The sequence below is a fragment of the Podarcis tiliguerta genome (genome assembly GCF_965153285.1).
Source record: "Podarcis tiliguerta genome assembly, chromosome: 7".
In the NCBI taxonomy this organism is placed as follows: Eukaryota; Metazoa; Chordata; class Lepidosauria; order Squamata; family Lacertidae; genus Podarcis; species Podarcis tiliguerta.
In genome coordinates, this window is record NC_139540.1 from 79,965,106 (window position 1) to 80,109,284 (window position 144,179).

Genomic DNA, 144,179 nt, shown 5'->3' on the forward strand with positions numbered 1-144,179 from the left:
ACTTTGAATTGGGCCCGGAAACTGATTGGCAGCCAATGCAGTAGGGCCAGGAATCATGTAACACGCTCAAATCTTCTTGCCCCAGTGAACAACCTGGCCACTGAATTCTGCATGAGGTGAAGTTCCCGAGACATCTTCAGAGGCAGCCCCATGCGCAACACATTGCAGTAATCTAACTTAGAGGTTACCAGAGCATAGGCAACAGATGTTAGACTATACCTGTCCAGTTAGGGGAACAGCTGGGCCACCAGCCGAAGCTGATGGAAGGCTCTGCACCACCAAGGCTGCCTGAGCTATTGGTAGCTGTATGATGCCTCCAATTTGGCCATGCCTGGTGCAAATATTAGAAGACTGGTCTTCACTGCACAAGGGAGTAAGGATGGAGGAAGAATTTGCTTGGTCTGCTTTTCTCAGATTGACCCAATTCAGCCATCTCAAACTTGCTTGTGGATCAGAACACAACTCCGATGGCGTTAGCTGCTTCGCCAGCTCTTGTGGTGCTGTTTCACAAAAAGGACAAACGCAAAATTGTATTTTATAGTTAAAAACTCGTATAAAATGTGTATTTTACGGGGGGGGGGGAGCAAAAAAAGCACTGAAAAATAAATATTTTGAGGAAACGGGTATAACTATGTGTACAGTTTAAACGGAAACTTTTAAGGCATTATTTCAAAAGCTCCACGAACTGGACCTATGATTGTGTACTAGTGGAAATCAAATGAGAAAAACTTAGGATGATCCTCCTTACAACAGAATGATATTTTATATCTATTGTTCAGGAACCAGCTTCCAGAACTATGGGCTGTAGGAATGCTCCATCCCTGGGTTGGAGACACCCCTGCCCCCCCCCAAAAGGCCCCCTCTAGTGAGGCCTAGAGTTAACTACAACCCAGCCTTGGCATCTAGCAGCAATGAGACAGAGTGAAGTCAACCATATTACGGTTCTTTTTCTAAACTCTGGGAAGACACTGAACCGGTTGCCATTTTATCCTCGGTCCTGTTTTTAACTGATAGATATGTTAGATTAGACATGTCTGAAGCATATTGTTGCATGCCTGAAGCATCCAGAATTGGGAGGGTGATAAATCCAAACGCATGCAGCGCCTAGCCATATTTTGCAACCTTTCCATTAGTCAAAACACGGTTTGCTCTTTGCCTAAAATCATTCCGAATTAAAAGCAGCAACGCGGAACAAAGTGCGAGAACTGGGGGGCGCCTAAAAGCAGGGGGTGGAACTGCCGAGGGAAGAAAACAATGCCCAATGCAATGGGATATTCTTGTTGTTTGTTGTCATTATTTGTTCCTGATTGACTGAGAGCCGCTATCTTGAATATTAAGTTATCTGATTTCTGCAGCAGCCAGCTTCCCAGTCCGGTAGAGATTGCTTTGCTCAATCCTTAGCTGGGGGAAGCTCACAGCAAGGGCTGGATGACAGGCCATCTTCAGCTGCTCCCAGTCCCCAGTAATTAGCCTGCTATGGCAGCTACCTCTTGTGGTTTTGCCTGCGAGAGACATTTGACACAGCCGACATCAGAGGGATTTTTCAGGAGGCTCTTGTGGAGACCGAATGGCTCTTAATTAACCACTTAGGTATCCTCCTTCACTCTCCTGCCTGCTACTTTCCAAATGGTAGGGGTTGCACCGCGGATCTAAACACCGGGGAAGAGCGCTATCAAAAGATCTTGTAAATGAAGGCTTGTGTAAATTATTTTTAATGATTCCCTCCTGGCACATCATTATGTTTGTAGTTACACACAGCCACTTCAGAGATGGCTCATCTTCCGTGAGGTCAGCTGCAGGACCACCATAACTAGCTCCAGTCAGTAAATGGCTTATTAATTAGCACCGTGATTGTACATTGCTAAGAGCTCTGATGTATGGAGCTGGAATTGTAATTGCGTAGGATCGAAATAATAAGCCATCTCAGGGCTCCTTATGCAAATTGCCACATTATGAAATCATTACCTATCTAAACACTGAGTTTTAATAAGAATTACAATGATGAATTTTATGATAATTGACACTCATAATTTAATCTGGTGGAATTTTTTTTTTTATCGTTTTGATGGTTAAAAGTGTGTTTCTAATTAAATGTTGCTTAAAATGCAAAAGGGTTATTTAACAATTCTATTCAGTTCCCTTAGTTCAAATCAGGTTATTCACTTTGGTCATAGAGAATAGGCTGTCTTAGTAATAGGTATGTGACATTATGTATCACTTGTAGAGTAAGATGTTTTATCTTTTCTTTTTCACATATATATATATATATATATATGTGCTTTCGTAGATTTTCACGGGTACAGGAATGCAGGTTTTGGTGTCCTCGGGTGTCTTCCCGTGTAAAAGTTGGGGTGTCTAGGCGACGTTTCGACGAGGTCTCACTCGTCATCTTCAGGCTGGTGCTTTCGGCTTCTTGTTACTGGAACAGAGCAGGATCTCAGTGTTTGAGTTCCTATAAATACTGTTGAGGAGGTGTGGTGTATAGCCTCCAATGTTCTGGGCAGAGAGGAGGTTCCCAGGCTAGTGTGCCTTTTCTTCTTTTGTTCCTTAATTACTTGAGGGATATCTTGAGTGATTTCTTGAGTGATTTCCTGAATCCCACTTAGGTGGGTCATTAGGTGTGGATTAGTTGCTAAAGCCTTCGTGTCTTGAACTCTTGAACTTTGTGAAGAGTTTTTCTGAGAGGATGGCTGTGACGACACATCCCGCTTGCCAGACATCTGGAAATTAGCCCTCCCCACAAAATCTGACACCAGATCCAGAGGCACACAGAACGCCATCACCAATCAACCACACCAGACCCAAACCCAGACCCTCTCCACAGATAAATTACAGACACCATCCAGTAGCCAAACCAGGGTGGCACCTCCGGATGCTGCACCCCCCTGCAATCCCTACACAGATCTGGCTGGCACAGGCCACAAAACCACAGCTCGCCCCTATACACGAAGCCAAGCCAGAGCACAACCAAGTGCAGTACAGCCATCCTCTCAGAAAAACTCTTCACAAAGTTCAAGAGTTCAAGACACGAAGGCTTTAGCAACTAATCCACACCTAATGACCCACCTAAGTGGGATTCAGGAAATCACTCAAGAAATCACTCAAGATATCCCTCAAGTAATTAAGGAACAAAAGAAGAAAAGGCACACTAGCCTGGGAACCTCCTCTCTGCCCAGAACATTGGAGGCTATACACCACACCTCCTCAACAGTATTTATAGGAACTCAAACACTGAGATCCTGCTCTGTTCCAGTAACAAGAAGCCGAAAGCACCAGCCTGAAGATGACGAGTGAGACCTCGTCGAAACGTCGCCTAGACACCCCAACTTTTACACGGGAAGACACCCGAGGACACCAAAACCTGCATATATATATATATATATATATATATATATATGATTTTGATATTGCCAACTGTGGAAAAAGAAGAGACTATATGTGTCACCGGGTATGACTTCCCATAATAATAATAAAATATGACTCAGAGTGAAGTAGTAAAATCAGTAGCTGATCATGCATACATATGAGATTTTTGTGGGGGCTGAGGGGGACTTGTTTAGAATTCAAGGTATTATTGGCCAACTCCTTGTCGTCTGTTGGCAATAGAAATCCACCTCCAATTAAAGTCCATCATAAACCCAGAGTCTCTCAAAATGATAAACTGCACTGTAGAAATTAAGATAAAATAAGTAAAATGAAATGGATTATATTTATGTGCCAGCAGTTGTAGACATAAAAAAATGAATATGGAAATCATATAGTCCATGTTCTGCTTAAGCCGAACTAATATTTCTATGCCTCTATGAAGTGTCTTATGATTTGCCTATGGGGAACTATACCCCCAAAGCACCCTCAGGTTTATAGCCCTGGTCAGGGGTGCCAAATTGAATAAAATATTGAGGGGGGCCAGGTAAGCCCCACCCTGCATAATTGATCACATGACACAGCACATGCACACCATTTGAATGGCAATGCCCACAACTTGGGGGGGGGGGGCTCAAATATTTGGTAGGGGGGCTGAAGGGGCCTTGGCCCCTAGGAGTTTGCTCCTATGGCCCTGGTCTGAACCAAGAGTCCACAAGCATCCAGATATACTTGCTAGAGAAGCAGTCTCTTCATCTGCTGCTCCTGCCCTGAGACCCAGTTTCTTGCCACTGATGAGGAGAGAAGCCAAATTTTAAAAAAGAACCTGGATGGTTAAGTCCAGTCAAAGGTGACTATGGGGTTGCAGCACTGATCTTGTTTTCAGGCTGAGGGAGTCGGTGCTTGTCCACAGACAGCTTTCCGGGTTATATGGCCAGCATGACTAAACCACTTCTGGTGCAATGAAACACCGTGATGGAAAACAGAGTGCACAGAAATGACGTTTACCTTTCCACCACAACGGTACCTATTTATCTACTAGCACTGGTGTGCTTTCAAACTGCTAGGTTGGTAGAAGCTGGGACAGAGCAACGGGAGCTCCCTCCATCGCATGGATTCAAACCGCCGACCTTCTGATTGGCAAGCCCAAGAGGCTCAGTGGTTTAGACCACAGCGCCACCTGCACTCCTAGAAGCCAAATAGTAGAGGGAGGCCACTAATAGAAGAGATTACTCCCCAGAATTCAGGTGACTTGCTCAGAACAACTTAACTCAAAACCATGATGCAGTATGACTCAATAAAACCACAAAACTAGAATGATAAGGTTGAAATATTATGGTCTGTCAGAGGGTGTCCCACTGGTCCCAGGAGGCATAGGATACTGTGGACCTTCTCCTTTTTGGACAGTAAGGAAGGCCTACCAACAGGCAGAATGGAATGAGTCACTGCCATGAAATGTCAGGTACAGTGGGTTCATTTGTCACATTGACATTCACTGCCCAGCTAGTGAAAGCTCTGCCACTGTGGCCGTGCTTCTGGCTGTGCTCCATGAGTAGTAAGGAGAAAACTGGTACATCCTGGTGCTATGTCCAGCGGGTGCAGAATGCCACGGCGAGACTCCTTATGGGGTCTTCGCTGCGAGATCACATTCATCCGGTACTATACCAGCTGCACTGGCTCCCGGTGGAGTACAGGATCAGGTTTAAGGTGCTGGTTTTAACCTTTAAAGCCCTATACGGCCTAGGACCCTCGTACCTACGGGACCGCCTCTCCTGGTATGCCCCACAGAGGAACCTACGGTCTGCAAATAAAAGCATCCTGAAGGTCCCAGGCCTCAGAGAGGTTAGGCTGGCCTCAACTAGAGCCAGGGCTTTCTCGGCTGCGGCTCCAATCTGGTGGAACGCTCTGTCACAAGAGACTAGGGCCCTGCGGGACCCGACATCTTTCCGCAAGACCTGCAAGACAGAGCTGTTCCAACAGGCCTTTGGTCAGGGCCCAGCCTGACTCCCTCCTCTGGCAACCTGCACAGAATTTTGCTTAACGGTTGCCATTAATTTGATTTTAAATAATTTTTATAATGAAATGTTTTTAGAATGTTGGATTATTTGATTGTTTGATTATTTGATTGTTGTTCGCCGCCCTGAGCCCGGCTTCGGCTGGGGAGGGCGGGATATAAATAAAATTGTTTATTATTATTATTATTATTATTATTATTATTATTATTATTAGCTCAGGAGAAACTTTGGGTGTGCTGGGCCAAAGTCCTCAGAAACACTCCTGGAATGGGGGTGGGGGCTGAGCCAGCCCAGCTGCTCTGAAGGAGGGGGTAGTGTAGCCGCCTGCCCACTGATCCCCTATTTCAGAAGAACTGCCAACTAGTTACAACTGCAAGCGTTATTGGAGGATACTGAGTATACAGAGCCATTCCAATCTGGGCGCAAACCTGGTTATGGGACTGAAAGATTCTTGATTGTCCTAATGGATGACCTGAATTGAAAGAGGGAAATGGGAAGTCCGACTTTGCTTCTTCTTCTTAATCTCTCCATGGTATGGTTGCCATATTTTGAAGAGCAAAAAAGAGGACACATTTGCCGACTTCTGCTTTTAACTATGGATCGCTATGATGACTCTCATTTTACAAACCTATGGAAAAGAGGGCGTGTCCTGGAAAAAGGGGACATATGGCAACCTTGACAGGCTTTTGACCATGGCATTCTGCTAGATCAACTGTGGGATGGGTATTGGAGGCACCATAGAGCAGTGGTTTCAGTTCTACCTATGGGTTCAAATTCAGCATTTGTGCTATGTGGTGCTACAAAGCACTATTTAATCTCTATTCAGCATCTATACGAAGCTGTTGTGAGCCACCATTAAGCAATTTGGACCAAGGTGCCTTCAGTTTCCTGATGACGCCCAAGTCCATTTCTCCATAGTTGAGAATCAAGTGTGGCTGCTCAAGGCCTGGACCAGTGACTGGATGAGGGTCAATAGACTGGCAAGGCAGAGATTCTGTAGGTGAGTGGTACCCATGTCTGGGAGTTAGGCCAGCTGCCTGTTCTGGATGGGGCTGTACTCCCTTTGAAGGTGCAGACATGCAGTACTGGGGTGCTCCTAAATTCTATCACTGTCACTGGAGATCTAAATGACCTCAGAGCCTAAGAGTGCCTTGTATGAAGTCAGGCTGGTACAACAACCACAGCTATTCCTGGACCAAGATGGTTTAACCACAGTGGTCCAGGCACTAGGGACTGCTCTTAAATATTGATCTGGAAGCTGCAGCAAGTGGAGCAGCTCATCTTCTGACAGGTAAAGGGCACTGACAGCATACAACACACACACTTAAAGATCTGCAACAGCTATCAAGATGCTGCTGTTTAAGGTTTTGTTATTAGTGTACAAGGCTCTAAATAATTTGAGACCATCTTGAGATCCTTCTTGGTCTTATATGCTCTTGCTGGACAACTGTGCTGGAGTTGACAACAAGAGAGTTGCTAGTGAGTGTTGTTTGATGTCTGCTCCTTGACTACCAGGAGTAGGACATTCAATGTAGCAGCATCTTTACTGTGCAATTCCCACCATATGCACTGAATACATACATGTGGCCTAGGCTCTGAATAAGATCTCAGTAATTTTGGAGATTTCTTGCCTGTAGCATACCCATGTAGTGATGGGCCAATTCTTCTCTCCTCCACTTACACATTTCAAAGGTGACTTCTGGTGTCATGAATGAGCCAGCTCCCAGGGAAGGTTTGCAGTCAGCTCCCAGGGAAAGGTTGCTACCAACTGAAGAAAGCAGCCAGGAACAGAGAGGGTTAACTGCCATGCAGGATGAGCATTGACTAGTGCCAACTCCTCCACCCCTTGAAATGCCGGCTGATAAGGGAATGGTGGGGAGCAAGCTAGAACGCAGTCAAAGCTCGCTGGAAGCACAAACAGGCAGGAAAGAGTTAAAAGACAGCCACTCAGAGAATGGGGAAGAGGAGGGAGCTGACCCACTCAGTCTGAGGTCTCAACAAATGGGAGGGCTGCAAGATAGGAAGCAAAACAAAAGGTGCATGAAGCGAAAGTTCAGTTGTTGTTTCTTCTTCTTTTAGAATCTTTATTGGTTTTTCAGTTGCATACTCCACATACACATATTGTATTACATTTTACATTTATACTTGCTCCTAAGAGCTGACTTCCTGCCTTCCTTCTTCTGGCTTTTTTATATCACATCTATTTTTTCGCATTGTCTTCATCCATTTTATATATTGTTGCTGTTCTTCCGTATTTGTCCGTAGAATGTCTATAAACAAATAAATCCTTCTATATATGCAATTCTTGTTGTCTGTATATATTCATTTACAACTACAATTATTTAAATTAGTCACATTGTACATTTTACTTCTTATTGTTGTTATTATCCAATAATTTCCTTTGTATTTCATGTTATGAGGTTTATTTCAATTCTACTGGTTTCACTATTTCACCTTATCTTTCCTATGTATGACATAAATTTTCCCCATTCTTTTTCAAATGTTTCTTCTCCCTGTTGTCAAATTTCCCCAGTTGATTTAGCTATTTCTGCATATTCCGTTACCTTCTGTTGCCATTCTTGGAAAGTTCCGTTGCGTCTGTTCACGCCGGAAGCAGTCTTCAGAAGGGTCATCTTGATTGATGAGGGTGGAGGCTGTGTTAAAGCCGTCCGGAGCTACCTGTTTGTTTTGCCAATAAATCATCCTTTTTAATTAACTACGCTCACTGCGTTCTCAAGCTGGGGACTGGACTCCTGGCTCCTGATATCCACCCTGGCTCAGGTCTAGTTGCACAAAGGTGCATGTGTCTAGTTATGTGGCAGAATTATATCTTCAGCTGTTGCCTGTTTCTTTCAAAGCGATGTACATGAATCTCCATCCACCTCCCATCACAACTAGTCAAATCTATGTGGTGAATTTGGGGTGATGGTCTGCTGGCGAGATGGCTTCAGCAGTAGGGACCCAATACACAACTTTGCAAACTGTTTCGTCCTCTTTTGCAAAGGGGTGGGGTGGGGAATTGCAAAAACAGAGCAGTGGCGAAAGGCGAAAACCTTTGTCTTGACTCAGTGCTTTGTTTGTCCCACAGATCACTTAATGGGGCATACTCTGGTTATCAAAGAGAGAGATTGTGTGAAAGGTGGCAGAACACTTATGATGCTAACATAATACTGCGAATATGATATAACTACATCTATACTGCAAACTTTGCACATACATTAGCTTGTGATTACCTAAATGAATTAGACTACATTTCTAAATCTACATTTAAATGAATCGGGGGAATACAATGTTTATACAGATGAGGATACAGATACATGATTGGGAACAGGCCAAATAGTAGAAGAACGCTTTACTTTGAGAGCCCATCAATTTTTTAATGAAACAAGAAGCGAACCAGTAAGCTAGCCATAGAATTCGTGTTTTTACTAAGATAAATACTCATACACAAAAAGCAATGTGCGCCGTTACTTCATTTTAAAAAGTAATTTCGTAGTTTATGGATAGTGAAGTCCTAAATTCATTACTGCTCATATATTCTTAAAATTCTGAAACCAGTGTTGGGAAATTCTCAAGAATGCAGTGGGCTAGTGCAGAACTTCAGTGGAAATCTGTCCTAAAGTAGGAATCTCTGGAACATTTCCAGAGTGTTTTCAAAATTCCCCTCATCCAAAGTTCTCTGCAGATTTTGGAATTCCAAATTACCTGTTCTTGTTTCCAGAACAGAACTGAAACACTAGGAATCCTCCGTTTCATCAAGATTATTTTTGCCCTTTGCACAGGCATGTTGATAAAGCATGGCAAAACAAAAACAAACAAACACCGTACTTCATGAGATTGTACATGTTGCTGTTATCAGGATCCTGTTTCTGTGATGCTTTACCATCACGCAGGAGCAGATGCTCCAGGCCAGGTGTCAACACTCAGCATGGTTGGGTAAATGTTTGGTGCCATGGACTTCAAGAGAACACAATAAGGCTGACACCGCTTCTCTTTCTCTCTCTCTCTCTCTCTCTCTCTCTCTCTCTCTCTCTCTCTCTCACACACACACACACACACAGCACATTGTGAAACATGGCACTTCTCAAAGCTGAATCTGCTGCATCTGCATTTCCCCAGACTGCATGGTAACTGCTGTGTAAAGGAGTAGGAGGAGGAGAAGGAAAATAGGATCCCTGTCCACCACCACCAAATAAATTAAATGGGGGGGGCACCAGGACTCTCCCAAAACTGGGTTCAGTTCCATCATCATCATCATCATTGGCATCATTGGCATCATCATCATCATCATTTGCTGCCAAGGAGTGTGGTGGAGTCTCCTTCTTTGGAGGTCTTTAAGCAGAGGCTTGACAACCATATGTCAGGAGTGCTCTGATGGTGTTTCCTGCTTGGCAGGGGGTTGGACTCAATGGCCCTGTGGTCTATTCCAACTCTATGATTCTGTCATTCTATCATCATCATCATCATCATCATCATCATCATCATCTTATTATTTATACCCCACCCATCTGACTGGGTATCCCCAGCCACTCTGGGCTGCTTCCAACAGAACACTAAAAACGGAATAAAACTTCAAACATTAAAAACTTCCCTAAACAGGACTGCCTTCAGGTGTCTTCTAAAAGTCAGGTAGTTGTTTATTTCCTCGACATCTGATGGGAGGGCGTTCCACAGGGCATACCAGTAAAATACCAGACATAAAGGATATTACACATAATAAAGGAATAGAATGAGGAAAGTCCTCTTATTTGTGCTACAAAAATCATTTTTCTTTTTGTTTAGGCAAACACATGTATCAAGGGCCATACACTTCTTTACTTAATATCTGGCTGGAACTCCCTACTGAGTATTCTTTCAGTATTCAGGTTTCCCCCGTGGAAAGAGCACAGAGGCAGAATCGGTGCCTTTGAAACAGGTGATAACCTCTGCTGAATTAAAACTGGAGGCATGCTTCATTCTCATACCTGGAAAGGCTTACTTTGGGTTTTGAGAGGGAATGACTCACTCTCAGAGGAGGCCCTACCCATGTTAAGGTGAGTCACAATCCTGAGCATGCCTCTGGCTCAAAGCAGCCTCCTCCAAGTGTGCGCCATTCTGCTGGATCTCTACATGTGGAATGACTAGATGATCCAGGCACTTCCAGAGCAGAGACACGGCTGGTGGTTTTTGAGAACTCTAGAACAGAAAATCATGGAGGGGGGAGGGCCCATATAGGTGAACATAAGAAGCTACCTTATACCAAGCCAGATTAGAGGTCCCTTTAGCCCAAGATGGTCTTCCCTGGCCAGCAATGGCTATCTGGGATTTTTTGACAGGAGTCTCTCCCATTCTTATCTGAGGATGGGACTAAATCTGAGGCCTGCTGCGTAAAGACTTTCTTCTTCTTCTTCTTCTTCTTCTTCTTCTTCTTCTTCTTCTTCTTCTTCTTCTTCTTCTTCTTCTCCTTCTTCTAATTCTTTGATCACTTTCACTCGTAGCCGAGTAGGATTGTCTTCTATGAACACGGTTTTAACAGTAAGTCCATAAGGGACGCGGGTGGCGCTGTGGGTAAAACCTCAGCGCCTAGGACTTGCCGATCATATGGTCGGCGGTTCGAATCCCCGTGGCGGGGTGCGCTCCTGTTGCTCGGTCCCAGCGCCTGCCAACCTAGCAGTTTGAAAGCACCCCCGAGTGCAAGTAGATAAATAGGGACCGCTTACTAGCGGGAAGGTAAATGGTGTTTCCGTGTGCTGCGCTGGCTCGCCAGATGCAGCTTGTCACGCTGGCCACGTGACTCGGAAGTGTCTGCAGACAGCGCTGGCCCCCGGCCTCTTAAGTGAGATGGGCGCACAACCCCAGAGTCGGACACGACTGGCCCGTACGGGCAGGGGTACCTTTACCTTTACCTTTACCATAAGTGACTGTGGAGGCCAATTTTGGATCCACACATTCATCCACAGTGGGGACATAGATTTCTTGGCAGGAGTTGATCACGTTGAGGGTTTGCCAAGCGTGCCTTCCTCTTAGCATGTTTCTCCTTTTTGTTCTGAGTTTGAGCATCTTCAAAGCCTATGACACCTTTGGTAAAGGCTGTTCTCCAACTGGAGCGCTCGCAGGCCAGTGTTTCCCAGGTGTCAGTGTTTCTACTACATTTTTTTTTATTTGACTTGAGACAGTCTTTAAACCTCTTTTGTTGACCACCGGCATTACGCTTTCCATTTCTAAGTTCATAATAGAGTAATTGCTGTGGAAGACGATAATCAGGCATCCGCACAACGTGACCAGTCCAATGAAGTTGATGTTGAAGAATCATTGCTTCAACACTGGCGATCTTTGCTTCTTCCAGTACACTGGCATTAGTTCGCTTGTTTTCCCAAGTGATGTGTAAATTTTTCAGAGACACCATCGATGGAATCTTTTGAGGAGCTGGAGATGGCATTTATAAGTGGTCCATGTTTCACAAGCCTGCTGTAAGCTTGGTAGAACAATAGCTTTGAAAACAAGCATTTTGCTGCATGCAGAGCTGATGCTCCACCACTTTGGGCTCACGGGAACCTTCAATTATTTAATAATTAATTAATTGGCAAACAAATGTTGTTGTTGTTTAGTAGTGTCCGACTCTTCGTGACCCCATGGACCAGAGCACGCCACGCACTCCTGTCTTCCACTGCCTCCCGCAGTTTGGTCAAACTCATGCTAGTAGCTTCGAGAACACTGTCCAACCATCTCGTCTCCTTCTCCTTGTGCCCTCCATCTTTCCCAACATCAGGGTCTTTTCCAGGGAGTCTTCTCTTCTCCTGAGGTGGCCAAAGTCTTGGAGCCTCAGCTTCAAGATCTGTCCTTCCAGTGAGCCCTCAGGGCTGATTTCCTTCAGAATGGATAGGTTTATTCTTCTTGCAGTCCACGGGACTCCAGCAGCATAATTCAAAAGCGTCAATTCTTCGGCGATCAGCCTTCTTTATGGTCCAGCTCTCACTTCCATACATCACTACTGGGAAAACCATAGCTTTAACTATACGGACCTTTGTTGGCAAGGTGATGTCTCTGCTTTTAAACAACAAACAAATAATTAAGTTCTTTTAAGGATGATCTTTAGGAACAAACCCAGATCAAAGGAAGTAGTCAGCATTAAGTACACTTTTATGAAGTATGTGTGGTTTGGTCTTCAGTTTTCACAGACACTGTAGGGACGCGGGTGGTGCTGTGGTATAAACCACTGAGCCTCTTGGGATTGCCGATCAGAAGGTTGGCGGTTCAAATCCCTGCGACGGGGTGAGCTCCTGTTGCTCGGTCCCAGCTCTTGTCAACCTAGCAGTTTGAAAGCACGCCTAAAAGGGCAAGTAGATAAATAGGTACCGCTCTGGCGGGAAAGTAAACGGCATTTCCGTGCATTGCTCTGGTTTCGCCAGAAGCGGCTCAGTCATGCTGGCCACATGACCCGGAAAAACTGTCTGTGGACAAACACCGGCTCCCTCGGCTTGTAAAGCGAGATGAGCGCTGCAACCCCAGAGTCTTCTGCGACTGGATTTAACTGTCAGGGGTCCTTTACCTTTACCTTTTTTTCACAGACAAGTCTCTAGCCATTTTCTCAGTGTACACTCATGCACTCTATCCTATATTTGGAGAAAGGCTGAGCAAAATGAAGGTCTCAGGGCTTTCCCACCAATGTAAATAGAGAAAACTGTGCATTACACCATGACAAGATTTACAAACTGAAAGGCTCTCCTCCCCAAAGTCATTTTGATCTGTGTCTGGTACAAATGTTTTTATGACATTAGAAGGCATTACTTTGGATGGCAACTAGAAAGTGCTGGACTCAGATGCGGAAAAATCTGGTTGTGTTTTAATGTGGCAGAGCGAAATTTTAAAACCAAACGCAGACAAGGATGAAACTGTCTCCTCAATGTTTTTGCTGCTTGACATCCTATTCTATAGGCATGACATGATAAAGTCTCTTTACAATCTCTTAAAACATTCCTTTGTGAGTTTTGGTATGTTGAATGGCGTGGAATGCAATCAACATCTGCTAATTTTTGTCCTTTAAATGTACTATCAAAACACACAAGCACGAAGTTTTATTTGTACGGCTGAAATAAGACTAGTGACTGGTCATCCATCATCTTCCTGTCATATTTTTATATGTTGTCTATCCAATCCCCTGGACAATCTGGGAAGAGTAAAGCAAAACTCTGAGCTAAGTTATTGGCCAGCTGCTCATGCGTCCAGCTGAAGAGGTCATTGTGCTTTCTTTCTCTTGAATTTAGCAGCAGTTGCTCTGTGGAAGCCAAACATAACACACCCTGGATGTCCCAGGAAGATTGTAGTTGAAGTACCATGTCTAAACCCTCTAACAGGCATTTTTCTACCACAAGAATATTATACGGCAGCACTCTGCCGTGAGGAAACAAGGGATCAGTTAAACATTTTGCAAAACAGCTATAAATCTTGGAGCATGTTACGCTCTCACTGCCCTGAATAGCACAAAGAAAAAATGTGGGGTTCCCCCCCCTAAGTTAATTATGCTAAAGGATAAAGAATTTGACAAATTATAAGCCATACAATTCATGTTTTGAAATGATTCATATTTCCAGTGTGCAAAATCCAAGCATTCCCATTATCCAACACCCAAGTCCTCCCCCAAAACCTGGTGCATAACTTCAAAGGAAATTGGTTGGAGGTGAGTGACAGCTTATATCAAATCTGCACAACTTGTGGCCCAATGCGTTGAATGATAGTTGTCCACCAGGGCTTGTTAAACCTCCTTGTTTTTATGTTTATCTTGCTCTGCATTTGTCAAGCAGATCACAATACAAGTTTGGGAAATAACAACAACAACAACAACAACAATTTATTATTTATACCCACCCATCTGGCTAGGCTTCCCCAGCCACTCTGGGCAGCTTCCAACAAAATATTAAAATACAGTAATGCATCAAACATTAAAAGCTTCCCTAAAGAGATGTCTTCTAAAAGTCTGGTAGTTGTTTTTCTCTTTGACATCTGGTGGGAGGGCGTTCCATAGGGTGGGGGCCACTACCGAGAAGGCCCTCTGCCTGGTTCCCTGTAACTTGGCTTCTCGCAGTGAGGGAACTGCCAGAAGGCCCTAGGCGCTAGACCTCAGTGTCCAGGTAGAACATTGGGAGTGGAGACGCTCCTTCAGATATACTGGACCAAGGCTGTTAACTTGACAGGCTAGAGGTTGTATAAACTGAATTTAGACTAGGATTACATGGTTTTGAAGAGTCTTCCATGCAGGTCTTCTTCTTATTAAGCCAGTGCTGTAGATGGCTACTGTTGGATTACAGCAACATCTGCCTCTCCATTGTCTGGAATATTGAAGCCAAATAAATCCTATTGGTAAGGATAGGAAACATAAAATAATAATAATCCTGAGTTTCAGCGCAGCAGGTGATCAGGTGACCTCCAAAGTGGGGAAACGGCTTGTCCCTTTGTCCTCTACAGGTTTGGCTGCCTCTTGAGATACCATCGCCAGTACCAACGAAAGAAGAGTGGCAGATGAAAATGATGGACTTTGCGGAACTGGTGAAGCTGATGGGGAAAATCCGAAACCAGCACAATCAAGTATTCTAAAAAGACTGGAGTAAATTTATACTATATTTGAAAGACCATTGTAAGCAATTAACAACATTAGTAGGGTTATCTGAAGACTTGTACTTGTAATGAGATTTTTTTTTTTTTACCTGTCTTCATTTATTTAAACTTTGAGGCATTTTGTAATGAGTTATATTAGTACTGAAAAATATATATAAAAAGCTGTGATATAAAGGTAACTTTTGAAAGCCAAGAGGTGGGAGGGAAGGAAGTCCACAGGCTCTAAAGAGCCAAAGAAGTAAAGTGGATTATATATGTGTGATTATATATATTTAAATGGAAAATTCATAAAAATTATTTTAAAAAAGAGAGATACCATTGTCAAACTTTACATGGGTGTTCCCGAGGCAGGGGCAGCTGTCTTTCTCAACCTTTGGACAGTGGCTGCCATTTTGAATCAAGGTAGCTTGCTAAAATGTCCCGTTGGCCTGACTTCACCCCCCTTTTTGGCATAAGTTCAGGTGTCACCAAACTCAACACAAGGGTTCTCAAAGTGGAAGTGCTGGTCTACATCCACGTTTGGTTGCTAGGCACCATTTTGAATTCAGATGACAGATTGAAATGTGACTTTGGTGTGACTTCACCCAATATTTGGCATATGTTCAGCTTCCTCTCAAGATATCACTACCAAATTCAGCACGAGGCTTCCCAAGGTAGCGGGAGGTAGACTTGATTGCCATTTTGGATCAGGTTGTGGACCAAAATGTCACTTTGGCATGACCTTGCCCCCTTTTTGGCATAGGTTTGGCTGCCTCCCAATATATTGTTGCCAAACTCGGCATGTGGGTTCTCAGGATGGGCACGGGGTGTATGTGTGTGATTCTACATCAATGTTTGTATGTTGGGCACTCTTTTTTTATTCAGGATGGCAGACCAAAACTTGATTTTGGCAAAACTTCGCTGATTTTTGGCATGACAAATGACACTACCCATTTAAAAGTCACACTATTTATTGGTTTCTAAGGTTTATTGGTTTATTATTGGTTTATTATTTACTGGTTTCCAAGGCTATAGCGTGGCTCTTTTGCTATCTGCTACGCTGTGGGTTAAACCACAGAGCCTAGGACTTGCCGATCAGAAGGTTGGCAGTTCGAATCCCCACGACAGGGTGAGCACCTGTTGCTCAGTCCCTGCTCCTGCCAACCTAACAGCTCCCTCGGCCAATAAAGCGAGATGAGCACCGCAACCCCAGAATCAGTCACGACTGGACCTAATGGTCAGGTATCCCTTTACCTTTACCTTACCAGATTGGCTGCGTGCCAGCATATCTCATTGCCTGCCTTGCTTTGGTATCCCAAGCTACATATTGGGTGAAAGATCCCACAACCCAAGGAAGATCAGGTGTTGCAACACTGCAGAGATGTTTAGGTGAACAGCTTGCTCCAACAAAGGTGAGGTGCTTTGCTGTCATGGAGGAAAGAGTCTTTGTGCAAAACTGCAACATTTTACTTTTTTAAAAAGAGGAAGAAGAATCAGAAGGGATGGAGTCAACTTTCTGTCGTACCGTGCCTTTTTTTTTTTTTTTTTTTTTAAAGAAATTCCATATTTTGCAAGAGGGAAGATATAGGTAAGTTTTAGGGGTCTTGCTCAATTCTGTTGGATAGGTCATGTGTGCAGCTTCTCAACTACCTTATTTTTATGGAGGAATGGAAAAAAGTAAGTCATTGTTAAAGTAAGTCAGTAGTAAGGGAAAGACAAATTAGCGGGCAAAGAATAGCCCATAGTGCAATATTCACCTGAGGAGTATTGCAATGGGACAATACTCATTCATCAGCCCATTTTTTTCTCCACCAAAGGAGTCATTACAAGCATTTGAAGAGACAGAATGAAATTAGCAGAGAAGGCCTTTGTAGTTGAAAGGGTGGAGAAAGTGTCAATATTCACTGAATATTGACAGTATGTCAGTGTTGGGCCACAGGCAGCTTAAGCAAGCAGAATGCTGAAAATACAGATCTTGGCAAGATTGGGACTGGAGCTGGAATGGGACAAAGAGGCAGATTCTGTAGGAGGTATCAACCAGTCATTGGGTAGTAGGGCTGCAGAAATGTTTTAAAAGAATGGTAGTTTGGAGATAAGATGGGACGTGGATGGCACTGTGGGTTAAACCACAGAGCCTAGGACTTGCTAATCAGAAGGTCGGTGGTTCAAATCCCTGATGGGGTGAGCTCCCGTTGCTGGGTCCCAGCTCCTGCCAACCTAGCAGTTCGAAACCTTGTCAAAGTGCAAGTAGATAAATAGGTACCGCTCTGGCGGGAAGGTAAACGGCGTTTCTGTGCACTGCTCTGGTTCGCCATAAGCGGCTTAGTCATGCTGGCCACATGACCCGGAAGCTGTATGCTGGCTCCCTCGGCCAATAAAGCGAGATGAGCGCCACAACCCCAGAGTCGGTCATGACTGGACCTAATGGTCAGGGGTCCCTTTACCTGTACCTAGTTTGGAGATAGAGCCAGTCACAGGCCATAGTCTGGAACTCTGCAGCTGGCAGGCAAGAAAGTTGGAGGTCAGAGAAGAAAAGAAGGAGAAAGGGTTGTGAGAAAATATGCAGGCAGACCAGCATGCATAGCTAAGGCAAGGACAAGACTGTTGAGGCCTTGTCAATAGGTGCCGCATATCCCCACCACCATTTTTTATTATTTAAAGCATTTTTACCCTCCTTTTCAAATCAAACAAGGCTCCCAGAGTGGCTTACAAATGTCAAATATGGCTGCACCTGCCCTCAGGCTTACAATCTGAAAGACACAACACAAAAAGCGATTAGGAGACAGGTGTTAAGGAAGCAAACCCAGACACTATTTCTTCAGTTTTTCTTAATCCTACTTCTGAGGGACCATTCATCCCCCGTGAAAGTGGGTGGTGGGTGGGAAATATTTGGCAAACTTTGGGGGCAGGGAATGGAAGGATTTTGCAGCCATTTCAGTCTGACCTTTTATCTGAGGTGGCCAAGGGTTCCTTGAGGGTGGGGAATACTTGGCAGCCATCTTTGTTCTTAAGAACATACCTGGGATACAGCATTGTTCTCAGAGGCCTTGTAGCCCAATGACATGGTTAGGCTGCTGCAAGCAGCCAAGTCCCCCCCGCCAAAGAGGTCGCAATACTGTTTTAATTTATTTAAAGGAAACAAAAGAGAGAAACCCCTCACCCATTTTTTTGCCGTACCCTGAAAATGACTCCAGCTATTGGGCAGGCAGGCTGGTGGAGCATGATCACTCAACCTGCTGAAAATTTCAAAACCCAGGCGGGGCAGAGATTTGGGGCCACAACTAATGCATTTATTGCCTGACCATATCAGGAAGATGACACAACATTGCAGATGACACAACCTTCATGGCAGGAAGTGTGGAGGAATTAAAGAACCTTTTAATGAGGGTGAAAGAGGAGAGCGCAAAATATGGTCTGAAGCTCAACATCAAAAAAACGAAGATCATGGCCACTGGGCCCATCACCTCCTGGCAAATAGAAGGGGAAGAAATGGAGGCAGTGAGAGATTTTACTTTCTTGGGCTCCATGATCACTGCAGATGGTGACAGTGGCCATGAAATTAAAAGACGCCTGCTCCTTGGGAGAAAAGCAATGACAAACCTAGACAGCATCTTAAAAAGCAGAGACATCACCTTGCCAACAAAGGTCCGTATAGTTAAAGCTATGGTTTTCCCAGTAGTGATGTATGGAAGTGAGAGCTGGACCATAAAGAAGGCTGATCACCGAAGAATTGATGCTTTTGAATTATGGTGCTGGAGGAGACTCTTGAGAGTCCCATGGACTGCAAGAAGATCAAACCTCTCCATTCTTAAGGAAATCAGCCCTGAGTGCTCACTGGAAGGACAGATCGTGAAGCTGAGGCTCCAATACTTTGGCCACCTCATGAGAAGAGAAGACTCCCTGGAAAAGACCCTGGTGTTGGGAAAGATGGAGGGTACAAGGAGAAGGGGACGACAGAGGAGGAGATGGTTGGACAGTGTTCTTGAAGCTACTAACATGAGTTTGACCAAGCTGCGGGAGGCAGTCGAAGACAGGCGTGCCTGGCGTGCTCTGGTCCATGGGGTCACGAAGAGCCGGACACGACTAAATGACTAAACAACAACAATCAGGAAGAACCAGTGTGGTGTGGTGTGGGGAATACATTTTCTTTTCTGCATCCTTGAAGGCCTCATCATATGGTATAACAGTGTGCAGGCAGGAAGCTTTTAATCTGAGTCTTGCCGGATTCTGACCAGGTATTGCAGGGCTACACAGATATATATTCCTAACAGAGCACGCTACCTCATCTCCAAATCTCCTCATCTCCAGTCAGTGACGTCAGCACTTGGCTGCTCTAAGGCACCCTAAGTTCCTAAGGCTCCATCTTCCACCTTTGTTTCTGCTTCAGACACTCGTAGGAGGACTAACGCCAACTGAGAAGGCTCTATTATTTTCAACCAGCATCCCTCTCCAGCTGATCACATCAAAACTGGGTGGAATGCCCCCTGTCTTAAAAAAAATAAATAAATCAGGCCACGACCCTGGTCCAATGGTATGAGGCAGAGTATCCATTGACTGACACATTCAGTCTCACTAATTTTCAATCCACTGTGTCAACGCATAAAGACAGAAAACTCTGTCCTGGAGCTACCTTTGTTTTAGCACAACTTAATATGACAGTTGGGATGTGGGTGGTGCTGTGGATTAAGCCACAGAGCCTAGGACTTGCTGATCAGAAGGTCGGCGGTTCAAATCCCCATGATGGGGTGAGCTCCTGTTGCTCAGTCCCTGCTCCTGCCAACTAGCAGTTCAAAAGCACGTCAAAGTGCAAGTAGATAAATAGGTACCACTCTGGCAGGAAGGTAAACGGCATTTCTGTGTGCTGCTCTGGTTCACCAGAAGCAGCTTAGTCATGCTGGCCACATGACCTGGAAGCTGTACGCCGGGCCCCTTGGCCAATAAAGAGAGATGAGCGCTGCAACTCCAGAGTCGGCCACGACTGGACCTAATGGTCAGGGGTCCCTCCAGATGTATTGGAACTACAATTCCCATGATCCCTATCTAACAGGACCAGTGGTCAGGGATGATGGGAATTGTAGTCTCAAAACATCTGGAGAGCCGGAGTTTGCCTATGCCTGTCGTATACAGTTAAATCTTTATATAGATATAAACCGCATTGATCATTTGAGTCCCTTCTTTGTGTGCCTCTTCCAGGAGTGGCCCAGAGGGTGGCAACATGAGAACCGGCCTTTTCTGCAGTAGCTCCTTGTTTGTGGAATGCCCTCCCCAGGAAGGCTCGCCTGGCACCTTCATTATATATATTTTAGGCGCCAGGCAAAAACCTTCTTCTTCAACCAGGCCTTTGGCTGATTAAATATTCTCCAGCCTTTTAAATGTGTCTGTGGGAAGCGGGGGATTATTGTTTCGTTGTTTTTGGTTTAATCATTTACTTGTGTTTTCTCTTATATTTTGTTCTGTGAACTGCTCTCATATCTTTTGATGAAGGGCGGTGTATAAATTTAATTAATTAATTAATAATACAGTCTACACTTGATACTACACTTGATCTTAGCCAAAAGGCCGAGAAGCGATCATACCTTGGGTTACAGACGCTTCAGGTTGCGTTTTTTCAGGTTAAAAGGTAAAGGTAAAGGTACCCCTGCCCGTACGGGCCAGTCTTGACAGACTCTAGGGTTGTGCGCCCATCTCACTCAAGAGGCCGGGGGCCAGCGCTGTCCAAAAACACTTCCGGGTCACGTGGCCAGCGTGACATCGCTGCTCTGGCGAGCCAGAGCCGCACACGGACACGCCGTTTACCTTCCCGCTAGTAAGCGGTCCCTATTTATCTACTTGCACCCAGGGGTGCTTTCGAACTGCTAGGTTGGCAGGCGCTGGGACCGAACAACGGGAGTGCACCCCACTGCGGGGATTCGAACAGCCGACCTTTCGATCGGCAAGCCCTAGGCGCTGAGGCTTTAACCCACAGCGCCACCCGCCAACCGCCAAAACCCAGAAGTACCAGAACGGGTTACTTCCAGGTTTCGGCAGTCGCGCATGCACAGAAATGCCAAATCACACTTTGCGCATGTGCCGAATTGCAACCCGCGTGTGCGCAGATGCGTCATTGCAGGTTGTGAAAGTGTATCCTGCACAGATCATGTTCACAACCCGAGTGTCCACTGTAAATACAATGGTGTGAATTCCCTTCTGCATTTCTTAAAACAAAACTTTACCAGGGTGTGTGGCTGGGGTTCTTCTCACGGTCATTATTATTATTTCCATTCATGAGCTAGGAGGACTGAGGGTGAGAGAATCTAAAGTCACTTAGGGATATAATGGCTGGGTTGAGATTCAAACCATGGGCTTTGTGATTCAGTCCCTTAATCTGCCGTCCTATGATTACCTTGAAGTAATCACTATTGAACTCAATGGAGCTTCCTTCTGAGTAGACATATATAAAGGTAAAGGTAAAGGTACCCCTGCCCGTACGGGCCAGTCTTGACAGACTCTAGGGTTGTGCGCCCATCTCACTCAAGAGGCCAGGGGCCAGCGCTGTCTGGAGACACTTCTGGGTCACGTGGCCAGCGTGACATTGCTGCTCTGGCGAGCCAGAGCCACACACGGAAACGCCGTTTACCTTCCCGCTAGTAAGCGGTCCCTATTTATCTAGTTGCACCCGGGAGTGCTTTGAGGGACACGGGTGGCGCTGTGGGTAAAAGCCTCAGCGCCTAGGGCTTGCCGATCGAAAGGTCGGTGGTTCGAATCCCCGCGGAGGGGTGCGCTCCCGTCGTTCGGTCCCAGCGCCTGCCAACCTAGCAGTTCGAAAGCACTCCCGGGTGCAAGTAGACATATATAGTCCTGCACTGTTAACTACTATAGTACACCAGCTCCATTTATATCATATTTCAAAAGATATTTTAAAAAGGCCTATGTTGAGCAACTTGGCATAAAAAAAAAAGGTTTGTGCTAATCTTCCCTATGCTTTGGTGTTCAGAAGAGCTCCCTGCCCGCTCCCCCCCCCCGCCCCATTTATAAGAACAGCAATACAGGACTTTTTTTTTCCATTGTGTAACAAGAAATAAAATTAAAATAAAATGTGGGTTATTATGACTCATTTGGATTTTTGATGCAGCTATATTTTTATCTCGGCATTAGATTACATCATGAAAGACATCTTATATTGTTTTGCCCATGGTTAGAAATTATGTCTGCTTAATCAATTCCATTATGCATTCAACCATCCATGACACATCAAAGGCTAAGAAGATATTTTGAAGGGGGGGAAAAAAGAGCAGAAAAAAAGAGAACAACTTTACTTGCTAAAAATGATTTCCCTTCAGATCAAGATGCAGAGCACAAAATATTAATCATTTTAAATAAATATCAAGACTCCCCAAATAATATGAATAATTGGCAGGTCCTGGTGCCCACTGCCCAGTTCCCAACAGCTGGTTACACTGGCGCGCGGCACCTTCTCAGCAGCCTTTGAGATAATGACTTGGGCATCTGCCGATGAGTGCCTGCGACTGCCCACAGAATTTACAACTCACAAGTGGGATACAGAGGCTCCGACAGAACTTTTTTATGCAAGGTCTTTGAAATTTATTAATGTAATGCAAACACAAGCCTTCCAACCCATTAAATTGTTGATGTTATGCGAATCCACTCTGGAATTGCAGATCCTCATTAACATTATTTGCATGTTAATCTGCATCTTTTTAATTAGTGATATTATTTATGCACATAATTTTCGCCTACTGGTGCCAAGGCTGAAGCGCATTAATTAATCTACTGAGATGCCAAACTGTTTATTTTTCTCCCATACTTTTATTTGTTTACATGGTGTTTTGGATTCAGGGAAAAATAAATAAAAAATATAAAAAAGCCTGAAGAATAAAAGCAGAAAGACAAGATTAACTAAAAGCTCTTTTTGTTTTCATAATTTAAATTGTAATATTAGCCAAATGTTGTGTTTCTTCCCTCAGAGATCGGTTATTCAGTTACATTACCTTGATGTATTATTAAAATTTATAATGGACTCTGGAGGCTTTTTTTTAGTTCTCTCCTTCATTTACAGAATATACTCAATGTTATTTTAATCTTCCTACAACGATGCCATGCATAGGCAATGATCAGTTTTCCCTTGTGTCTCTCTAGTGCTGCTCCACTTTGCACAACTGATAAACATTTAAATAAGCCTTTTCAAAAAAAAGAAAAAAGAAAAAGAGGGGGGAAGAATAGCATGCAAAAATGATTAACCCTTTAATGGAGTAAGGCATTGCTTAGCAATATCTCTTCTCTCTAACTAGGTCAATTGGAACATTTATTTTGATCAACAGTCTTGAAATGGTTCCATTTCTCCTGTACAGAAACACATTAACAATGCTGCAGATAGAAGAGATAGATTCCTTGTGAGGAAAGTGTGCTGGGAAAAAGATGGTTAAGAAATAAGCAACCTTTTTAGAGCAGTGAAGCCAGCTTGGAAACTCCATCACCAATGTTCAGTATGAACGTATCATTTCTTTCTTCCCTGATGAGTCCTGAAAACTCTTTTCAGCTGGTTTGTATTACAGTTCAGTTTGAACCGGCTTTGGAGAGTGCCAACTGGCTAGCTTCTATGTCACCACTAGCACACCTTTTTCTAAACCCTCTCATATTTCCTTCAAATTCCTTCTCAAAATCCGCCTTTCCCATAAAACCTTTAGCATAACCACCAATAGCTCTCACCCTTATTATAACTATGCTGATAGCTAAGCACACATTACAGTAATTAGGGCTGCCATATTTCTGGATTGTTCTGGACATTACAGTGGTGCCTCGCAAGATGAAAAGAATCCGTTCCGCGAGTCTCTTCGTCTTGCGGTTTTTTTCGTCTTGCGAAGCAAGCCCATTAGCGGCTTAGCGGATTAGCGCTATTAGCGGCTTAGCGGGCTTAGCGGATCAGCTGATAAGCAGCTTAGCGGATCAGCTGTTAAGCGGCTTAGCGGCTTGGGGAAAAGGGGGGGGGGGGGAGGAAAAAAACCCCGCAGGAACTTGCAAGACATTCTTGTCTTGCGAAGCAAGCCTATAGCAAATTCGTTTTGCGAAGCACCTCCAAAACGGAAAACCCTTTCGTCTATCGGGTTTTCCGTCTTGCGAGGCATTCGTCTTGCGGGGCACCACTGTACTGGGATTTCAAAGGCAGAATTGATGTCCAGGGGGAATTTCTGAATTTGTCCTGGATCTTAGGCAAGTCAATCCAAAAATCGTGTTTTTCTGGCGTTTCAGTTTTCCGGGTATCCTGGTTTTTACTATTTGAAATATGGTGACCCTAACGTTACTGAGATGACCACAGATTTTTTTACCCCTGCCTCCACTTCTGTATTCTTCCTCCTAAGAACATGGCAAGCTGCCTTCTACTGAGGATGCATTCAGGTGGCACTTTATTCCACATTCCGCCCTTTTATTATCATTTTTAGATGGTCTTTCACATGACATAAAAGCCACTCCTGGAATCTAGAAGACGGTTAGTGTTCATGTCCATGTTAGCCGTTTCCAGAAGAAGAAGAAATGTTTGTATACTCTTTAACTCAGAAAAGTCAGCTGGAGTTTTGTGTTATAATTTCCCCCCATTTTTCATGATCATACTGACACCATCCATGTCTAGGGAAATCTAGGGAAGTATCCCACCATTCAGTTCTTTCCCGCCATTTAAAAATTAGTAGACATGGTGGTGTACAGTGGTACCTCGGTTACAGACATTTCAGGTTACATACGCTTCAGGTTTCAGACTCCGCTAACCCAGAAATAGTACCTTGGGTTAAGAACTTTCAGGATGAAAACAGAAATCATGCTCCGGTGGCACGGCAGCAGCAGGAGGCCCCATTAGCTAAAGTGGTGCTTCAGGTTAAGAACAGTTTCAGGTTAAGAATGGACCTCCGGAACGAATTAAGTTCTTAACCTGAGGTACCACTGTATATTGATCAAAAAGCCACATCAGGTACTTCAGTGCAACAGGAACTTTAGCAATCGGGACAGAAGTGTTAGCATTATAATCAGTAAAACCAACACAGCAAACCTCGCATCTGAATGCAACCTGAATCCGACCCTTGGTCCATCTAGTTTAGTATTGTCTGCAGGGCCACCTTTAGCATATGTTCTGCCAGGGTACAAAGATCTTCCCAGCGCCCCCATATTAACTTTTATTCAGCTTTTTTGGGGAAGGGGGAGAAATCGCTCACCTGTAACAACAACACAGAGGAAAAAAACTGCTTTTGTTTTCTGACACATCAGGAATATTTGACGCTACGGAGTAACAGAGCAACGGAGGAGGGGGGCGGGGTCTTTCGCTCCATTGCTTTTCACTGCCGCCAATCAAGAGGGACCGGTATACAGTAGGTATACATTTGGTGGTGCCCCAGAATTTGGCGCCTGGGTGCCCCACACCCCTGGGTAAAGACGGTCCTGCTTGTCTGTACCAACTGGTGTTGGCTCCCTAGAATTTCTGGCAGGGCATCTCTCCCAGTCCTACCTGAATATTCCAGGAAATGAACCTGGGACTTTCTACATGCAAAGCAGAAGCTCTGCCACTGGGCTACATTCTCTGTTCTTCCTGCATCAAATTTTAGATAGTAAGGACATTGGTGTTTCCTATGTCAAAAGCCCATGGTTCTAACAAACCACGCAATCCATTGACAATCCAATGCAGTCACAAACTTCATTTGTCTGCATTTCCCCAGACATAAGAGCAGTAGCAGTCCTTGGGCAGTGTTGCTTAACCTAGCTTCCCAACATGGCAGCCACTGCCAGCAACCAAAAGTGACATAAGGGAGGGGAGACATGGCAGAGAGGTCAATGTGGTGAAAGTTCAGCCACAAAGCCAATTTGTTATTTCCATTGTTGCAACCATACTGTGCCAACCTCCCTGCCTCTTTGGTTACTGACAGCATTGAAAAACCAGCTGAGCAACGTGGGACGTTACTGCGGTCAAACCAACAATTCACATTTTGCCAAATAGGAGCATGGAGGGGCTGAAACTCACAGGAGACTTCATGGTGCAGGAGACTTGGAGGTAAGGCACTGGAGACTGCCTCAGGTCCCTGGCGCTTTGCAGAGTGAATAAACCAAGAAAATAAAGCAAGCATATAGCCTAAGAACAATTATAACCTCAAGCAATCTGTAATAAATACAGAGAAGGCTATATAAAAGACACACCCAATTCTACATGCCTTTGAAAATTTATCATAGCCCAGGCTGAGCTTCTCTTTCATGCTATATGTCTTCTCATCTCATATTGCATTTCTTAACAAGCAGAGCTGCAACCCCAGTCTGATTATACCCTCCATTGTCTTTAATAATATCACATTTTGCTGAATATTCGCACAGCAGTGGGGAAAATGGCAGCCTATTTCAGAAATATGTCTAGGAAAGAACTTGGCTGTCTAATCCAGAGGCTTTTGTTTTCTCTCACAAATTCACCGGGTCAATCTTCATATGCAGTTAAACCACATGCTATTTAGTGTATAGGATGGCATCATTTCACACGGCAGGAGGAGAATCTCATGTTTCTCAATTCACAATATACCTGCTCAGTGAAAGGTAGCATATCACCAAGGAAGCAGACTCTGTCCTAAACTTCCCTCTTTTCTATGTGCAGTTGTCATTGCTGTTACAACATCCAGGGAGTAGTTGACCATATTTTGACTTCCTTGCAATTGTATAGGTCTCTCTATTATACAGGGATGCCGAACCTGTGATCCTCCAGATCTGGTTGAACTCCAGCTCCCATAAGCCACTGTCAACATGAGCAATGCTCAGAGATTATGAGAGGTGTATGGTCGGCCAACAGGTTGCATAAGAAAGACAGGACATTTTTAATGTATGCAACAACAGCAGCAAGAATACTTATCGCGCAGTATTGGAAGACACAGGAGTTACCCACGCTGGAAGAATGGCAGATGAAAGTTATGGACTATATGGAATTGGCAGAGATGACTGGCAGAATCAGAGACCAGGAAGAAGAGACGGTGAAGGAAGATTGGAGGAAGTTCAAAGACTATCTACAGAAATACTATAAGATAATGAATGTTTGATGACATCAGATTGAATGCAAAAGGTTATTAGTAAAAAGTAAAAAGTATTAGTAAAAAGTTGAAAGAGTAAAAAAGACCTAATATTTCAAGATATAAGGAAATAGAGTTATATTAAGATAGTAAAAATATGACAAAATTAAATTAAGAAAGAGGGAAGGAATTTGCTGATAGAATATAAGATTGGGAATACAGGGAAGGAAGGTCAGGGGAGGTCGATGAAACAAGTTAATGTCAAGAATACAATGATAAAAACTGTTTTTGTTTTTATTTTATTTTATTTAATTTGTATTTTTTGCTGCTCGGCATTTGTGTGTTATTTTATTTTTTCTGTTTTTGTAGTGATGTGGTTTATTTTTTTTCTTTGTTTTTGTCGTTTTATACTTATTGTAAAACTTAATAAAAATGATTTTTTTTTTAAAAAAAGAGATTATGAGAGGTGTAGTCCAACAACATCTGGATGGCTACAGTTACCTGTTCTCTGAGACAGATATAAGATAAAAAGAAGACTCACAAAGCATATTTCAGTTACACTACAATCTTGATTTCCCAACGAAACTAGAAGAGAATCAAAGGTTGAACCAAGTCGACCTCTTGAATCGCCAACTCCCTTTATCCCTTGGTCCTCTAGTTCTCCAGATGGAGAACCACATGCACCACAGCTGGTTACCTGAGATGGAAGCAGTGCAGCCACTTTCCATGTTGGGCCTTTGCATGCCGGGTGACTTGTCAAATTTCTCCAGTCAGAGGAGGAGGAGGGTGGGAAGAGGCACGGCTAGCAGCTGGAAGCATCATTCGTTTCCCTGGCATGCTCTTCTGTCAGTTCCATAATTGCAAATCTGGGAAGAACCCACCATGAGCCCTCTTTTAATTTTACATCTGTCGTCACCCATAATTTATCTGCATATGTTAGAGGGGCTCCTCTCACCTTCTCCCTCCCCTCCCCATTTCACTGTCTTCATGGCTCATTGGCAAGAATCCTTCACTGCATTAAAAAAAAAATGTTTTTTGTTTAGTGCCGCCAATGTTCCGAGCTACATGCCCCACCCCCGGCCAACTAACCAAGTTGAATTTGAGGCTGCGCTGTTTGGATTTCCAAACGAAACCATTTTTCCAGCTTTTATCCCTAAGCCAAATGAACAGTCTGTCCTGAACTTAATAAACTTTGAACTTCTGCCTGCCAGCCACAACTGGCAAGTGCTAATTTGTTCCCTGTTCATGTACATTGGAAGATAGGCATACTGTAACCTTATCTGCAAATGAAAATGCTTGTTTTTTCATGTTCTACCACAGGATATTCCTGGGAGCTACTGAAAATGTTGTTCTGCTTGACATTTTTTAAAATATGGTTTGGATGTAGTTGAATGGCTCCTAAATTATGTTGTAACTTTTCTGCCAATAGAACAAGCATGAACAGGGGCCAGGATCCAAAAATATTAACTTACTCTGGCACGAACCATCTCTGAGAAACCTGAGACAAGTTGTAAACCACGTTATTGACTCTGGGAACAAATTATTCCTCCCCCCGCCCCACCTTGCCGCCAATCCAAGCATATTTACAATGGGATTGGGAGCTTTATAGAGGAAGGAAAAACAGAATTGAAAACAGTTAGCTTGAATCATTTGAACAAATCAAATATCATAATAAATAAAACCTAACTCCCTCCAACACACCCTATTGAGGCCTGACAGGCACTAACTTGACTAAGTTAGCTGAAAGATATTGTTGCACCTATGCCCAATCAATGCTATCTAGAATCATAGAATCATAGAGTTGGAAGAGACCACAAGGGCCATCGAGTCCAACCCCCTGCCAAGCAGGAAACACCATCAGAGCACTCCTGACATATGGTTGTCAAGCCTCTGCTTAAAGACCTCCAAGTGTGGAGACTCCACCACACTCCTTGGCAGCAAATTCCACTGTCGAACAGCTCTTACTGTCAGGAAGTTCTTCCTAATGTTTAGGTGGAATCTTCTTTCTTGTAGTTTGGATATAGAAAGTTTGGATCTAGTACTTCTGCCTGTGTAGTTCCAGTAATACCCACCTTAGGGCTGTGCCCCTGGTTGCACCATGGGCCAACTCCACTGCCATTTTCCCCCCACATTAACTTCCTATATTTTTTTTCCTCCTTAAAAGGTAAAGGTAAAGGACTCATGACAGTTAAGTCCAGTCGCAGACTACTCTGGGGTTGTGGCACTCATCTCGCTTTACTGACCGAGGGAGCCGACGTTTGTCCACAGACTGTTTTTCCGGGTCATGTGGCCAGCATGACTATGCCGCTTCTGGTGCAACAGAACACCGAAACCAGAGCAGTGCATGGGAACGCTGTTTACCTTCCCGCTGGAGTGGTACCTATTTATCTACTTGCACTTTTGGTGTGCTTTCGAACTGCTAGGTTGGCAGGAGCTGGGACTGAGCAATGGGAGCTCACCCCATTGTGGGGATTCAAACTGCCAACCTTCTGATTGGCAAGCCCAAGAGGCTCAGTGGTTTAGACCACAGCACCACCCGTGTCCCCTTTTCCCTCCTCACCCCATAAAAATGCTAAGCTCGCTTTCCACCTTCCCAACTCCATTCCTGAAGTTCTGGTGTATGTTATTTCTATTTACATGATGATAAATATTTATAAATGCATGTGCATCAATTAGTATATGCAAATTTTATGCAGATCAGTGCCTTTTCCCACAGTGTATTTCCTCCTCTTTGGAAAAGTGTAAATGGCCACCCTAACTCCAAGTCTGGACCTTTTCTGGTCCTGACATTAAGTATCTGCAGGATGGTTCTTCTGATGCCTTTGCTCTGACCTTCCCTCCCTCTCTCTGCCCCGACCCCAGTGATCCCAAAGGCTCTCCCTTGCATATAAGGAAAATGGGGGGGTGATGAAAGTCAGTACGCCTGTTTGTTCTCTCTTCAACTATTTTTCAAGCAATTAATGAGTACTTCCTCTTCTCCAAGCCAGGGCATTTGTTTCTCGGACTATAAAACAGAATATTATAGATATGACTGCACTCATTTATTACTGTTTTAGGATCTATAAATCTTTGCTAAACATTTGTAAGGCATCCTGCATTTATTAAGATCTTCTATTTGATTAAGTTGCTTGTGATATATGATCAATTCCCGGTGACATGGTGAGTTGAAGAGCCACAGTTGAGGCACGACACTTGCACTCCCTGTGTTAAGTTTACAACCTTTTTAATTATAAGTCGGCTCTAAAATACTTACACAATACTCTTAAATATAGCCAAACCTTTCTGTTTAATTTCATTTCCCTGTTAGTGGTTGGAGGCCATCCAGCAAAGCACTTCAGTAAATCCAATGAAGTATAGAGGATAATTAATATTAAACTCCATAATGATAGTAAACTAGTCTTTATAAAGGAAGCCCATGTTCATTTGCCTGTTGGCATCAATATTTCCAGGAAATTAAATAAAAGCAACTGAATAGGATGCCTGAAAATGGTGCAGTGTTAATTTTTATTAATTGTATATATTTTATAAGAAGAATATAATTAACAGTACAAAAAACATGTTTGCTAGAAAAGATTATGGAAGGTAACGCATGCAGAGTAGCTGGGGCAAAGCTGTGTATATATAAAGTAAAGGTACCCCTGCCCGTACGGGCCAGTCTTGACAGACTCTAGGGTTGTGCACCCATCTCACTCAAGAGGCCGGGGGCCAGCGCTGTCCGAAGACACTTCCGGGTCACGTGGCCAGCGTGACATTGCTGCTCTGGCGAGCCAGAGATGCACATGGAAACGCCATTTACCTTCCCGCTAGTAAGCTGTCCTTATTTATCTACTTGCACCCAGGAGTGCTTTCGAACTGCTAGGTTGGCAGGCGCTGGGACCGAACGACGGGAGCGCACCCCGCTGCGGGGATTTGAACCGCCGACCTTTCGATCGGCAAGCCCTAGGCGCTGAGGCTTTTACCCACAGCACCACCCGCGTCCTCCCTGTGTATATATAGCCCTTGTTAAAGAAGGCGCAATGGTACCATTCATCTGTTTTGAAAGAAGGAAGAGTTCAAATCTTGCCATCGCTTCTTCTACGCAATTTATTACTAGAATTTTGGAGAGTCTCCAAATTATTACTCTGGGAGTAACCAACTACATTTCTGGCTAATGCAAAGATTAGCGTTATTGCGAGGGGTTCCCCCATCCTCCCCACATATGTGCCCTACATTACCCCAAATATGCTCTGAAGGGTTGGTGGAATGCCCAGGACATATTTAAGGCGTGCACAGGAGTGAAAGAGATCATTCGTTGTGCAAGGATAAAATGACTCCTGGAGTTTATTATCCATATACTTGAAATATATTTAAGTCTAGACTTCCACATAGTATTACAGAGTTTATTAACAGAATCCTTCTAGGAATTTATCAGACAATGGCCTCACAATTCAGTTTTAATTAATTTTATACTTGGGAGTGGTTGGATGGCGTCTTGTACGCCTCCTTCTGACAGCTCCTGCAGCCAAACTGGTGCCAAATGTATTGCTCTGCTTTCCTTTGGGCCATATCAGTCAATCTTGAAAGACCTACGTTGGCTCCCAGTACGTTTCCGAGCACAATTCAAAGTGTTGGTGCTGACCTTTAAAGCCCTAAACGGCCTCGGTCCAGTATATCTGAAGGAGCGTCTCCACCCCCATTGTTCTGCCCGGACACTGAGGTCCAGCTCCGAGGGCCTTCTGGTGGTTCCCTCACTGCGAGAGGCCAAGTTACAGGGAATGAGGCAGAGGGCCTTCTCGGTAGTGGCGCCCGCCCTGTGGAACGCCCTCCCATCAGATGTCAAAGCAATAAACAACTACCTGACATTCAGAAGACATCTGAAGGCAGCCCTGTTCAGGGAAGTTTTTAATATGTGACATTTTAGTGTATTTTTCATCTTTGTTGGAAGCCGCCCAGAGTGGCTGGGGAAACCCAGCCAGATGGGCGGGGTACAAATAAATTATTATTATTATTATTATTATTATTATTATTAGTCTGCTATGATATATGATATGATATGATATGATATGATATGATATGAGTCTTGTCATCTGGGCAGCCCAGGACCTCCATACATCACATTGCCCAGGCCTGCTGTGCCCCAGGGAGGTCCCTTCAGTGCTGCTAACACAGCAAAACTATGTGGGATTCAGCAGTGATGAGTTGCCAGTCTCTGCAGCCACGGCGGGTGCTGTGATTCTCCAGTGGTTTCACTTTACCTCCATTGTCTCTTGAGACAGACTGATGTCAACAACAGCAAAAACTTGGAGACTCAGCAATATTTGCAAACCTTTAGGGGGCAATTGTGTGGCAAGATCTGCTGAGATGAGCAGTTTAGGGTGTAGATGATTTCATGTTCGGCCAACATTATGTCCCCAGTCCTAATGCAGCCAAAGATAAAAGGTAAAGGTACCCCTGCCCGTACGGGCCAGTCGTGTCCGACTCTAGGGTTGTGCGCCCATCTCACTTAAGAGGCCGGGGGCCAGCGCTGTCCGGAGACACTTCCGGGTCACGTGGCCAGCATGACGAAGCTGCTCTGGCGAGCCAGCACCAGCGCAGCACACGGAAACGCCGTTTACCTTCCCGCTATAAAGTGGTACCTATTTATCTACTTGCACTTAGGGGTGCTTTCGAACTGCTAGGTGGGCAGGAGCTGGGACTGAAAGGCGGGAGCTCACCCCGCCGTGGGGATTCGAACCGCCGACCATGCGATCGGAAAGCCCTAGGCACTGAGGTTTTACCCACAGCGCCACCTGCGTCCCGATGCAGCCAAAGATATACCATTGTAAATTTGATCTCAGGTGGTACTCAGTCAGCTGAGCAGAAGCTAGCAGAGCTGAGGCCAGTATAAATTGCTTGAAAGTCTTCAGGGACTGTGGCAGGGATGGGACTAGAGAATAGGGAGACTTAGGCTGCATCCTAAGCCCATTCAGCTTGACCTGGCAACTTCCAAACCGTTAACCTGTTTTAAAGACTTGTTTTCCCTCTGTCAGGCTTAAGAAGGGCAGCCGCAGACTGCAGCAAAGCATAATTTGAATTGGGTGTAACTTCACATTGGCTTAACTTCAGGGCCGGATTTAGGTTTGATGAGGCCCTAAGCTCCAGAAGCTAATGGGGCGCTTTATATGCCCCGCTGTCCTTTGTCAACAACAAATTGTCACTGTTTTTTTGTGTTGAGTATATGCTATTGGTAATTTATGGTATCTAAAGCCATTTGCACATAACAAAATATGTATTTTATCAAAGTAATTGATATAGAAATGAGCAAACCAGTGATATTTTAGGGAGCAGGCTAGCAGGCGGGGCCCATTACTTACATCATAGGAGCCTATACAACACAAAACACTATTGGTGTATGTAGGTTTTATTTTATTTGTTTTTTTATCATATATTTTGGAAATGTACATCCAGTTTTTTTCCTTTAATTTTTTTTGTGGCCCCCAAGGGAGTGGGGCCCTAAGCTTGTTTAGCTTATATGTAAATCCGGCACTGCGTAACTTACAGCAGCTTGCTTTACGCCGGATTCTTTTGCACAGTATTTCTCCTTTAAAAAGATTGTTTGCAATGATTTTGTTGGGTCAGAAAATGTTACAGCTACATTGTCAGTGTAAAAAGAGATTTTATATTTTCTTTTCCTAGATATAATCCCCCAAATTTCATTATCTCCTCTAATTACCATTGCTAAGGGCTCTATACAAAGTGTGAACATTATCAGAGATCAGTGATATCCTTGCCACATTCCTCTTCCTACTACAAAGTAATCTGAGTATGGCTGATTTATCATCATTTCAGCAGATGGTGTTCTATAAATTGAAGGAGGGTCAATTAATAAAGTTTGGGACTACATGAATCCCACCCCCCGATTGTCTGAGTTATGTATGACCATTACAATGCTTTACATAATAGGACTCACACCTACAGGTAACTAATATGCCTTCTGAGTGTCGATTTCAAGTGTGTGCCTTGTGCATGTTAGTTCCTTGGCCCCAGAGACTGTAAAAATATGTGTATATACAGTGCAAGCATTGTTACAATGGAGTTTTCATCTTAAAATTTGAAGTGAATTTGGGTAATGACTTTCTCTGTAGGTTTCTTCTTTTATATATTTAATGTCCAAGAAGCCAACAGTACAATGGCATCAATTTTGCACCCTATTGAAGTATGAGAAATATTTATCAGCTGAAGTGGAAAATGACCCTCTTCAAGATTCCTTGAATGCTAGTTTGGGATATTAGTATTAATGAGACAACAACTTTTTTTAATTAGACACTGTCATGCAAATTAGAGTTTGTGGAAATTTTTAATGGTTTTTATTATCAATTGAGTATCTGTTACAAGTTATTCCCCTGCTGACTGAAAGAGCTAACACAAAATGCATCAGGGTCCTTGAATAAAAAATGAAGGCCCTTGATTTAGAGCAATGCCTGGATCTGAATTTTCAACACTGGGCTCCCCCCCCCCCCCACCTAGTTATCCAGTACACCCAAATTGTAAGATCCACCTAGCATTCTTTATGCCCACCCACTTGCATAATAAAGGTAAAGGTAAAGGAACCCCTGACCGCTAGGTCCAGTCGTGACCGACTCTGGGGTTGCTGCGCTCATCTCGCTTTATTGGCCGAGGGAGCCAGCGTACAGCTTCCAGGTCATGTGGCCATCATGACTAAGCTGCTTCTGGCGAACCAGAGCAGCACACGGAAACGCCGTTTACCTTCCCGCCAGAGCGGTACCTATTTATCTATTTGCACTTTGACGTGCTTTTGAACTGCTAGGTTGGCAGGAGCAGGGACCAAGCAACAGAAGCTCACCCCGTTTCAGGGATTCGAACCACTGACCTTCTGATTGGCAAGTCCTAGGCTCTGTGGTTTAACCCACAGCGCCACCCGTGTCCCTATTTGCATAATAGAACAGGTAAAATATGGGGTCAACACTGAGGGGAGGCAATATGGAGAAATGAACCTCTCTCAGCCTCAAAGTCAGGCAATCAAGCAAATTATTGCTTAACACTTGAACTTTGTTTAGCAACATGTGATCTTTGTTGGACTAGTCATTTGACTAGTATTTTGTGATCAATCAAATAGCTAACTGTTCTCGGACTTGACCAGTTATTTTCTCATTGTATGGGGGTGCAAATGACAAACCTCTGATATAAACTACTATTGGATCTCCCTTTTCATGCACCCGTGGCTCATCACTTAAGACACAAACCCAGCAGCACCATATTTCAAAAAAGCACCATAAATTAAGCATTCTTCTCCATCACAACTTCTCCACCCAGAGATAAATCTCCAAACTCAGAAAATGAATGGTGGATCCAAAAAAAGAAAACGAACTCTTTGCAATCAGCTTATTTTCAAGATGCTGCCAATGTTATTATTTCATTAATAATGCATTTTTTGTTGTTGTCAAAATTTATCAGCATTGTAGTTCTTCCCTAAATAGAGTTCATTATAAATCACTTCACAACAGTACCTTGTTTTGCAAGGACTAAAGCAACTCAACCACTCACTGTCAACTGGAATTAACAGTCAGGAAAGTCCTGTCTTCTGGATAGGGAAATAGGTAAATTAGCTTATGGAAATCTGTTTTAAAGTATCAGCATGCATTTGTTGACATAAGAAAATGAACAATGTGTATTCAGGCAGAGAGATTAAAGTTACTGGAAACATTTCCTAATTGTTCTTGTTGGCTAATAAGAAAGGGATGTCTGAGCATTGTCAGCTTTCTTTAAAAAATCTCAGTCGGGGCTTGTATCATATGTAAAATAGATATTTTGTGAAGGCCCTCATAAGAAATCACAATTGTTTAAATCAAACTTTACGACTGTAACAATATGTTAATCCGATTTTAGGCCATTTAAAATCCTATTGTTTACCAGAACCAATAAAGTTCAATTTCCATATTATGTTTATTTATGTTGAAGGGGAGGAAGAAATTCAGTGATCGAGATCCCTACTGCTAGAACAGATGGGCATCTTCAGTGTTGTTAGACAGGTCTGGCTATTTCCCCCACAGTTATTCTTTGATTTTGAGTCCATTAAACACACACACACAAACACACACACACACACACAGCCTATGGAAAAGAACTGTGCATAACTTATGCAGCTGGGGAATTTTGCCTGAAAATAAAGTAATTTCCCACCCTGTTTGATTTCAGCAGCTGGGAAAAATGGCAATCCACAACTAATTAATATCTCAATCAGCATGTGGGTGGATATGGGCAATTCGAGGCATTACTAATACTTCTTGGCTTCTTGTAAGAGCAAGAAGTGAATATACTGCTGTTAGATATATTTATATTGAATATATTTTATCCTACCCTTCATCCAAGAAGCTGAGAGTGGCATACTTGACATTGTCTCATTTTATCTTGACAACAGCTAAACTTGGTTAAAAGGTAAAGGTAAAGGGACCCCTGACCATTAGGTCCAGTCATGACCGACTCTGGGGTTGCGGCGCTCATCTCGCTTTATTGGCCGAGGGAGCCGGCATACAGCTTCTGGGTCATGTGGCCAGCATGACTAAGCTGCTTCTGGTGAACCAGAGCAGTGCATGGAAACGCCGTTTACCTTCCCGCCAGAGCAGTACTATTTATCTACGTGCACTTTGACGTGCTTTCGAACTGCTAGGTTGGCAGGAGCAGAGACCGAGCAACGGGAGCTCACCCCGTCACGCGGATTCGAACCGCCGACCTTCTGATCGGCAAATCCTAGGCTCTGTGGTTTAACCCACAGCGCCACCTGTGTCCCTTGTGAGATGGTTAGATGAGTCCTAAATGACTAACCCAGTAAGCATGTTGGATGACTGGGGATTTGTAGTGGAAATGTGCAAGAGGATCAAGGAGGTGTAGGATTTGCTTTGAGCAATCAACCCTACCGTTAAGGCTGTAGGTCCTCACAGGAGCACTCTTGCACTTGATGGTGGCACAGCTGGGGCTCAATTGTCCAGACTGTGGGACTGGGAGATGCCCCAATCACCACAGGTTTTGGCCTTGAAGGCATCCAGGCCCATCTGGTTGGGGCAGGTATAAATGGTGCAGAGCGCCTGGAGTGAGCCTTAGTGCAGGTGACGTAGTGAACATTCTGTGTCACGGACTGGATGCCTCTGTTCCAGAGGCTCCCTACAGCTGGAACAAGGGATTGGTTTCTTTGTGAAGGAGCGTCTCCACCTCCATCCTTCTGCCCAGACACTGAGGTCCATCGTCGAGGGCTTTCTGGCGGTTCCCTCGCTGCGATAAGCCAAGTTACAGGGAACCAGGCAGAGGGCCTTCTCGGTAGTGGCACCCGGCCTGTGGAACGCCTTCCCACGAGATGTCAAAGAGAAAAATAACTACCAAACTTTTAGAAGACATCTGAAGGCAGCCCTGTTTAGGGAAGCTTTTAATGTTTAATAGGTTATTGTATTTTAGTGTTTTGTTGGAAGCCACCCAGAGTAGCTGGGGAAACCCAGCAAATGGGCAGGGTATAAATAATAAATTGTTGTTGTTGTTGTTGTTGTTTCTTTGTGTAAAAGGGTGGTTCATTGATTGTTTGGGGAAGTTTTTCATTAGAAGTTTATTTTGTTCAGATAAGTCTTCCCCCTCAATACGTGCTTTATTGTCCATCCATTAAAGGACCTGTAACTGACTTAGCAAAACAAAATTTGAACCCAGGGCTCCTATGTGAATATTCCATCCACCAGACAATATTGAGCTTAATGGTACAGTATAAGGCAACATATATATCCATATGTCTGGAAAATACAGTGTCCCCCTCCTTGAAAATAGAGATGTTAGTTGTTGTTGTTTAGTCGTTTAGTTGTATCTGACTCTTCGGGATCCCATGGACCAGAGCATGCCAGGTACTCCTGTCTTCCACTGCCTCCCGCAGTTTGGTCAAACTCATGTTGGTAGCTTTGAGAACACTCTTCAACCATCTCGTCCTCCGTCGTCCCCTTCTCCTTGTGCCCTCCATATTTCCCAACATCAGGGTCTTTTCCAGGGAGTCTTCTCTTCTCATGAGGTGGCCAAAGTATTGGAGCCTCAGCTTTAGGATCTGTCCTTCCAGTGAGCACTCAGGGCTGATTTCCTTAAGAATGGATAGGTTTGATCTTCTTGCAGTCCATGGGACTCTCAAGAGTCTCCTCCAGCACCATAATTCAAAAGCATCAATTATTTGATGCTATATCAAATAATTCATATATCATATAACCTTCTATATGGTCCAGCTCTCACTTCCTTGCATCACTACTGGGAAAACCATAGCTTTAACTATACGGACCTTTGTTGGCAAGGTAATGTCTCTGCTTTTTAAGATGCTGTCTAGGTTTGTCATTGCTTTTCTCCCAAGAAGCAGGTGTCTTTTAAATTCATGGCAGCTGTCACCATCTGCAGTGATCATGGAGTTCAAGAAAGTAAAATCTCTCACTGCCTCCATTTCTTCCCCTTCTATTTGCCAGGAGGTGATGGAACCAGTGGCCATGATCTTTGTTTTTTTTATGTTGAGCTTCAGACCATATTTTGTGCTCTCCTCTTTCACCCTCATTCAGAGGTTCTTTAATACCTCCTCACTTTCTGCCATCAAGGTTGTGTCATCTGCATATCTGAGGTTGTTGATATTTCTTCCGGCAATCTTAATTCCGGTTTGGGATTCATCCAGTCCAGCCTTTCGCATGATGAATTCTGCATATAAGTTAAATAAGCAGGGAGACAATATACAGCCTTGTCGTACTCCTTTCCCAATTTTGAACCAATCAGTTGTTCCATATCTAGTTCTAACTGTAGCTTCTAACTGTAGATGTTGGTTACCCTTGGATTAATATCTGCTTTGTCTTCTGCTTTTTGGTTGTTTTGATTTGACTGCAGCTGGATGTTTATGTTCCTCCATGAGATATTGTGTTAGTGATCAATGACTATGTAGACTGGCTTTCCTCAACCTTGTGCCTTCCAGATATTTTGGATTAGAGCTCCCATTACACCTGTCTGTTGGACATGCTGGCTGGGAGCCATAAGAATGGTAGTCTAAAACATCTGGGGGGCACCAGGTTGAGAAACACTGGTGTAGGCTGACATCCTGCATCCTCTTCATCAAAGTATAGTTTGTCATGACCTTTGGTTTGAATGAGGAATGGATAAATTATCATATTTCTGACCCATGCCACTTTTATGTCTGCACGCCTTTAATTCCATTCCCTCCCATTCCCATATTTCAGGTACTGATCCATATAACCTGTTTCACAGCCTATCAGAGAAAAACATTTCCGATCTGCCCTGGCCCCACCTGCTCAGACTGGCTTTTGGCTCCTCCTGAGCATGATGGGGTATATGTTGTTGTTTAGTCGTTCAGTCGTGTCCGACTCTTTGTGACCCCATGGACCAGAGCACGCCAGGCACTCCTGTCTTCCACTGCCTCCCGCAGTTTGGTCAGATTCATGTTTGTAGCTTCGAGAACACTGTCTAACCATCTCATCCTCTGTCGTCCCCTTCTCCTTGTGCCTTCCATCTTTCCCAACATCAGGGTCTTTTCCAGGGAGTCTTCTCTTCTCAGGAGGTGGCCAAAGTATTGGAGCCTCAGCTTCAGGATCTGTCCTTCCACTGAGCACTCAGGGCTGATTTCCTTCAGAATGGATAGGTTTGATCTTCTTGCAGTCCATGGGACTCTCAAGAGTCTCCTCCAGCACCATAATTCAAAAGCATCAATTCTTCAGCGATCAGCCTTCTTTATGGTCCAGCTCTCACTTCCATACATCACTACTGGGAAAACCATAGCTTTGGGGTATAAAGGACTTACTTTTGCAGCTGATCCTTGCTCCAGCATAAAAGTCTGCCTCAGCTCTAACTTGTCCCTCATTTCTGGCCTTACTCCCAGCTTGTTCTCTAGTCCTGCCTTCTGGTTTGCCTTCCAAACCTCTTGGACCCAGCTCCTCCCTTTCCCTAGGTCACTGCCCACAGGCCAGCCCTGACACCACAGTAATTTCCATTTAAAAAATCCAAATGCATTTATCAAAAGCATAAATATTAATTTCTACATACATTTTCTCTCAAAATTCACATTTCTCAATATATCATTTTTGAGTTAATAACTGGGAAGTGTGAAAGCCAGCGAAACACTAATAACACAATCCTAACCCTGTCTACACAGACGTGAATCATACTGAATTCATTGGGGCTTACTCCCAAGCTTGTGGGGGTAGGACTACAGCCTTAGTTCTGATCTGCACATTATACCAGGAGGTGCTGTCTGTACTGGAAGCTGCAAATATCAAATTCCTCAAGCATCTATATTCTGTATATGATGTACGTATGCAAATACTTTTGGTTTTGAAGTTTACTTTATATTTTAGTATTGTTGGTTACAGCCTGTGGCCAAAGTAACCCACTTACAGTGCAATTCTATGCATATTTACTCAGAAGTAAGTCCCATTGTGTTCAATGCAATTTTACTCACTTGTAAATGTGCTTACGATTGCAGCCTTATTTACTTCTTAGATTATGATAATGACAGCAATGAGAGTTTTCAATTTTTTTGAAGCATAGTATTAACCAAACTTGCAAACAGGTCTGTTATACTGAAGGGTTAATCACAGGTAGTTTCCATATAAGATCGTGCAAGGAAGGGGGTTGAGCATTGAAAGCTGCCTTTGATTTGCGAAACAAGAACACAGTAGCCTGTTGTGCCACATTGCGATCTGAGGACTGTCAATTTTTGCCGTTGTCAGTGGACTTCTGAAGAGTTGGAAGCCTGTCAAATGCTCTTTTCTGTCACAAAGTGAAAAGGAAATGAACCTTTGGATCTGGAAATTCATCTTTGACCAGGAAACAGAGGCTTGCTTATGACAATTGCTTCTCTGCCTGACTGTATCGTGTTTCCCTTGTATAGTGGAGGAGTCTTTTTTTTATCTGTATCAATCAAAGTAAAATTGCCCTTGTGCTACTGGTGTGTATGACAAGACTGTGGAGTTGGGAACATGCCTGACATCCCAGTTGGTTTTCAAGGCAAGTAGAATGTGAAGAAGCAAAGTGTTTCTGGCCAGAAATGTATCCTTTCTTCTCCATCATCTTGGGGCCGGTTGTAATAGCATTTAACAGCTGTGCAAAAGACGTGGGCGAGTAAGCATTCGATGTGACTATTTCTTCCATGGAAATTTATCATTTTGTCTATGCCCTAGGATATTCGTCTTGAAGTGGGTGTTGGGATCGGGTAAAGGTAAAGGGACCCTTGACCGTTAGGTCCAGTCATGGACGACTCTGGGGTTGTGGCGCTCATCTCGCTCTACTGGCCGAGGGAGCCGGCATACAGGTCATGTGGCCAGCATGACTAAGCTGCTTCTGGCAAACCAGAGCAGTGCACCGAAATGCCATTCACCTTCCCGCCGGAGTGGTACCTATTTATCTACTTGCACTTTATGTGCTTTCGAACTGCTAGGTTGACAGGAGCAGGGACCGAGCAATGGGAGCTCACCCCATTGCAGGGATTCGAACCACTGACTGATCAGCAAGCCCTAGGCTCTGTGGTTTAGACCACAGTGCCACCTGCATTCCCATTTACTCCATTGCAATACTGATCATAGAGTGGATGCATTCTGTTGTGGTCCAGCTGTGAAAACAGGATTAGGATATGGTGATGGTCCAGCAGTAGGTAGCAGATAGCAAGATTCTTCCAGCTAGCCCAGACAGAATCAGCACCTAGGACAGCTCCCAATGTAAACTCCCAAGAGAGCTGTCTGCTACTAATAAGACTTGGTTCCTGGTGGAGGAAAGTTTCATGGATGATCTGAATGACAATTTGCAGAGCACTTTTTGCAACATAATCTAGTGTAAGGCATGAAACAGCCTAAAGCTCTGTAGAAAAGTCATTCTGGGTCCTCTATCTCCTGGGGAGAGTACATTGTTTTATCCGACAAAAGCCACTAGCCACCATACCAGTGTTGAAAAAAGCTATGGGAAAGTGGCAAGCATATTGCTATGAAGGTCTATAAACCAGCTTTCCTTGCATTGCCTTGAAGGCGCAGTGGAAATCAGCTGGACTATGTTGTGCAGGATATTGGGCTGAATTATGTCTGTGGCTTTGTCTGACCTTAAAATTTGCCAGTCTGTTAATAGTAAATGACAGCGTCTCATCTGACCATGTTAGCTTGGGACTCTGAGTGCTTGGTCAGTTCCTGGCCTTACAGCCTTGAGCTAGCCCCAAGGAGTTTACAACCTGGAAAAAGAAATGCACAAGGCACAAGAAATGCACAAGGCACGTGAAATCACGTGCTAAGGTACATATCCAAGAAGTAGAGGAATAAAGCTTACAATTTTTGTTCGTGTCAGTGGCTACAATTCTTATTCCATTTATTTTGGGAGAAGTCTACTGAACTTCATAGGAACATCTAAAGCAAATGGGACTTAAAATTGCAACGCCCCATGCTTTTATCATTTTACTAGCTAAAAAATCTGGATGTTTTTTATTTTATTTTAGTATATTGCTGCAAAAGCTGCATGCCAAAATGAAAATAATAATGGAAAGGCAATACAAATTGTATACTGCGCAATGTATATTCCAATCAAAAGAGAGAGATCAATATAAATATTTCTGTTATGGCAAACACTAGATATAATTGCTGCTCTTGCTGTAACGGCTTTTGACTGCTCTTCCCATCTGCCCCTAGTCGGTGAAGGTTGCCAAAGACTGATTTAGATGAAATGCAGGTTATATATTTGTATTTCTTGTACTTTTCTTTTTGTATAAATCTGTTCACAACTTCGGTCTTTGGACCGTAAATTGGTATATAAACAAACCAATGAAAGAATACTTTTAATAATAATAATAATTAATTTTCTATTGAAAATATAAGAACATGCAACAGCTGCCTCTCTGTCTCCCTGACAAAGATGTAAAGTATTACATTCCCCTTAACAGCAATCTCTTAAATTGCAGGCAAGCTTCTCCAATTGCCTTTAATTTGAGACTCTGACAACCTAAAGACAAGAGAGCGACGAACAGCAGCACATCAGATATAAAAGAATTGTGTCTAATTTTCCCTGCTAATGCATTGTATCTGCAGAAGTGATATTAAAGGTAATTCGGCACATCATGTCTCGAAACCAGATACCGAGAGGGGACGATGAGCAAATTGAAACTTCTTGTGGGAAAGAATTTGAGAAAATCCTTGCATTCCTCGGTGCATTCACATGAAATTGATAAGTCTCCTGTAAATCACTTTAGTGACTTTGGAAAAACTTAGATACAGGAATGATATTGTAAAAAGGGTATCATAAATAAGAAGCAGCAACAGTGCTCTGAAAAAACAAATAGCTTGATGTTCCAGACTTTCAAGAGAATCATATACTGGCTATAGGAAGCAGTTATTGCCTAATTATCTGCTTAAAGGCTTAGGGCTGATCCAAATGTCCCACAAACACCAAAAACACAGCTTGGGAACCATCAGCTACAGCCTTCTTCTCTTCTTCTTCCCAGACACTTTTTCCCTGCTGGGGTTCCCAGTCACTTGTGGGAGACATGGCTAGTGGAGAACAGTTAGTATCATAGAATCACAAATTATATGAAAATAATGTATAGATGGTATATTACACCAGCACAGATAGCAAAAATGTATAAAACCGGGTCAAACATGTGTTGGAAATGTAAAGAAAAAGAAGGGACTTTTATCATATGTGGTGGGCATGTAGAGAAGTTTTAAAAAATTGGGAAATGATATACAATGAATTGAAGAAAGTTTAAAATTACATTTGTAAAAAAACAAACAAAACAGAAGCATTTTTGTTAGGGATTGTAGGACAAGATCTGCCAAGAAAAATAAAGAATGTATTTATGTATGCTACAACAGCTGCAAGAGTCTTGATAGCACAAGGATGGAAGAATGAGGAAATCCCAACGAAAGAACAGTGGCAAGAAAAATGGATGAGCTATGTAGAACTGGCTAAATTGACATACAAACTGCGGGTCAAGGTCAACTGTGACTTTAAGGAAGAATGGGAACTTTTTAGAAATTATCTAAAAAGACGACAAAATGAATTGGACTCCTTGGCAGGTTTTGAATAAACATACACAAATTTATTGGTTGATAACATGATAGATAAGGCAAGGATAAGTATAATTTCATAACAGGCAGAGAATAATATGTGCAGATAAATCAGAGAGAGGAGCTGAGGGAGGGGTGGGGAGGGAGGGATGGAGTGGGGGAGGGGGAAAATAATGTATGTGATTATATGGTTTGTTAAGTTGTTATGTTGAAATTGCTTAATAAATATATTTTTAAAAAATAATCACAGAATCACAGATGACCCCGAGGGTTGTCTAGTCCAGTCCCCTACAATCAGTGGTGGAGGAAGTTCTTGGCTATTATGTTTCTTTGTTTAAAGCCTGTGAAAATAATAATAAAAAAAGATTTTCCTGGTGCTAACAACAAAGTAATGTGGGTGCCAGGTGAATCTCCCTGGGAGAATAATACATTAACCATGCCTGCTTTCCTCGGGTTATGCATAAGGTCAATGCAGCTAAGCAGCACAAACAATATAATGGGAACATTTTTTATGCAATGTGAATAGATATTGCTTTAAACAGATTATGTTACCCGCTATCATTTTTGCCAATGATGCACAACATCCATTTTAGACCATCTTTTTTTTGGGGGGGGGGTAGGTCAGGATTTGCCCATCATTAAAAGGTGCCCATCATAGGAGAAGGGGACACGCAGATGATTGAGAGCTGATCTACACATGCAGAGAAACGATGTGATACAGATTTCCTGATTTTGTACTCTCTGCTTCCATTTGCATAAGGTTTTTTTTGGTAGTTGGAGTATATTTTATCCTTTCTAGTTGGGGGAAAATAGCACTGCAGCAAAAAAGTAAGATTAAAACCCCACACCCTGACTTCCCTATGCAGAAAGATCTGAGTAACGGAAAAGAGCCAGATTTGTGACCCCCCTACCCACCTTCATCTTGGAATGGTGCAATCCTAAGAACATTACATCCCATGATTTGTCTGAATATGTGGATGAACCCTAAGAAAATCAAATTAAAAAAAACAGAACATAGCTTCAATATCCAGTACTATGAAGTTGTCTCAGAGACACAATGTTGGCTTGGTACTAACATTGTCATCTTTTTGGCACGAGGCAAAGACATATTTATTCTCTTAGGCGTTTGCAAACAACAATGGCCCAGCTTTTGTTCATTCTTCTGTTGCATGGGGAGGAATGTTTTGTTTTTGAGTGATCTTTTGGATGAACATTTTTGTTGTTGCACATATACTGTTTTAATGCATATTTTGTCATAACTTGTACAGTGGTACCTTGGGTTAAGAACTTAATTCGTTCTGGAGGTCCGTTCTTAACCTGAGGTACCACTTTAGCTAATGGGGCCTCCTGCTGCCACCGCTGCACCACCGCTGCACAATTTCTGTTCTCATCCTGAAGCAAAGTTCTTAACCCAAGGTATTATTTTTGGGTCAGCAGAGTCTGTAACCTGAAGCATCTGTAACCTGAGGTACCACTGTATTTTGCAATTTTCTGTAAGTCATGTTAGACCAAAGGTTGTGGTTGTGGTTGTGGCAAGTGATGAATAATAAACAAAACTAAATGCTTTAAAAGAGGGACGTGGGTGGCGCTGTGGGTAAAACCTCAGTGTCTAGGGCTTGCCGATCGCATGGTCGGCGGTTCGAATCCCCGCGGCGGGGTGCGCTCCCGTTGTTCGGTCCCAGCGCCTGCCAACCTAGCAGTTTGAAAGCACCCCCGGGTGCAAGTAGATAAATAGGGACCGCTTACTAGCGGGAAGGTAAACGGCGCTTCCATGTGCGGCTCTGGCTCGCCAGAGCAGCGATGTCACGCTGGCCACGTGACCCGGAAGTGTCTCCGGACAGCGCTGGCCCCCGGCCTCTTAAGTGAGATGGGCGCACAGCCCTAGAGTCGGACACGACTGGCCCATACGGGCAGGGGTACCTTTACCTTTAAATGCTCTAAAAGTGCAATATAAGCTTCTTCTTCTTTTTTGCCAAACCAACCTCTCTTCCAGAGCTTCAGCTCCTTGGGCATAATATTGAGTACAATGAGATGACCCACAAGGCTATTGTCAGGATGAATACAGTGCAGATTTTGAAGTGCTATGCAGTGAAATCCTATACATATGGAGTTTTAGGGGAGGGATAGTACCTCTGGTGCCTGGCGTGCTCTGGTCCATGGGGTCACGAAGAGTCGGACATGACTAAACGAGTAAACAACAACAAAGTACTTCTGGTGGGGGGGACACATTGTGCTGCATCTGGGGTAGTTTGTCCCCCTTTGGTCCCCATCCTGCACCCACAGCTGTGGCTCCTAGAAGCCAGCGTGGTGTAGTGGTTAAGAGCGGTAGTCTTGTAATCTGGGGAACCAGATTCACGTCTCCGCTCCTCCACATGCAGCTGCTGGGTGATCTTGGGCTAGTCACACTTCTCTGAAGTCTCTCAGCCCCACTTATCTCACAGAGTGTTTGTTGTGGGGGAGGAAGGGAAAGGAGAATGTTAGCCGCTTTGAGACTCCTTAAAGGGAGTGAAAGGCGGGATATCAAATCCAAACTCTTCTTCTTCTTCTTCTTCTAGAAGCTGTCAGCATGCAACAGCGGCCACACTGGGGGACTGCTTCGTCTGGCTGTCTAAACCAGGTGAGGGTAGCCAATGGGTCTCAAACCTTCAGCAAGTTAGGGACTGCCCCGACCTGCAAAGACAGACTCTAGTGGATTGAGTGGATGAGACCAGTAGTGGGTTCAATGGTCAAGAAGGCATTTACTGCATGTGTTGCCAAGGGAAATGAGAGGCAGATGGGGCTCATCATCATCATCATTTTTAATGATGCCAGTGTGGTGTAGTGGTTAAGAGCGGTAGTCTCGTAATCTGGGGAACCGGGTTCGCTTCCCCGCTCCTCCACATGCAGCTGCTGGGTGACCTTGGGCCAGTCACACTTCTCTGAAGTCTCTCAGCCTCACTCACCTCACAGAGTGTTTGTTGTGGGTGAGAAAGGGAAAGGAGATTGTTAGCCGCTTTGAGACTCCTGAAGGGGAGTGAAAGGCGGGATATCAAATCCAAACTCTAATTTGTATACCGTCTTTTTATCTTACAATACTCAAGGCAGTTTACAAGCTGAAGAAACAAAAAATGTACATCTTATAAGAATCTAATGCAAGACCAGAATGTGATAATAAAACTTTAAAATAAGCAACCTACATCAAAAAAGTAACATTATTATACTGTTCTAAGAATTGTTGAATATCAACATATAGAAGAAGAAGAAGAGTTTGGATTTGATATCCCGCCTTTCACTCCTCTTCAGGAGTCTCAAAGCGGCTAACATTCTCCTTTTCCCTTCCTCCCCCACAACAAACACTCTGTGAGGTGAGTGGGGCTGAGAGACTTCAGAGAAGTGTGACTAGCCCAAGATCACCCAGCAGCTGCATGTGGAGGAGCGGAGACACGAACCCGGTTCCCCAGATTACAAGACTACCGCTCTTAACCACTACACCACGCTGGCTCTCTGAATAAAAGTTCAACAGAAATCCACTCAACAGTTACAATAAATAATTTCCAAACTATAATCAATAAAACAATGGCAAGCCACAGTATATAATATAATACAATACAAATTGAGAAGCAGAGACCAGAGGGTGGAGCAAGGCAGGTAGAAGGAGGCCTTGCCTGATAGAGTCTCTCCTCTCACGGTTCTTCCTCCAGGCACAGCTTCCTTATGAAGAATCCCAGGGCCAGGGGGTGGCACATCAGCTTGGGAAGGTAGCTCATCTAGGAGAAGAAAAACTGGTCCTAAATCAGCCTTGGAAACACATCCGGGAAGGCTGTCAACTTCCCAAGACTCCGGGGCGTCTCTCCGGTGGTCACTCTCTGGCTATAAATCTCCCTCAGTCCAGAGAGACCGGTGATAAGCGACCCCTCCCTCCTGAGAGGAGCACACTGGTCTTCTGGCATGTCATAGCAGAAGAAAGAGTCAACCAGTAGCTCTAAGCTACTTTATTTTACAGTCTATCTACAGAGAATCCATCAGCATGTCTGTGCTCTCTGAGCACCAGTACAGTGGTACCTCGGGTTACATATGCTTCAGGTTACATACGCTTCAGGTTACAGACTCCACTAACCCAGAAATAGTACCTCAGGTTAAGAACTTTGCTTCAGGATGAGAACAGAAATCGTGCTCCGGCGGCGCGGTGGCAGCGGGAGGCCCCATTAGCTAAAGTGGTGCTTCAGGTTAAGAACAGTTTCAGGCTAGGAACGGACCTCCAGAACGAATTAAGTACTTAACCTGAGGTACCACAGTACTTTATTTTACAGTCAATATACAGAGAATCCATCAGCATGTCTGTGCTCTCTGAGCACCAATAACAGAACAGCAATACTTTCAGAAGTGAAACTAACTTCCAACTGTGCTGAGACTTCCTGTCTCATGCTCTCTCAGACACTCACATGATACAGTGGTACCTCGGGTTCCATACACTTCAGGTTACAGACTCCGCTAACCCAGAAATAGTACCTCGGGTTAAGAACTTTGCTTCAGGATGAGAACAGAAATCGTGCTCCGGCGGCGTGATGGCAGCAGGAGGCCCCATTAGCTAAAGTGGTACCTCAGGTTAAGAACAGTTTCAGGTTAAGAACGGACCTCCAGAATGAATTAAGTACATAACCCGAGGTACCACTGTATAACCAAACATAGTGCTACGTGCTACTGCTGGAGCAGCACGGATGGATAAAAATCCTAAAAGGTAGCTCATTTAGGAGAAGAAAAACTGGTCCTAAATCACCCTTGCCTTGTATTCATTCATGAGATTGGCTTTGGGAGGAAACATCAAGAAAAAAATCCATACCTGCTGCCTTGCAGAATATCTTCAGGAGAAAAAGAAAAGGCTAAAGAGCCCTACACAAATCTGCAGTGGAGTCTCTAAGATGGTTGGATGGTGCCTTGTATGCCTCCTTCCGGCAACTCCTGCAGCCAAGTTGGTGCCATCTTATTGCTCTGCTTTCCTTTGGACCACATCAGCGAGTAGGTTTTATCATCTGGGCAGCCCAGGTCTTCCATACACACTGCCCAGGCTTGTGTGCTGGGGAGGTCAAATTGGGTGCTGCTATGGGTTAAACCACAGAGCCTAGGACTTGCCAATCAGAAGGTTGGCGGTTCGAATCCCAGTGACGGGGTGAGCTCCCGTTGCTCAGTCCCTGCTCCTGCCAACCTAGCAGTTCAAAAGCACGTCAAAGTGCAAGTAGATAAATACGTACCGCTCCGGTGGGAAGGTAAACGGCGTTTCCATGCGCTGCTCTGGTTCGCCAGAAGTGGCTTAGTCATGCTGCCCACATGACCCGGAAGCTGTATGCCGGCTCCCTCGGCCAATAAAGCGAGATGAGTGCTGCAACCCCAGAGTCGGCCACGACTGGACCTAATGGTCAGGGGTCCCTTTACCTTTACCTTTAGCTGCAGCCTTAATCATATAATGTAGGGACGCGGGTGGCGCTGTGGGTAAAAGCCTCAGCGCCTAGGGCTTGCCGATCGAAAGGTCGGCGGTTTGAATCCCTGCAGCGGGGTGCGCTCCCGTTGTTCGGTCCCAGCGCCTGCCAACCTAGCAGTTTGAAAGCACCCCCGGGTGCAAGTAGATAAATAGGGACCGCTCACTAGCGGGAAGGTAAACGGCGTTTCCGTGTGCAGCTCTGGCTCGCCAGAGCAGCGATGTCACACTGGCCATGTGACCCGGAAGTGTCTCCGGACAGCGCTGGCCCCGGCCTCTTGAGTGAGATGGGCGCACAACCCTAGAGTCTGTCAAGACTGGCCCGTACGGGCAGGGGTACCTTTACCTTTACCTTTATCATGCAGAAATCAAGCTGGTGGCACTTCTTCCAGCTTGGAGGTGATGAAAGGAACAAAAACAGGGCCAGTAAGAAGGACGTTGGCAGCCTCATCATCCCAACTTGAAAACTCATTTCTTGTCTGCAGAAACACAACTAGAAATAGAGAACTGTCAAATTGTCTTTGTCCAGCCTGGTATTATCTTGAACAGCTGTGCACTTGAGGTAAGAGAGTAGATTAGTCTTGCATGATCATCATCATTTAGAAGAAATATACTGTCGCCTGTTTCGGAAGAGTGAGGAGTGAATATGAAAATTAGGAAAGCTATGAACTCAACATGCCTCTAACATTAACTGAGGATCTTTACAGTGGGAAGGGAAGCAGAGCGGTTGGCTATGAGCCAAATGAGGACACAGGCACGAACGTTTGGTAAAAATGCATTAAGAGTCAGACAAAGAGGCTTCTCTTCTCTCTGTGGTCCAACCTCTGAGGTTTGAACATGTCTAGTTGGTGCATAGACCATACAAGCATGGATTGATTTTCTCCACAGTTCGGTATCCAGTCAAAGGTGAGTGTTCACTGATTTCAATAGGAGAATTAAGCATATGCACTTTAATTTATTCCATCAAAGTCAATGGAACTTAATAGTACATATTGCCCTTTGATCATTATGCAGATTTAATTGAGCTATTTAATTGTGGGGCTTCCTTTATATTTGGTCTGGAAACGGCACTTAGTGCAGAATTCTGCAGCAAGGTTGTTGACAGATCTGAGACCCTGTCAGTATATAATAGCCCTGCTCAGAGATTTGCACCAACGTCCAAAGTGTTACTATTAGTATATAAAAGCCTTTATAGCTTGGGACCAGTTTACCTGAAGGACTCCCTTACCCCATATATGCCCACTTCAAAGCCTTGTTCTGTGGTACTGGCACTATTACGAATGCCACAGAATATTCATTCCACATGTATAAGGAATAGATTCTTTTACTGTGGCAGCACCACACTATTAAAAAAATTGTTTAAGAAAGCCTACACAGATATGCATTTTAATCTGCAGTTTTAGCTTAAGTGCTGTTTTTTCATTCTATTTTGATTTTTTAAAAAAATGTTTTTAACTTTGACTTCTACTTGTAATTTTACTGTCTTATATTCTTTGAATGTACAGTGGTACCTCGGGTTACATACGCTTCAGGTTACAGACTCCGCTAACCCAGAAATAGTACCTCGGGTTAAGAACTTTGCTTCAGGATGAGAACAGAAATCGGGCTCTGGCGGCCCGGCAGCAGCGGGAGGCCCCATTAGCTAAAGTGGTGCTTCAGGTTAAGAACAGTTTCAGGTTAAGTACGGACCTCCAGAACGAATTAAGTACTTAACCCGAGGTACCACTGTATAGGTTTTACCTACAGTTAAGTGGCATGTAAATTTTGTCAAAAGAAATTAAATTAAATGAGATATATAATTTGGACTGAAATGAGATAAATAATTTGGGAAAATGCGGATGGACAAATCTGCCGGTTTCAGATTCTCTCATTTTCTCCATTTTCAGACCTTGTTCAGCTCACTATATTTCCACCTCAGCTTCAAAATTTGTCTGCATTAAAATTCATCAGCATTTTGTGCCCCTAAGGTACACATATTTGTATGCAGTTTTCCCTCGTACATACATTTGTTTGCAAGCATTTTCCCCTGAATATAACACATTTCAGTGTTTTCTACACTTAAATAACTGCACTTTTGTTCAAATGTTTCCTCCGATATACACAGTTCTGGGAGGTTGGAGAAGTGTATTGTCAAATAGGGAGAAGTGCAAATTTCAAAGGATACCTCTGTTTGGGTTTGCGTATTGTTTGAGAAAGTGCAAATTTGGTATTTGGTATTAAAAATGTGAACCAGACTGAATTTCTCTCCTATGCTTACCTGAGAGTAAAAGCTACTGAACTCAACGGAATTGCTTCTGAGTAGATGTGCGTGGGATTGCTCTGCTAGAGGTTTAGTGCGATTAAAAAGGGGAACGACTTGCATACATAATACGATCAATATATCTGCTTCAGAGTGCTGACTAAGGCTTAATTCATACAAACAGCAGGCAAAGTGGTAAAATGATTTCTGGGCAATGCTTCTTCGGAGTGCAAGTGGGGAATTGCATGACTGATAGCGTGTCCACGTTAAAAAGAAATCCAGCTTTCTATGTTCAGAGAAGATGTCACAGAGAAAAGTCATAGCCAAGTCTTCTCCCTTATGCAATCATTTTGTTTGTGCTCGAAATTCCTATCAGAGAAGCATGCAGTATCCTTACACCCCGCCAACTGGAAATGATACAGTTTAGGTTCTCTTCTATTATTTGGTGAACCAGAACACAAGGAGCCAAACATATGTGAGATGGCATCTACGTCATCCTTTCCCCCCTCCTAACGGCAGGAGTCAAGGCAGCTTTTGCCTCTAAAAGTTTGTAATATCTACCATATGTGGCCAAAGTCACATCGCATTCAATAATTAGAGCGTAATATTTACCATGTCAGGATGGGTAACACATTACCAAGCAACTAATCCTGGCCATACATCAAACCTTTCACTTGCATGAATCGTATAGCTTAACATGCATTTTCGACTGTGTGTTTGATTAATTTCCCTGAGCAAAACACAGCCAAAAGTGAAGCACTCTGAGTTGGTATCTGTCTTGGGTTTGGATTCATTTTATATATGTGCTGTTGCTTTAAACTTTCTATATTTAAACAGTCATACTTCGGGTTGAAGTAGCTTCAGGTTAAGTATTTTCGGGTTGCGCTCTGCAGCGACTCAGAAGTTATGGAGCTCATTACTTCTGGGTTTCGCCATTCGCGCATGTGCAGACGCTCAAAATGACGTCACACGCATGCGCGGAAGCTGCGAATCATGATCTGCGCACACACGGATGTGCAGTCCTGGGTTACGCTTTACTCAGGATGTGAATGGGGCTCCGGAACAGATCCCGTTTGCATCCAGAGGTACCACTGTAATTGCTTTACATTTGTGATTACACTGTAAATCGCTTGGGGGGCGGCATGGGAAGTGTTGTTGATTTAATGTATTACTCATCAACAACAATATTTTTAAAAGGACAGAAGATTTGAGCGGCTGCATGGTTGGTTACAATCTGTAATATTAGGAGGTGAGCAATGGATAGCTCCGTTGAATAGAGCGTGGTGCTGATAACACAAAGATTGCAGGTTCGATCCTAGTATGGGACAGTTGAATATTCTTGCATTGCAGTGGATTGGACTAGATTTTCCTCAGGGTCCCTTCCAACTCTACAATTCTATGTATTCCTAATAACTATTCTATTTGCTCCAATGGAGGATTTTTATATGTCTCAACAAATAGAATATATGGGTGGTAGCCAACTACACATTTACCCTGAGTAAACCTACTATTCTCAGTAGTGATGTATGGAACTGAGAGCTGGACCATAAAGAAGGCTGATTGTCATAGAATTGATGCTTTTGAATTATAGTGCTGGAGGAGACTCTTGAGAGTCCCACGGACTGCAAGAAGATCAAACCGATCCATTCGGAAGGAAATCAGCCCTGAGTGCTCACTGGAAGGACAGATCCTGAAGCTGAGGCTCCAATACTTTGGCCGCCTCATGAGAAGAGAAGACTCCCTGGAAAAGACCCTGATGTTGGGAAAGATGGAGGGCACAAGGAGAAGGGGGTGACAGAGGATGAGATGGTTGGACAGTGTTCTCGAAGCTACCAGCATGAGTTTGACTAAACTGCAGGAGGCAGTGGAAGACAGGCGTGCCTGGAGTGCACATGGGGTCACAAAGTGTCGGACACGACTAAACGACTAAACAACAACAGACCTATTAAAACAAATGGACAGTCATGTACATGGATTTCAATGGGTCTACTCTCAGTAAAATCCATTTGAATGCCATTTGTGATAAATGCAGCAGGCCAAGTACACATGACTTTCAGCAAGGCATCTCACTATCCAGGGCAAGTGCTCAAATTGTTGTGGCTTGTGGAGTATCTTCTGGCATCCCATAATATCTCTCTGTGTGTGTGTGTGGCCGGGATTATCCTCACAACTTCATGATATGAACTAGGAGTTGTAAGGCAACGGGAGATGGCCGGACCGTCGCATATAGTTCCATAGTTCTCAGACTTTGTGACCAAACAATTCTTGATAGATCTGGGGCAGGAAACTGTGCTGCCAATTCCAGCCGCTTCCTGCTTCCAGTCACAATATCTGAGGTATGGCCTTGTCAATTCCAGGCACCAGATAAAAGTTGTGAGGCGGTCCCTCTCCCACAACGTACCATACAATCAGAGGAGGTAAGTGCAAGAGTATGCCCTTACATTTCTAAGATATCACATATAAGGGCTGGATCAATCCCATTCAAGAAATGAATTCTATCCCTGAAAGCAACTGTGAGGATCCAGAAATGTCAGTCGTCGTCCCCAACCTTTGTGACACATGTTACCACATCCACATTTATTAATTACACAGTGCTTTCAATGTGTCTCTCAAAATTCCCCATCTGACTTCCCATGTCAAGGGAAGATCTAATTGGATTTTTAATCCTTAGCCATTCATGCAATGCACTTCATAGAGCATTGAGATGAAAACTGAAAAGTTCTTTCGGCTGCCTTATTATACCGCCACATTTTTTGCCTGTAACCTGAATCAGTAGGAAAATAATGGAGTAATGTATAGATGTTACATGAAAACAATGTGCACCTTTCTTTAAACCAAACCCAATGCCTGAGCTTTGATGCGGCTTTCAAATAATGGAGTGCCATGGGCTATTTATTCCCCTAATTTCTATGGCTCAATACAGATCTTGTCTCTTCTGTTTGTTTCAGCTAATTGCCTCAAGTCCTAATAAGTTAGTGATGATGTATGTTGAGCACAGGGACCCTTGCCAACAAAAATATTACGTCACCCCAGAATTGGAGAGGCAGTTAAAAAAACCCAACAACCTGCAAAAGCTTCTGATTGTGTCATTCACAACGCATTGGTTCCTTCGGTTGAATCTAGTAATTGAAAAGAGATCAGGGGAGAAGATAACAGATTAAGTTACATGCACAAATTTTCTGCTTAACTATTTCAGAGGTGAATGGCTGGGCTATAGGTTACAGTTGCCACCAGTTTTGGCATCCCAGCAGCAGTTTCTCTCCGCCCAGGCATAATGTCTCCAAGGTTTTACCACCTGATCCAACATCGGTGTGTAGTGAATATCCGTGCACATGCTGGTAGAGAAATGAACTTTTCTCTGTGTGTGTGTGTGTGATATTCGCCGTGTGTTTAACAAAAATGTATTTCAGCAACGAGAAATTCCTCCTTAGGCTCTTGATTATTGTCGCTTGAGCAGACTTGGTAGAGGGGCAGAAGAGAATATGGTATTAAACCCTCGTGCTTTAGGTTTCATTATTAATAAAGAATGCTGCTGCTTGATATGCAAGCACTTAACCATTGTTACTTAATGACTAATTCATTGAGCCAGCAAACCTGGCATAGCTGGAGGGAGATATAGGTCTCTGCGTTACACCGGGGGTGGCGGGGGAACCTGCTGATGAAGATTAGGGGCGGAATCCACTGGGAAGTCTTCCAGCAAGAGCCCCCCCCCCCTTTGAATGAACGGGAGCTGTGCACCGACACTTGTGCAGCACCCATTCATTTCAGGGAAGGTCTTCCTAATGGATCTGACCCTAGGTTTACCCTGAAACAAAGTATTATATGTGAGTCTATACCTCCCTTGCAGAGCCGGATTTAGGTTTGATGAGGCCCTAAGCTACTGAAGGTAATGGGGCCCTTTATATTTCCAGCTGTCCTTTGTCAACAACAAATTGTCGCTGTTTTTTGTGGTGAATATATGGTATATGGTAATTTATGGACCTAATAGGTATCTAAAGCCATGTGCACATAACAAAATACGTATTTGTTCAAAGTAATTGTTGAACTGAAATATAATTAAGAAGTATATTAATAGTGAAATACAACCCTATATATAGAAATGAGCAAACCAGTGATATTTTAGGGAGCAGGCTAGCAGGCGGGGCCCATTACTTGCATCACAGGAGCCTACATAACACAAAATACTGTTGTTTTTTATCTTATATTTTAGAAATGTACATCCAGTTTTTCCCCCTTAATTTTTTTTGGGGGCCCCCCAAGAGAGTGGGGCCCTAAGCTATAGCTTGTTTAGCTTATACGTAAATCCGGCACTGCTCCCGTTTCACTTTCTCCTCATTCAGAACAGATATGTGGCGTTTATTACTTCCATTGTTTTTTATGGTATTGTGTTCAATATGTATTGCACAATGCTTAAGGACAAGTTGGCAGTATAATATGCTATCAAGGAAGATATAAAAAAGAAATACAGGCTGCATACAAGAGTCTCAACTGCTTGAGATGTTGTGTTTTCTCTCTCCCGCTTCTGTACGGTCATTTAACCCATTCCTTGGATTGTACTATTTCACCCTTTTGTTTAAGCCATGCTGAAGCATTCAAGTTATTTCTTCCTTTTTTCCTGGGAAAAATAAATAAATAAAAGCATGAATTATTTATATGCAGCAATTATTTATTATCATTTATGCAAAGCGTGCCGTATTATGCATGCATAGGCGAATTTAATCACTCTTAACCCACAATGTCTTTAGGGGCAACTCTGTGATAGGCAAAAGGTTACTTATATTTACTATTGTCGACAAATACGTAAGTGCTCAGAACTTTCATATTGGATTTGCAAATTGACCTTCTGTCAGTTTAGGTAAAGCAAGAAACAGCAACTGTTTCAACACTGTTTCAACACGTACAACTCAGCTGAAATAATTAACATGCAGTCAGTGTGATCTGGTTCAGAGGATATCAACCACATCATTCGTTGGAGGAAGCTACTTTTTAAAAATATATATGTTGGTGTGGAATTTTTTTAGGAGGGAGGAAGAGAGATTTTCCCCCCTGCATACATTTGTTCCTCCTGAAGCAAATGTTTTTCTGCTGCCACACTGACAATAATATGAGAAATCACCCTATGCTGTTACCTTAAAGTTCAGAAATTAAAGTTTAGGAATGTTTTCTCACAGTTGTGGTTGTATTTTGTCATCGCTGGGAGCCCCCTTGAGGCCTCCATGCACAATATTTAAAATAATCGAAGAAAACAAATGTCAGAAAGAATGTTTTTCTTTTTCTTTTTTAGAACAGTAAGTCATTTCTATGTCCCCTTCCTAACACGAAAAACGGCTATCCCAATAAAGCAAACTTCTTCCTGACTACTATTTGCACATTTGGAAATTACAAATCAAGGAACATTTTTGTTTGTTATCTGATTCAGTTCTCCAAAGGACCATTTCTGTGCACCTCTGATCATCTCCCTCTCCTGAACCACTTTGCCAGCTTAGCTGCAGTGATGTTGTTAGAAGCTGACAAGGCAGGGGAGGGACTAGACTGGGTTTGGAGACTGTGGTATACAACAGTGGGGATGTTTACCTGACTTGTCATCTGTGCCACTGCAGTTTGGGTTGCCTTGGGCAAAATAAAGTGAGTAACAAAAAAAATTAAAAGGAAAAAATATTGGTAGAGCAGAGAGGTTGCTGCAGTGCCAACGCATCAGCAAAGTCAATCTGACGCTCTTGTAGGTGTGTTTGCAGCACACCAGTCTCATTGCTCCTTGCCCTCTCTCCCGGTCCTTCCCAGTAGGTCACAACAGCACCAGTGACAAGAGTTTAAAGGTAAAGGGACCCCTGACCATTACGTCCAGTCACTGGGGTTGACTGGGGTTGCGGTGCTCATCTCACTTTACTGGTCGAGGGAGCCGGCGTACAGCTTCTGGGTCATGTGGTCAGCATGACTGAGCCACTTCTGGCAAAACCAGAGCAGCGCACGGAAATGCCGTTTACCTTCCCGCCAGAGCCGTACCTCTTTATCTACTTGCAGTTTGACGTGCTTTTGAACTGCTAGGTTGGCAGGAGCAGGGACCAAGCAACAGGAGCTCACCCTGTCGCAGGGATTCGAACCACCGACCTTCTGATTGGCAAGCCCTAGGCTCTGTGGTTTAACCCACAGTGCCAAAAAGTACTATTGTCTCACCCAACAGCCACTACAGGGCCACAACCTCCAAACTCGGTCAACAATTTATTATATACAATTTCATTTACCTTAGCACTACGCCAAATACAATAAGGTTACCAGATTTTTTTTAAACAAATCCAGGGACACTTTTCAACTTCAGTAGGAATGATAGGATTTTGTCAGGGGACTGATTTGTAAATCCGGGGACTGTCCTTGGGAAACGGGGACATCTGGTAACCTTAAAATACAACCCTCAGGTGTTTATGTTTACAGTCAGCCTGAAACTGCTTAGGTCGTAAAGACTAGTTTCATTTTATTTTACTTGGGGGAGTTTAAAGGGTTGCAAATGGAGCATTTTGGGGGCAGAGACTGAAACAAACAAATGAATTAGAGAAAAAGGGCTTACCAAAGTGCCAGGGAATAGGGAACATACCTTTCTCCCACTTTCTTTTCTAACTTTTAGGGACATGGGTGGTGCTGTGGTCTGAACCACTGAGCCTCTTGGGCTTGCCAATCGGAAGCTCGGTGGTTCAAATCCTTACGACGGAGTAAGCTCCCGTTGCTCTGTCCCAGCTCCTGCCAACCTTGCAGTTCGAAGAAGAAGAGTTTGGATTTGATAGCCTGCTTTATCACTACCCAAAGGAGTCTCAAAGCGGCTAACATTCTCCTTTCCCTTCCTCCCCCACAACAAACACTCTGTGAGGTGAGTGGGGCTGAGAGAAGTGTGACTAGCCCAATGTCACCCAGCAGCTGCATGTGGAGGAGCGGAGACGCGAACTCGGTTCCCCAGATTACGAGTCTACCGCTCTTAACCACTACACCACACTGGCTCTCTCGAAAGCCCACCAGTGCAAGTAGATAAATAGGTACCACTGCAGCAGGAAGATAAACAGTGTTTCTGTGTGCTTTGGTTTCCATCACGGTGTTCCATTGCGCCATAAGCAGTTTAGTCATCCTGGCCACATGGCCCGGAAAGCTGTCTGTGGACAAATGCCGGCTCCCTCGGCCTAAAAGCAAAATGAACGCCGCAACCCCATAGTCGCCTTTGAATGTACTTAACCATCCAGGGGTGCTGTACCTTTACCTTAACCCTTTTCTAACTTTTTAACAGCTGAGCATTCTGGTAGCATGGGCATGTTGGCATCCTTCTCTGGGAAGGAACAAAGGCAGGAAGTGGTCAAAGCATTGGTGGTGGTGGTGCTGCTATGCTGCTAAAGCTGCCAGCAGATCCAGCACCTTTGAAAGCTGCAAAAGGAAGGGAGAAAGAGGTAGGAACCAGCTCCCCTGAAACTACATCAGGGGTCAACCAGGGGCTTCCAAAATTGCACTGAGATGGGTGCTCCCAGTTTGCCCATCTCACTTTGGTTCAACTCTAAACCTGGCCAATGATAATGGCGTGTTGTGTTTGGCTGGGCAGGCTACCAGTTGTGCTGGCCTGCCATGGGTGGCGATAAGGGAAATTGCTCACATGTTGGATTCTTTTACCAGATTTACCTGCCATATGGTTTTCATCACAAGTGGATGGCAAAATAGCTAACTAGCTAAATAACCATCTAGTCCAAGACAAATGGCAATTCCTGTGAATTGGCTTGTGGTTATCACGTGTTAAAAGACAGGATAGGGGAGGAATTAATTTGGCTCACATTTTAATGCAAACCTCCCCAATTTGCGCTTTCCCAAAGAAATGCATGAAACAAAAACACAGGGATTGTTTGAAATTTGCACTTTTCTGAATTTAGTGATACAGTTCTCCATCAATAAGCATAAATGAATCTTATTAGGTGCAAAGATGCATCATATTTGGGTTTGCAGAAATGTGTAAACTGGAGTAATGTACACTAAGAATGTTACATAAGAACATAAGAATGTGAGAGCCATAACATAAGAATGTGGGATGCGGGTGGCACTGTGGTCTAAACCACTGAGCCTCTTGGGCTTGCTGATCAGAAGCTAATGGGGCCTCCTGCTGCTGCCACGCCGCCAGAGCACGATTTCTGTTCTCATCCTGAAGCAAAGTTCTTAACCCGAGGTACTATTTCTGGGTTAGCGGAGTCTGTAACCTGAAGCGGATGTAACCCGAGGTACCACTGTATATCACAAAATGTCACAAAAGTGGGCAAACTGTGGCTTGTGTACGAGGCTACTTGCACGAGGTACTGTAACTATTCAGATTCCCTTCTGACATTTTATCCATGTTGCCTGCATTGGGAAAGTCAAACAAAATGTTATTGTCTGTGCAGCGGACAGGTACAGTTCTTTAATGCTTGTTTTGTGAAAAAGAGCAAAATGCCAACACAACTGCTTTCCACTTTGGTATATTCTCAGCGGACAGATGTAGAACAAATAGCCTAGCATCTGCTCAAACTGGAGAATGTTGAAAAACAGTTATGAAATAGGTTACCATATAGATATATATATATATATATGCACACACAATGTTACCCTGTAATCATATAGACATACAGTGAGATCCTTCCCCTGAATCTTAAAGTAATTTAAAAGGATAATAAGCATGCAGCGCCTCAGTTGGTTCCTCAGAGGGTTGGTGTCCATCCTGTTTGTCACTGTTTCCTGCCTAATCCTACCTAATGAGGGTTTATGTTAACATGGCTAAGCACTCGCAGATATGTGCTACCAAGCCAGCTAAGCTTAGAGGGGACATGCCGTTCAAATGTCACTGCCATTGGCTATCTGGCTTTAAGACACCGATTACTGTGAGGGATCTGTGCGGAAACAGGCCTTTTATTTCTGCCTCCCCACACTCTATTGCTGCAAGTTTGGGACACTTAACTGCAAGAAGGAGATGCCACGTGGCTTTCGCAGATGAACATCGGTGTTTCGCTCTGCCTGAGCTCTGTTATCTGCACCAAGTTTGATTGCGAATTGTACTCCCCGTTCAAAAGCACAGACATCTCAAACACTATAGCGTAGATCGGAATCCTTCTCGCCTGCGGCACAAACTTCCTTTTTCTTTAAGTTGGCATTTTTGCATGGTGGCTCACGAGTGAAAGGGTCTGTCTGGCTTTTGCAGATCTAATGGTAATGTTTTCAAGCCCGATGCCCATTTGAGGCACTGGGCCACACCAGTAAAAATAAATAAATATAAAAATGCATTTCCAAATTGTAAGCAGAAGAAATGCAGAATCCCTAATTATGGTTTATTATGCCTGTTAGAGAAGTATTTACACACATACATACATATCCTGACTGTGACCTTACAGAAAGAGTGGGGTGGTGGCAATATAATAATAATAATAATAATAATAATAATAATAATAATAATAATAATTTATTATTTATATGCCGCCCATCTGGCTGGGTTTCCCCAGCCACTCTGGGAGGCTTCCAACAAAATATTAAAATACAATAGTCCTTCACTTATTAAAAACTTCCCTAAACAGGGCTACCTTCAGATGTCTTCTGAAAGTCTGGTAGTTGTTTGGTAGGTGGGAGGGTGTTCCACAGGGTGGGCACCACTACCGACAAGGCCCTCTGCCTGGTTCCCTGTAACTTGGCTTCTCACAGTGAGGGAACTGCCAGAAGGCCCTTGGCGCTGGACCTCAGTGTGCAGGAAGAACGATGGAGGTGGAGACGCTCCAGTTTGCCATAGATGTTATATCTTTAGACTTGTTTTTCAAGTGATCAGTGCAGTTGGCTTGAACCAAATTTGGCTCCTCTAGCAGTCCCCCAGCCCCCGTAGTGTCTTATCATCACCACCGCTTCATCAATTTCCCCATGAATATGCAATTATTATTTTTTAAATTGTATCACATTTCATATTTAGATACCTTTTCATAAATATATCAAAATAAGTATATATCACAAAATATGTACTTGATATGTATTTTATATCAGGATATGCAAGGGACTTTTTGAGTCAGCATTTGGAGAAGGGCAAAATCCAAAGAATAATCAAGCTCTCTTGTGGTATCTTATATCCCTATGGGACGCGGGAGGCGCTGTGGTCTAAAGCACAGAGCCTCTTGGACTTGCCAGTCAGAAGGTCGGTGGTTTGAATCCCCACAACGGGTGAGCTCCCATTGCTCTGTCCTAGCTCTTGCCAACCTAGCAGTTCGAAAGCACACCAGTGCAAGTAGATAAATAGGTACTGCTGTGGCGGGAAGGTAAACAGCATTTCCGTGTGCTCTGGTTTCTGTCACGGTGTTCTGTTGCACCAGAAGCAATTTAGTCAGGCTGGCCACATGACCTGGAAAGCTGTCTGTGGACAAACGTCGGCTCTCTTGGCTTGAAAGCAAGATGAGCGCTGCAACCCCATAGTCGCCTTTGACTGGACTTAACTATCCAGAAACCTTTACCTTTACCTTTACCTTATATCCTTTTTAAAGAGAAAGTTGGGGGGAGCTCCCCTTCAAATCCTATAGCCCCAATATGTGCATGCATATAGCAACTAGGGTTCAAGTGCTTAACTTTACTAAAAAAAATCCAAAAAGATGCATCAATCAAGTGGCGAGGGGACAAAATCTGAATTCCTTTTTGCAATTTGCTAACGAAGATATGTGCACTGCCTTGACAGCATGTAGATCCTTTGGGTGTGCAGAAGGAAGTCTCAGTTTTCCTGTCAGTGCTTCCCAGATGGATAAGAGTTAAGTGGATCTGTGGCGATCCCATGGACGAAAGATCATTATAATAGGAGTTACTACCAGATCAGCCTGCAGGTCAAATCACAACACACTGTTCATTTTTAAAATAAATTGTTAAAGAAATGCCATCAAACCGGTTAAAGGACAGCACTTTTTGGATCTCCGCATGAAAGCAGAATGATGATTGCCGGGTGCCTGTAAGTTACTTTCTGCGCTGAACATTGTTGCCGCACTACTGTGAGATGGACCATTTTGGAAACATTAACATAATGCATTCCCCCTTGGACCATTTCAATACTGCCGAATATTTCACGTACATCCAGCAGGACAAAGTATTAGTTTCTCCGTCTGGCACCTAAATGCACTTGCAATTTGCATCCTTTCTCTCACCTCTCATCAGTGTGGAATTTTAACACCTTTTTCATTTATTTATCAGATTCCTTTTGAGCTCTGCTTTAATGGCGCCCTTGGGTTCGAAAGCACAAACTTTTTTATGCTCTCTTAGAACCTATTTCTATGTGTTGTGGAAATGTCAAGGGTATAAGGCAGAGCTACCCTTTTTGTACTGGGGTCTCTTTTGTTTTGTCAGACCATACTTGGTATAAATTTTTTATCGTTCCCTGTGGAACAGGGTTGCTTCTAACTAAACAAACAAAACCTTGATGTACATCATTCTGGCGTTCTGACTGGTTTGACACTCTCTTTCCCAATTGTGCTTAAGCAGCTGCTGACAATTTTGTGATGTGGAAACTCTTTCTCTGCTGCCCCTCCCCAAGCCCACCTCTTTCACTGGAACATTTGTTCCCTATGCTGTTTTCATTACTGCTACTATAGCTGCATTTATTTTATTTACTTCCCTGCTCTGGCAGTTTGGAAGGGTTCAAGTGCCGCACTCCACCCAACAGACTCAAAGGACTCAACGCTTGAGTTCTTCCTAACCTGTCGCTTTTAGGTAGCACCACAGACTTGCCTCCTTGCTAGTCTTTTCCTATCCTCCTCCAGCTTGGTGCCATGTTGGGGATCCTATATATAGCAGTTATGCAGATGAGCTCACAATGTGGCCCTGCTTTTAATTATCCGACATCCAAGAGTACCCTACTTGCTAATATAACCTTGCTCGCCACTGAAATGCAGAATCAGGGATGACTTTATTTCACTTTCTACTTTACATAATCCCAGAACGACAATGAAACAGCAGGCAAGGGATCAGGAGGTGATTAGTTAGGCTCACAGTTGGTGCACATGGGGAAATATTTGTTATGTGAGTCTTCTAAAGTCAATGGTGTATCCCTACGTTGCATGAAGTTTTGCGTTTAAGTGGCATTACCAACAATAACCTTTTAGATGCTACCCAGAGCTTTCTCCTAAGGGAGAAAAAAATCTCCCTGCTTCCTTTGCTCTGGGACAATGAGTATTAAAATAAGAATAGGCTGTGAGAAAGGGCTCTACATGACCTAACTTTAATTGCTTTCATTGGTGTCAAGAAATCATCAGAAATCAGAACTGAATTCCTAAAAAGAAAGGCAATTTCACCCCCACTTACATCAGTTTGCAGAACAGGATTCAAGTTTGGAGTGTAATTCAGAGGCTCTTTCTCCTGGACTCCTGATCTGTAAGCTGCCTTGAGTCCCATGAATGAAATATGTGGGCTATAATTCAATAATAATAAGAAGAAGAATACAGTGGTACCTCAGGTTACAGACCCTTCAGGTTACATACACTTCTGGTTACAGACTCCGCTAACCCAGAAATAGTGCTTCAGGTTAAGAACTTTGCTTCAGGATAAGAACAGAAATCGGGCTCCAGCGGCATGGCGGCAGCAGGAGGCCCCATTAGCTAAAGTGGTGCTTCAGGTTAAGAACAGTTTCAGGTTAAGTACGGACCTCCGGAACGAATTAAGTACTTAACCTGAGGCACCACTGTAAATAATAATAATAATAATAATAATAATAATAATAATAATAATAATATCAGAGATGAGAGGGCAACTGCAGCAGCAATGGTGCTCCACTCTCATTGGACTGACCATCAGTTCTTCCACCACCAAATTAGCTGGATTCAGCATCATTCTGTGGCCATTTTATTTCTTTGTTGGGGAAGGGAGGACATAAGAGCCTAAGAAGCACCTCACTGGATTAGGTCAAATGTCCATCTGCTCTCGCTTCCTGTTTCCACAGTGAGCAACAAAAGGCCTTTGGGAGAGTGTGCAATAGAAATGTTCTCCATGTTCTCCAGCCACTGGTCTTCAGAGGCATGCCACCTCTGATACTGCAGGTAGCAGACAGCTCCCATGACTAGTAGCTATTGATGGCCCTGCTTCCCACTAATTTTTCTAATCCCCCTTTAAAGCAGCCTGAGTCGGTGACCATTGCTACATGGCAACCATTGATGTTGCCATGCACAAACACACAAACCAGGGGGCGAGGAGCTTCAGCATAATTGTAAATAAAAGGAAGGAGGAGGTAGGAACCTGGGGTCATGGTGATGATGAGTCAATGAAAAGAATCAAAGAGGTGGAAGGAGAAGAAAGCAAGTAGCTCAGCCAGGAGAATCTTAATGTTGGGCAAGAGATTCTTGCATTGCAGGAATTGGACTGGACTAGATGACAGCATCTTAAAAAGCAGAGACATCACCTTGCCAACAAAGGCCCGTATAGTTAAAGCTATGGTTTTCCTAGTAGTGATGTATGGAAGTAAGAGCTGGACCATAAAGAAGGCTGATCGCCGAAGAATCGATGCTTTTGAATTATGGAAAAGATCCTGATGCTGGGAAAGATTGAGGGCACAAGCAGAAGGGCACAACAGAGGACGAGATGGTTGGACAGTGTTCTCGAAGATACCAACATGAGTCTGACCAAACTGCGGGAGGCAGTGGAAGACAGGAATGCCTGGCGTGCTCTGGTCCATGGGGGTCACGAAGAGGCGGACATGACTAAACGACTAAACAACAACAGGTGACCCTTGTGGTCCCTTCCACAACTATGATTCTGTGATTCTAAGGTCATGGTATGGAACCATATGGGAAAGGAACAGAGGGATCACTCAACGATAGTATATTCCATATTTCTGAATATTTTGCCCCCATTTTCTGAGCAAGTGCCATATTGGATCTGAAGGGGTACAGAACAGGGCTCCCTCCACATGCCTCTTCCTCCTGGCAGGTGTCTATGATGAGAGAGAGAGAGAGAGAATTTATCTAACTTCTTAACTACTGTTGGGACGCGGGTGGCGCTGTGGGTAAAAGCCTCAGTGCCTAGGGCTTGCCGATCGAAAGGTCTGCGGTTTGAATCCCCGTGGTGGGGTGCGCTCCCATTGTTCGGTCCCAGCGCCTGCCAACCTAGCAGTTCAAAAGCACTCCCGGGTGCAAGTAGATAAATAGGGACCACTTACTAGCGGGAAGGTAAATGGCGTTTCCGTGTGCAGCTCTGGCTTGCCAGAGCAGCGATGTCACGCTGGCCACGTGACCCGGAAGTGTCTCCGGACAGCGCTGGCCCCCGGCCTCTTGAGTGAGATGGGCGCACAACCCTAGAGTCTGTCAAGACTGGCCCGTACGGGCAGGGGTACCTTTACCTTTAACTACTGTTTGTTTCAAAAGTAAAGCCTGGAATTTACAAGCATGTGTACATTTCTATGATGGTTTGCCCCACACATTATTTCTAGTAGGATTGCCAATTTTGCCACAAATGCAAAACTAGTTTAGGAGAAAGAAAAACTGGGTTTTATCTGAGAACAATTTGCACTCATTAAAACAATTGATGGAGTGGGTGATGACAGTGACGAGATCCATCCCAGAAAAGGAGATTAATGGGGGAAGGGGAGATTTGTTTGTTTGCATGTGACTTACTTTGCTTTTTCCATATTCATAAGTTTTGAACAGCTGGCATGGCATTTCATGCCCCTAGATGTTTACTGAGTGATGGCACCAGACACCCCTTTCCTGTTTGCACTGTTTTGGAAGAACGCTGCCCTGATCAGAAAACCTTTGATCCTCACAACTCTTAGCATTTATAGCAAAGAGTGTCCATTTTGAAAGCCATTGCAACTCACCCTGAGGACACCAGCCCTCTTCTCTGGTATTTATGAGAATGCAGGTGGTGCCCATCCCATAATGCTACATTCTTTTGCCCAACATGGGGCTTGAACCCACAACTCTGAGATTAAGAGTCTCAGGCTCTACCAACTGAGCTATCCTAGCTTGAAAGTGGTTGGGGCACTCTATACGATTGGGGTCACCATCATGTTTCCCCATGGCCGCCATAGCAAGAAAAAAAAGTGATTATAGTTTTTTTTTGGGGGGGGGGGGGAATGAACAAATTCCTATGCCCCACAAATAACCCAGAGATGCATTTTAAATAGAAGCACACATTCTACTCATGTAAAAACACCAGGCAGGCCCCACAAATAACCCCGAGATGCATTTTAAATAGAAGCACACATTCTACTCATGTAAAAACACGCTGATTCCCGGACCATCCTCAGGCTGGATTTAGAAGGCAATTGGGCCCCATCCGGCTCGTGGAACTTAGTTTGCCTACCCATGGTCTAGCAGCTCTTACTGTCAGAAAGTTTCTCCTGATGTTTTGAAACATTTTAGAGATTTATACTGCTATCATTAATTATTTCAAACTTAAAAATAAAATTTGCTGTTAAGCACTTCATTCCCCATTTCACGCTGTCTAGAAGCATGCTTCAATAATAACAAATAAAGCAAATTATCTTGATTTTCATTGGCTGTCCTTGGGGTGGAGTGGAAATCAGAAAGAAAGACTTTTGTAACATGAAAGAAGGAAGATTCCCCCACCTGGTGTGTGTGTGTGTTTTTAGGTGTGTCTTACCCCAAAGGAGGCCTATAAAGTTGCTGAGGGCAGCCATGGTTTAAAAACCTGTGGATACAACAGCAATTACAAGAGCTATAATAGCCGTTTCTCTGTGGCCTCACGCTGTCTCTGCTCCATAATTAACTTGTCTCCGTATTTGACAGTATTTTGTGTAGAAAAATCAACAACAAGCAAATTTCCATTGGGGGAATTCCTACATGCAACTAGCTGGCTCCTGCTTTACCCAGCACATTTTAGGAATGTTTTCCTCATTAAAATAACAAGAATTTTAATCACACGTGTTATTGCCTAGGTTACAAAAATGTTCATGTTAAAGGGGACTTGTATTACAAACCGCACAAATAAGAAACTGTCTCGTTTAAAATGAAGAACTCGGTTAACTAAGGCTTTGCAGTGTCTGTGTGTGTTTGCGTGTATCTTTTTCTTTTTGGTAGCAATATTACTGTATGGGTGAGACATCCAAACCCACGTTTTGTGCCCTCTTTGGGCATCATTAGTTTGTTTAAAAGCCTGTTTAGGGCAGAAAACAGGATGAGTTTATTTAAAAGCTGGGATGGGGACGGCTCTGGGACTATGATCATAGAATCATAGAGTTGGAAGAGACCACAAGGGCCATCGAGTCCAACCCCCTGCCAAGCAGGAAACACCATCAGAGCACTCCTGACATATGGTTGTCAAGGCTCTGCTTAAAGACCTCCAAAGAAGGAGACTCCACCACACTCCTTGGCAGCAAATTCCACTGTCGAACAGCTCTTACTGTCAGGAAGTTCTTCCTAATGTTTAGGTGGAATCTTCTTTCTTGTAGTTTGGATCCGTTGTTCCGTGTCCGCTTCTCTGGAGCAGCAGAAAACAACCTTTCTCCCTCCTCTATATGACATCCTTTTATATATTTGAACATGGCTATCATATCCCCCCTTAACCTCCTCTTCTCCAGGCTAAACATGCCCAGCTCCCTTAGCCATTCCTCATAAGGCATCGTTTCCAGGCCTTTGGTTTCCAGGCCTTTGATGAGTGGCTGGCTGTTAAATGATACTCTATACTCAGGATACGAAAATGCACAAAACAGGTTTAAGAGTCACAACATAAAAATATTCTTGAAATGTAAAAAAAATCTATTAAATACAGTGCTGCAGATTGTCACATGTCATTAAGCCAGAAACAGCTTTAGATGATCGACTAAAAGCTCTACTGATGCAGAAGTAATAAAGTACAAATTTGTCATTTTACAAACTCATGTAGATGAAATTATCGGTGTACAACTCCCATCGCCAACATGTTTGTGCCGGGAAACTTCATTTGTCAATGCATTTAATCTTGCTAGTCTATATCAGCAGTGCAAAATTAGCTGTGGGAATTAAAGGAATCCAAATAGAGGAGGGTTTTCCTTTTCCTTTTCCTGCAGCATTTTTTTCCTCGCAGGTAAATAAATACGTTATTAACTGCTGTATACATTAAATAAATAAATGCAGTTAAATAATCTGTTATAGTATTGTCCATTAAAGATGGTACCAATGATCTGCAGAATTCAAAATGGATGAAATATCTCTATCTTAAGAAGCAAGGATATAAGACACCCAGGATGTAGAACATGCTCCAAGTTACTTGATCTTTCTCTGTAGTACAGGCTGATTTGAAGCCTTCCTGTTAGCCTCAAAAAGTCATCTGGTAAAGTGAAATTCTGAGTGATGCCACTTGTCTACTGCATACAGTCCATCCATCCATGTCTACTACAAAGTCCAGCTTTCCCATCATCCTTGACCATTGGTCATGATGGCTGGGGTTGATGGGAGTCAGAAGTCACCAGGTTTGGGGGAGCAGCAAAATAAAGACTGGCCAAACAGAAAACAGTGAGTTTAAATCACACTGTTCTGGAAGAGCCAGGACACACAGTGTCAGATCCTCTTGGCTGATTGGCTGTTGTCATTTGGGTTTCGCCTGCCACGTAGCAAATCGTCACAACTTGTAAGGTTGTGGATAGGCACTGGCTCATGTGATAGGGATGGGAGAATGGTCTCGCCATCCCTATGTGAAGGGTATTCCGTTAAAGGAATCCAGGGACTCAACTTGGTTTGGTCAACCCCCGAAAGGGAGTTGTGCCCATGCCTGAGTCCAGGGGAGCATCTAGGGAGTGAACAGAGTCTGTTCCTGGGCTTTTCACCTGCCTCAGGTGTTCACCCTTGGCTGACCTATGATAGAGCTCTGGGTCAGTGCTACCTGCAAGGGTGCAGGGAGCTAGTCGAACCAGAGCCTATGCAACCACTCACTTTTCTGTAATCAATAAAGTTGTGGCCTAAATTCTGCCAAAAACCAAACTAAAATTTGAGTCAAGTGTGAATTTATTTAGGGGGGAGGTCTCTGGGTCTGAACACGCAAACCTGCAGGTGCCTCCACAGTCTTTAAATTTCCCCATACTGTTCCCCCCATCTTAAAGGTACCCATGGCAGTTAGATGCAATTAGAGGTTCTTTATAACCAATCAGCCAGCCCCCCTGCCACGCCCCACCATTATTCAGTTGCAATTTAAGAAAAGTAAAACTGCTGTATTCTTCCATTGCACTAAGATCTTCTCTCCATCAGTAACATGACCTTTGCCAGTAGGGGAGGAAATTGCTGAGTCCTATCTAACAAGCAATTGATGAGAAAGTAGAATCTTCCGTTCTGCCAATTACAGATAGTAATTGCTATGTAATGAAGTTAATGTTTTGTAGAATTTATAACCTGATATTAATGGAGGCTCTGTTCTATCCTCTGTCTTTCTACTTCATTTTCACCCAGCTTCTTCACAACAAAAGAAACAGGACAATATGGGAAGGCTCATTAATTCTATTCCGTTTTGATTTCCCATCCCCTTCTTCCCTCCCCACACAGCCCGCACCCCAGTTCTCCAGGAGGTTAAACAAGAGCGATGTCATCAGGTCTTTCCATAAAGTCTGGTTCACGTGAGGGTGAAAGTTGCCTCTACAGAGAAGCTACCACTGTATAAATACGCTCCTTTCACTTTCAATTCAGGCCGTTTTAATAGCAGGGCCATTTTATGGCTTTCTCGATCACCAATTACACCACCAAGAACAATGGTCCCGGAGCTTAAATAAGCGGGCCTCAAATTTGCCAATGTGTTTCGTAGCAACACTTTCTTTGAAAGTAAGAATAGCCTCATTACAAGGATGAAGATGGATCAGGGCTTCGAGAAAGCTCTTAACCCCAGGACAATATGCTAACCTAACTGCAACCGTCCCCCCACTCAGCATCCCGCCCTCCCACCAATTCCTACTGTATTATTCTGACCCCAGGCTGCCCCCTTAACACTGTGTCTGACCTTTGCATTCTAAAAGGAACCACATAGGCCTCTGCTATCTTTAATGTCACTGCAGAATTTGGGAGGGTGTCTTTGACTTCGCTGACAATGGGAGCTAGGAAAAATAAATCATAAGGCCTCGGTGCCACGAACTGAGGAATTCCAGAGTAACTAAAAAGCATTTCCATGTTAATCTGTTTCTCTCTTAATGGACGGAAGCGTTTAAATCAGGAAGTGCCACCTCCTATATCTTCTTGCTTAGGAAGTACAAGCTGGACCAGGATATGACACAAAGCCGATTAGATACCAATCCCTATCAATGACTGAGGGAGCAGGTCCTTTTTTAATAGGTGAACAACACACAAATATATACTTAAATTGCTGTAGTCAATAAAGTGGCTTTGTCGTTGCTTCTTAAAACCATGCCACACACCCCTTTGGTTCCAGATTTCTTTCTTTATCTGTAGTAGTCCAGTTAACGCTTCAGTAATAATACAACGTCTTATTATGACTGGGACTTTCCAGTTGAGTTTGTGGGACTTCTCCATCGCAGTTGTGACAAAAGGCTCATTTATGCATGCATGTTCATCACTTGATGAATTGCCTTGTGCAATTACTCCCTGTGCAATTTAGCACCCAGTTTCCCATTGGTCTAAACAATTTGGAAGAGCCTACATTAGCAGAGGATCCCTCCCACTTCAGACTTCATGGAAACTTGTCCCTTCTCCCCCTGCTCCTTTGTAGAATTTACATGCAAGCAGCACACCCAAATGGGGCTTATCTTAGTTTTATCTGGGATGGTTCATTACGCTGCCATTCTGACCATGCCTACTCTAAAGTAGGTCTTATTCATTGAGGCTCACCGTCCCACCCTAGTAAATGGGGTTAGGATTGTAACCTAAACTGCAGAGTTGGCTAAATTGACACACAAACTGCCGGACAAGGGCAACTGTGATTTCAAGGAAGAATGGGAGCTTTTTACAAATTATCTAAAAAGACAACAAAATGAACTAGACTGCTTGGCAGGTTTTGAATAAACATACACAAATTTATTGGTTGATAACATGATAGATAGATAAGGTAAGGATATGTATAACTTTATAACATGCAGAGAACAATATGTGTATAGAAATCAGAGAGAGGAACTGAGGGAAGTCCCTGGGGGGAGGGGGGGGAGGGAGGGATGGAAGGGGGGTGGAAAAAGGGGGGGGAATAATGTATGTGATTATACGGTTGGATAATGTGTGATGTTAAAATTATTTAATAAAAAATATTTTTTTAAAAAAGGATTGTAACCTAAATTATCCTTGACATTTGCTGGGAAGTGATGAATCTATCATGGGTCAACCAAACCTTACCTGAATCTGTGAAGTGACTGCAATATAAATAATTGGGGGGGGGGGTTGGGGGGGTGCAGCATGGAAGTTCTGCCCAGCTCTTTGATACAGTTGGGATGCTACTTGATGGTTCAGCTTTCAAATAGTATAGTAACTGCAAAGGTGGCTGAGTTTTTATCAATAGTATCTCTTAAGAGTGGTGAATGGCACTATTCAGTGGAAGAAACTCCAGTGAAAATCCTCGTCATTATATATTTTTACATGGCTGCTTAGTTGTATAAATTTTAAAATTTAATATATGGATGTTTTATGATGGCCTCTATTTGTTTTGTTTTTGAAATAAATTTATTTTATTTTACAAACAAAAGGTTATAACAAAATCAGATACATAACCATAAATAAAGATTTCTCTGTATCTCCAGACTTCTCACCCTCCCCTCCATGGGTCCTATTGTCAACATCTTCGCACATTATTTCAAAATCCACATATTGTATTTCTTCATATTGTCCACAGTATTTGTTACATTACAAGTGTTGTTAAAATCCTGCTAATGTTTTCATCTGCTTATAGTGGTCTCCTAAACAAATTATAATTTTTTTCCATTATTTCTCAGAGTTTTGGTCTTCTTGGTTTCTGAGCTTTCCAGTCAGTTTTGCCATTTTGGCATATTCCAACAGCTTGATTTGCCATTCCTCTCTGGTAGGGACTTTGTCTTCTTTCCATCGTTCGGCTAATAATATCTGTGTGGTTGTTGTTGCGTACATAAAAAGTATTTTCTTCTCTTTCGGGATGTCGGTACCTAAAAATCCTTATAAGAAAGCTGCTGGGTTGTTGGTTTTTGTTTTACAAAAGTTCTTTTAAACATTTTTTTCAATTCATTATATATCATTTCCCAGAATGTTTTAGTTACCTTACACGACCACCACATATGATAAAAGGTACCTTCTTTCTCTTTACATTTCCAGAAGGTATGATGGCCTATATTTGTGATGCCTAATAAAGGTTTGGTGAAGTAAGCAAGTAAGCAGATCAAATAATATAATATCCACCAATATTTCAAAAATAAAAATATGGACATTTGCTCTGCATGTGTAGCTGACTGGAGCTATGGGCAGATGTTTGGCAGAAAAAATCAGGAATCAGGAAGTGAAGTAGGAATGGACACATCTGTCAAGTTCTGTTGGCCCCTTGAAAATTGTTCTTTAAGATGTCTCCGTAAACATTGGCATGCATTTTTGTGCCCATGTGAACTTTTTTTGTTCACGAATATGCAAGCAAATATAAAATTAGATATAGATGTGTTTTTGCGCTGAGAATTGCATCACAACATTTGGAAAGATAGCTGTGATTTAGCTTGCTTATAGGTAGATTTTCATTAAAATGCAAACTGAATGAACTTCTTCCCCCACACTGATAAAACCCACAAAAGTTAGGCTTCCACCAGCCTTGAGCTGTTTAACTCACTTCATGCCACCAAGGCTGAGAAAATGCCCTGCATGGCAACAGAAGAAGGAGCAGGTCCTCAGCAAGGAGGGCTGAATCAGCAGAGAATAGGGGTGGAGGAGAAATTCCATTCAGTATACAGCTAAATCTAAATCTAGCAAATTCAAACTGCCCGAAACAATATGCAAACTGAAACACAGCTATCTGTCGCTATTTGCCCTTATCTGAGTTTTGTGGTGCAGTTGTCTGACCAAACCACGTGTACAAAATCACAATTATTGGGGAGAAGTGAGTAAAAAAAATGAAGATCATAGAATTGTAGAGTTGGAAGATACTGATGAAAATAACATAAAAATGAATTATATCTCTGAAAATTGCAAAAATAAAAATAATATATTAGTCAAATTTGTTTATTGAAGGGGGAAATTCACATTGAAATGCTGATATACACGATGCAGCAATTGTATCATCTTTGTAAAAATAAAAAAAGCAGTGTTCTGGTTGTGAGCGAGTTGTGGCACGCAGCCAATAATTTATTGTTCATGTATGTACATATTAATAACTATCAAATGCTGGCTGGCAAACTTAAGATGCATGGCTCTGCCATCCAGCACAATGAATCACACCCAGGATTTAACTCATAATTATTTCTGCAAACAAGGTAGCTTAATCTTAATAAAGAGATTATCAAAAGGAGGTAAAACAATGCCCAATGGGGAATTTAGATCAGTCTTTCCCAAGCTGGTGCCCATCAGTCCTAGCCAGTACATCCCTACTGCCTGGGACTGGTTGGAGTTGTAGACAAACAATATCTCACTGACACCTGGCTGCCTTGGATTTTCAGGCTGCCTGCAAACCATCCTTGTAAACAGTCAATTCCAGCCATTAAGGTGACATTGGACAGTCTTCTCATCCTTCCTCCACAGAGAGCTTGATCCACAAACCCCTTCCCCCATTTATCAGTCGTTATCTATAGACCTGCTGTTCCAGGAGGAATTTTGGACATAAATCTAATGTGCACATCTAAATTCACATTCAAATTCAGGTCAGACTGTGGATGATTCTAACTATCTACCATGAATTGCTTACAATGGGATGCATTGAAAAGTGCATCTCTACCCAGATTTGGGGGCACCTATTCATGCCGACAAAGGACCGTATAGTTAAAGCTATGGTTTTCCCAGTAGTGATGTATGGAAGTGAGAGCTGCACCATAAAGAAGGCTGATCGCCGAAGAACTGATGCTTTTGAATTATGGTGCTGGATGAGACTCTTGAGAGTCCCATGGACTGCAAGAAGATCAAACCTCTCCATTCTGAAGGAAATCAGCCCTGAGTGCTCACTGGAAGGACAGATCCTGAAGCTGAGGCTCCAATACTTTGGCCACCTCATGAGAAGAGAAGACTCCCTGGAAAAGATCCTGATGTTGGGAAAGATTGAGGGCACAAGGAGAAGGGGACAACAGAGGACGAGATGGTTGGACAGTGTTCTCGAAGCTGCCAACATGAGTTTGACCAAACTGCGGGAGGCAGTGGAAGACAGGAGTGCCTGGTGGGCTCTGGTCCGTGGGGTCATGAAGAGTCGGACACGACTAAACGACTAAACAACAACAACAACATTCATGCATAACTGCTTTTTAAATTTGCAGCTAGAATGGATTAGGTTAGTACATGCAGGTTGCAATTTATCTGGAAGTAACTCCCATTGAACTCATAAACTTATTTCTAGGGTGACATGCATAGGATTGCATTGTTTGTATAGGACATTATATCCTATGGTTCACCTCCCCCCCCCCCCCCATTACAATTTTCTTAACTCTTATCCAGGACTTTTTTGCCAAAATTTTGGAAGACATCCCTTTCTGTTTGGGCTACAATTGTAAGATTATAATGATCTTTTTGTTGTATATGGATGTAAGTTTGCCCTTTTATCCATATTTAAAGACATTCACTCACATGCCAATGTATTTACTTGTGTACAGTATGTCACTTGTATCTTGAGCTCATTTCATCATAAATCTTTTCATTTCTCCAAATTCACAGTCATAGAGGGATTTATAGATCTTTGACACCCAGACTGGCAGCTTGATCTGAAAAAATGTCTATGTTAACAAGAACTAGTTGGAGCTGAATACACAACCACCGCTCTTGAAGGATTCTAACCTAGGACTGGCTAAGAAATGTGTCATCAGCAGATTGCTGAAACAATAAACCCCTTTATATACAGTTCACCTTAGGAGAGATTTAGCAATGTTGTGATTTACGAAGGGCAGGCATCAACAATTCAGTAAGTGAAAGTATTTATACCTAATAGCTACTTTTCAGTGTAGTTTATAGTGGAAAGTAATGTTGCGTTTCGCTGTGCCTGGGAGATGACTTTACTGAAGATTAGTTATACTTGCTGATGACTTCAAACTTCAGCAGGCTGAACTGTATCTCTACGCTTATCTGTACTTAACCTTATGTGCCCTTTTGCTGCTATCTGGGGTGTGCTTTTGGCAGAAAAACAGGACGCTGTCTAACCACACAATCATTTCCCATTAAAAATGAAACATGAAACTCGTCTGAGGCACACACTTCACAGGGGCACATGAAGTAAACGTCCTTTATCTGCTATGTCCAAAAAGCAAGGCCATCCATTGATATGGGGAGATGGGTCACCACTGGCAATGCGAAGAAACAAAATAAAGAACAAGGAATTTCAGCTTTTAACCATCTAGTTTTCCATGGCATCCGACTATTGAGAATAGAGCTGCCACCTGCATTTTGCCAAAAGCAGAACCTGGCACAGGTTTTGCGGGTTCCTTTCAACACATTCCTAAATTTTGGCAGACTCCTTTCTGTATGACATCAGTAGTTATTCCCCGCCCCCCAAGGAATTAATGAAATGGAGCTTACACAGGTTGTCTGAGTTAGTAGTAATAGCAGGGAACCAGGAACTGAAACCTCATTAAAGCGATACTTTGTGCAGTGGGGATTTAGAACTATTGCTGTTTTGGTGCTAAAGTAGCCCATTCTCCCAGGCAGATTCATATTAGGCCCAGGTATATCTGTCCATCTTGGTTTCTCTCAGTTTCTCCTTTTTCCCCATCTGAAGTCCAGTTCTTCACACTTCCACATCACTTTGCTTTTTAAAAAATGCGTTCATGAAAATGAACCAGCATTTTAGTGTGAATTTCTCCAAATAAACCATTTTGCATGCAACTTTTTGTATGCAACATTTTTGCAAAGCAACCTTCTCTAATTTAAGGCATTTTGGTGTGTTGTTTCTAATAATATATGCATTTTAAGAAACACTTTATCCTAGTATATGCATGTCTGTACAGATTGTCTGGCTGGAGGACTGCATTTCAAGATTTAGGGAAGTGTGAATTTTGAAGGTTAGCTGCATTTTGGGTTGGCTAATTGGGTTTAGAAAAGTTCTGATTGAGTAGGTTCACCTTTAAATGCAAAGTGAATCCAATTTCTACCCCATCCTTACTTTACAGCACACACATATGTACATTCTTTGAAATAATATGTAAGTAGTTCTTTACCTTTACAGTTTTAAGGACTTAAATAAGACTGGACTGCATTGCTAGTTTGTTTTAAGAGCACTGTGTCACTTTGTATTTTGCAACACTTATTTTGTAACTGGTTTAAGACTGTTTACAGTAAAGCTTTCCTTGTGGTGGAGATCACTTTCATTTCTACTCTGCACAAGGTCCAGACCAGGGATTCCATTGCAAGAACTCTAACACCATTGTGACGGCATATTACTTCTAACAAACAGCAAGTCCATTCATTTGAGCAAAACTTCAGAGATTCCTTTTGAATATCTTTGTGGTACTCTCAATAACCACTGCTCCTTAGAGGAGGAAGAACTCACTGAACTCTAGCTTAAGTATCTCTCCCCCAGTTGCTGTCTCCTCAAAGGTCAAAAGTTAGAAGATGACCTTCTTCAGCTGTTCAAGAAGCACAATGTGGAATGCCCCATCAGATACCTCCGTGGTACAGTGTTTTGGTGCAGTTATGCCTACGATGGATGACAGATTCATGACTCATTGGGGATTTACCAAGTAATCAGAATCCAAGTCCCATTAAACTGGATCTGAAATGAACTTGCTCCAGACATTTCTTCTCTGTGTACTTTGATGTTAAATATTCTTTAGGTAACCAGTCTTGTTGGCTTTCAATAAAAATGTTTGTGATTCAGCACGGTTTATTTTTATTTTATTGTTGCATTTTAGTAGTAGGGTTGCTTTACCATGAACAACAAGAACAACGGTGATAATATTGACTTTGTATTATGCTTTCCTAGGCAAATTGCACAGAAATATATCGGGTGAGAATTTTTTACAAGCTACTTCTCCAGCCTATGTAGAATCAGGGTTTAAAAGTTACAGATAAGCTTAGGGAACAAATATTTGAAGCACTGGAATTCTTATGTCCTCATCTCACAAGTTTCTAAAGTGGTGTAATTTATAGATGTGCATGGTACAGGGCCGGATTTAGGTTTGATGAGGCCCTAAGCTACTGAAGGTAATGGGGCCCTTTATATGTCCAGCTGTCCTTTGTCAACAACAAATTGTCCCTGTTTTTTGTGTTCACTGTATGCTATATGGTAATTTATGGACCTAATAGGTCCATACACAACACAAAACAATGTTGCTGTATGTAGGTTTTACTTTATTTGTTTTTTATCTTATATTTTGGAAATGTACATCCAGGTTTTTCCCCTGTAACATTTTTTGGGGCCGCCAAGAGAGTGGGGCCCTAAGTTATAGCTTGTTTAGCTTATACGTAAACCCAGCACTGGCATGGTAGGAAAGGTCACTGCAATTTAAATATGACAGACATATTTGGGGGAAAGAAACACATTGTGGGGTGCTATTTCAATATGCAATGCACAGAAACCTGGAGGGCCAAACATAGTGAACAGGTATTATTGGGCTGGTATAGAAAGGACCTACCTCACGTCAAACTATAGCAGTGGTTGTGGGGATATAGATTTAAACTGAGGGAATAAGGCGTAGTTCAGACATCAGGGTTTTTTTTTAATCCACTGGTAACCATCAAGATTAGCTTTTTCCCTTGACTTTGCTATGGACCTATGGTTGGTTGCCCGGGGGGCCTGGTAGGAATTTTTTCCAATTGGCAAATTGGCACCAGCCTTTTGATTTTTTTCGCCTATCCCGTAGCAATCGTCACAACTTTCATGGTATTTGGCGGTTAGGCATTGGAATGTGTTGTTGGTGGTTGGAAGGGGCAAGGTGTGGCCATCGCCTACCCCTTCAATATTGGGTATTCCGTTAAACGAATCCGGCGGTCGTGGATCCTGTCCGATGCCTGTGTGGCGGGGGGCCATGACACGACCCTCGGTGACATCAGGGGAGAGCTTATAGTTGTATTAGCATCAACAGGCTCCCCCGACTGGTGGTTAACCCCTCTTCAGACTCACCCCTCTCCGAGTGGGTGGAGTCTATTGTCAGTGGTCCAATGCCTAAGCCAATACCTTCTCACATGCTGTAATCAATAAAGTTGTGGCCTTTTCTTGCCCATTAACCCAGTGGCATAGCGTGGGGGTGCAGGGGGGGCCCGCCGCACCGGGCGCAACATCTGGGGGTTAGGGTTAGGGGGCGCAAATTACTTGCCTTGCCCCGGGTGCTGACAACCCATGCTACGCCACTGCATTAACCTAATATACCGTGTCCACATGTCTTTATTTCCCAAGCGGGGATCGAGTCCTCGAATCACAACATTTATAACCCCACAAGCTAGTCCTCTGCTATTCACCCACAGCATCTCATTAGACAGGTATACTATCTCTGAACATGGGTGCTTCATTTAGCTGCCATGACCAATAGATCTGTCTCCCAAAACCCAACCAATTCACAACTCTGATCTCTTTGATTTTCTGTTAACAGAGGGTGTTAATAAGAGTGGGGTGGGGGTTTGCCCCAGATATTGAATTAACTATTTTAAATGTGTATATATATATATATATAAAATTTAAATGAATAATGTTAATCAGAATGTGGCAATTTACATTCCATTTCCTTTGCCCTTTTTAAGAAAGAAACATCTGGCACGTTAAAGTGGATACCAAGGAGACACAGTCTCCAGCGCATGGTGTGCGCTGGGTAATAATATACTGTAGCAAGCAGTCATATGATGGAAAACACCTGCAGTACACAAACACAAATTAGCAGAAGCTGACCTAAACAATAATGATCTTATTACCTATCAGAGAGCCCTAATTTAAGGGTACTCCAATTAGAGTTAACCTGAAAGGTTAGCGGCTTTCAACTCTATTGCCTTTGTGATCATGCTGTCAGAGCTATTGTGGCATCATGGAAATTAAATGCACCATAAAGACACAGCTAATTATCGCTGAACTTGTCACTTCCCGTGTAGGAAAGTGTAATGCTTTCAAGACAATATTTGTGACCTGTTGTCTGACAACACTGTCTCTTGTTGACCTGTGGCTCGGATTCTGCCTTTTCCAGCTTTGCATCTGACTAGGTGGTTGCCACCTTAGTCTAACTAAGAGAGAATACAGTGTGTGTTATTTAAAGATTAACGGAGGAGATCAAGAATTCATTAAGGTACAACTGGGGTTTTTTTTATTAAAAAAAACCAAGTGACTGATAGTTTTGGATGCATCTGATCTGAATCTTTTTTCTTTTTTTGGCAGATGTAGTACCTGAAGTAAAAAGCACAGAAGAAAAAAAACTGGGGGGAGAATGTCAAATGTAACGTGTATGTGTGTGTGCGCACGCGCACTTCCAGCTACAATTCCTGCTGTGTTACTATTGTGGTGGCGGGGGGGGGGAGCTAACATTTGCTATAATATATGCGCAAGTATATCATGAGTGCTCTGAGTGCTCACGGGAAGGACAGATCGTGAAGCTGAGACTCCAATATTTTGGCCACCTCATGAGAAGAGAAGACTCCCTGGAAAAGACTCTGATGTTGGGAAAGATGGAGGGCACAAGGAGAAGGGGACGACAGAGGACGAGATGGTTGGATAGTGTTCTCAAAGCTACCAGCATGAGTCTGACCAAACTGCAGGAGGCAGTGGAAGACAGAAGTGCCTGGCGTGCTCTGGTCCATGGGGTCACAAAGAGTCGGACATGACTAAACGACTAAACAACAACATATCGTGCATGCCCATTAAAGGTGCCATTCCAAGAAAGCAGAGTTCTATAATCTCCCTCTCTCAAATTCGAGCAGAATTTTAGTACTTCCCCCTACAGTTCCAAGAAGCATCTCCTGCAGCAAATTTATTAAGAGAGAAGTGTTACACAGTTGTAAACCAAATACACATTTAAGCACATCGCTTTAATACGCTGATCTTCCCGGAACACAAGCCCATCTGCTCCCTTGACTTCCAAATGTGAAAACGTATCGTTCCGTGGAATGACGGCAAATGATTAAGGTTATGGCAGTAGGACTGGGCAATTTGGGATTCATTCAAGAGCTGCTTAACCAGTTGGTTTTAAGTCCGTCAGATATGCCGATGATCTTATTAGCTTGTTTTGGGATGACAGCTCTAGAATAACCCACAGGGTGTTATGCGAGTTAATTCTAGATAATTTAAGGCCTGGTATATAAAAGAGAGCCTTCCAAAGCACTTAACAGAACACACGGAACGGAACGCGGCACCTTATCTGTAAGGGAGATTTTGATATTTAGGAAATTCACAGAGTGAGCCATCTCCTTTTCATACTTAATAAATATCTCCCCCGTTGGCTGCAGTAGATGATAAAAGTTGTAATACCTCTAAATGGTTAATCCCAGGATCAGAGCTCTCAAGTGCTTTATGCCATGAGGTTCAGCGCAAGCAAAGCCGCGGCGAGCATCAGTGCGCATTTCATATATAATATAACACACAAATTCTCCTTTTTTTATTTGGCTTTCTGCTATATCTTAAATGTTTTATTTTTCAGGGGAGAGATAAGGCCTGGTTCTTCACATAAAACTACAGCACAGCCATTACTTAGTCTCTCTCTCTCTCCCTCTCCTCTCCCCCCCCCCCACCTCCGCTACAGGAAAAAGGTCCTCTCTGAGTCTCTGTGCACAGATGTCTCCGATTAAATTGTATCTCACAGTCCTAACAGTGTTGAGTACTAGATGAACTGCCAGAAAGGCCGTAGGCAAGATCTAAATTGCTTTGGTTTCAGTACACAGTGAATTTGGCTCAGACAAGCTGAATCAGTACATTAAATGCGAATCCCTCGCAGATTTGAAAGCAGCCTTTAGCACAATTATTGACTGTGAGTGATGATTATGTCTAATTGAAGGAGACTTCTGCTACCTGTAGCTCAGTTGGAGTCCACGGGAGCCACGGCGAGGCTCTGCATCTTAATTCAATGTTCCAGCTTGGAGAGAAGCAATTGAGCCTAAATCCAGAAATGTATACACATGGTCGATAAACTTTAATAAACTTTAAAGCTTCAGTAACTAGGCTGACTGTATACAATTCAGGGGTGGTTTCCCCCCTCCCCTTTTCCTTTTGTTTTAATCCAGGGAAGGAAAAGGACTAATGAGGGGCGTTCGGCTGCAGTAATGTATTAGTTCGTCTCATGCAGAGTCCCTATCAAGCCACGGGAAAATATATTGTTTCATGCTTGTCTTTGGTACAACTCATAAATCTGCCATTCTGTACACCATATTAATGCCCGACAGGTGGGAGATTACCAGTGCCGTGGAGGTGGGGAGCAGCTTTCAGCAAATTTGCAGGAAATCTTTGTGCGGGAAATAAATCTACTGGACAATGTTGGGTGTATGGAAGTTTTGCTACCTTCCACCCCCAACTAAGGAAATGAACATTAATAGGTTCTGTCAACACACATTCTGACAACACAGTTGAATTCAATCACACTGGGGTGTGTGTTTTTTTAAGGGGGGGGGCTTGTCTAAAATGCCTTAATATCTTCCCCTAAAGGAATTTATTTTACTTGGGCAACAAAAAAGTGTGGGGTTCTTCCCTCCCCCAAAACTGCTGGGGGCAGTCAATGATGCAGAGTGGTGGCAGGCAAATGTACAATGTGAGAGGGGTGCCAACTTGAATAAAATATTGGGGGGGGGGACAAGTAAACTCTGCCCTGCATAATCGATCACATGACGGAGTGCATGGACACTATTTGAACTGAATTCAAAGCAGGGCCTTCTTACCCATAGGCATTAGGGGTGCAGGGCACCTGGGCGCCGGGCTCTCAGGGGTGCCAGGCTGAGAGTCCAGGGTCCGAGAGTTGAGTCTGAGGAAGAGCCCGCCCATTGGTCGGAGCGCCGCGGTGGGCACTTCTGCTGCGACCGAGCCAGTGAGACGCTGAGGCGGCCAGCTGGCTGCACCCTCCTGCACGCCTGGGACTGGGCAACCTGGGGGCGGGGGCGCTCGCTGGGTGGATCTTTGTACCCCGGCACCACATATGCTTAACACAGCCCTAATTCAAACATTTTATGGGGGTGGTGTTGAAGACCCTTCGGCCCTGAGGAGGTGGCTTCTATGTAATGTCATGAGATTAGGGCATGAGGTAAGTTTTACCACACGTTGAAGAAGAAGAAGGGAAGGATATAACCAATGGATGCCAATTTCTCAAGTGTTTCTGGCAAAATGTAGCTCTGCCCTTAAGTTGTGTCCATTTATTTTTTCTTTCTAAGTAAGAAGCCACAGCTTGTGGTTCGAGGACCCGATCCCCACGTAGTGGAATGAAAACACAATGACACGTGATATAAGGTTAATGGGCAAGAAAAGGCCACAACTTTATTGATTACAGCAGTGAAAAGGTATTGGCTTAGGCATTGGATGTCTAAAACAAGGGGGGTTTATTCACCAGTAGGTGGAGCCTGTTGATGCTAATCCAACTATAGGCTCTCCCCTGATGTCACCGAGGGTCGTGCCATGGCCTCCCGCCAAGCAGGCATCGGACAGAATACACGACCGCCAGATTCCTTTAACGGAATACCCCAAATTGAAGGCGCAGGCGATGGCCACACCTAGCCCTTCGACACACCACAACACATTATTCCAATGCCTAACCGCCCTTCCAATCCACCCTCCTTGTAGTAGCACACTGGATCTTTTCTAGCCACACAATAACACACCAGTTTCTCCTGGTCATTGTTCCAGCAGCTGAATCTTTCCTGAGTTCTTCCTCCACCTGAGCAGACCCTTTCTCCTGAAGAGTCTCCTGGTGATAAAGTCTCCCCGACAGCCAAACAAGCAACATTGGCTCTGGGGGTCTTTCTGCGTCTATTGCCACCTTCCCTCTTGATTTTTGGGTGGTGGGGTGGGAAACTGGAGGTCAAGGCTGGGTTTGAGATGCGATGAAAGAAGTTGTCCGAGGGGTAAAGGTAAGACAACTATGAAATTAGGTACTTAGGGCTGCCTTAGGACTATAGTGGGCTTTCTATGGGGTCTTATACCTCTTCCACTCAGAGGCAGAGCTAGCTGCTCTGGTACCCGGAGTGGCACACATGCTGTCCACCTGGGGACCAGCTGTCCGCGGGGGCAGGGCTAGCATCCCAGGGGGGCTCCGGCCACAGCGAGCATCCTGGGGGAGGGGCGGCAATGTCACCCCCCTCAGGGATGATACCCAGAGTGGCCCGCACCCACCACACCCCCCTTCCTCTGTCAGTGGATTGAGTGGGATTTTGACAGATGTAGGAAAATAAACTGAGGCGTAACCATGATATGACAGAGGTACTGCTAGAATAGAAATCTATTCTGGGTCTAGGAGTGTTGCCTAGTTTGGAGAGAGTTGTAGTCCCTTTGGAAGATCAGGTTTATAGTCTGTGGGTCCTTCTTAACTTTGCATTGCTTCTGGAAGTTACTGTTTATGTTTCCGAGTACAATTCAAAGTGTTGGTGTTGACCTTTAAAGCCTTAAACGGCCTCGGCCCAGTATACCTGAAGGAGCGTTTCCACCCCCATCGTTCAGTCCCGAGGTCCAGTGCTGAGGGCCTTCTGGCGGTTCCCTCAATGTGAGAAGTGAAGTTACAGGGAACCAGGCAGAGGGCCTTCTCGGTAGTGGCACCCGCCCTGTGGAACGCCCTCCCACCAGATGTCAAAGAGAACAACAACTATCAGATTTTTAGAAGACATCTGAAGGCAGCCCCTTTAGGAAAGTTTTTAATGTTTGATATTTTATTGTGTTTTTAATATTCTGTTGGCAGCTGCCCTGGGTGACTGGGGTATAAATAAATTATTATTATTATTATTATTATTATTATTATTATTATTATTATTATATTTAAGTGCCTTTGCACAGGTTCACTCACCTAGTTCCTTTTCCTGGAAAAGACAGGTCTTGTCATAGTTACAAATGACTTGGTCATATCCAGGTTGGATTACAGTCATACCTTGGGTTAAATATGCTTCAGGTTGAGCGCTTTCGGGTTGCACTCCACGGCAACCTGGAAGTAACGGAACGCGTTACTTCCAGGTTTTGCCACTCACGCATGCGCAGAAGGACAAAATGACATCATGCACATGTGCGGAAGTGGTGAATCGTGACTCACAGACGCAGGTTATCTTTGCTTCAGGATGCGAACGGGGATCCGGAATGGATCCCATTCATATCCAGAGGTACCACTGTACTGCAAAGTGGTTTATGAGGGGCTGCTCTTGAAATGTATTCAGATACTTCAGCCTGTGCACAACGTGGCAACCAGAATGTTCACTGGGGTCCACTTCATGAAGCTTATAATTCTGGTATTGTGCAAGATGTAGTGGCTTCCCATTTGCTCCCAGAAATTTCATCAAGAATTCAGAAAAGTGCATAATCTGATTGTTAGCTCTGTATATAAATCCAGGACCAATGAATTAGATCAGTTCGCCTCCAGATACCGACCAAATGAAATTCCCCTCCATCCCTCCATCAAACAGTCGGTTGGGCTTTTTCACTAGGGGTGCCAAGACTGTGGAAAAAATGCCCTTCTTCTGGCTTGTTCTCTTTCAGCCCTTAGATCAGGCACCCCCAAACTCAGCCCTCCAGATGTTTTGGGACTACAACTCCCACCATCCCTAGCTAACAGGACCAGTGGTCAGGGATGATGGGAACAGTAGTCCCAAAACATCTGGAGGGCCAGGTTTGGGGATGCCTGCCTTAGTTGAATGGGCAGTACCAAGGGCGTCGGCTCCTGGGAGCTGAGGTAATATGGCCCCCCTGATCTGGAGAGTCTCTGGTCAGTATATACAGTGGTACCTCGGGTTAAGTACTTAATTCATTCCGGAGGTCCGTTCTTAACTTCAAACTGTTCCTATCCTGAAGCACCACTTTAGCTAATGGGGCCCCTGCTGCCGCTGCACCGCCGGAGCATGATTTCTGTTCTCATCCTGAAGCAAAGTTCTTAACCTGAAGCACTATTTCTGGGTTAGCGGAGTCTGTAACCTGAAGTGTCTGTAACCTGAGGTACCACTGTATTCTTATTTTGGCAGAGTTTGGGGTTCTTGTAACATGTTGTTACAATTGGTTTACTGTTGTTTCCATGGTGTTTGTGTGTGTGTGTGTGTGTGTGTGTGAGAGAGAGAGAGAGAGAGAGAGAGAGAGATTTGTTGCATAAGTTTTTTTCATCTTTATTGTAAGCCATCTTGAGTACTCTTGCATCTGAAAGGCAGGCTGTAAGCCTTAGAAACAAATAATATGTGATACTCAGTAGGCAAAGTTAACGTGGATTTTCATATGCAATTTTATTTTAAAACTTATGTTTTTAAAACTCCTGATCTTATTTATATCTTAGGTTGCCTTGCTTTAAACTTTTTCCAATAATTTATATGTATATTTTATTTTATGTACACTGCTTGGGGGGGTCTTTACAATCAAGCAGGATACAAATTCTGTTAAATAATTTTGAAAACAATTCCGGTTGGAAGCAGCCCAAACAGGATGAACATCTAAAGTCAGATCAGTTGAACCCCAACCAGCAACACCTTTCTCTGGACCAAATTAAGCTCCATCTTGTTTACCCACATATATAATCACCAGCCCCACATCTCAGTTAGCTATAAGGTTGGAGAAGCTTGGCACTCATCGGCCATGGCTTGCAAGGATTATTTTAAATTGTAAAATAATTGGGCAGTGTGGGGGTGACTACTCTCACTTGTTTGTAAAAGAATTTAGGCCCACTATCACATCTGTGAAATTTCCTGAAATTTCTCCTGCTCCATTCCAAATTGGGATTTCCTTTTCATCCTCTCTCCCCACGAACGATTGAAATTGGCTCAACCGAAAATATTGGCTCATCTATTTCAACCATGTTGCCTCCACTTGCATGCTGAAGTTTGCTACCTCAGAACAAAGCCGTATTTAGTGGCCATAATCCAGTGTAAAGGAATTCCAGCAGCAGTGCCATAGCTGCCCTGTTAGTGATTTCCCCCCAGAATTAATTAGAAATAACAAACACAGGAGATATTCTTTTCTTACGCTAATTGTTACTTGGCCTAAATCAGCCAAGATAATTCCCCTTCTTTAAAAAGAAACAAAAGTAATATCACCTTTCACAAACTATTCTAGCATAGTTCAGCTATATCTGGGGAAAGCTGAGCACCACCACAAGCTGTTTTTTATGTTATTCCTCCCCATGAAAATGTGTCAGTTCAGTAAACAGTCCCCATTTGATAAAGGTTTTATGGAAAGTGTTATGAGCTCTTTCATTTGAGCAAAGGGAAATGAATCACTGTTTTCTCCCTCTTTTCTCTGTGGCATCCAGGCTACCGTACGCTTGCACATTATGCAAACTTCAAGAAAGAGGCAGTGAGCATGTCAGGGAAACAGCCGTGATAACTCTGGAGCGCCGCAGTTTTGCGGCAGCCTCTTTAATTTCGAGACAGGCACATTAGCCTGGATGTTCGCTTCCTTCCCCTTAATTGGATTGCTTGCATAAATTGCAATACAAGGCGATCATGCGCTGGCTACTTTTTGGCAAACAAATAAATAAATAAACCCCAATCAGCCGCATTGAGGGAATCGTATGCATTTCATACAGAGAAAGGGGACGGGGGTGGTGGAAATAATAATTTGACGACGATGATAAGGTGAGGCAGGGTAAGAGCTGATATTCTCCCTTTATAACAGATAGCCCCAAGTTGTAGAGGCCATTATACCATGCATTTTCAGAGCAAATGAACTTGACAGATGGCTGTGTCACCTAAACCCCTACCTACCAACTTGATTATGCAGAAAACAATACAATAGAAAAGAAATCATTACTGAAGGAACCTGGTTAGTCCACAGAGGGCTGAGCGATGCAGAAGAACAAAATTACAGTTGTGGAATTGAACAGCAAGAATGCATTTAACATAAAGTGGGTTACAGCGAGGCAATCAGTCATGGCTACGGCTATTGTCTGGGCTTGCTTGCATGCTATATGAAGTAATCTGTCATCTCCCACTGAATTGGTGTTTAGTTTATAGGAGAAAACTACAAAGGTTTTGCTAGGGCATGTTTCAGTAGCCTTAAGTAGCTCAATGGAATGAAATCTGGGAGAATTCAGGGTATCTTGTGGAGTCTTGTGGCATTTTTGAGGGTGCTTTATCATTATAATATCCAATATATGGGTGGTCAGCCTCTGGCCTACAGATATTGCACCCAAAGGAAGTTTACCTGGCTTGTGGGGCACGACCCGATTTTGGTTGATGAAAAGTTCAAATTCCACTCATTATGCCAGGAGTGGATATCAAGCTGCAAGAGATATAGACACGCCCCCCCCCCCCCCAATTTTTAAAATCTATTTTAATAACGTTTATTGGGTTCCCCCCTCAAACAAAGTTCCTTGGTAAAACCTGGGGAAATGGCAATGATGAAAGATGAGGGGGGATGAGTACTGAACAGAGTTCACTTCTATTAGCTTCCTAAAGGCAAAGGTAAAGGGACCCCTGACCATTAGGTCCAGTCATGACCGACTCTGGGGTTGCGGCGCTCATCTCGCTTTATTGGCCGAAGGAGCCGGCGTACAGTTTCTGGGTCATGTGGCCAGCATGACTAAGTCGCTTCTGGTGAACCAGAACAGCACATGGAAACGCCGTTTACCTTCCCGCCAGAGTGGTACCTATTTATCTACTTGCACTTTGACGTGCTTTCGAACTGCTAGGTTGGCAGGAGCAGGGACTGAGCAACGGGAGCTCACCCCGCCGTGGGGATTCAACCCGCCGACCTTCTGATCAGCAAGTCCTAGGCTCTGTGGTTTAACCCACAGCACCACCCGCGTCCAGTTTAATCAGTCTGATAGAGGCCCAAGCTCATGTAGATTTAGACAGTTCTGCTTTAGTTCTGCAAATAGGAGTCCATGTATCTAGATGTTTTTATTTCCTGTTGTCTTTACCAGAAGGCACAGAGAGCACAGAAAATTTAGACAGTTCATGATAGTCACCCCCCCCCCCCAAGTCAGCAAAGAAAAATGAAGGTGCAACATTTTAAATATGGTTAAAATGGTTGCAACATACATTCAGTGCCCTGGCCAAAAATAATAAAAATAAAAATGCCTTGGTGCATTGAAGTTGTGATACCACCACCACAATTGAAATGGTCCACAGGTCAGAGGTTTGCTACTGCTGATCTAGCTATTGCCATAACTGGGATGTTAAGCTTTTTACTTGGTACTGTGAAGGGCTTGACAATGAGTAAAATTGTAGGTACTCTGTTTATTTTGTCGTACTGCCCCCTGCCCCCAAAGAGTAAAATGGAGGGAAGATTGTTTAAAATGGCCAAGGTGGTCCAAGATCAGGAATCCAAAGATTCTCAGGAGACATATCTTTTTTTGGCAGCTTATACTGCAAATGGTCCAATCCTTTCCAGAGTTTGGCATGCCCATCTCTCCATAAGATCAGGTTAGAAGTTTGTAAAATGTACCAATGCAAGCCTAATTAAAAGTGGGGAAATTAGCCAAAACAACCTCCCCCCCCCCAAAAAAAAAATGAATGAGAGAAATCCTGAGCGTACCTCATTTCAGCAGGGTTGCACAGAAAAACCTCTGGTGGATTGTATCCTTACTATTGTTCCCCAGCCCTGTCACTTGAAATGTGGCAGTTTAGAAATCAGAGATACTAAAACCATAAGCCTGTATATCCAACAAACTTTAAGTCTCATTGATTGATTTCAGGAGGAGAGATTTAAGCTCACACTTAACTCCTCCATTTATATCAATGTGAATTCAGCAGGCTTCACTTTCACCCTGAGTCTTTATAAAGCATGACCTATGACTCACTTAGCAAGTCTAGAAGAGTGCCCATGTTTGCAGTATACCATCATAAAGCACTTCCCCTAGAAAACAATGTTACTGTGGCAATGGGGTATTTTTGGTTGTAAGCAACATTCATTTGTCATTGTTGCATCTAGAAGCTCTGTGTATAGCTGACTGCGGAAGTTTTATTAATTGTGTGTCTCCCCCGACCCAAACATCAGCAAAATTGTTAAGAGTCTGGAAATGGCCTTAACAATCAATTCATAAATCCACACTTCTGTTGCCCACGTTTGAGTGCAAGATATATTAACAGTTACGTTGTAGCAGATATGCACAAATGTTTTGAATCAAATTGTAAATCAATTGATAAAGACGATGGGTCTGATCCAGTTTTCAATATGAGCTTCTAGTGGAAGCCCCAGATACTGAGGCCCATGAGACATTTCCTCCATTCTCATGGAATCATAGAATTGTAGAGTTGGAAAATAATAATAATAATAATAATAATAATAATAATAATAATAATAATAATAATAATTTATTATTTATACCCTGCCCAGCTGACTGGCTTTCCCCAGCCACTCTTGGCGGCTTCCAACAGAATATTAAAATACAATAGTCTGTTAAACATTAAAAGCTTCCCTAAACACGACTGTCTTCAGATGTCTTCTAAAAGGACCATCCAAGTGTGGCTCAGTTTAGATTTGAACGCTAGTCTCCCAGATTCTAGTACAACATTATGAATCAACTTAGAATTCCCCCTCTGATCATTTGCACATGCTTCTCACAAATGCTGCCCCGTTTGTGGCTGTGAGTTAGGGCAAGGGCTATCTGCACCACTAGGCCAAATTGCCTGAGAGGCACCAAGACTAGAATTGGTGCTGGCTATCAGGGTTGCATTTGAATCAAATCACATGGGGGAAACCCTCATTCTTGCAGTATCTGCTGCGTAAACCACACTAGCAAACATACACAAAGCAGGGCTTCCCGGACATTATTTGCTGCAATAGCGTGAAAAATTAAAATATAAAAATGAGTTGGATCTATTTACTTGAAAATTTCTTTTGTAATAAGAATGACTGGTTGCTTATAGCTTGCTTCATCAAATGGAGGGACGCGGGTGGCACTGTGGGTTAAGCCACAGAGCCTAGGACTTGACGATCAGAAGGTCGGCGGTTCGAATCCCCATGACGGGGTGACCTCCTGTTGCTCGATCCCTGCTCCTGACAACCTAGCAGTTTGAAAACACGTCAAAGTGCAAGTAGATAAGTAGGTACCACTCCGGCGGGAAGGTAAACGGTGTTTCTGTGTGCTGCTCTGGTTCGCTGGCTCCCTCGGCCAATAAAGCGAGATGAGCGCCGCAACCTCGGCCAATAAAGCGAGATGAGTCGTGAGTTGGTCACGACTGGGCCTAATGGTCAGGGGTCCCTTTAACTTTACCTTAAATTCATAAAATAGATGCTGAAAGTTGTACGCAGCAATATATGTATCAATGGATAAAGACTGAGAGAGAGACATAAATTATTTGGTGAAAGGGAAGGCAGTCTTAAAAGCTGATCAGGAGCACGGAATTCCTGGCAACCCTTCCATCCAAAAGGGGCGGGTTGCTGAAACCAGTAATTTATAGGCTGCCATCTTTGTTTTGTTTTTAACACACTTGTCCTTTTTTCCACCTCCTTCCCCTTGCCCCAAAGTCTATTTCATGGTACAAATTGTAGCAAACAAGAAGAAAAAATAGGGAATGGGCCATGTACATAGCTTGGAGGTACAGTATCTGTTTCACCATGCAGAAGGTCCCAGCTTCATTCTCCAACATCTCCAAGTTTGGCAGGTGAGAGAACCTTGTCTCCAACCTTGGATAGCAGCTCAGCTAGATGGACTGGTCTGCCTCACTATAAGGCAGCTCACCTTCTTGGCTGAAGGCTTTCACCTGCTCTGAGTCGCTCTCTTCATGGTGAAGGTGAGAACAGCCTTTTTATCACATTGCTTTAGCAGTGGAAGAACTGCTTACCCTGTAGTGAAGATCCTATTTTGCCACAATAGCTAGCTAGCTATATACTGGAATCAGGTAGCATGGCCAAGCAGAGAGGTTGTTTCTGCCCAAGCATCACCCAACAAAGGAAGAGGATGTTCATTCGAGATGGTCAACAAAACTGGCCATGTCTAAGGGTAAAGGTAAATGTACCCCTGCCCGTACGGGCCAGTCTTGACAGACTCTAGGGTTGTGCGCCCATCTCACTCAAAGAGGCCAAAGGCCAGCGCTGTCCGAAGACACTTCCAGGTCACGTGGCCAGCGTGACATCGCTGCTCTGGTGAGCCAGAGCCGCACACAGAAACGCTGTTTACCTTCCCGCTAGTAAGCGGTCCCTATTTATCTACTTGCACCCAGGGGTGCTTTCGAACTGCTAGGTTGGCAGGCGCTGGGACCGAACAGCGGGAGCGCACCCCGCCACAGGGATTCGAACCGCCGACCTTTCGATCGGCAAGCCCTAGGCACTGAGGCTTTAACCCACAGCGCCACCCGCAATACTGGACGCTCACCATCAGAACCTTTCCATTGAGAATAGTTACCAGTGAGAAGGACCCTAAAGACTGTTCTGTCACTTACTTGAATTCTATATTAATCCAATTTACTTTCCTCCTCCTCCTCCTCCTCCTCCTCCTCCTCCTCCTCCTCCTGAAAAGGAAATAAATATATTTCCTGAATGATGTTCCAAGAAAGGCAGTTATAAGCCACAGAGAGATAGAGAAGCTAAGATACTTGTCTATAATGCAGGAAATTTGGACATATTTCATACAATAACTCGGTGAGATAGCCATTAATGCAGTCTTTATAGTCAGGGTTTACTGGGTAAATATAGAAGATCAGAAACTGAAACCCATTCAGTTCAGCCCTGATGTGAATACAACTTTTGTTCTGAAAATTAAACAATAATCCTAACATTTTTTCTGAGAACAAATCCTTTCAGCAAGTTTTTTTAAGTGTTCCATGTACAACACACATGAATCAACCACACATGAATCTTTATTGAAGAACTGTACTGTATGATTTTAAAATCCCCCAGTTGTGCTAAATACAGTGATTACTCCAAATTACTGCCTACTTACCATGACTACATAATGCAGAAGTGCATGGCAAAAACTCAAAATAAGCAGAGGAAGGAGATTAGCTTTCTGCCAAACAAAGCCACTGCTGTGATCATGAAATTACTAACCCTTGTGGCATTTTGTCTATAACTCTAGGAGGACGTGTCAATAGCAAACATCAAAATTCATGTTGAGATTGCTGCTAGCCACCTATAAGAGAGCTTTGCCCCTCTCCTCTCATTCCCGTGTGCTGTGGAAATTGCTAATAACCAATTCAATCAGAGCCCTTGCAAATTTGGTGTTTAGCTTTGGAAGCTTGAGGACAAACATTGCAGCCAGGGCTGCTCAAAGTTTCTTCTGCAAACAATGAATTCTACATGGACCGCAGTGCTCTCCAAGGTCAAATCTTGGAAATAATAAAAGCCACATTTTTCGGCTAAGAATAATATTTTGAGGTCACCTGAATCAACTGGGTGCTGCACACAAATCAAAATAAAGACAGAGGACCTTTATTCAGGTTTACAGCACTAATGGTGCGTGTCCTATACATACCGACTGAGATTTAAGTCCAATTGAGTTCAGTGGCGATCAGTTGCCGCCCGCAGGAGAGGATGGAACAGCATTGCTTACCTGGCTTTCCAACACGGAGGTGACTGCCAGTAACTGAGGGAGAGGAATGAGGTGGTGAGGAGGTTGCATTGGGAGTGATGGACTTTATCTACCGATGGCACTTACGTCCAGGTTAAGTGGCCATAGGATTGCAACCCAAACTTCCAGATGCACAAAGCAAGGAGAAGGAAGAGACAGGGGATGGAGATCTGTTTGACAGAACCAGAAGAATGAATGGCAACAGCATCAAAATTCAGCTGATGTTGATATTGGCATCTGAGCATCAAATGGTATGGTAACTTCCAAACCAACTGGAAACCAGTGTTTTCCCATAAAAAGGCTTATTTAAAAGAAACACTACAGAGCACATATAGTACAAATAGGGATAGAAGAGAGTGGCCCTTTAGTGTGCTCAAAGGTACCAATCCATACCCCAGTCCATCATGTGCTGTTAGCCAAACCTGCTGATGACACCAAGTTGTTCACGGTGGCAAAAACAAAAAGTCATTGCAATGAGTCAGAGCTTCAGGTTTTCTTTCATAAATAAAGTGTATGGAATACTGGAAGACTGATGTTCGCGAATGCTGAATTTCTGCAGTAACAGAAATGTTCAAGGACTCTGAGATCGACTGCAAAAAATTTGCCAGTTTCCATTGACTTGCTGTTAAAATGAAAATCCCTTTAACAAGCCCCATGGCCAGCACTAGGACCCAGTTGGCGTGGCACCCCCAGAGAATCCAGCTGCAGCAGTGGCCCAGGTTGGTTTCCCATATCCTTTAGACAACTTGTAATACAATCACACAGATTGGCTTCTGACACAGCTAATGCTGCCCTGCTGTTCGCATTAAGATTTATTGCTGCTTTGCAATTTCCCTGATGTACAATAGCAGCAGGCCAAAGCTAACACGCATGTTAGCAGGCTTACCAAGTGTTTGGGGGAAAGCCTTTTGGAACAGTCACTGGACATTTGCCATGTTAGGCGGCCACTCGGGTTACTTTAATGTAGGGACACAGAAAGGGTATACAAACACCCCTCTTGGCTCACTTCCAAGAGAGCCGTCTGCAGATCTTGCCCTGAAGATCATGCCCTTTGCCTGTGCTGCACACACCTATTTAATGGAAGTTGGTTAAAGCATAACTGGCCTAGTCATCATAGCATTTTCGCCAACATTTTTAAGCTGCAAATTCAGCTGCCCTGGGTGTGAAACTCCCAGTGGCAGACTTGGGTAATATGGTGCCCTGTGTGAGGCCAGAATTTGACACACGTGTACCTCAGCTCTTCCCTAAACTGGGTAAAAGAAGGGCAGGGCTTTGGGATGGAAGCACGAGGCTCAGGCAAGGTCATTGAGCCCTCACATCACCTTTCAAAGCTGGGAAAGTGGTAACTAGGCTTTGGGAAGAGGGAGGACTTTAGGAGCGCTTGTGCCTCCTTCGCCTCTTGGCTCAGTGTATGCGCAATGCTCACACAGCCCTAAATCTCACCCTGTCCTGACACTCCTATTCTCTCTCAAAGGATCACTGCACATCCAACCCACCATTCCACACAGACAAGGGTTCTTCTTCATCAACTTTCTGCCATATCCATTTGTGGTAGGCTCAACTGCCATGTAGGACACAATTTTCTATGCATGGAGATATCCAAGTAAATAGCATGAAACAGAGGTGCAATGTGGCTCGAGCACATCCTTGCATCTACACTTGCACCATGTTGTTGTTGTTGTTTAGTCGTTTAGTTGTGTCCAACTCTTCGTGACCCCCTGGACCAGAGCACGCCAGGCACTCCTGTCTTCCACTGCCTCCTGCAGTTTGGTCAAACTCATGTTACTAGCTTCAAGAACACTGTCCAACCATCTCGTCCTCTGTCATCCCCTTCTCCTTGTGCCCTCAATCTTCCCCAGCATCAGGGTCTTTTATTCCCACGAGGTGGCCAAAGTATTGGAGCCTCAGCTTCAAGATCTGTCCTTCCAGTGAGCACTCAGGGCTGATTTCCTTCAGAATGGATAGGTTTGATCTTCTTGCAGTCCATGGGACTCTCAAGAGTCTCCTCCAGCACCATAATTCAAAAGCATCCATTCTTCGGCGATCAGCCCACTTTATGGTCCAACTCTCACTTCCATACATCACTACTGGGATCTCCTTCATGGATCACTGCCTTGTCGTGGCGAAGGGGCTTGAATAACTCAGAGAAGCTATGAGCTATGTCGTGCAGGGCCACCCAAGACGGACAGGTCATAGTGGAGAGTTTTGACTAAACATGATCCACCTGGAGCTGGAACCGGCAAGCCATTCCAGTATCCATGGACAAAAACAACTTGCACCATACTCACACCTATAGAAGGCTAGTTTGGGAAACATTCTATTTAGGGAATCCCAAAATGCATGCACAGAGAAGTGTGTCTGTGCAAAGTCTCTCTGCAAATACCTGAAATGGACTGTGAAGCCCATTCCAGGTTCCACAACCCACTGTAGAGTCTGGGTGAAGCAGAATACATCCACATATAGTTCCAGTAAAACCTTCTAGAGTGTAAACTTCTAGAGGTTTTCCTCATACCTGCTCAAAGTATGATGGGTGATGGATATCCAATTTGGCAGTGTTCAGAGCAGACCCATTGCTATCAGAGGACTTACAATAAGTGGTCCATTTCCATTTAAGTAATCAGCTTGTTATTCTGAAAAATGAATCTAATAACTAAATACACTTCCAGGGGGAGATAGGGCTTCTGTTTGACCAGTCTGAACTGTGGGATAACTAAATGTGTTTGGAACTTAAATAAACAATACAAGTCATGGGGCCATGCATCAGAGATCAAAACCAGATGTGAGCCTCAAGTTCCTCCATGGGTCAGTTCACACTAACAGCAAGTAAGTGCATCTGGAGCTTGTAGACTCATATCTGAGTGGTGCTCAGACTAATCTATTAGGACAGAACTGAAAGATCTACCTGGAGCCAGTGTACTTTGTGGAAATGCAGTCCTTCCCCAAAAGAAGATGGGTTACCAAGTTGCTGAAATCATATACCCAATCTTTAGGTGGAAGCATGAGTTTTTGTAAGTAATGCTTTCACCTGTGAGCATGGCACCCAAGCACACACAAAGCACCCTGATCCCTAGGTAAGTAAGGTTGCAAAGCCTCCTGAGGTTCTAGACTCAGGTTCTAGACTTAGGTAGTGTTGCCTAAGAGCACAACATGGGTGCTTGTTGGGTGGCAGAAGGCAGAACCTGATGTAACTTTGTGGGGTTTTTCCAAAGGTATCGCCATCTTATAGCCCGCTTTCTAGGAATGGGCATAAAATTCTGTTATGTTTGCATTTTAATGTGAAATTCCTGGAACAATAATACAAACTGGGCACAAAAATGCTAATGTTAGTGGAAATAATATCCAAAAATGCATTCTATTAAGGAAAATTGCTTTGCAAAGATTAGGCAGAACCAGGCAGAGAGCCTTCTCGGTAGTGGCGCCCACCCTGTGGAACGCCCTCCCATCAGATGTCAAGGAAATAAATAACTATCTGACTTTTAGAAGACATCTGAAGGCAGGCCTGTTTAGGGAAGTTTTTAATATTTGATGTTTTAGCATGTTTTTGGTATTCTGTTGGGAGCTGCCCAGAATGGCTGGGGAATCGCAGCCAGAAGGGTGGGGTATAAAGAATAAATTATTATTATTATTATTATTATTATTATTATTATTATTATTATTATTACCGGTATTAGTCAAGTGTATGTATATCATGAGAAATGCACACTAAAGTGCTGGTGAATTTTCCTGAGGACACACACACACACACACACACACACACACATCACAAACTGATGCACAAATCTGGTGAACTGAACTTCAGAATGGAAAGATGAGAAACTGAAAGAAGCCAAAATTGACGGATTCATTTATTCCTATCTCGTTGCCAGGGGTTCACAAAATAAATTATGCCCTGTTCTGGTACCTTCACCTGTGTGGTTCTCTCCCATGAAAAGAGATATAAAGACACTGGCAAAGTGGGTAAGAGGACAAGTTTTACCATCTAGAATGGGCAAAGAGGCTGGTGGTGATTCTAGTTCCTCTGCAATTTTAACTTCATCCCTTGGAGAACTTGAGAAGGAGTCTAAAACCCTGGGACCTTGGCAACACTAGGCTCATGGGTGTGATAGTAAAGGGACCCCTGACCATTAGGTCCAGTCGTGACCGGCTCTGGGGTTGCGGTGCTCATCTTGCTTTATTGGCCGAGGGAGCCGGCATACAGCTTCCAGGTCATGTGGCCAGCATGACTAAGCCGCTTCTGGCGAACCAGAGCAGCGCACGGAAATGCCGTTTACCTTCCCTCCGGAGTGGTACCTATTTACTTGCACTTTGACGTGCTTTCGAACTGCTAGGTTGGCAGGAGTAGGGACTGAGCAACGGGAGCTCACCCCGTCGCGGGGATTCGAACTGCCAACCTTCTGATCAGCAAGTCCTAGGCTCTGTGGTTTAACCCACAGCGCCACCCGCATCCCTCATGGGTGTGATACTGCTCTGCAATGGATTGTCTCTTTCTGTGTTTCTAAGTGTCTTCATGGATGAACATTGTACATTCCATTTGAAGTCACCAAGAAGGTTTTATGCAATAGATCTCCCAACAAAAACACACGGGGTAATGAATGCATTTCAGGGCAGAAGCAGTCTTGTTTTCATTCTCAACAAAGAACTGAAATTAGTACTCATATTTGCCTTGTAATATAGTAACGCTGCTTTCCAAACAACCAAAACACAGAAGAAATTCAGCTGTGTTGGCAATACTGAAATCCTTTTATTATTGTTGGACTCGATTGTAAAAATTAGGCCAGATACGCAAATTACCAGCGCTAAACATAGTACAATGGCTGTCTGTAAAACTCTGAACAAACCACAATAGACAGTCATTTATTTGCTCAATACTTGCTGCCTTTGATGCATAATAAATTTCATAAAATATTTCCATCTTTACAGAGAATTAAATGGATATGGGTTTACCACAATCAGGGGCAGATGAAAATTCATATAACATGTTTGTCTTCATCAACAGTGTGGCACATGCTATTATACAATAATATCCCACACTTCTGCAAGTTGATTGTTTTATTGTATGGTTTCTTTATTGTAATGTATTGTTCCTTTTTCTGATTTTATGATTTGCTTTATGCTCATAAAATTTGTTAGAGAATGTTTATGTGGCAAATGGCTAATGAGCAAAATAAAAAATATGTATGTAAAATATTATATTTATATGTACATATTTTTATTTATTTTTATATATAAATAAAATTTTATATATAGCACCACTTTCCTTCACTTGAGTCATGCAACAGGTACTGCTATTGGAATCCCCCCCCAAATATTTTTTATTGATTTTTACATTTTTGTCACAATCACAACAAATTAAAAACAAATTAATTGACTTTCCTCAACTTCCCCTTCTGGTTTTTGCATATTGACTTCTCCTGCTATATTATGCTTTTATATTATATTCTTTAAATCAAATGTTATTATGATTTTATCATTTTAACATCACCTTTGTAATTTCTGTATTATTTTGTTAATTGTAAGTGTTTACACAAAACCTGCTAGTGAGTCCATTTCTTTACATTGTTTCCGTAAATACAACATATATGGTTACCAGTCTTCTTTAAAATCTCTATTGTCTTTTGGTTAACTTCACTATTTCAGCATATTACATCAGTTTTTTCTTGCCATTGTTCTTGGAATTTGATTTTACTGAATTATGCTCCATTGGCAAAATGTCTTCTTTCTCTCTCTCCACAGTAACCTGAAATTATTCCATGGTCACTGATCTTTTTGAAATTGTTTAGTAACAGTGCGGAATCATTTGCCAGTTGACTCCCTCTCCACTTAAGATTGCTCTGGAATAGCTCGATCCATGGACTGCAAGAAGATCAAACCTATCCATTCTGAAGGAAATCAGCCCAGAGTGCTCACTGGAAGGACAGATCCAGAAGCTGAGGCTCCAGTACTTTGGCCACCTCATGAGAAGAGAAGACTCCCTGGAAAAGACCCTGATGTTGGGAAAGATGGAGGGCACAAGGAGAAGGGGACGACAGAGGACGAGATGGTTGGACAGTGTTCTTGAAGCTACCAGCATGAGTTTGACCAAACTGCGGGAGGCAGTGGAAGACAGGAGTGCCTGGCGTGCTCTGGTCCATGGAGTCACTAAGAGTAGGACATGACTAAACGACTAAACAACAACAATACCTTCTTACCTAGGAGTAATCCCCATTGAATTTATCTGAGTCCCTTCTTTGGGTGCCTCCTCCACTTAGAGGTCTGGAGATAGGCAACACATGAAAGGGCTTTTTCTTTAGTGGTCCTCCACTTACAGAATGCTCTCCCCAGGGAGACTTACCTGGCACCTTCATCACATATCTTTAGGCACCAGGCAAAAACATTTCTCTTTAATCAGGCCTTTGGCTTTGGCTGATTAACATTCTATGTCCTTCTATATGTGTTTGTGGGGGTTATTGGTTTGTTTTTATTATGCATTTTATGTTCTCATTTTGTATGTTTATGCTGTGAACTGCCCTGTGATCTTTGGATGAATTACAAATTAAATACATAAACACCAGTGGGATGTACTTTGCGTAGGCTTGTATAGAAATGTAATGAGCAAAGTGCATGCGTAAGCAACAAAACATTTATCCACTCAACCACCATTCTCAAAGTATGATAGACCACACAGAGATCTACTGAGTTCATCTCACTGTGGGAATGTTCAGGGAGGCGGGAGAGGATATATTGTTTAATTATATCCTTCCCAACTGTTGTTAACAAGTTCTATAATTTAGCAGAGTGACGTTTCCCTTTTTAAACTTGTACAGCGGATAACGTCTTTGTCAGGCTTGTTTAAGCCTGAAAAATAAGTTTCCTGGGAATTCCCTTTTATTCCCTCATAAAAGATTAGACATAAAAGAGAAAAGTATAAAAGAGTTTACTCACACACATTCTGTTCACAGATGGATCCCAGAAGGCAGACTTAGGTTACAAAATATATACACCTGGAATCTATCCCATAAGGAGATACAGTGGTACCTCTGATTATGTACTTAATTCATTCTGGAGGTCCGTTCTTAACCTGAAACTGTTCTTAACCTGAAGCACCACTTTAGCTAATGGGGCCTCCCACTGCTGCCGCGTGATTTCTGTTCTCATCCTGAAGCAAAGTTCTTAACCCGAGGTACTATTTCTTGGTTAGCAGAGACTGTAACCTGAAGCGTATGTAACCCGAGGTACCACTGTAGTTCCTTTGTCCTCTCTTTGCTGTAAGCCAAGAGAGCATCTCAGACTAAGAAGATGTTGCTTCTTTGAGGAATGGAGTCAGAGGGAGAGGTGGCTGCCTCCCCTGAGGTATTTTGTTACCTGCACAGGTGAGATTTACAGAATTGAAAGGGACCTTGTGAGCCAACTATTCTGACTTGATGAAGGAAATCTAGAGCAATAGCACCCCAGCTTCTGCTTTAAGAGCTCTGGCACATCAAGTTATAGCACTGGTTGGTTAGAATGATGAATAAGAATAAAGAAACTTATGCTGATTACAAAAAGTATCATTCTCTGGAAGACTCTAGGCTATCATCCTAATTTAATGTTGTGAACTGCCCTGAGATCTGCAAGTTAAAGGTGGTATACAAATATGATATAAATACAAAAGATTGTAAGCTTTTTCTATATGCAGTAACAGCAGCAAGAATACTATTGGCCCCAAAATGGAAGCAAGAAGAATTACCGACGATGGAAGAATGGAGGATGAAATTAATGGACTATGCGGAACTTGACAAACTAATCGGAAGGATCCGAAACCGGCGGGTCCAGAAGTTTACCGAGGACTGGAGTAAATTTACGGATTATTTGAAAAGTATTTGTGACGACCAGATGGCGTTTGTAGGTTTGCAATAAGTTCTGTGAGGAATAATATTAGAAATATTGCAAAAATGGAGAATGAGACGTGATACGTTAAGAATGTAAAGGAAATATTAAGTTAGGAAATGCATAAGAAGTGATTAAGATGGAGGATTATCAGAGGTGCTGATGGAGGTCCAATAAGAATGTATTTGTGATAAATTGTGTGATATGTTTTATAATTTTGTATGTTAAAAACCAATAAAAATATTTTTTTAAAAAAACAAATTTACTAAATAATAATAATAATCCCACAGAACAGGGGTCAGCAAACTTTTTCAGCAGGGGCCGGTCCACTGTCCCTCAGACCTTTTGGGGGCTGGACTATATTTTTGGGGGGAGAAATGAATGAATTCCTATGCTCCACAAATAACCCAAAGATGCATTTTAAATAAAAGCACACATTCTACTCATGTAAAAACACGCTGATTCCCGGACCGTCCGGGGGTTGGATTTAGAAGACGATTGGGCCAGATCCGGGCCCCGGGCCTTAGTTTGCCTACCCATGCCACAGAACATGCCACCAGAATACATGGAGGTGCCTACTCTCCACAAGTGAATGCCTTGGATTCTGTAACACTTGTGTCTCTGTGGTGACAGCTTTTGTATGTTTGTTTCCTGCTTCCTTCAGAGCCAAGTGCCTGCAATTATTACATGTGGCCAGTAGGAGCATCAGTCTGGCCTTGTGCCATAACTGGGCAACCTCTTGGGAGACAACTGTAGGCTAGGAAAGTGGTACCCAGCTCCTGAACTGGGTCGTGCATATGTGTGACCCTGACTCCTAGAGGATTGTCATCACCTTGCCACACTGGCGAAGAATTTGCAGCTGAAAATGAGAGCTGTTGCTTTGACACTTGCAAAAAAGAATGCCAAACGAGGGAAGGTTTCAGCTCAGCCTTAAGGAAAATGCAGAAAAAGGATCTCACTTCATTTGACTTTTCCGGCAAGAGAGAGAACGTTATGCCTCTTCTGCCGGCGAGACCTAGACTTGACCTGTCCATACAGCTACGCAAATAGTCACCCAAATTTCCCATCCCGAGTTGAGCACACTCTTAACGGGCTGCTATTAGAGCCATCATGTCACCGAAGCAGTCAAGGGATAATCAAAGGCTGCTTGTGTTGCAGCCCGCCCGCTGCTCTGTTTCGAAGAAAATGGGCTCTTGAAAAAGGAAATGTCACACCATGGTGTGAAGATAAACAGAGGTATATCTTTGGAGTAGAAGGCAGAGCCTGTGGAAAGAGGGACTGTAAATGACTTTGATTCCCCCTGGTGTGATGAATCATGGAGTCGCAAATCCTTTTTAGCTAATTGCTATCAGCTTGTGAGATTCCACCCCCACCCCCCCACACCCTTCCATGTTCAATATCAATTTTCAGGGCCAAGGGAGATAACACCTCTCCCCTGAGTCCACTGGCGACTCACCAGTAATACATAAAACACACACACACCCTGAACTAGCACCACTTAGCAATCGAAAGAGGGAAGTCATCTAATATGCAGCTGCCCCTGTTAACTAAAAGGAACAATATTAGGAAGAAATACAAGACATAACCAGCCTCTCCAGCGCTAAAATGCCCGTGACCTTCCTGTGAAAGCTGTCCCTTCTTTGTAAATTCATTGATAGCTCAGCCAGGAAGCACAAAAAAAGAGAGAGATGCTCGTATGCAGAAATACTGGGAAAGGTCTCTTGAAGGACATGATGTTGCATTTACAGCCTAATCTTATCAGACCCTCCATCAGCACATGCATATATACAGAGGGGCATGAGGACTTGAATTGGCTGAGTCACCTAAAGAACGTTGGACCTTGGCCACAGTTACATTTCCTCCACTCTTTACAGGCATGGTCCATACTTAAAAGCTCAGTGCCCAAGCAATTCCACCCCCCACGTGCAAAAACCCACTCTTTAAAGTTCAGTTATAACAAACATTGATCCGTGGAAAAACTGAATTGATGTTTGCTGCAGTTGAGCTTTAAAGAGCGGGTTTTTGCAGGGAACGCTCAGGGCAAGAACGATGCTTGGACACTGAGCTTTTGAGCATTGAGCAGTGCCTGGAAAGAGCAGGGCAAAAGGTCAGTGTGGGTCTGCTCTTGTTGTTGTTGTTGTTTAGTCGTTTAGTCGTGTCCGACTCTTCGTGACCCCATGGACCAGAGCACGCCAGGCACTCCTGTCTTCCACTGCCTCCTGCAGTTTGGTCAAACTCATGCTGGTAGCTTCGAGAACACTGTCCAACCATCTCGTCCTCTGTCGTCCCCTTCTCCTTGTGCCCTCCATCTTTCCCAACATCAGGGTCCTTTCCAGGTGATGTCTCTGCTTTTTAAGATGCTGTCTAGGTTTGCCATCACCTTTCTCCCAAGGAACAGTCGTCTTTTAATTTCGTGGCTGCTGTCACCATCTGCAGTGATCATATAACCCAAGAAAATAAAATCTCTCACTGCCTCCATTTCTTCCCCTTCTATTTGCCAGGAGGTGATGGGACCAGTGGCCATGATCTTCATTTTTTTGAAGTTGAGCTTCAGACAATATATCAATTGTTGAGATGTTCTGGATTTCCTGCATCTTCCTCTGTACAATCCTGCTGCATTTTTCAGAGCAATGCATCAGGCTTGCAGTGCTTCTGAAGTTGAGCTGCTCAATGTCAGATGTAGCCCACGGGCCATGTATTGTGTTTTATACCATCCCTCCCCCTTTGTCAGTCTCAAGCAGGAGATCCAGCGCCTGGTAGGCCACCACACAGAGATGGCAAGATGTGTTTGGTTTGGTGGGTCGCAGGATGTACAGGGTTCATTTAGTGACTTTTCCTCTGGTGATCGCTCTAGCTGGAGGGTGAGAAATTCATCATAGTGATGCTAATAATCTTGTCAAATATAGCATCTAGACTGGCTGTAACCTTTTGGTAAACCTGCTTAGCTACCAGCTGTTTCTGCACTTTTAAATCCATCCATTTTAAGACAATCACGATCAACCACACAGGGCTTCCTTTTTCCAGCCATGGGCATCAGCGGAAAAGACAGTGTTGTGCCATAGCTCAGGCAGGCCATAGGCAGCTAAGTATATTGGAGTTTTGAGGTCTGGAGCTTTTACATTTATTCAGATTTGTCTTAAAAGACAGATTAAAAATGGCTCCAAGTGCCTCTCCTTTAGAGGATAATCTAGGGACAGTCACTAGCCAGTCTTGTACTAGCAACCTATCTGAGAAGGTGGTTTTGGGTTGCCTTGATACAGGTTTGAAGAGTCATAGACACTTACAGTGGGAAGGACCTTGGAGGTTACCTTGTCTAAACGCTTCACTAAGTATAAGAATTGTACTTCTGGATGCAGATGCAGAATTATTGTCTACAGCTGGGATTTCTGGAAATCATAGAATCATAGAGTTGGAAGAGACCACAAGGGCCATTGAGTCCAACCCCCTGCCAAGCAGGAAACACCATCAGAGCACTCCTGACATATGGTTGTCAAGCCTCTGCTTAAAGACCTCCAAAGAAGGAGACTCCACCACACTCCTTGGCAGCAAATTCCACTGTCGAACAGCTCTTACTGTCAGGAAGTTCTTCCTAATGTTTAGGTGGAATCTTCTTTCTTGTAGTTTGGATCCATTGCTCCGTGTCCGCTTCTCTGGAGCAGCAGAAAACAACCTTTCTCCCTCCTCTATGTGACATCCTTTTATATATTTGAACATGGCTATCATATCACCCCTTAACCTCCTCTTCTCCAGGCTAAACATGCCCAGCTCCCTTAGCCGTTCCTCATAAGGCATCGTTTCCAGGCCTTTGACCATTTTGGTTGCCCTCCTCTGGACACGTTCCAGTTTGTCAGTGTCCTTCTTGAACTGTGGTGCCCAGAACTGGACACAGTACTCCAGGTGAGGTCTTGATGTTGAGTTTATCTACATGGATTTTGACAAGGTTTCTCCTTGATTTCAACAAGAAGCTTGCTGTTGTTTTACCACAAACACTAAAGATATTAACAATTTCCACACATTATATTCATTGTTATATGTATGTTATTTTATACAGTGCTCTTTTGTTTTGGTAAAAAATTCGGTGCCAGTGCTCATATCTTGATAAAAGTGCCATGGGCACCTAAAAAGAGGTGCTTATGAGCACACCAAAAGTCCGGATTATATGTCTATTATATGCATATGCTCTCCAGGTTTCCTAAAATAAACAGCAACAATCCGTACAACTGAATAAAAATGTGTATGTACTAATAGGTATAAAACTGTATTGCAGAAGTATAGTACTGTGTAGGGTGTGACTATTCCATACACATTCAACTACTACCAACTTTACTGTATGTTTGTGAAACATGGACCACTTATAAACGCCATCTCCAGCTCCTTGAAAGATCCATCAACAGTGTCTCCAAAAATTTTTACACATCACTTGGGAAGACCGGTGAACTATTACCAATATACTGGAAGAAGTAAAGAAGTAAAATCACCAGTGTTGAAGCAATGATTCTTCAACATCAACTTCGTTGGACTGGTCATGTTGTGCAGATGCCTGATTGTCATCTTTCAAAGCAACTACTCTATTCTGAACTTTAAAATGGAAAGTGTAATTCTGGTGGTCAACAAAAGAGGTTTAAAGATTCTCTCAAGGCGAATCTTTTAAAAATGTAGTGTAAACACCAGCAACTGGGAAACACTTGACTGCAAGTGCTCCAATTGGAGAACAGCCTTTACCAAAGGTGTCATGGGCTTTGAAGACACTCGAACTCAGGACGCAAGGGAGAAATGTGCTAAGAGGAAGGCATGCTTGGCAAATCCACACTGTGACCAACTCCTGTCCATAAACCAATGTTCCTACTGTGGAAGGATGTGTGGATCCAGAATTGGCCTCCTCAGTCACTTACGGACTCATTGTTAAAACCGTGTTTATGGAAGACAATTGTACTTGACTATGAGTGATCGCCAAAGAAGAAGAATATTCCTTCATATAATAGTGTACATAAGTTTGCATATAGCAAGTTGGGCTTTATTTAAAAACAACAGCAACTGGTCATGCATAAGTGGCTTAAACAAGAGATACAAGACATGGTCCAATGTAGGTAAGCAGTGAGGATAAAGCAGAAAGAAGGATGATCCAGCATGCCATCTTGAGCTCTTTGAAGGAAAGGTGGAATCCAAGTGTAATAGTAAAATAATAATAATAAAGAAACAAAATATTTGGTCTGAACCATCATAGATATTTCTTATAACCTGGGAAGGAAGGAGTCCATTAGTGGTGGCTGGTTTCTTACAAGCCTTTTATATGGCCTAGTCGTTCCTCTTAAAAGGAAACACTTGCAGTTAATGCTGGAGAAATGTGAGTGGCAGCAGAACAACGAGGAATTCTGAAATTGTGAAAATCAACAGAGAGGAAAGGGACTCTAGGAACAACTCCTGAGTTTCCGGGTAACATCATGTCCAGTGGCTCACTTGTGTTAATGTAGGACTTGCTAATGTGCCTACAGGTGTGCTAAGAGGATGTGTCAGAATAAAAGCAGCTCTTTGCTTGAGCCCAGAAAGGAAATTGGTGTTTACTCTTGTCTGGGGGGTTTTAGGCTATAAATCTGATGAGAAAGCTCTAATGTCCTGCAGAATATCTAGACACAGCTGCCTATCCAGTTCATCAGTGCACAGACCAAAAAACCACCATGGCATCTTTAAAAGAAATTGGGTGCAGAACAGCAATGAGAGTGATTCATACACATCCTGGTGCAGCCAGTGTCCAGATTTGTACAGAAGGAGAATTTCACTGTCTGCATCTCTAGTTGGATGAGGAGCCACACAAATAGACACAGCTACCACCATGGTCTGCCCCACTGTTGGTCCCTTCAGATGAACATCTGAATTCCATGGGGTTTATCATTGCCATTACCTGTGCTGCGTGAGGCATTCGCTCATTCTTATCTCTGTGGTAAGACCCTGCATCGGTTTTTGCTCCCCTATTCCAACCATCAAATGTGTCAGAATAAAAAGGCCTTGGATTTCTTTCATATACTCTAAAAATAAGACCATTAACCCTCTTCTTCAAGGAAATCAATCAAGATCTTGGGACTATCACCAAGAAGGCCATGTTCATCTGAGCAACCATCCCAGAACCTTTGATGGATGGGATGTTGAGCATAGCCTTATTTGAAGAATTGAATGAGAAAGGGCACGCAGACCGTCTCTGAGACCTGGAGCCCCAGTCTATTTAGTAAGCCATTCCTTGCCTATAGGAGTATCTGGGTCTTTGTAATTGAAAAGGTAGTCATACATTGGGTTACGAATGCTGTGGATTGCGCATTTTTGGGTTGCGGACCGTGCCAAACCCAGAAGTACCAGAATGGGTTACTTCCAGGTTTTGGCTGTTGAGCATATGCAGAAGCACCAAATGACATCACGCACATGTGCAGAAGCGCCAAATTGAGAACGCATGTGCACAGACATGGCGCTTGAGGCTGTGAATGCTGTGGGTTGCAAACATGCCTCCCGCACGGATCATGTTCGCAACCCGAAGTATGACTGTGTAGATTTGACTGTAAGAGACATAGGTAAAGGTAAAGGGACCCCTGACCATTAGGTCCAGTGTGAAGCAGAGCAGTGCACGGAAACGCCGTTTACCTTCCCGCTGTAGCGGTACCTATTTATCTACTTGCACTTTGATGTGCTTTTGAACTGCTAGGTTGGCAGGAGCAGGGACCGAGCAACGGGAGCTCACCCCGTCGTGGGGATTCAAACCGGCGACCTTCTGATCGGTAAGTCCTAGGCTCTGTGGTTTAACCCACAGCGCCACCCGATAGGGGTATGCTTATTGCAGCCAAACTGTCCAGAAGGTGAGACACCCTGCTCACTGAGGATATTGTGAATCTGTGGTTTCCCACCTTGTCCAAAAATCAGATCTTTGTTGTAACAGATAAGGGTAACAGGTTTGATATGTCACAATGATAACGGCACATACGATGAGCAGGCCCGCCTAGAGATGTCTGTGCTTTTGAATGGGGAACAAGATGTGCGATGAGGTCTATTGTTGCAGACAACAGGTGTGTCGTGTGCAGCAGTGATTCAGATCTGTGCTGCGAAACAGCATCTCCTCTTTTGCGGGTGAGTGCCCTAAAAGCACAATGCCAGCATTCAGGAAGGCAAAAATATATCTGTGGAAATAATAAAGGGACGGCTTTTGCTAATGCCTGATATTTATTCCCTTAGCAGTGAATAAACTGAGCCATCAGACCTGCACACCTCACATTTATGCTGCTGTCAGGGAGCCCCTGGGGCATAGCTGGGCTGCGCAGGATCAGGCCACTAGACTGTGAATTTAATGGGAGGTTGCTAAATGAGGCTTTTTCTAAAAACAAAAACAAAATAAATGGCATTCTTTTCTTCCTCAGGGAGATCTAGAGGCAGTGGTTTTTGCCTTTGAACATCCTCAAGTCAACCATCAAGAAAAGGTGATGAAGGTTAGGGAGGCTCCCCTGACATTTGGAGCCCTGGCATCAGCCTTTGCAATTATGGGCCACCTTTCTAGCAGATGGTAATTGAAAAGTGCGACCCACATGGGCTCCAGTCAATAATGGCGTCAGCATACAAATGACACTTAGCTTCCCTCACTCACCATCCTCTGTTCTCCCTCTTCACCTTTTATCCTTCTCAGCTTCGTGACTTAATCCACTCTAATGAGGTGAGCTTTATTGCCAAAAAGACAGCAGCTACCATAGCTCTCTATCCCGGCACCACGGGGTTTGCGAGGAAGTCAAAATAAAAGAAGTGACTTTGTAAGTCTTCCAGGAAGGAGGACAATGTCGGCTTTGAAAAGTTACTGCGCAGCCTTTTCAACTGTGGGCTGCTATTTTTCACTCCCTCCATCCCTGCCCAGGAATACTTTCAGGCTTGCTAAGATGCAGCCATCATTAAGGCAACATCAAGCCAAGGTGGTCAAGGTATTGACTTTATTGTTGCGCAGGCTTCACCTGGCTTGAAGGCCATTACTGCCAGCCACATGTCACTCTTTACGAACAGTAGGCAACAGCCGATATCAGGAACTGTGTGAATTTCATTTACTCCCCCCACCCAGGTTTCTCTGGTCCCAGTAGACTGCTTAAAGGTAGCCAAATGGCACGATTTCACACACAAACACACAGAGAAGGTATTGCATAAAGTTGAATGCTTTCAAGTAAACAATCGAAAAGGGGAGTGATTGGTATTTTAAATTTATTTATTTTTTGCTTTATTGAGGGCTCCCCCACCCAACCTTTTGGCAGTCCCTCTCAGTCAATATAGAAAACTCAATCTATTCACATGTATGACAGAGTATAGCATGGCAAAGTGAGTCCACTTCACTGCAGTGCTTTTGTCATTATATTTCATTGTTGTTGTTGTTGTCTAAAGTTACTTATGCTTTTCAGGTTCATACATTTCACTAATTTTACAGTGATTTTAACATTTCAAAACTTGACTTCTTTCCCCCTCTTTCTGCGGTTCCTTATATGTATTTTTAATATCTTTTGTATATCCAAATTAACTTAATTTGCTCATTTATTCAGTACTTTAAATATATACTCTTATAAAACTGCAGGTTATTACAATAATCCTGCCAATGTTCTTATCTGTTTACAATTTATCTGTAAATATTCAATAAACCATTTCCATTCTTTTATAAAAAGTTTGTTATCTTGATTTCTTATTCTTCCAGTAAGTTTCGCCATTTCTGCATATTCCATAAGTTTTTGTATCTATTCTTCCTTTGCTGAGACTTCTTCTCCTTTCCATTTTGCAGCGAGTAGCATTCTTGACGCTGTAGTAGCATACATGAATAAATTTCTATACAGTTCAGGTAGTTCTGTCCCTATACAGCGGACCCTCGAGTTACATACTGCTCTGGCTACGTAACCTTCGGGTTGCGAATGCAGCAAACCCGGAAGTGTATACTTCTGGGCTGCAACGCACGCACACGCACATAAGCACTCTATCGCACTGCACGCATGCACAGAAGTGCTGTATCATTCTGCGTGTGTGCACAGAAGCAGCGCCTCCGGTTATGGACTTTTCAGGTTAAGTACGGACCCCTGGAACAAATTAAATTCATATCTGGAGGGTCCACAAAAGAAAAGCTTCTGGATTTTTTTACAAACTTTATTTTAAACATCCTTTCCAATTCATTATATATCATTTCCCAGTAAGCTTTAACCTTACTACAAGACCACCACAGATGATAAAAAGAACCTTTTTTTCTATTTACATTTCCAACACTTATTTGATTTAGATTTATACATCCCCCCCTTCCAATTTACTCGGTGTTAGATACCATCGATATATCCTTTTCATATAATTTTCTCTTCGACCATAACATGCTGTAAATTTTATATCCATATTCCACTATCATTAGTTTGTCAATATATTTCGAGGCAGGTCTGTGCACAGATTGCAAGTTTGCATACTCAGCTGCACACTATGTGTGCCACCCTCCCACCCCACCACTGCAATTTTGAGGGTTAAAGATTGCACATTAAAATACAACAAATGGTGCAATGGGCACATGCAAGCTGCACTTAAATCAGTAGTTGGCAACCTTTTCAGAGCCAGGACCTGCTTTCACTCTGGCCTGAAACATGGTTGCTATTTGACCCTCTGCCTTGTTTATTTGTATCGTTTATGTTTTTCTTCGCCACTTTCCCTATCTCTCTCTCTCTCTCTCTCTCTCTGCCTTTTCCCTAAACTTCTAGCACAACCCATCTTAAGTGGAAGCACTACACAGTGGGCTTTTGCAGCAGTACCTTTTATCTACTTGAGCTGGTGTGCTTTCGAACTGCTAGGTTGGCAGGAGCTGGGACAGAGCAATGGGAGCTCACCCCGTTGTGGGGATTTGAACCACCAAGTTTCTGCTTGGCAAGCCCAAGAGGCTCAGTGGTTTAGACAACAGTGCCACCCTCATCCCATTGGCAACTCTATTATGGACACAAAGCACCTGTGCTATATATAGTCTAGGTAAAGGTAAAGGTAAAGGAACCCCTGACCGTTAGGTCCAGTCATGGACAACTCTGGGGTTGCAGTGCTCATCTCGCTTTAGTGGCCGAAGGAGCCGGCATACAGCTTCTGGGTCATGTGGCCAGCGTGACTAAGCCACTTCTGGCGAGCCAGAGCAGTGCACGGAAATGCCGTTTACCTTCCCACTGGAGAGGTACCTATTTATCTACTTGCACTTTTTGGTGTGCTTTCAAACTGCTAAGTTGGCAGGAGTTGGGAACAAGGAACAGCAGCTCACCCTGTCGCGGGGATTCAAACCGCTAACCTTTTGATCGGCAAGCCCTGTCCCATCTAGATGGGACCCCTGTCCCATCTAGATAAGCACTCTCAAACCTAGTGCTCTCCAGATATTTTGATACTACAACTCCCATCAACTCCAGCCATCATGGAGAGGTCCAGGTTATTGAAGGCTGGCCTGGATAAAGCTACACAGGCAAGCCCTGGAAAATCCATCCTTTAAAACTTTATTCAGATCTGTGCAGCACTCATTGGAAAGAAATAAATATTTATTTCAATGTGTCTTACCAGTGGATCATGCCTGGTAATCCTACTTAGTAGGGTTGTGCTGAAACTACTCATTTTTTAAAAAATATAAACATTCTTGGCAGGGCCAAAAAATGGCCTCTCCTTTTCAATAATTTATCAGCACTCTTTGAAAAATGTTCACATGCAGTATAATCCTATGCACGTTTACTAAGAAATAAGTCTAACTATGTTCAGCAGGGCTTTTTCCCAGGTAAATCATGGGCATATTTGATAGCAGCCATATTTGTTTCAATGACTATATCATTTGCTGTCTGTGATGTTGTCACAGAGCCATACCTGACTGTCTATGAGGCATTATTACATCATCCTGTTCACTAGGCAGCGATTGGTGGGATGATTCAGGTGGCTAATCTGGGGAGAAGGAAGTAGCAAAAGCCAGAGGAAATAATAGTGCTAAATGAGATAAAAGGTGAATATTCACTGGACCTGTTTTAGGGAGAACCGTCCATCTCACCATCATATATCTAGTTTTGATCTAAAAAACACACCAAAAAACCCACTAAAGCGGGAAATACTTGGTACAATTTGTTAGTGTTCGCATTTGTTAGTTGATAATAAATACAGAATTAACCACTTCCATTTTCAAAGTGAAAAGGGCAAGATAAAAGTAAAAGACAATGAGAAGGCTTTCTGGGGGATTACAGAGAGTGATCTTAAGACACTGTATACACAACCAAGAAAAACAGAGAGAATCCTACCTCTTAGACTCCTTGGACCTCCCTTCCTTTTCTTCAGCTCTAATCTGATTTTTGCCAGATCCTTTTGATCTCCCAGAGGCAAGCAAGCAAGGTCCACCACTACAGATGGAGTAAATATGGAGATTAGCCTCTTCTCGTACTGTATTAGCTCCTAATACCTGATTAAGTCCCCCGAATCAGGCAATTGTCTCAGCTTTGGCTATCAGAGAGGCAGAGCACAGAAGGGGGCAGGATGAAGGCCGATTTTGTAATGGATCCTTATTTTATCCCAGTGCTCTAAGAAGATTAGGCCTGGGGGTGTCACATTAGCCATGATCTCTGGGCCTCTGGTTGTCTCTTGCAGTTTTCAAACGCCTCGGCTTCAGCCTTAGAACAAACAGCCCGCTTGGACTCTGCGGCCCCATGTTGTGGCATGAATAATTGCACACAGCAAAGTGTCTCTGAAGCTCACCAAACACTACGCAAATTCACCAGTTTCTGCCGTTGACAAAAAGAGTGACTTGCGGCAAAAAAAACACCCAAATCTTTGTGCAATTTAGGATGAAATTGCATTTGTCCGTAGCACTGGACTTGGAACTGGGCACAGATTACACTGCCACCACTAACAACTTGTATTGTTCTTGTTATTATTATGCCTGTTTGCACCCCCGCTTTCTTACTCATATTGTGAGCTACCTTAGGTTGAGAGTAAATGGCCAGCCGTGGCCACCTGATAAACCTTTTCTTTAATGCTTTATTAATATTAAAACAAAGAAACATACAGAAGAATTGTCCATAAAGGCAAAAAAGAGAAAATAAAACTTATTACATTACGTCACAATACGTTCTTAAGTTTCTATAGACTTCCCATCACCCCATCAACTTCCCTATCTACCACTTATTCTGTCTAACACACTGTATATTTCTGTTTTCTTTTGTTAAATTCCGTCAAAATTATGAAGTCTCCTAATAATCCATCATACCGCTAAAGACATTCAAAGGCTGCCACAGACGTCATGCTATTACAATATTTTTGATACATATCCCATTTCTTAATAAACATTTGATTGGTGTGACCTCTCAGCTTTTCTGTTAATTTTGCCATCTCTGCATATTCTGAGATTTTATTTTGCCACTCCAGCTTTGTTGGTGTTTTCTTTAATTCATATCTATTGATACTCTTGCCACTACGGCCACCTGATAAACTTCATGGCTAAGGAAATATTAGGACCCAGATCTTCTTAGTGGTTACACTGGCCCCTAACAAAAAAAAAGTGCTAATCTTCTATGAAACACTGGGGGAAATTGCACAGTCCCTGTGATTTTTTTTATCCCCCTGCCCTATCACTGCCCAGAACATAGGTAAAGGTAAAGGGACCCCTGACCATTAGGTCCAGTCGTGACCGACTCTGGGGTTGTGGCACTCATCTCGCTTTATTGGCCGAGAGAGCCAGCGTACAGCTTCCGGGTCATGTGGCCAGCATGAACATACTGAGAGGTTATTTGTGCACAATTCTGGTCAACCTAGATCAACCTTACCAAAGTCTGGCTTTCACAGCTCCAGGCACTAAACCATCAGTGCCCAGAAATCCCCAGGACCGATCATGTGACCAGTATAAGTGATAGCACTCCATACTGAATGTAAGATAAACCATACCAAATCAGCAGTTTCCTTATAAACCTGATCTTTTTACTCACCAAATATTCCTTGAATTTTCACAAAATATTTACCAGATATTTAGTATTATTATTTGCCATCCAAGGATACTTGCCCGCCCAATGAAGTTTTGTTTTAGTATTTAATATCTAGTGTTTGGGTGAGCAATAGGTGGAAATCTGCCATGGGGAATGACTGGGTAAACTGGCATCAAAACTGCCTATAAAATACAGTGGTATCTCTGGTTACGAACTTAATTCCTTCTGGAGGTCCATTCTTAACCTAAAACTGTTCTTAACCTGAGGTACCACTTTAGCTAATGGGGCCTCCCCCTGCCGCCGTGCCGCCAGTGCACGATTTCTGTTCTCATCCTGGGGCAAAGTTCTTAACCCAAGGTACTACTTCCGGGTTAGCGGAGTCTGTAACCCGAAGTGTTTGTAACCCGAGGTACCACTGTGCAACACTTCAACTGGACACCTGTTCTAGGAAAAAGGATAGAACTAATGCACAATTATGTGCCCTTAATATAAACCTAGCTATGATGCTTTGCCAGATTTCTTATAATCTGCATACTCATATGTGAATATTTGATCTATTTCTGTTGTTGGTTGGGGAGATGTACCTCTGCCTAACTATCACATCAATCTTTGTGATACTGACATTACAAGTCATTACTTAATTATTTCCAGAACCTGATTGTTCCCCAATGCAGTATGAAATGTTTCGTTATCACATTATAAAGGTAGGGGTGTGTGAGAGAGCGAGAGAGAGAGAGCGCGAGCGATCAAGTGTCACCGCTTTTCAGTAACCTAATCCAGTCATTTCTAAAGCTTTTAAAATTAAAAACCCATCATAATACCAATTCATATCTAACTGATCTCCAAGGACCAATTTCTGCGCGGAGCGTCTTGCCAAGAGGCTGAGTATGCTAGTCTAAGGAATTGGCTTGAGCAGTGTGCTATGTGCATCGGTGTAGCAGAAGGCAACATCTTCTTGCTTGCCCACAAACCCAAGAAGCCCTCCCGTTCCTTCCCATTGGCTGTGGCTTTGTGTTGGCCCCTGTGCCTACTATGAGGCAAGGGAGCCACAGGAGACTGGAGCAGCCCCTTTCACAAACTGGAGCCTGCATTTGTGTTATAATTCATCCCCTGTGTAACTCTTGCTCTCGCTGGCCTCCCCTTCTCTCAGTAGATTCCCCACTGAGATTCTAAGCTCTTTGGGACAGAGACTTACATTTTATTCCACTTATGTTCCTCTGAAAACCCCCATATACATTGAAGACATGCTGATGCCATCCCCATGTCACTGATTAATGCTATCAAGGAGCAAACAACATTCATTTTTCGACTACTTTGCAAAATAAGCAATGTATTTAAAATTAACTGTTTGGTCCTAGAGAAACAAAAAAAGAAAGATCTTTGGATATGCTTCAAAGTAATGTGGAGTAAGCTAGTCAAGCAAGCTAGCATAGGGAAGGGAAAGAAAGAAAGAAAAAGAAGAGATAAGATGAATATAAAGATTTTCATTTGTATTTTTACATGATTGATTATAATCAACAAAGCAATCTCCTCAGATCAAAGTCTGTTTTAATTCTTACCGTAAACTGGCATTTGTTTAGTGGGTTTCCCCTGAAATACATATAATGGCAAAGCAGAAATCTATTTTTCTTCTATAAAAGCCAAGCTGCTTGAATGAATTAATAAGTACTGATAAAACGAAAGCAAACAAACCATCCTCAGCCGACACCCTTTAAGAAATGGGTGTGCTTTGTTTTAAAATAATAAGATATTCTCAGACAGGTGGGGGGCGGGGGACAAATCTCCAAATCATTGATTGAGGCAAAGTGGAATGTTGTCTAGTGCACATCACTTCCTACAGGATTTAGAACAAGTGTGCACTAAAGCATAAACAAACAATGTAAAAAAAAGAAGAAGAAGAAGCAAAGCCAAAACAAATAGCAATATCCATCTGCAGTGCAGATAATCTGGTGCCCAAATTCAGCAGGCATCTGCATAGTTATAACCTCCTAAATTGGAAACCGTGAGTTGTATCTGAGTACAACATGCTTTGAGGATACTCACTGAAATTAGTGAAGTTAGTCTTAAGTCCATTGATCTCAATGGATCTCCTCTGAATATCATTTAGTAAGATACAACCCCATGTGTATAAAAGGGTGCCACATCATCTGTTTCTGATATGGGATCTCTGTATCCAGAGATGCAGGGCTACATGTTCATGGCACATGGATGGGCCAAAATGAAATATGTATGACTGCATCTAGACTTCCTTCTCTCTTCCTCTCCCGTCAGAAGGGAAACTTGAATTCACATCTCTCAGTGCACCATGAAAGGTAAACAAAAGTACTGTAGTAACTATATGTTGCAAGTGATCTGTTGTCTCCCATCAAGCTCTTCCCAGTTGTTATCTGGACACTATGACACGATCCTTGTGGAAGTGGATTCTCTAAAGTGTGGACTCCTTGCATCGTTCCTTCAGCAAACATTATTCCAATTTTGGGATCATAAAGGATTCAGCAGGATCAAATCATTTTGCCAAAAATTCAACCCTGCTGGATCTATCCTAAAAGATAACTAGTTTGAAGATTAATAATTGACCTAAATACAGGGAATTGGGGATAAGGGATGAGGATAATGGCTTTCTTTTGGATTGCTGTGAATGCATATGGGGTATGTGTGTGTACATCTACATATATACATGCACATCTTCATGTCTTTTATGTACTAACATTGCCTTGACTTAAATGTTATTTGCACATAAATTAACAAAACAGAGTGAGCAGGACTGACATTATGTTAATAGATCAATATTAGTTATACCAGGGAAGAAATAGCAAAGTTTGAGAGTTGTACAAATGCACAGTAAATCTTTCTTAACACCATTATTATTTGTAAATTGCTTAAATGGATATTAGAATTTAGCAGCTGCCAAGTTAAAGATTAATATTTCCAATAAAACCCTGGTTCTACAAGAGATATTAGAGTATCTTCCACTGGTCCCCCCCCCCTTCTTTTCTTCATGTGAGAAATAGAACATACATTACTCAACGGAGCAACTAAAACTTGTTTAAAGGAGAGATAAGGTAATTTCAGGGAATAATCTTGTTCACATTTTGACAGCTGCTGCAATTATTTGTCCTGCTATCATCACACTGACATTTTTATGAACTATTCTGTCCAAATTTGTTTTAATGTATGATTTAGTTCATTTGTTCAATGGAGTTGTTTAGAAGATAAAGAGAGAGAGCGAAAGAGAAATTCCTATGCAGAAGCAGACTAATACTAATGGGTATTGAAGTGCCATTAGGCAAAACTGCTCCCATAAGCAGTCCTTGATCTGTGTGAATATTGATTCTTTTAATTAAAAGAGATCACCGGGGGGGGGGGGAGTCTAGGGGGTAAAAAAATACTTGACGAGGCACCTTATGTAGATCTTTATGGACTGTCAATGAGCAAACCGTTTGAGATGTCAATGATTTCGGGCTGGAGCAATTCCAAATACATTTCATTTATGGAGTCTTCCAATTGGACCCTTCAGATTTTGAATGTGAAATGTTGCTCCGTTTTTCTTTCCCATTAAATCTGCGTGTGAAATTCAACAAGTTGAGTCATTTTAGCTGTTGCTTTGTGCACATTTGCTTCAGAGGAAGCCTATCTGGGTACCTAAATGGGATCTCTGGTTTCAGTATCACTCCTTCTAATGGTAAAGGTAAAGGGACCCCTGACCATTAGGTCCATTTGTGGCCGACTCTGGGGTTGCGGCGCTCATCTCGCTTTATTGGCCGAGGGAGCCGGCATACAGCTTCCGGGTCATGTGGCCAGCATGACTAAGCCACTTCTGGCCAACCACAGCAGCACACGGAAATGCCGTTTACCTTCCCACCAGAGTGGTACCTACCGTATTTTTCGCTCTATAAGATGCACCAGACCACAAGACGCACCTAGTTTTTGGAGGAGGAAAACAAGGGGGGGGGGGAAATCTGAATCTCAGAAGCCAGAACAGCATGAGGGATCACTGTGCAGTGGAAGCAGCAATCCCTCTTGCTACTCTAGTTTCTGTGATAGCTGCGCAGCCTGCATTCGCTCCATAAGACGCACACACATTCCCCCTTACTTTTTAGGAGGGAAAAGTGAGTCTTATAGAGCAAAAAATACGGTATTTATCTACTTGCACTTTGACGTGCTTTCGAACTGCTAGGTTGGCAGGAGCAGGGACCGAGCAACAGGAGCTCACCCCGTCGCGGGGATTTGAACAGCCGACCTTCTTATCAGCAAGTCCTAGGCTCTGTGGTTTAACCCACAGCGCCACCCGCGTCCCCAAATTTGGTACCCAAATGGTACCAAAAATAGGGTCCGGTGGAAAACAAGAGGGAGATGATGGTTATCAGCCCAATGAGGACTGAGCGTCCTCATTGCCCACAGAAGCCACGGACTGTTGAGTGTTAATTGGAAAAGGAAAATGGAAGGGATAGGATGAATTGGCTTGCATGACCCCCAAAGAGCTGACAGTATTTTTGAAGAAGGTGTGGCTGTCTGGACCATTCCTGTTTAGGGATTTGGGGGGTATATACTACAACTTTTATATACTGCCACATTTCCCACTGTTCTTGTTGACTTTCCTTGCCTTGATCCATTAGAGCTGATCCATTATATGTCCTGAATTCTTTCTCTCGGTAAACATACATAGAATTGGGATGTTTGGTTTGTTGGCATTTCTTGATTATTTTGGCAGACATCAAATATGAGCTTGTAAGCTGTCAGCTGTCAAACAGTATTATATACTAACTTCTATTGAATACCACCACTCCAATACTGTCAGGTACTGAATACAGTTGCACACCAATAATCAAATATGACATAAATGCCAGTTATCAAATATTGCCAAGTATCCCTTGTCATATCTCAAATATTGGAATAAAAGATGATAGGATATCAAACATCCTGTCAGATACTATGTGTCATTGCATGTCAGCTATACAGTGCTGCCACCCTCTAAAACCTTTGCTTGTTAGCTGTTAAATTCTGTCAAATACTGTTTACATGTCAATTATCAATTAAACATGTCATATATTGAAATAAAATTTGGTGAGATGTCAAGCACATATATTGAATATTCAGTGTATATTAAAGTAATATTCATCACCAGAATTTTGGAGAGATTTTTAAGGATACATTTGGGGAGCAAATGAATTTCAGCTTTAATTTGGGCTTGTGGGTAGTTTTGTGGCAGGGAGGGATAATGCCAGAGATTGTAGAATTAAATGCTTAGTGGATGTTATGGCTCCAGCTTTAACAATAAAGCACGGTGATGACTTTTCGTGTAAAGGATAATGTTCAAAGCTGACAGTTTAATGCTAAAAAGCAATTTACACTCTTGAATCTGTTTAACTTTTGCCATAAAAGGAAAGATACAACATGATGCATGATGATTCTCTCTCTCTTTCTTGAGAAACATGGTTGTCTTTCCACAGAAAATTTTCTGGTTTTTGGTTTTTTTAAGTCAATTAGTAACCATCAATAGATCCCAATAGCACATTCAATATTAGGGAAACTTGGCAGGTTCAGAGTGTTTAGCTTTGTGTGCTAAATACCAGCAAACTAGCCACCCTAAATTAGATCACTCACTAAAGCATCAGAAAAGTTTCCAACGGCACAAATTGAAAAATTCCCAATGCGAATTGTCATGTGCAAATGTCCTAACGCAAATACCTGTAAGTGTGTTTTCTTGTATTCCCACCCCCATGATCCCCCACCCTGAAAACCCACATCACTGGTCAGTTCCTATATAGATCACTCCCATTTATCTTATTCTGAATGTCCATTTATAAAAGGTGAGTAGGAACTGCATGGACCTCGCCACTGTCTCACTCCTGACACTCTACTACAACCACTAAGCAGCACTGCTGCCACGCGATCTGCTACTGCTCTGAATTCTACTTAGGAGTGCATTCTGTGAAGTTTCAGCAGCATAACTGGGTCACTTCAGACTGCTCCCTGCCAAGGACTCTGGAATCTAAGGGAGTTCTGTGACAGGTTATGAGATACATGAGCATTCTAGCATGTATTGTGCAACCTTCAGGGGCTCCTGTGGTTTTAATGGCATGATGCTGTTATTGCATCACCCCAAGACAAGCACAGCACCATCTAAAATGAGAAACTGAGAGAAGACAAAATTTGCAGCATTGTCCGTCCTGGTGTAGTGGTTAAAAGCGGTAGACTCGTAATCTGGTGAACCGGGTTCGCGTCTCCGCTCCTCCACATGCAGCTGCTGGGTGACCTTGGGCCAGTCACACTTCTTTGAAGTCTCTCAGCCCCACTCACCTCACAGAGTGTTTGTTGTGGGGGGAGGAAGGGAAAAGGAGAATGTTAGCCACTTTGAGACTCCTTCGGGTAGTGATAAAGAGGGATATCAAATCCAAACTCCTCCTCTCCTCCTCCTCCTCCTCTTCTTCTGGTTGTGGAGCTTGTCAGAAGTTGTTTCAGGGTTAGAGCCTATATAGAGTGAGGAAGGTGCTGCCAGGAGTAGAAAATATGTAAGCATTTGGGGTTGTGAAGGATATAGCTGCTCCACCACTAATTGAACATAATTTTCCTTTCAATGGCATAACTGCTCTGGGGCCAGTTCCTAGTGCCAGGATGCCCCCAGTCAAGAGAAGAGAATACAAGGCTAAAAATTGTGGGAGCGTTCAGTTCTCCTTACCCACACAGGCTTTTGTTTAGAGAGCAGACCAGTCCACCACCCACTTTATAAATTAGGCAGATAACTGTGGGTCCTTCAGTCAATTTCAGACCATACCACTTTTGCATAAGTTCATCCGTAGATCCATTCCATACATGTATCTTTTTTATTTAAAAACCCATACGAAACTTGCATTTGAAGATGAATTTGTGAATGCATTTTCTCTCAGAACTCCTATTTTAAAAGGCATTTCATCTATTAAAAATATGTATTTTTATACTTGTTTTTAATCTAAGAACCACATTGCAGCCCTTGAGAAAACGCAGGCTCCAAAGGATGACTGTTCTAATCCACACATTAGTCCAGGTGGTGGTGAGGTGAGCTTGTATCAGAATTGCCAAAGAACGATTTTCTCAGTCATCATCAGAATAAGCAACTATGGCTACCCCCTCAGAGCATGTGACTTGCCAGAATGCACCCACTGAGCTACACAGCTAATTAAAGATTTGTGTTGAGGATCCTCCAGTCTGCTGCCAAAAAATGAAAAATATTAGGTCTCATGGAAGTGAAAAGTGAAGCCAACTGTATTCAGTGGGGTTTACTTCCAAGTAAGTATTTAACTTTACTTCAAGAGATCTACTTAAAAAAAGGCTGTGATGCAACGGCATCCAGTGAAGTCAATGGTCATTTGGCTACTGAGTAAGAGAGAATATAAATTTCATCTATTGTTTCCACAATGCCATTCAGGCTTTGTCCTCCAGGCTTGGGAGATCGGTTTCAAAGATCAAGCCCTAATCTCCAGTAGGGCACTGCGCGGCATTGCTTGATTACACCAAGGAATCACTCTCCTACTTAACTTATCACAGCTTTGGTAAGCCCCATTGTTTGGGAAATCCAGTACTTTTGAAGCCTCGACTTAGGTGGCAAGCGATCAGCTAATATTTGTTGGTGTTTGGGAAGCGCTGGGGATACAGCTCAGTAGAGAAGCAGCGTCGGGACATTAGCATATTGATTAACGAGCCTGAAATGAAAAGCATGGAAAGAATGTGAAAGAAGCCAATTGGATAGGTGAGAGCAAACACAAGGCGCTGCCGCCCCATGGGGGCGGGGGGGGGGGGAGAAAGCATCCCATAGGATTTTTTTCTCTCCAAATCATTGTATGTGTGGCAGGGAAATCCTTCCTGGTCCTATCCCTCCATTCATAATTATAACCTATAAAAAGGTGTGTGGAGCAAGCACATCCGTGTTCGGCCTTTAGGCAGCTTAAAAACCAAAAAAATGGCTTCAATATGAATTAATTGCAATACGTTTAACATTTCAACAGGCAGGAATCGTGACCATTTATCTATGTCGTACAGCCAAACTATTCAAAACCAAGACAATATGGTGAGAATAATGAACATACGGGATTCGGGCGGCGCTGTGGGTTAAACCACAGAGCCTAGGACTTGCCGATCAGAAGGTCGGCGGTTCAAATCCCCGCGACGGGGTGAGCTCCTATTGCTCGGTCCCAGCTCCTGCCAACCTAGCAGTTCGAAAGCAAATCAAAGTGCAAGTAGATAAATAGGTACCGCTCCGGCGGGAAGGTAAACAGTGTTTCCGTGCGTTGCTCTGGTTCGTCAGAAGTGGCTTAGTCATGCTGGCCACATGACCCGGAAGCTGTACGCCGGATCCCTCGGCCAATAAAGCAAGATGAGCGCCGCAACCCCAGAGTCGGTCACGACTGGACCTAATGGTCAGGGGTACCTTTACCTTTAATGAACATATATTTACAGCAGTTTGCTCCCCTAAACTCCTTGTTTTAGTCTGTGTGTGGCTGAATACATATGAATACAGCCTTATACTAGATCAGATTCTGCTCCAATATTATCTACTACTATGCTCAGTGGTAGCTTTCCAAGGTATCAGGGAGGAATCTTTCCCAGAAACCATTACCTGAGACACCAGCAGACACCAGGACTGAAATTGAGGCTGCCTTCAAGTAAGCAGAGGATCCCAGAGGGGGCGCTACCACCCCCTGGAGAGCCATGGTATTGCCTAGGGGGGTGCTGTGGGGCAAGGGGGTAGCAGGGAGCTGCTGCAGGTGTAAATGCCTGCCAGACTTTGAAAAGCTGGCCTTGCTGGTTCAAGTTCATAAGTTTTATTGAATTAATTAAACTAAATAGTTTTAACTGGATTTTGTTTACATGTAACTATTATTATTATTAGAGGGGCACGGGTGGCGCTGTGGTGTAAACCACAAAGCCGATCAGATGGTCGGCGGTTCGAATCCCTACGACGGGGTGAGCTCCCGTTGCTCAGTCCCTGCTCCTGCCAACCTAGCAGTTCGAAAGCATGCCAAAAAGTGCAAGTAGATAAATAGGTACCGCTCCGGCGGGAAGGTAAACGGTGTTTCCGTGCGCTGCTCTGGTTCGCCAGAAGCAGCTTAGTCATGCTGGCTGCATGACCCGGAAGCTGTACGCCGGCTCCCTCGGCCAATAAAGCGAGATGAGTGCCGCAACCCCAGAGTCATCTGCGACTGGACCTAATGGTCAGGGGTACCTTTGCCTTTATAACTTTTGTAAATTTTGAATTTTATTGTGCTTATCATGTTCCTCAGTGGGTTGTGAAAACTGCTGCTCTGAACAGTTCTTTTTCAAGGATAGGGGGCAATGTTTTTGGAACCAAGCAGGGGGCAGCCCAAAAAGATTTGGGAACCGCTGAGGCAAAGCATGTCCTTTTATCACTGGGTATGACTTCTTTGGGGTCACGGGTGGCACTATGGGTTAAACCACAGCGCCTAGGACTTGCCGATCAGAAGGTCGGCAGTTCGAATCCCAGCAACGGGGTGAGCTCCCGTTGCTCAGTCCCAGCTCCTGCCAACCTAGCAGATCGAAAGCACCTCAAAGTGCAAGTAGATAAATACATACCGCTCCGGCGGGAAGGTAAACGGCGTTTCCGTGTGCTGCTCTGGTTCGCCAGAAGCAGCTTAGTCCTGCTGGTCACATGACCCGGAAGCTGTACGCCGGCTCCCTCGACCAATAAAGCGAGATGACCGCTGCAATCCCAGAGTCGGTCATGACTGGACCTAATGGTCAGGGGTCCCTTTACCTTTACCTATGACTTCTTTAATTTGAATGAATGAATGAATGAATGAAATTTGTATACTGCCCTTCATCTGAAGATCTCAGGATGGTTCACAGCATAAAATACAGAATATAACCACAAACTACATAATAAAAACAAGAACAAAACAATAACCCTTCCCCTCCCACACATTTAAAAGGGCATGAATTGATAATCAGCCAATGGTCTGGTTTTACCTGCTGCCTAAATATGTATAATGAAGGCACCAAATGAACCTTCCTGGGGACAGCATTCCACAAATGAGGAGCCACTTCAGAAGAGGTCTGTTCTCGTGTTGCCACCCTTTGGTGGAGGAGGCACCCAAGGAAGGGCTTCAGGTGATGATCTCAGGTCTGAGTAGGTTCATTTGGGAAGGGGCGGTCCTTGAGATATTGCGGCCCTGAGCCATTCACTTTGAGTTGGGCCTAGAAACTGATTGCAGAACATCCAAGTCTCCCTGTTTCCCAGAGACAGTGCCCTTACAGAAGCCATTCTGGTATCTGATATGATCCCGGAGTGTCCTGCTTTTCCTCAGGACGTCCCTATTTTCATTAGAGAAATGTTGGAGGGTATGGAGTTATGTGACCCCTGAGCCAAGGAGATAAGTAACTATACAACCTTTGGAAGACATCTGAAGGTAGCCATGTATAGGGAAGTTTTTAATATTTTATTATGTTTTTATATATGTTGGAAGCTGTCCACAGTTGCTGGGCAACCCAGTCAGATGGGCAGGGAATAAATAATAAAATCATTATTATTATTATTATTATTATGGAATAGGACATCCTTATTGTCATCAGATAAATATTAGAGGCTATGCTCTTCAGCATTCTCCAAAAGCTGTATAATGAGGTTTCTAGACGCACCCCTGTGGGGAGGGAGTTCCTTGCCTACACAAGGGCATCATCACTTTGAATACACCTTGTGGAGGAACACTTCACAAAGAGCGGGGACAGATTATGGCTGGAATCCCAAACGTACCTAAAACGGAAGAAAGTCCCCATTTATGTTGATGGGACTCGTTTCTGAGAAATGTGTTTGGGCTGTAGGCGTTTGAGTCTCTGAAGGCTACACTGCAAACACCAATAATTATGACAAAGACAATCCTTCGCCGTAATGAGCTCTCATTACTATCCTGACTGGAACCCATCACAGAAGGAGAGGGAAAGAAAACAGAGCTGCTCTTTGAATCCAGGTGTACCCTTCAGGGCAGGTTTGAGACATGATGGCAAAGACATGGAGGGGGGGGTGAGGCAGAGGGGGCTAGGAAGAGCTTTCCCTGATGTTTGCTTGGGCTATGCTTAGGTATGTCATTCCAGTATTACTTAAGCGTGTTAGGTATATATCAAATATTAGCAGCAAGGGAGGAGGGAATCCTCATAACGCCTTGACAGTGTCCTTTTAAGTTTCTCCAGGAAAAAAAGAAAACCACCTTCAAGAACTGCAAACCTGTCAAGGAATGGCTGACTGACTGCCTAAAAAGTTTTATGCACTGTCCATTTGCCGTTGCTAATCTCACCCTAGGCTGGATTAATTAAACGTATCTCAAAGAGAAGGGATCTAACTAGGGGAATCAAATGGCAGAAGTGTCTGTGTTTAAGCCTGAGCGCCAAGTGGGTGGAAGCAAATGATAAAGGACACAAGGTTGCTGTGAGGAAGAGAAACTCAGATTCCGCCTCCTCTCCTCTGTGATGTGAAGTGATGGAGACTTCTCTAAGGTGGCCACGTGTCCTACTTTATAGAGAACAGTTCTCTGTTTGAAGGTGTTCACTATTGGAGGGCTGACAGCATCTTAAAAAGCAGAGACATCACCTTGCCAACAAAGGTCCTCATCAAACCTAAATCCGACCCTGGCCGCTGCCATACACAGTGCTGAGCTAGATAGAACAAGAGTCTGTCTCTTTGGAAAGAAGCTTCCTATATTCCTAAGTACCTTATTCAACGTTGGTAAAGGTAAAGGACACCTGGACGGTTAAGTCCAGTCAAAGGCAACTATGGGGTTGCAGAGCTCATCTCACTTTCAGGCCGAGGGAGCCAGCGTTTGTCCACAGACAGCTTTCCGAGTCATGTGGTCAGCATGACTAAATCGCTTCTGGTACAACGGAACACCATGACGGAAATCAGAGCACATGGAAACGCCATTTACCTTCCCACCACCTATTTATTTTATTTACTCATGCTGGCGTACTTCTGAACTGCTAGGTTGGCAGGAGCTGGGACAGAGCAATGGGAGCTCACTCCGTCGCAGGGATTCGAACCGCCGACCTTCTGATTGGCAAGCCCAAGAGTGGTTTAGACCACAGCACCATTCATCTAGTCAGTACTCTGTCAACTCTGTGTGCTCTTTCACGTCACTTGCTACCTGAATCTTTTTAGCACAGATCCTGCACATTGATTCTGGGACCTTTTGCATCATACACCATTGTTCTATAAAGACTAAACTCTCTAAGGAAATGAGCCCTGGTCTGATTCTCTTTTCCTCCTGTTTGCTTTTCTTCCCTACCCCTTTATTTTTTTATCCCTCTGTGGAATTTAGACATCTCCTGCAAGGTTGCTTCCTTACCTCTACTTGGTTAAGATTGCCTCCGGTTCCCCTGAGCATTGCTCAAGCAAAAGGCTCTAAATAAATGTGAACACAAGAAAGCCTGTCCTTACAGGCGATCTTTCTGCATATGGTGTTATCATGCATGTATTCCATTGCTGGACAAATTAGTTCTCCCTGACAAATTAATACCCCCAAACATCATAAAGCTTTATGACTAGTTCATTGTTTAGTTAATTCTGTCACTTGCTAGCCATACGGTGCATTTTAAAAGGGAGGAAAAAAACACCCTTATACAAACTGTCATCTTTCTGAAGCATGGGAAATTATACAACCCTAATTTCAGCACATTACTTGGCAATTACACTAAGTAATAATAATAATCTTACGAACCAAAGGATTATCAAAAGCTATAACAGCCCCATATGCTCACCTGAGTGCATGTTAGAACTTAGCAAAAAATGGTGGTAGGGTCAGATATTGCCCTTGCATTAAGCGCAGGCTATGGCCTAGGACTTGCCAATCAGAAGGTCGGTGGTTCGAATCCCCGCAACGGGGTGAGCTCCCGTTGCTCGGTCCCTGCTCCTGCCAACCTAGCAGTTCGAAAGGACATCAAAGTGCAAGTAGATAAATAGGTACCGCTCCGGCGGGAAGGTAAACGGCATTTCCGTGCGCTGCTCTGGTTCACCAGAAGCAGCTTAGTCATGCTGGCCACATGACCCGGAAGCTGTACGCTGGCTCCCTCGGCCAGTAAAGCGAGATGAGCGCCACAACCCCAGAGTCGGTCACGACTGGACCTAATGGTCAGGGGTCCCTTTACCTTTACTATGGCCTCAAGCAGCCAATACTGGGTATTGTGAAAAGGCAGAAAATTATTGGTTGTTTAATTTACTATTGTTTTTATGCTACTGAGGTAGAGTCGGGGGAGAAGTGCTTGTGTGATGTGTACCATCATAATTTGAGTGGTCTTGCATGGGGTGAATTACAGAAAGCATGGTTTCGCCATATGACATTTGACCAACAAGAATAATGCATGCAGTGTATGGAAATACCTGGGGAACCATGGATAGAGATAACCATTTTACCACACTTCAGTATGGCGAAGTTCTCCTTACTCCTTGGCTGATCGATACAAACAACCAAGCTATTCCAGAGAATTCATTCTAGGGTATTTTGGTCATCTGTATGGTTTTTGGCATCAGCCAAAAACATTCCTGTTTAAATAAGCCTACCAAGATCCTTAGAAAGTTGAGGTGATTTTAATCTATTTTAGTATGTTAACTTTTACGTTTTAAAGTAGGGTTGTAATTTTTTCTTGATTTTTATCCTTTGTAAACTGCTTTGCAGTTTGTTTGTTTTTTGCAATCAAGTGGTGTATAACTTTTATGAAATAAATAATACATAAAATAATACATCTGGCCTGTTGTGTCCTGCTTCCTTGAATGCCTGATCAGAGCCAACCTTCTCTGTGTCACTTATTGTGTTGTGTTGTGTTGTTGTATTATTCTACTATTGTCCCATCATTCCTCCCAAGGGTCTTATGGTGCCATACATAGTTCTCTCCTCCTGACTCCAGTTTTTCTCCTCACATCAACCCTGTGAGGTAGTTTAAGCTGGGAGTAAGTAGTGACTGGCCCAAGATGAGCTGAAATGCATTGGTGGGGATTTGAAATGCATTGGTGGGTTACTCTAGACAGAATCTGACAATCTAGCAGGACAGTACAGATAAACAGCTAAGCAAAATGGATGAATTGTGTCAGGGATATATGCCATGAAGAAATCAAGGGGATGGGGGGAAATCCCATTGGTAACTCTGTGAAGGGCACGTTGTATCATATGTGGTGGGAATGTAAGGTTGTTAAAAGGCTTCTGGGAAATGATTTATAATAAACTGAAGAAAATATGGAATGAAACTATATGGCTTTAGTAGAAATGTTATAAGGATTTAAGTATAAATAGATTAATTGAATTTTAAAGGTAAAATAAGGTTAGAATGTGTTAGGATAATTATAGGACAGATAACAGAGGAAGATGGAAAGGAATTGCTGAAACATTTGACAGAAGTGGAATACAAAAAGGGAGGTGTGAGGAGGTTGGTGAAATAAGGGAATGAAAGATAAGATATTGAAATTGTTTGAGTGTCTTAAATTGTTTTTGTTTGGTTTTGTTAGTTTAATGTGTTTAGTGGTATGTAGTGTCTTTATATGGTATTGTATTGTTTTTGTTTTTCTGTTTTTTTTGTTGTTGTTTTTTGGTTTTGTAGTGTTTAAATTGTTCAAAAAGCAATAAACATTATATACAAAAATATATAATAAACTGAAGAAAATGTTTAAAATAACTTATGTTAAAAAACCCAGAAGCTTTCTTACTAGGATTGATAGCGACTGAATTCCCCAAAGAACAGAAGAAAATATTTATTTATGCCACAGCAGCCACTCGAAACTTGTTAGCCCAAAGATGGAAGGGAGAAAAAACACTGAGGAAGAAGAATGGCAAATCAAGCAAATGGACTTTGCAGAGATGGCAAAATCAACAGCAAAGCTCAGAGACTATGACAATGAGAAATTTAAAAAATAGTGGGAATCGTTTATTGTTTATATGCAAAAATACTTGTAAACAAGTTGATACATTGGCAGGATTTTAAGTAAATGCTTGCAACTAGCAGAAAATTAGATAAAATGAAGGGAAATAATAATTGGAAATGTATAAGTATGGAAATGCAGCAGAACTTTGTTTATATAAGGAACCAGAAGAGGGTATGGAGGAAAGTCTAGAGATTCAAAGAATCTCAAAGAGAAGGTTTGTGAAAATCTAGATCTGGTAGAACTGTGAGTTAACTTTTGTTTTTAATTGTGAAAACGTAACTGTGGAAAATTAATAAAAATTTATTTACAAAAATAAACAGGGAGGGCAGGAAAAGATGTACACACAAAGGCAGACCATGTCATGCATTGTGTCATAGGCCTGAGGGGAGTGTTGAAACATACACCCACCCCACAGATATGAAGAACCTTTTCTTTGGTACGAACCAGGTCATAGTGAATTAACTATGAAAATAATATTTGGGGTAGAGCATTGAATCCAATTCTAACATGCCTAGAAGTGTGTTGTTGTTCTTTTGAATTATGGGGTGAAGAAATAGTTGCGTAGCTGTAACAAAGCAGAGCAGTGCCCTAGCAATATTCTCAAGTTTGACTGGGCTTTACCAGTCCCTGTGTCTGAACCAAACAAGAACACAATACAACTCCTACAACTGGTGTCTGCATAATATATGCCCATACCCAAACCACTGGTGAGCAAGCAGAGAAAATAAGAATGGGGAGAAGGGGGAACCCAGCATAAAGGATGATAATTTCAGCATTCAAAGCACAAGAGAATTGCCTTGGCTGTGATAACCAAAGAAAAGTGAAGAAACAGAATCTCAAAGCAATGTACTATATAGCCAGAGGTGTCAGCAGTAATATCATTTGACTCAAGCTTGACAATTTTAGTGAAGTGGCCAGTTTTCTCTCTAAACTTCCACCTTCCTACATTTTTTCCGATGCACTGCTTATTCTGTTTTATTACATCGACCGCCAGTGCGTCTGTATGTGTCTCCTTCTCTTTAGTTACTTTTATGGTTATGATCGGAGTGTAATGCATTTTTTCCTCAATGTTCTCCACGTAATGATCCCTGTCTCCCACTGAGTCCCACAGTGTAAATGAGATGTGACAATGCTGCAGTGCGGTAGTGTTTAAATTGAAACGTCGTAAGGAAAAGCCACACGCTCCAGGCCATTGATGTTACAATGCAGTGGCTCAGAGAGTTATGTGAACGACTTACATTGTTTACTACTCAGAGATAAAGCTAATCTTCAAGTGAGTGAAAAAGTAGGAGTGAATGACTGGCTTTAAAAAGAAAATGAACCACAATAGGAAGGAAATTTCAGGTTTTACACACTGGAAGGCAATCAGTGTGTTTGTGTGTGTGCACGCACATACACACAAACACACACAGGGAGAAAATGATCTTATAAGAGTTGTGACTCATTACATAGTTTGGGAAACCAAAGATTATCTGCAGAACTTCTACAGTGGTACCTCTGGTAACGTACTTAATTCGTTCGGAGGTCCGTTCTTAACTTGAAACTGTTCTTAACCTGAGGTACCACTTTAGCTAATGGGGATTTCTGCTGCCACTGCGCTGCCAGAGCACGATTTCTGTGCTCATCCAGAAGCAAAGTTCTTAACCCGGGGTACTATTTCTTGGTTAGTGGAGTCTGTAACCTGAAGCATCTGTAACCTGAAGCGTATGTAACCCGAGGTACCACTGTAACCCTAAATATTTTTTTTAGGGGAAAAAAGCACTAGAATTACTCATTTTAGGAAAGAGGATGGGTTGGAACATTTTTTTGCAGGTCCCACTTATCATTACATTTTAGCAAAGCGTGTTCTCCTTCATGGAGAGCACGTGTTGCGGTGGGGGCCGCCAGGACACTCCAAAAGTTGGGGGCGGGCTAATTGTTCATTGGCCACTTATGCGATTGGGGCTTCCCTTGTTGTTGGGAAGAAGTTAATGTTGCCATTTGTTGATTGACAGCCAGAAATGCTAAAACTCCTTGCACAAGGCTAGGCCTTCCTCTTTTCGACCGTGCATCAGATTGCCCGTCCCTCCCTCCCTAGAATTAGGGTTGTTCGCTTTGACCTTGCTATGCTTGTCATGGGGTCGTCTGCTCTTGGGGCAGAGGCCTGGTAGGAATTTTGTCCATCTGGCTGATTGGCTGGGGCCATTTGGTTTTTGCCTACTGCGTAACAAATCGTCACAACTTGTAAGGTTGCAGTTAGGCATTGGTTTATGGTTTGGTTGGTTGAGGGGAAGTGGTTGAGTGCCTGCCCTTGGTAGGTTGAGTGCCTGCCCCTCTAATGCTGCTGCTGCAAGGGATTCCGTTAAAGGAATTGGGGGCGAACTATTGCTTGTCCACTCTGTCAAGGGGGCTCGGGCCATAGCAATGAGCTCCTGGTTACATTTTGGGTGAGGGCAGGTTCCCTGCTCCGTGTAACCCCCAAGTGTATTCCCCTATTCTGACTTTCGCATCGTGCGGAATGTCAGTCTGTCCCCCATGGTGGGGGCAGATAGTCGCAACCAATGCCTAAGCAACCACTCACAAATATGTATTTCAATAAAGTTGTGGCCAAAATTATGCCAAAAACCTTAAACAAAAAATTCTGTGTGATGTGTGAGTTATTGGGGTGGCCCTGGGGACCTCGACACGCAACAAGCTTGCCATTTTGAGTGGCTCAGGCAGAGGGAAGGCCCACCCCAGCAGTTTTTTTTTTTACAACTGATTCATTGCAGATTGAAAACAATTTACTTAATAAATCACTGGGAGAATGAAAATCCAAGTTGCCCACTATACGCATTGTCCCATAAGGAAACTGCAATTTGAAATATATATGTTATCCACACTACAGGCCAAGACTATTTCATTTATTCATTAAATTGTGTGGGTAGATTGAGGGGGAAGGGTTGTGTTTTATTCCCTGTCTCTATCTCTAATGTATTTTTTATTTGAGGGGCTATTTTAATGCAGGATTTGTGTGTGTGTGTTCGTTCATCCATCCTTTGAAATTCACAATTGCCCAATTTTTGCAATACAATATTCACAAGAAGGCATGCCTTGGGAGAAAGTGTGCATTGAAAATGAACGTGCTTGTGAGAATATTCACAAATTGTTGCAGAAATGTGGAGACTGGAAAGATTTAAGATTGGAAAAATTAAAATAAACTGAGAGAACTGGAGCCAACAAATTCTTCCATCCATAGTGTAGACAATACTGAGGTGGATGAAGCAAAAGTATAAAGGAGCTCATTTAGTTAGTCGGTTGCAAAATATTTCTATTCTGCCATTTCTATGTATCAGACAGTGCCAGATTTAGGTATGATGAAGCCCTAAGCTACTGGAGGTAATGGGGCCCTTTATATGTCCAGCTGTCCTTCGTCAACAACAAATTGTCACTGTTTTTGTATTGAATATATGCTATATGGTAATGGATGGACCTAATAGGTCCATACACAACACAAAACACTTGCTGTATGTAGGCTTTATTTTATTTGTTTTTTATCTTATATTTTGGAAATGTACATCCAGTTTTTTTCCTTTACATTTTTTTGAGGGCCCCCAAGAGAGTGGGGCCCTAAACTAAAGCTTGTTTAGCCTACTGTATATGTAAATCCAGCACTGTTATCAGGGGCAGTGTGCAACTGTGAAACATGGTTCAAAACAGTACAGAACAATCATTAAGATGTCCAGGCAGCTTCCTGTGTTTCTGTGGGAACAGGGCATCCTATGACTAAAGGTAAAGGCAAAGGGACCCCTGACCGTTAGGTTGAGTCGTGGACAACTTTGGGGTTGCGGCGCTCATCTCGCTTTACTGGCCGAGGGAGCCGGCATACAGCTTCCAGGTCATGTGGCCAGCATGACTAAGCTGTTTCTGGTGAACCAGAGCAGCGCCGACCTTCTGATTGGCAACCCCTAGGCTCTGTGGCTTAGAGCACAGCGCCACCCGCGTCCCTATCCTATGACTAGCTTCCAATATATCCCCTAAAAAGCTACTTCAGAAGGTTGGGGAGATGGCCTGGAATTGTATATAATGTGGTGGCCGTGGGGGCTGCTGTCAGATAAAATGAAAACAGGGGCCCACCCACCTCATGAGCAAGTGTTCATATAAGGTAAAGGGTAAAGGGGATCCCTGACCATTAGGTCCAGTCATGGCCGACTCTGGGGTTGTGGCGCTCATCTCGCTTTACTGGCCGAGGGAGCCGACGTACAGCTTCCGGGTCATGTGGCCAGCATGACTAAGCAGCTTCTGGCGAACAAGAGCAGCACACGGAAATGCCGTTTACCTTCCCACCTATTTATCTACTTGCACTTTGACGTGCTTTCAAACTGCTAGGTGGGCAGGAGCAGGGACCGAACAACGGGCGCTCACCCTGTCACGGGGATTTGAACCGCCGACCTTCTGATCAGCAAGTCCTAGGCTTTGTGGTTTAACCCACAGCACCACCCACGTCCCTAAGTGTTCATATCAGTGCATACATATCCATTCCAGATTTTCTGCACCATTGCGGATTTTGCCTTCCTCTTCATACGGTTCTGTATGGGTTTGTGTGGGTTTTTTTGCTCCGACACAAAGAGTTATAAACACTGCATTAATAAATAAATAAAAACCCTGTTGTGCCGGTGAAAGTTTTCTATTAAAAGTTAACATGTTTAAAAAGAACGAATCTCCGTTGCGCCGGGCCATCAGTCATTTTGCTCCTTTTATCCTGCAAACCCTTTTGGGATTGGCTCTGGTGGTAGTTCATAATGATGCACTTCATAGGAGAACAGCTGCCGGTGCTCACCTGTTTTCTCGCCCAACCAGCGACTGGGAGAAATTCTTCAATTTAGCAAACAAACTTAAGCCGTTATTAGAAATGACAGGGGAACCTGATGAAATTGTACTTTCAATTGGAAAACAAAATTGCAATCAGGCCGACATGATTTCCTCGTGGCCGGACCACGCTAATGCCGAGCGGCGAAACACGGGCAAATGTATTTAAAAGTCATAATGGAGTATTACCCGTGCAGCCTTCTCCTTTTACTGGCCCTTATTAATATAAAAAAACTTCAATTTGCATGTAAATGTGGTCAACTTTCATATCATCAAAATACATGAGGCCCGGGAAAGTAATGAATTGAAGTTTGATGCAGCAATTACTGACGTTTATAAAGAATTTTAAAGAGGTCATTCTAGCCTGGGCTGAGAAAATGAGGAAATCAACAGGGAATAGCGTCGATATAGCAACAGTGGGGGTGGAAGTCAGTCCCAGGTGTTGCAAGGCCAGAGGATGATTAATAGAGAGGGAGTAAGAAGGCACTCACCCAGAAGAACTGGGCTGGACCTGAGGCTCAATAACAGAGCTTTCATGAAAAGGTTCTTGCTGGGTTCCCTCTCGAAATGCCTCGGAAATGTGATCCGGGGGGAATAAAAGGAGCAAGTGTTTATGAGCGAGAGCTGCGCTGAAGGTTTAATTGGGCTCCACATCCTTTCAGCTCCCTTCAGTACTTGATATGCAGTTTAACCTTTCTCCCCCTCCCCAATCCTCTCTCTCCGCTGCAGCCCCCCCCCCAACCTCTCAAAGTCAGTACCCGAGCGCGGCTGGGATTTTAATAAGGCACAGTGTCCTGATGGCAGCTTGTTGGCAAAACATTGACTTGGTTGCTAAATTGAGTTAAGCCGCTGCATCGCGGCGCCGTAATGGTAATTTGTAACTACTATCCGCCCTCTTCCATGCCACGCACACACGAAACCAGTCACAGGGCTTATATCTATATAATACTCGTACAGTTAAGCATCAGACACCCGCAAAGCTAGGTGGTCACTTGGTGATGCAAAGTCTCCATCACCTCCTCATTCCAGCCAATTTTCTCTAGATAGATAGGCAAGATATAGATTGGCAGATATATAGATATGTAGTCATAGCAACTGTTGAGCTTTAGAATGTTCAAAGTGCTTCACATAAATGTTCTTTCAAATCTGTGCAACAATTCTGTAAGGTAGGCCACCGTTACTAACTCCATATTATGGGCAAAGAGGAGCACTGAGTCCAGGAGATACTGGCCCAACTCAGATCCTGAGTTCATGACAGAATCAAGATTATCCAATTCAGAAAGCCAGTATGTGGCATCCTTGAGCACTTTAGAGAGATTGTTTTAATTTTCTGCCATACTCCCCCCAAAGTGTTGCTCCAGATGGGGGTGGAGGAGGAATTTCCAAAGCAATACATGGACTAAAACACAACCATCCTTCAAAATCCATACTTCTCTAAATTTTGCAGCTCTCTAGTCGAATCTTATGTCTCAAGTGTGCACAACATGTGGAAAGTGCATAAATGCACTCATGAGCATACAAAACAAGGGGAATGCTTGCAAAAATATGTATATTTGTCAAAATTGCATACAAAAATGCAAATATTGGGAGAAATGGGGATTAAATTGTTAGCAAACCTTCATAATAATTTATTTTATAAAAAAAATAAGTAAAATGATAAATCTGGAGAACTGAACTTTAGCTTCAAAAAAAGAGAAATTAAGAGAAACCGAAACCAACTTCGGGAAGGAGGTGTGAGGGCTCTGACAGGGTGCTAGAGTCCCCCCCCCCCCCAAGGATGGGCAAGCGCTTGTCAGGGTTTGGGAAGGAAGTTGGAGGGCTCTAGGACCCTGCCAGAGCCCTCACAATTTCTTCCCAAAGCCCAGCACCTCTTATCTGGCTTTGGAAAGAGGGTGTCAAACTTTGGCCTCACACAGGAGTAAAAAATAAAGATTAGTAGGTAAAACATAAGTCTGTCATTGAATAGCATCTGCCATTTAAACTTATATTGAGTGTGCATGCTTTTGCTTGGTTGCAAGATCTGAGGAATGGGGACAGCATGGAGAAAGAGAAAGAGAAAGAGAAAGAGAAAGAGAAAGAGAAAGAGAAAGAGAAAGAGAAAGAGAAAGAGAAAGAGAAAGAGAAAGAAATGCAGAAACAAGTGTTAGTGCATTTTCCAGGACATGAAAGAATGTCTGCACATGCGTGAACCCAAAGGGCAGCTGGCTTTGAGCAGCTGGTCTGCTAAGGGCTGTCTGCACATGTGCAGAACCTCATTCTGTGCTGGAGAACATCTGCAGAAATGACCGCTCCTCACATCCAATGGGGGGCGCCTTTTGTGTGGTCGCGTGCAGTCCCCCGGATCCCACTAGTTTGGGCTGGCTTCATCCTCCCCAGGCTGGATACCAGGAGGTCTCCACCTACCTCAGCCAATCGCCCAATCCCGGCTGGGGAGGCGTGACCAGGGGGTTGGCCAGGTAAGGGGAGGGACTACCCTGCCCACACAACAGAAGGTGAATCTTACCTGAGAAGCGTCAGTTGGCTCAAGATCTTCTTCCACGCTACCCTCCCTCAGATAAGTCTTCTTTTGTAGGTTAACTTCATTTCCACAGGTACGCAGGTGCTGCTACGTAAGGGTCACTGTTGAAGGGCCGGAAAGGAATTTTCCTGCATTGGCAGGTTTTGCCTTCCCCATAGCAAAACGTCACAACTTTAGCAGTTTCAGGCCTTGGGCGGAATCCTTTAGTCTATCTTCCTAAAGGGGGTGACCCATGCCCCCCTTGTGGCGGTGATCTCAGGGTTCCCCATTAAAGGGGTCTTGAGGGGAGGCATTGGCCATACGCCGAGAGGTTGTCATTGCTTTCCCCACCAACAGCGGCAAAATGGGGGGCGGGCTCTCTGCTTCAACATATGTTCTCCAGAGCCAGTCCAATCCCCACACGTTCTGGATAACCCTGATGTCTCCCAGATCCCCAGCTGGGGACTAGGAAGGATAAATGCCCCATGCCTGCACCAAGATCTCCCTGCATCTGAAATTTAATAAAGTTGTGGCCAATTTTAATCCCATAGCACGTTGTCTTGAGTCATTATTCTGCTCAGGGGTCGCCTGGGGTTGAGGAGACTCCACCTGTCAATGCAAATGGCACTTGCTTCATAGCACGACCAAGCCTTACAAGGTGGGCAAATTCACATGAATACTCCCTTAGAATGTCCTTCTTGACTCCTATTCAAAATATGCTGAACAACATTAAAGCTGTATCATTTCCCAATCCATGACTCATTTTACAGGGGCAAATACCTGACTTCCAAGCCCAGGGAATGACTTAATTCCGATATGAGATTGTTAACATCTTAAAATAATAAGTAACAAGGATCTGTTTCAAAGATTCATTTTCCTTTTTTCATTAAGAGCACAAACCTTAAAGAGCTAGATTCCTTAAAACTGCTCATTCTACTCAATGATCACTGAGGTCAAGCAATGTGAAAGATCAAAATTGGAGTAAATAACGGAACAGAAATCAATTCATCTGAAGAGCTAGCTCGATTAATTTGGAAGATGATTGGGTATCCTTAATTCTTTCTGCTCCTGTTTCTTGCTTTGTTGCTGCTGGTTTCTGAAACTAATTTTCTATTACTCCATTTCAAGTAAGTCTCTAGCTTAGTTAAATATTTTCAGTTACCTTAATTAAAACAAACGGATAAGCAATTGCACAGATAATTCAGCAAATTAAATCAGAAGCACGTAGAACAGTTTGGCTCAGTGGTGGCAAGTGAACAACTAGTTAGCATTCGAAAATGTTGACAGAATGTTGTTGTTGTCAGATTCCTTTATCATGGGTGTGTTTTTATGATTCGGAAAATTGTGTACCCCCTCACAGCAAGATCACGGGCAAATTGAAAGCTGAGCATCTCTGCATCTTCTGTTTCATTTCTAGCCCTCCAGTTTATTTCTTCCCCTCAAGGGATGGCAAGCTAAATCAATGCTTATATTTCTCCAGCCTGTGAGACCCAGTCTAAGCATTTGCAACTTTCACTAATCGGAATGGTAAGTGATAAAAGGGCAGCTTTTCTTATGAGAGAAAAGTCTTAGTAGGGTAAGTCAAGGTTCTTTATGTGATTCTGATATTTAGCTGCGGGAGGAATTTTTCCCATGTCCGAAGAGTTTTTTCCTATGTCTGAAGAACAAATCATAATTTTCACAAATCCATAAAGAAGTACCCATCAAAATAAGATATGGTATGATGCTGAAATTTTATTCATTTTTATTTCTTTAACAAAATTTATATACCGCTTGATTGAAAAGAAAAATGCCTCTAAGTGGTTGACAAAAAAAATGCAGCAATCCTGTACACGTAAATAGTGCAAGCCTATAAATGGGGCAATCCTGAATAGGTCTACTCCTTGAGTTAAAGGTAAATGGACCTCTGACCATTAGGTCCAGTTGTCGCCGACTCTGGGGTTGCGGCACTCATCTCACTTTATTGGCTGAGGGAGCTGGTGTACAGCTTCCAGGTCATGTGGCCAGCATGACTAAGCCGCTTCTGGCGAACCAGAGCAGTGCATGGAAACGCCATTTACCTTCCCGCCGGAGTGGTACCTATTTATCTACTTGCACTTTGACATGCTTTCAAACTGCTAGGTTGGCAGGAGCAGGGACCGAGCAACGGGAGCTCACCCCATCGCGGGGATTCGAACTGCTGACCTTCTGATCGGCATGTCCTAGGCTCAGTGGTTTAACCCACAGCGCCACCCGCATCCCTCCTTGAGTTAAAGGTATACTATTATAATTATTTTATATTTATTGGGTCATATCCAAATGGTGTCCCTCCATTGACAGAAGACTGACCCAGCAGATACTTCAGAAACAGAAAGGAGATTGAGACAATCTTCCACAATTCCTCCTTCCCCTGTAAGCCCCTGCTTCCCCAATCTCCTTTGTAACTGTGTGATAAGTACTGGGAAGGGGGCTGCGAGGAGGAGGCATCATCAAACATCACCCTGATCCCTACTCTGCCAGTGGAAGCATCCACACGATCAGAAAGCCTTCCAGCAGTGGACAGACACCAGTTGTATATAATGCATCCCGTATGTCAGCCTAAGACTTTGAAGGTGGCTAACAGCATTGTAAAACAGTAAACACAAAAACATCGCAAAGCAGGAAACTAAATAATAAAATATTGAAGCTGTCTTACAGGTAAGGGGAAGGGTCACAGCTGAGTGATTGTGCATCTGCATTGCATGCAGGATGTCCTAAATTCTATCCCTGGCATCTCCAGATGGGACTAGGAGAAGCTCCTGTCTGGATCTCTGGAGAGAGGCTGCTAATATATGTTTCTTTCAGGAGCTGGAGCTGGAGCTGGAATCAGGCGTTGGTCAGCAATAAAACAATACAGCACCTGATGTCAGTGAACTTGACGGTTTATTCAAAGCACCAAAACAGCTCAGTCCTAGTGGTCACAGCAGTCCTTCCCAGTAGAACTTGCCCCAATGAGGCAACTGTGGAGGCTGAAGGTCCTCATCTTTCCACCACTCTCTAAGGCTCCTCCCCATGGTCATTCCCCAGCAGCCTAAGGCTCTGTTGTCTTGTCTCTCTTTGCTCCACCCTCTTCATTTCTCTGCATGTTCTGGGAGACCAGTGGGGAGGGGAGCTGCTTGCAGCAGGTGGGGGAGACTCCCTGGATTCTTCAGCAGCCTGCTTCATCTTTGTCTCCTGGTCCCCCTCCTCTCCTGCCTCCGAGTCTGGACTGCCCTCTGACAGCTTCTTCTTGCTCACTAAACCCTGTTAGCTCTTCAGCTTCTGACACCTCCTCCTCCCAGCCTTCTCCTTCTCCCTATGACCACTCATCATCGTCCCACCACCAACCCCCTGGCCCTGAGCCTTCTCCTCCTGCAAGTTTCCTTGGGAGTTCTCCAACTAGTGCCTCCCACCACTTCTCCTCATCCAGCTAGTCCATGACAGTGAGCAATACTGAGTGAGATGGACGAATGGGCTGGCTTAATATTTAGTCCCCATTCAGCAGGAAAAAATACATTAAAATCTAGAAAAAATATATATGTATTTAGCAGTCATCTAAATGAAGCAGGTGATGAATCCCAGGGACAAGAAGTTCCAAAGATTCACAACTGAGAAGAACAGTAATTTAACCAAAATATAGGGGGAGTTCAAAATATACCTTGGCATCTGCAGTGTGTGAAATATTTGGCCATGCATTACTGGTCATGTGCATGCAGGTAAAGACAAACTACATCCACAGTACATACCAAGAGAGAAGGGTGGGGTGGAGAAGGGAGGTGATGTAACTTCTAGAGATCTTGAGGAGGGAGCAGAACCCTGGAGAATCAGAGACAATTTTAGGGACCCCATGCTAACATCATTCTAAAAAGGCACTCCCCAAACTTCAACAGGGTCATAGGCATCTAATTGGCCACTGTGAGAGCAGTGGACCTTTGGCTTGATCCGGCAGGGCTATTCTTTCAGCGCCTTTGGTAGCCCTGACATTCATAATGCCTGTTGGCTGGCTTTGGGGCCACTTATGGGATTAGATGATGCATTAGCATAAGTATGTTCAACAGGTGTAAATTTTAAACTTTTAAAACTGGCCGAACTCGACTGCTAATAAATCCAGGGAGAGCTAATATATTTCACTCAACAGAGGCAAAATGGTTTATTTTGGCTTTCTCTGTGAGAGCAACACCTGGCTAAGAGTTTTCAATAAGATTTATAGTTGGCACTAGACCCGGTTCAGACAGTCAGAAGGCTCCATGCAATCATCTGCGAGAATGTCCTGGGTCACTGGCAGGCTCACAAACCAGCAGGGATTTTCTGCTTCAGGCACCAAAATATCCAAGGCTGGTCCGGCCCTGAAGTATGGGTGAAAATGTGCATCTTGAATTGTGCGCAGGAGATGGAAAAAAAATCAAACTACTCCGAGTAGGATCATAATGCAGCGAACTTTGAACAGGCAGAATAAGGTAGACAGGTAGCTAAAGCCTTGTCTGCCATTTTTCTTCTTTTAGGATTAAACATTTGGCTTTTTCCACACAAGTGAAGAATTATGGATGAACTGTAATTATGAATAAGACTCATTCTTGGGGGAATTAAGAATAACCGAACACAAAACTACACAAAGGACAGATTACCTTTCTAGTTTCCAAGGCATTTTGCTTTCTTAAAAAGATGATTGCAGCATGTTTTAACATATCTGTTCACAGTCATCAAACGTACACCAAAAGCTTCTGTATACCAAATTTTCAGCTCCCCAACACATAATTAAAGGGTTTCCCCCATTAATTATTTGCTTTGTATTTCAAACTAGGTGCATGCGTATAAACAAATGTTCCAAAGCCTGTGAAGCAAAATATTAGGGGGCCACACCTCAAATAATAAATTCTTTCATGCTCAGAATACCTGTTTCCAAAATTGTCTACTGTGTTTAGTTGTATAACTCCCAAACATTTCAATGAGTGTGTACAGGAAAACTTACTAGAACTCAGGGTTACCCATTGGAATTTATTGGCAGTAGCCAGGACCAACCAGTGTGTCACAAACTGCATTTTAACATATCCAATTAACCACCTTGAGATGTGATGACCACTGGCTTAGGATAGACCTGCTGACTGAGTACAATGGTACCTCGGTTTAAGAACAGTCCTGTTTAAGGACGATTTGGTTTATAAACTCCGCAAAACTGGAAATAGTGTCTTGGTTTGAGAACTTTACCTTGGTCTAAGAACAGAATCTGAACGGTGGAATGGCACCGGTGGCGGGAGACCTCATTAGGGAAAGCACACCTCAGTTTAAGAACGGTTTTGGTTTAAGAACGGACTTCCAGAATGGATTAAGTTTGTAAACCGAGGTACCACTGTACCTGCCTCTCAATGTTGTTGTTGTTTAGTTGTGTCCGACTCTTCGTGATCCCATGGACCAGAGCACGCCAGGCACTCTTGTCTTCCACTGCCTCCCCCAGCTTGGTCAAACTCATGTTAGTAGCTTCAAGAACACTGTCCAACCATCTTGTCCTACATTGTCCCTTTCTCTTTGTGCCCTCCATCTTTCCCAACATCAGGGTCTTTTCCAGGGAGTCTTCTCTTCTCATTAGGTGGCCAAAGTATTGGAGCCTCAGCTTCACGATCTGTCCTTCCAGTGAGCACTCAGGGCTGATTTCCTTAAGAATGGAGAGGTTTGATCTTCTTGCAGTCCATGTAACTCTCAAGAGTCTCCTCCAGCGCCATAATTCGAAAGCATCCATTCTTCGGCGATCAGGCTTCTTTATGGTCCAGCTCTCACTTCCATACATCACTACTGGGAAAACCATACCTTTAACTATACGGACCTTTGTTGGCAAGGTGATGTCTCTGCTTTTTAAGATGCTGTCTAGGTTTGTCATTGCTTTTCTCCCAAGATGCCTCTTAATAGCTGACAGTAAAGATAATGTCATGGAATATCCATGTCTAGAGCCAGTGCAGTGCACTGGTTAGAGTGCCAGACTAGGACCCAGGAGACCAGGGTTAAATCCTAATTTAGCCATGAACTTTGACCTTGGGTCACTCACTGCTCCTCTGCCTAACCTACCTCACAGGGTTGTTTTGGGAATTAAATGAGGAAAGGGAGAACAAATGTACACCACCTTGAGCTTCTTGGAGAAAAGGTAGGATATCAATGCAACAAATAAGTGATAAATGCTTGAGGCAGTGTGCTTCTGAATACCCTTGCTAAGCTGTGGCTGGTACACAGGGCATCTGCTTGTGGACTTCCTGAAGGCATCAGACTGACCACTTCAGATGCTGGTAGAGTCAACACAGAGAGACAGCAGAGCAAAGGGATATCCAATCTGTCATGAAGCTACACAGATTTAAGTACATACAGTGGTACCTCAGGTTACATACGCTTCAGGTTACAGACTCCGCTAACCCAGAAATAGTGCTTCAGGTTAAGAACTTTGCTTCAGGATGAGAATAGAAATTGTGCTCTGGCGGCGCGGAGGCAGCGGGAGGCCCCTTTAGCTAAAGTGGTGCTTCAGGTTAAGAACAGTTTCAGGTTAAGTATGGACCTCCGGAACGAATTAAGTACTTAACCAGAGGTACCACTGTATAACTACGTTGCTGAGGGCACTGCAAATGCACAAATTAACGTTTTCACAAAGGGCTACCAAATATCGTTCCAAAGAGAGGGCATTCCTAAGCACAATCACAAAGAGTTGTTTCAAATCAGTTGCAGAATAAATGTATTTGGGATTCCATCCTCAGACATACACAACAAGTAGCTGAACAGGTCAATTTCAAGGGCTGCTGTGCTCAGGCTATCCTATTGCACTCCCAACCATTTGTCACTCTGCTCACAGCATCAAAACAAAGGCAACATTGGTGTCCCTGGACTAGGGTCTGACCGGCAGCTCCGCCGCCCACCCACGATTCGCCCGTCTTTGAATAGGCTCGTGCTGCCACTTCAGCGGCGCACTTCATTGCTGCAAAAGATGATCCATGGGATCAGGTTGCCAGACATATTAATGACAAATGTTGGACATGGCTAACTTAAAAGAAGAGAGTCTCCTCTCAGAGCTTAACCTTAACCAGTCCTGACATCAGTCAATTCTTTTTCTTCCCCCTTTTTGAAAAAAGCAAGATGTAGCTGACCTTGCAGGTCTGTATCAGTTCATCGCTGTTGGCATCTACATTTTACAGCTCTTGACAACTTGCAGGTCTCACAAGGCCACTTTTTAACATTTCGTCCATCTTCTAGAAACTGACTAGTGCTACCCGGTCACACAGGTACTGAAATACATTGCTAGGCATGCATGCCAGCCATACCACGGGGTGCTCTTTGGCATCCAGCTTTCACATTTGCTCCAAATATGCGTTTGATTCTTTGCGCAGGCAGCTGGGAGTCCAAAAGACCATTCCAAAAGTGATAAAGGATTGGTACAGCTTCGTAAGAGGCATTATCACGCTGGCTGTGTTGTGCCTCCACAGCTGGAGTCAGCAATGTTTCCAAATACCTATTGCTGGAGACCATAGGAGGGAAGAGGGCTCTTGTGCTCAGATCCTACACAGGCATCTGGTTGGCCACTGTGAGAGCAGGATGCTGGACTACATGGGCCATTGGCCTGACCCAGCAGGTTCTTCTTATGCTCACATTTCCCATAGAATTGTAGAGTTGGAAGGAACCCTGAGGGTTGCCTAGTTCAACCATCTCAACTAAAGCAGATGGACATCCAACCTCTCCTTAAAAACCTCCAAGGAAGGAGAGTCCTCCACCTTCCAGGCAAGTCCATTCCAGAAGGTTCTTCTTGATGTTTAATAATAATAATAATAAATTTTATTTATACCCCGCCCTCCCCAGCCAAGACCGGGCTCAGGGCGGCTAACACCAAATATAAAAACAATTGATTGAAATACAACTTTAAAAACAAGATTAAAATACAACATCAAAACATTAAAAACATTAAAAT